General features: G+C 36.8%; 1 protein-coding gene and 2 pseudogenes across 5 annotated transcripts; 1 reads left to right on the top strand and 2 right to left on the bottom strand.

The window, feature by feature from the left end:
* Positions 1 to 57,764: 57,764 nt before the first annotated feature.
* Positions 57,765 to 61,099, bottom strand: LOC141571801 (fatty acid-binding protein 12-like; annotated as a pseudogene).
* Positions 61,100 to 65,380: 4,281 nt separating this feature from the next.
* TAB2 (TGF-beta activated kinase 1 (MAP3K7) binding protein 2) lies at positions 65,381 to 142,694 on the top strand. 5 transcript variants are annotated; one of them, XM_019746944.3, is made up of 8 exons: positions 65,383 to 65,765; positions 90,150 to 90,298; positions 106,641 to 106,831; positions 113,955 to 115,452; positions 135,521 to 135,681; positions 135,891 to 135,984; positions 137,306 to 137,386; positions 140,643 to 142,694. In XM_019746944.3, the coding sequence occupies exons 3-8, from the start codon at positions 106,730 to 106,732 to the stop codon at positions 140,783 to 140,785; spliced, it is 2,079 nt and encodes a 692-aa protein (XP_019602503.2). In that variant the 5' UTR covers positions 65,383 to 65,765; positions 90,150 to 90,298; positions 106,641 to 106,729; the 3' UTR covers positions 140,786 to 142,694. The 5 variants fall into 5 exon arrangements, with proteins under 5 accessions (XP_074189797.1, XP_019602505.2, XP_019602503.2 ...); XM_019746946.3 differs by lacking the exon at positions 137,306 to 137,386 and having other exon boundaries at positions 65,382 to 65,765; XM_019746945.3 differs by lacking the exon at positions 90,150 to 90,298.
* Positions 101,441 to 104,475, bottom strand: LOC141571911 (large ribosomal subunit protein eL30 pseudogene; annotated as a pseudogene).
* Positions 142,695 to 144,179: the final 1,485 nt, after the last annotated feature.

Genomic DNA, 144,179 nt, shown 5'->3' with positions numbered 1-144,179 from the left:
TTTTTTTAAGATTTTATTGGGGGAGGGGAACAGGACTTTATTGGGGAACAGTGTGTACTTCCAGGACTTTTTTCCAAGTCAAGTTGTTGTCCTTTCAATCTTAGTTGTGGAGGGTGCCATTCAGCTTCAAGTTGTTATCCTTTTAGTCTTAGTTGTGGAGGGCGCAGCTCAGCTCCAGGTCCAGTTGCTGTAACTAGTTGCAGGGGGTGCAGTCCACCATCCCTTGCGGGAGCCGAACCGGCAACCTTGTGGTTGAGAGCCCGCACTCCAACCAACTGAGCCATCTGGGAGGCTGCTCAGCTCAAGGTGCCATGTTCAATCTTAGTTGCATCCCTTGCAGGACTCAAGGAATTGAGCTGGCAACCTTGTGGTTGAGAGCCCACTGGCCCATGTGGGAATCGAACCGGCAGCCTTTGGAGTTAGGAGCACGGAGCTCTAACCACCTGAGCCACTGGGCCGGCCCTCTAATGTATTCTTTATTTCAGTTATTGTATTCTTCATTTCTGACTGGTTCTTTTTATATTTTCTATCTCTGTTTTTATGTTTTCTATCTCTTGTCGAAGTTCTCAGTGCAACTGTTGAGCATTCATATAACCAGTGTTTTAAACTCTGCATTTTGTAGATTGCTTGTCTCTATTTTGTGTAGTTTTTTTTCTGGAATTTTGTTCTGTTTTTTTCTTTTGTTTTGTTTTGTTTTTGGGACATGTTCCTTTGTCTCCTCATTTTGGCTACCTCTTTGTTTGTTTCTATATATTAGGTAGAGCTGTTACACCTCCTGGTTTTGGTAGAGTGGTCTTATACCAGTGGGTCCTGTGGGGCCCAGTGGAGCAGTGTCTTTGGTAACCTAAGGCAGGTGCTCCAGGTGTGTCCCCTTGTGTGGGTTGTGTCTGCCCTCCTGTTTTAGTTGGCCTTGACTGCTGCTGGCATGTCAATGGGAGGGATTGACCCTCAGGCTGTTTGGTTGTGAGGACTGGCTGTGACTACAGTGGAAGAGCTATTGTGCATGGGGTAACTCTGTAGAATAGGATTCACTTTAGCAGGGCTCTGGCACCTGCCAAGTCTGACCTTTGGGTGTGTCATTTATGGATGTGGTTGGGTGGTGCTCTGATATGGCCACCAGGTATGTTGGTTCTGGGTCTTCTTAGGAGGGGCTCTGGTGCAGGCCAAGGTCTGCTGCTGCCTATGCCCTGCCCAGGACCTTTTGGCATAAGCTACAAAGTAATCTGTAGATGGTGGCCACTTGTGCTGGGCTTGGCGGTGCCTGGCAGAAGCTAATCTGTGAACTGAGGCTGGCTGCTGCTAGTGCTGGACTTAGCAAGAGGTACGGGACACACCAAGTCCAGATGCAGCTTGTTTGGGATTTGTAAACTTTTGACAGATTTTAGGAAACTCTAGCATGAGCCAAAATAGGCCATTTGTATGGAAAAGCCATTGGAAGTAGATTGGGTAAGCCTGCAAGTGGGGTGAGATGGGTTCTCAGAATCACCAAGGTGGAGAGCTAATGGTGTTGGCCAAGTTGATGGAGATTCAGATATGGCAGCTGCCTGTGTCTGCATGCTGGCAGGGCATAGGGCTCAACAAAGAAACAATGGCTTCTGGCAGCTCCTCTGGGAGAAAGCTGGCCCTCCAGCCCTTGTCCAGAATACAGACAGTTCAGTTCTTTCCCACATGTCCCTGGTACCTTTCAAGCTGCTGCCAAAGCAATGGAGCTCAAATCAAGTGAGTCCATCAGTTTGTCCATACATGGGCCTGTTAAGAGGAGCGCTGGGCCATAGTCTCAGCCAGCACCAATCTCCACTGGTTTTCACAGCCAGAAGTTATGGAGACTTCTCTCGCTGGCACTGGAATCCTGGGCTGGGAAGCCTGGTGTGGGGCTGGGACCAGTTGCTCCTCGGGGAGTGGCCTCTGCAGCCAAGATATCCCTCCTGATTTTTAACTGCCACACATGAGTATGGAACCAGTCCATTTCAAGTCTCCACCCCTCCTATCAGTCTCGATGTGACTTCTTCTGTGTCCTTCGTTGTAGGATTTCAGTTCAGCTAGACTTCAGTTGGTTCTCAATGACAGTTGTTCTGTAGTTAGTTGTAATACTGATGTGGTAGTGGAAGGAGGTAAGCACAGCATTTACTTACTCTGCTCTCTTAACTAGAAACATATATTGTTTCTTTTTACAAATATGAAAGCATTGCACACTTTATTCTACTGCTTACTTTGCTGACTTAAGTATACATCATATGAGGTCAGACAATTAAGATCGTGAACTCATCTTGGAAAAAGTGCTGTATACCTTATTGCTGAATGTCACTATGGTCACCTTTGAAGTACTCCCCTTGAGAAGCTATGCACCAATGCCAGCGCCTAGTCCACCCTTCAAAGCAATTTTGGAACTCCTTTTTTCTGGAATGGCCATCAGAGCTATCGTCATATTACCTTTGATGTCCTGAATGTCATCAAAATATCTTCCTTTCAATATTTCCTTTATCTTTGGGTAAAGAAAGAAGTCATCAGGGGCCAGATCAAGTGAGTAGGGAGGGTGTTCCAATATTTGTTTACTGGCTAAAAACTCCCTCACAGACAGTGCCGTGTGAGCTGGTGCATTGTCCTGATGCAAGAGCCATTAATCATTGGCGAAAAGTTCAGGTCATCTAACTTTTACAGGCAGCCTTTTCAGCACTTCCAAATAGTAAACTTGGTTAACTGTTTGTCCAGTTGGTACAAATTCATAATGAATAATCCCTCTGATGTCAAAAAAAGGTTAGCAACATTATTGCAACGAGTTCATGAACTTAATTGTCAGACCTCGCAAACAACCCTCTAGTTCCTTCTTTTGATGGTTACACAGTTTTCCACACCATCAGTGTTCCCCCATTCTCCTATTTAATTGTGCTTTCCAGTTTTGTGTCTCTCCAAACAATGCTGAAATAAATATCTTTGTATATCCTTTCTTCGATCCTTTGGGCTTTAAAAATTATACAGTGGTCACTGGAATTTTTACTAAAGATATACTCCTACCTCAGAGGGAAATGGCTGCCTAGAATTTACTCCTGAAAAACAAATGGTCTGTCCAGGCCTAAAAATTCAATTGTGTTCAATAGCCTCCTTTTTATAGGACACTGTTTGCCTAGCAGGTTTCATGTAACAATTACTGGCAAATATAAACTCAAATCTTCCTGGATGATTTCCTCAATCTATTTAATTTGCACCATTGAAACAAAATGTTTTACAAAACCACTAATTAGAAGTTCTTATGTTGTTTTACGCTTGACCACCACTTTTTAAAATAAAAGTTGAAACGTCAAAGAAATCCCAAGTTGGCAGCAGGTGCTCCCGCAAGGGCCATTAATCCTGAACCCTTTGACAGGAGAGCACCAAAGTGAGCAAGTCAGGAGCCAGTGACTTAGGTGGAGGGCCTTGCTCTCATTTTGAAGAGTTAGGGGCTCTTTTGATTTCCCTTCTCCAATATTTATACCTCAAATTTAGTCTTATTGGCCAAGATGACTGAAACGAAACAGAAAGTGCTAGAGTTCTGCTTTCTCTAAGCCACTTGCTCCGCTCTCCATGTCCCACACTCACGGCCAACTTTCAGTTCCTTAACCACCTCCTGCTGCTGCTCTGCCCTCTCCACGGGCGTCATCTCAGATCAGTATCTCTTCCTCAGGTCAGTGCCCCCCTCTCCACTCCACCCCTACCTCAGCTCATTTAGGGTTTTGGCATTTCTGATACTATTCTTACTTATGCGTACCATGCTCCTCACTGGTTTTTAATCATGATTATATGTTTTTCTCACCAGTTTTTGTACCTGCCCCTTTAGATTTAAAGCTCATTGGAGAGCTCCTTTGTTTGCAGCCACTCTGTTTGGGGTGGAGATGAGGGGCTCCCTGTTATTTTCAATAAAGATAAGTTGTAATTATACCATCTGAGCCCCAGTTGTGAGGTCTTCAGGACTTCCTGAGCCTCCCTCTCTTCCAAAATCCTGGGCCATAGAATCATGTCTATCTTTCCCCTGAATTTTAAGAAACCAGCAGTCCACAAATTTAGAGTGCATAAAAATTATACACAGCTGAGCTTCCCTCTCTAGCTATCACAGCTTTCTCCCAAGGTACCCATAAGTAGCACTGTGTGAACTCAAATGCTGCTTTGCTCATTAAAATTTATTGAATAGTTTCCCTGGTCCCTTCTGTACCCTCTGGGCAATGATATTATCAACGAGCTAAGTCAGACATTTTTCTGGGGATCTGCTATAAACGAAATGAGATGTCTAGATGAGTCTCCCGTCAGTTTTTCTCGACCTGTGTCTGGGAACATCTGCCATTTTCTCTATTTTGTCCCCATCCCCAGTCACTATTGTTTCTATTCTTTTTCTGCTATAGTTCTGCCTCTTTAAAGACATATGGCAACCCTCTCCCTGCTCCTTACCTACACACCCACACACACACACAAACACACACGCACGCACACACACCGAATCACACAGAAGAGTAAGGTCAATGGTCACAGCCATATTTGCAAGATTCTGCCCAATATTTTCTTTAATTGTAGCACGGTGACTACAGCATGGCTGTAGTATTAAGCAGACAAAACTCTGCTCCTGATGGCTCAACATCACCTCCTAGCTTTTGTCCCATATGCCCCTCTTCAGCATTGGGCCCTCCAAGACAGTCTAGCCGGACCCACTACTCTGGGACTTCCCCTTATGGACAATTCCAATTGAAGGCTTCTCTCTCTTTCTCCTTTGCTTCTCATTCCTATTCACCCTATGACCTCACTTTCGGGTTTGTGCCATGGGGGGGGGGGGGGGGGGCGCGTCTCCTCCATTCATTTCTTTCCTCATTTACTTCAGTCCATAACTGCTACTCTGTTTCTCAGCCCTCCTCATCACTGATTTTACAAACCAATTCAAAATATAGATAATCAACTAATAACAATAAAATTCTAAGTCCTATAATGAAATACAAACTATGAGCTATTGGAAACAGAAAAGGGAGCAATTATTTCTGCTTGCCCTGTGAAGGAAGGCTGCAGAGATGGGCTACATGTGAGCTGGGTCTTGAAGGATGAGTAGGAGTTCCCAGGCAAAGGACAGGAAGGTCATGGGAAGGGCTCAACGTGGGAATAACCAGGGGCCTGTGTAGCTCCAGTGTGGGAAGCCTGGGTGAGGAGTGGGATACAGTATGCCCTCAGTAAATATTTATTTTGGATTTTGAGTGAAGTAGGATAAAGTTTAATTTTAAAGAACACTTTACGCCATGCAAAGAAGTCTAAATTTTAGTTTATATACAGTGAAAATTCACCAAACTTTTTTTTAATCAAGGAAATGACATAATTTCACCTGGATGTTTAGAAAAGGATAACTTAAGTCTGCATATAAAATAGATTTCAAAGGGGAAGTTTAGGGAGAAAATAAAGCATGACACTAGCAAACTATTTTTTAACAGGTATATTGATTTTGATTATGTTTATCCTTTCCTTCACTATATTTACTCCAAATTTTGGTTATTCTTGGGAAATCATATTTACCACCCTATGTTATGAAATCTCTTCATACTGATGCTTCGTAAGTCACCACAGCAGCCCCAGGAACGGACTTTGTTTCTGCCTCTCCCCATAGTTTTCTCCAAAAATCTCACTCATGTTCACACTTGTATCCAATGATACTTGCTGTCCTCCATACTACCCAGTTTTCACCAGCTTTTCAAGGTTTTATACTACTCACTCTTTCTCTGTCTTCATTTTAAGTCCCACTGGATATACAGCTCTGTCCCCACCAGTCAGTCACTATCTGAGTTAACGCTTAGTTAGCATGTTGGCCTTTTGACGCACCTCTGGGAGATGCAATGCCTTAACTACTTATATAAATAACTATAAGGGTGAATATTTCAGGCTCCATGTCAGGCCATCCCGGGAAATATTATGAGGCTAAAGTTTCACTTAGCAATTGGTCAGTTCTCACCACATAACAAGATTCCTATTTCTCCTTGGTTTGGTGCCAGCCCCCACACAACTCCTCCTTTCCGTAAGCCTCTGGGTGCAGTGGGATTTGGGGGGAGAGGGTATCAGATGAGGTGGAAAGATAATTGTCACCCCATCTGACCAAGCATCTGAATTTATCCCTGGGACAAATTTAAGAAGAAATAAGTAGCTCTAGCATTTCAAGCTAGAGATGAGATTTGCTTTTTAAATAAAACAATGGTAGAATTTTGGATCCAATATTTTTTTTCCTTCTGGTTTCTTTGAAAAGTATTCCCTGCATAATTCTGTGGTAGCCCACGGACCCATGGCAGTTCCACACACAATGAGTCCTGTGAACTTGGGAAGTCTTTCCTTCCCTTCCAAATCCTCAGTGCTGGGATCAGCACATCACTCACCACATAAAACTGGAGAAAGGTCTCCCCGCACTAACACACGATCTGGAATTCCTAAGCCGATCACATTTATAAAAAACTGAACACCCAAGGCATAACTTGTGATTGATTCAAAAGGATTTTCCCTGTACTTTTTCAAGAAATGTACTATATTTAAAATCTAAAAATATTGTGAAACAGACTCCAGAGAATCACTGTACCACCTCACTAATTTTAATTTTTATGGAAATTGTACCAATTCTTCAACTAGAAAACAAGAAATGGATTAATGGAACCATTGAATGGAACTCAATTTTCTTTTTTGTTTATTTTCTCTTTTACCGAAGAACTCTGGAGACATATTTTATTTTTCAGGATATTTTCTGGAGATTATTCCTATGAAATTTCTTAAAGACTTCCAGGATAACTGGAAACTTGAGCTACAGGCCTAGAAGGAAACAGGCAGAAAAACCTCAAGAGGGCAGAGTGATTTTAAAGCCTCTTAAGGCTGAGACATAAGAGTCTTCTATAAGTCACATTGTGGTTGGTGGTCTACATGGTAGATTAAGTTATTGGTCTAAGTCTTGACCCTTCCTTACACCAATCCTGTCTTTATTTAAAATTTTGGTATTTTGCTCATGATGGATTTTTTTGGCATTAATATTTATTTTAAAAATATTTTATTAAAATACCATTTACCTTGATTAATCATCTTGGTGCCCCCTTTAACTTTTCATTGAAGACAAGTGCTCACTTGCCTCTCCCTCCTCCTCGCATTGCTCACAGCCTCTGCCATATGATTTTAAAGTTCCTCCACTTACCAGGCAGAGTATATGTCTCCTCTTCTTTAAGTTTAGCCATGTGACTTGTTGTGGTCAATAAAATGAGACAGAACTGATGGTGTGTCACTTCCAAACCTAAGCCCTAAGAAGCCTTGCATGTTTTCACTTGCCCTCTTTCATTTCTACCATCACCATGAGAAGAACTTGCCTATGTTCCCAGAAGGAGAAGCAATATGAATCAGCAAAGGAGAGGTACACGAGCAGAGGGAACCCAGCCAGGTCCTATCAGCTGGGCCCATCCTATAGCAAGACAACCTCCACCCGACATACAGACATAGGCGCTAAATAAATGCTCATTGTTGAGACTCTGTGGTTGTTTGCTACACAGAAATGTATTACACATATTAACAATTATTTCACCCTGGTTGTTTAGTGTGAGTCAATCCTATTAACCTTTGTCAGTAATTGGCTTCAGAATGGGGATGTCTAAGCTCACTGCAGCCAAGAAAACAGGAGAATTTTGCTAGAGTCTTTGGGGGGAAATTACTCCTTTCTTTTATGAGATGTACCAAGTCCTCTCTTTTATTCTCTTCCCTACTTCTTTGTGAACAGGGAAGCACTGTGTCTCTAATGGCCGATAGCAGCCATCCAAAGGCTTCCATGGGAACTCGCTTGAGAACAAAATCAGTCAATAGAGGAGTGCAGAGCTGTGACAATCAGAAAAATAAAGTCCTGATGAAACCATGCCTGAAGTCTGACCTACCTGCATTTTCACTCAGTGCATGTTTCTTATCATGAAAGCTAGTTTGAACTGGGCTTCTGTTTCTTGCGACTGAAAACATTCTTACTATACTACCTAACTGAGAATATATGACTGTTTTTGAACTCACTTTAGGAGCCTCTCTTCCCATTATTCCAGGTTTAGTAGATGGAATCTCTGAGAGGTCAGAACCAAAGTCCATAAAGTTCATAGTCATTATTGTACGTTCCACACTCCTTCCCTCAGGCCTTCCTCCACAGAGAGCTTTACTCGGCCTAACTGCCTTAATTGTAGATGGTGTCTCTCCCTCCCTCAATGGCGCCATAATTACACAAATAACTTCTGACCTTTCCTCATGCTATTTCTACTTTAAAATGGAAAAGAGAGGAAACTGATAAAAATCAACTATAATATTTTCATGTGATAGAATATTTTGCATTCATTGAAAATAATTTATTTATTCATTCAGGAAATATTTACTCAACACCTACTCTGTTCCAGGGACTGTACTATGGAAAAATGAGGAGATGGGAAATGTTAAATATAGACTATAAGACATCATGCTATAAAACATACTTACAGTATGATCTTAAATACTGTATATGAAAAAAGGAGTGTGTACACTTATATACACATACCTACAAAGAAAATAAAATGGAAAGATATTCTAAAAATATTAATAAGGATTATCTCTGAATAGTGGCATAATGGACAGCTTATTTCTTCTTTGTACTTTTCTATATTTATCACATTTTCTATGATTAAATTCTATTACTTCTGTAAACAAGAAAAATACCCAAGAAAGAATATTATGCTGTGTCTTTGATAAATTTAATAAATCCCAAAGTGCTTATTATCTAGATTCATTAACATTTCTTCTTTCAGTGCACTGTGATGTTTAACATATACTTACACAAGGTTGCTGTGTGTATGAACTAGAGACAGAACAAAGGAAAAAACTAATCAAAAAGTCACATTTGCATTTAGAATTGCCTCTCTTTTCATGTCAGATTTGAAATTTGGAAAAGGGAAGTAGAACCAGACAGGCGGTCAAGACTACGTGTATTGCTCAGACCTCTTCAAACTCCTAGGTACACTTGGGGTGGGGGGAAGGGGGGAGGGCAGGAAAAAGGAGAAATAAAGAGAGTGTCATGAGACTCAGCAATCTGGAAACTAAAGAGTGAATTTGACTAACTCCTTCCATCTCAGTTAGCAGGACGCAGCTGACATACCTTTAGCTCCCTGACAGACCAGCATGGGGAAACCCTACCCTATATTACACTGAAACACTTCCAGGGGCAGGCGGGTTACTATTTAAAGGAAAGACATTTTTAAAAGAAAGAGAAGTAAAAAGGAGGATGAAACACTTTTACAATTTTATCTCTAAATTATAATACAATAATTTATCTGAAAATATAATAGAGTAACTTCATCTCAAAATGATGATAATTCCATTGTACTACTAGAGGGAATTGGGATAAAGGAAAAAAATTGGAATTATTACGGTTGGACTGCTCTACTTGTGTATAGAATTTAATATTTATAAACTACATTCAAAGCTATATTATTATAAACTACCGTATTTTGTTCTTACTCTTTTCTAAAACTCTTTCACATATGTTATTGCATATGATTCTCACAACCTCCCTATGTGAGACTTAAGACAAATACTCTTCTACCCATTCTTTATAATCTTCCTATAAATGAGAACCATAGAGTCAGGGCTGGGATTCAAGTCCAAGTCTTATATGGTCAGGGCTCAGATATATTTGTTTTGCTGATGAGATACAGAAAATGTCTCATTTACCTCCGTTTTAATATGTATATTGAACTAAAAAAAGTTGATTACGTTGGATAAAATTTTCCATACATGGAAGCACCCAGTCCTCACACTCATTGGATGTTTCAAAAATATAAGATGACTGACAGGCACTTGATCTTAATAAGGAACAGACTTCTTTAGAAAATTATAGCCTTTATATTAGATTTTTCATTACTTTTTCCTTTACTTGAAAATTGCCTACATGCTACTGAAAGATTGCATCTTGGGGGATAAAAAAAAAATTGTCTCAAATATCAAAGGACTTGAGGCCAAAGTCTCTTAAGGTAGTAATTTCTCCCTCTTTTTTGAAAATCCACTCAGTAGAAATTAATTTGGATCATATTTAAAAAAAAAAACAATCTGATCTCAAACAGCTCACGTGTAAAATGAAAAAAAGTAAAGTTACAAACCACACGACCATTCAAAATCATTCCTACTAAGAAAACTGCCACAGTCAGAATGGTTTGCTGCTCAGAAACAAGTCGGGTTGGGTTTGGGGAAGGGTGAATCCTCCCCTCAACAGACGTTGTCAGTGTCTGTGAGATTTATCTCCACACGGCAAACAGTAAATACATTCTTGAAAAGTGAAAAGTTCAATAAACCATTCAGATGGTTTCAATACTCAGAATATTTTGGCTCATGAGAACCAATCTCAGCAGATGTGTGAATTTTTCATATTTCCACCTGATAAATTTCTCGAAAACTGCCTTCCTCTCTGGGAACCTGGTATTCTGCACCCACCTCTATGCATAAAAATCATAAACTTTGTATGCGAGGTGGGATAAAACTTCCTAGAGGCTAGGGTCTATGTTCCTTTAAAATGACTCTGCTCATTTCCCATTGAGAACCCACAGTGTATGGACAGAATTTATGCAAAGTGTCTGACGTGCTAGTCTTCCAGAAACTTCCAGGCTGGGACAGTTAGTGTGGCCATGAACCTTCTGCCTCCGAATCACCTGGTGCTTGTTGATAATACAGATCCTAGGGCCTCACCCCAGACCTTCGGAATCAGGATCTCTGGGCACAGAGCCTTGGAATCTGCATTTTAACAAGATCCCCAGATGATCCCCACGAATCTTGAGTGCCACCCGTCTCATAGCTACTGGAGGAGCAAGATCAATACAAGCAAGGACAAGCTAATGCAACTCAGAGAAAGGGGCTGGGGCCCAGTGAGGGTGGGGGGCAAACAATGGAGGGATAACATGATTGTACTGGTCGTCAACACACCTAAGCACATTCCTGACAGAGAGAGGTTCAAATAATAGTAACAAAGAAGCAACCTTTTGCCCACATGAGAGTAAGCTTATCTCTCCAACTAGCCTACACCTATGATAGCAACTAGAGAGGTCTAGACAATACTGGCAGAACTGATGTATTGTAGGATCGGCCCCTTCTCTAGCCACAGGCCTGGGGAACCCACAGGTGCAGTACTGCCATACAGCGTCGCAATGCTCATACACTGAAAGCAGTGAGTCTGTTCCCCAGGGGTGTGCTGCTTAATGTTTAACAGCGAGCTCTCCAAGGAAAATAAAACATTGACTTGTAGCAGCTGCTGATTTCCATGGTGTAAATTCTCCCACCATAGCTAATTTCAAGCGATTTAGCATGATGTCACTGAAGGTGGACTTAAGGCAAAAGGCACATAATGGCTTTCATAGACTCACCACTTTTATATCACTTTGTCCTTCTCACACTCCTTTACCTAAAAGAAGTGTCCCTCCTGCCCTATAACTGAACATATACCTATTCTTTGCTAACGGTATATTTAACAAGGTATCCATTTTTATACAAAAGGGGATTTTCCCCCTAATTAAATGAAAAGTTTGAATCCAGCAAACATGCATCATGGTGAACCTATCTCCTTTCAATCGCATAAAGAAATTACCAAGTGCCTGTGTGATGGGCAGAACAATGACCCTCACCAAAGATGTCACAGCCTAATCCCTAGAACCTGTGACGATGCTAAATTACATGGAAAAGGGGAATTAAGGCCGAAAATGGAATTGAGTTTGCTAATTACCTGACTTTAAAATAGATTATCCTGGATTATCTAGATGGGCCCAGTGCTATCACAAAAGTCCTTACATGTGGAAGCAGGAGGCAGAAGAGTGATGAGATATTAAGAGACTCAACTGTCTGTGGCTGGTTTTGAAGGTGGAGGAAGCGGCCATGAGCCAAAGAGCATGGACCCCTCTAGAAGCTTGGAAAGGCAAGACCACAGATTCTCCCCTGGAGCTCTCAGAGAGGAATACACGCTGCCAACACCTTGATTTCAGCCCAGTGAGACCCACTTTGGACTTCTGAGCTCCAGAATTTATTGGTACAGATAATAAATCAGTGTTGCTTCAAGTCACTAAGTTTGTGGCAGTTTTTGATAGCAACAATAGGAAATTAATACAGTGTGTTACTGTATTGTATTACCTGTTACTGCCTCTACAGGAAAGAGGCAATACAAAGTAAGAAAAAATGTACATACTAGAAAGCCATAAATGGTTCTAGGAGTGCTGACCACATTTGTCCATAGTACATGCAGGGAAAGCCTGTCCACACACACACGCACACACACACACACACACACACACACACACCTGTGTAACTACCACACAGATCAAGACAGCACATTTTCAGCACCCCAGGAGGCTCTTCTTGGTCAGTATCATTCCACTCCCTCAACTCTTTACCAATAACCATTATTTGATGTCAATCACCATAGATTAGTTTTGTCTGTTCTCGATCTTCATCTGCATGGAAACATAACTGTTTGTGTCTGGCTTCTTTCTGTCAACATAAGGTGTATAGGAGGATTTATCTATGTTGTGTGTAGCAGTAGTTCATTCATTCATTCCTTTTTTTTTTTTTTTTCTCCTCAAATCCCTGGCTTTCCTAAAGATGGCTTTCTGAAATGCCTCTCCTCTTGAGAGGTATCTACCATCAGCCCAGCAGCCGTGTGGTACCATGACTAGAATGCTCAGGCAGGGAGCGTGATCCCAGGGCCTTTCCTGAAGAGGTGAGTTCTGGGCTAGTTACCTCTCCCTTCACGTGGACATGAAAACATGACAGAAGGGAACCTGCCTGACATTTTAAAACCCAGTGATCGCTCCCCAGAATGAATGTGTCCCAGTCAATGTTTGTATTTGAAAGCCATCTTCGTGTTTCCTCTTCTCGGTGAAGATTGAGAAAGAGGGTAGGTACGGAGGCCAAAGTAAGGGGATAAGGGCTGGGAGTCCCTCCCTATTTTACATAATTTTATGTAATTTATACTTATTTTTCAAAACAAATGAATATCTATTCTTTGAGTATAGAATGATTTTACCTCCTTGCCTTTCACAGAAGCCAAGTCATGGGCTGTAGTGGAGAAACCAAGGGCTGAGAGTAGGGTTCAGGCTGCGAGTCCTGGTTCCGATGCCAGTGAACTCAAGGGGTGACTTTGGGCCACTCGCTTTGTCTCTCTTCTACCTCACCTGCGGTATGCGACAGCCTGACTAATGGGCCTGTTAGCATGTGGAGAAATGTTAAAGGTGGCAAATGAGAGACTTCACGAGAGGGTTTATTTTCTATCTCAAGGCTTTCCCACCCTTACATGAATGAGCATCTGTAAGACAGGATGCCTGATTCCTCTGGAGATTTCTGAATGTCCTGCCTTTAGTGAGGGAATATGGTGCTAAGTGCCAGTTCTGACTCTTGGTGCAGGTGTTAACTTCAGGCTAAGGATCTTGTTTTAAGGGATCCAAAGGACGTAATGTTGAGATGAACCACTTACTCTGAAAGAACATTGGACGCTTCAGCCCCTTAGTATCTCACATATTCCTCAGAGAGTCAGACTGCTTCCTTATGCTTAGCAGGGCCCCCATCCTGTGTGTGTGTGTGTGTGTGAGTGTGTGTGTGTGTGTGTGTGTGTGTGTGAAAGATATTTATTGACCTGTAGCTAAGGATTGTGAACTCATTTAAAACAAAATCCTGTTTCCCCACATGAAATGATAATTTTCAAATAGTTCTATAAATGAAGATGCATTTCTATTTCAAGAGCTTTGAAATCCTTAAAATTAGAAACATAGAAGCTACATTTACTCTTGATTAGGTAGAAAAGTATTTTATTTAAGTGATGTTTAACTACAGTTGTCAACTTAAAGTTTCTTTCTAATTAGAAAGATCAATGGAGAGGCCATATATCATCCACTTTCTCCAAAGGGGCCTTTTTTTGTTTGAGGAAAAGCTAGGCAAGAATCAGACATTTTAAAAGAGTTACCACATTTGGGTTCTTCTACATTTTTATCTGTAGAAAGCCAAAATCTGCCAGCATTTGAAATTTTTCACAGTGTCCTCTTTGCTGCATAAATTTTATGTTCTACATCTCTTTTTTTAAAAAAGGAAATGAAGAGGCATATAAAAGTCATTTCAGAGAGGTGACTGTGGTACACAAAAATTTTTTAATCATCTTGTTGAAGAGTTGAGAGGAGATGTTATAAGATATGCACGTACTGGTATTGGAACAGATGAAAACACAATATTTTAATTTTTAAAGACAAAAAGAGCTATTTTAAAAAGCATGTGTTTTTCATAGCATACTTTATACCAATGATTCTAAGGTTTCTATTAAACAGAAAAACAAATTACAAGTCTGGCAACCACAAAGATGAAAGGGGGAGAAGTCTCCATAAGTGAAAGGAATCGTAACCAATAGTAAAGTGATGACAAAATACCACGACATATTGACAGCATTGTTAAAGCTCCAAATTATATTTAATGATAGCTAACTGATGTCTGGGGGTACAAGAGTCTATGGATGTCTGACTGTTGACGAAAAAAAGATGAAGAGAAATGAGGGCTCATGTCTCCTCCAAGAGAACAGCTAAGTTAAACTGATCCAGCTGAAACACAGCAGCTTCCAGGGTAAAATAACTTTTATTCTAATCAACTAGATACATGGATCGAGCCCAGGCCTGTCCTGAATGCACAACCCAGGCTACTTTACCAGTCCATGGGGAATAAATTTAGCACCCCAACAGTAGCTCTGGATCCAAATTCCAGAGACACCAGTTCAGGTCAGGACTCTTGTCTCTAAGCAGGTGGAACTTTGCTTGTCAAAGGCAATTTACATGTGGTATCAAGTGTCAGTTGAAGCTCAGTAAAATCCCCATTCCTTGAAGAAATGTAATATTGACCAGGAAATTGGAAGCTAAAGAGACGAGGTCTGGTGGAAGGGTGTGGATGTTTAAGGGTGTCTAAACTTTTAACAGAGAAACTTAATATGTGCATAAGCAAAGAAGATTATTAGATTCTAACTGACGGCCACATGCATATGACAACCATCAAAGTCAGCCATTAAGAGGTCTGCTTTTCTAGGTGAAAATTTCAAATGCTGGAGTTGTCACCTGGCAAAATAAATTCTGGAGCCAACACAGGGAACTTAAGAGGATTGTGTTTCCTGGCTGAATAAAAAAATCCCTTCCATTTAGGGAAAACAACAGGACATCAAGAAGGAGCAAATCCACATCAAAATCCATCATTTTCAGCATCAACCAGGAAATCCCACCATGAATTGGTCCCATGTGTAAAAATTAAATCTAAAAGAAAAACACTGAATTTAATATTTAATGCTTAATATTCTCTTAACTCTATTTAGTTCAATATTCTTTTGTGAAAGAAATATTCAACTGATCAAATTTTAATTATGTATTTTTCTCCAGGTTTAGGAAAAGCACAAATGTTGAGAAGTTTTGATAATGCTGCCCAATTTTCAGACTTGTTAAAATATTGTTACTAATTAGGAAAAATGGAGTCATGCTATCATCGTTACAGAAAAAAACCAGATGCTTTTAATTAGAAATAAATGGGTAGTTACCTATATCAAAACATTTTTTTTACCTAAATTGAACAAATTCCTATTACTATCCAGACACAGAAACCTGAATTTAATTTGGCCACCTACCATGCACAAAACATTATGTTGCTGCTGTGTGGAAGCCAAGATTTACCAGTCACCACCCTGCAGAAATTTACAGTATGAAAGCTGCATGCAGGCGGTAAGTTCAGCAAAAACTGGTTCAAGGAAGAACTACCATTTTAGCCAAACCAAAGAATTGGTAGGATATCAACATATGAAGATTGACAGAATTTTCCAAATAAATGTCATGGACAAAGTTTCTCTTAAATGGTGGAAAATTGCCCCTTCGCTGCCCTGAAAATGCAGAGTAACTTAATAGGTTTCTTCACTTCTACAACCCCTGGCATACAATTTCCCTAAAAGGAATTGCTAAAGGCTATTATGGGACAGGCAGTGGTGTTCATACCCAGGACCTCTCCCAAGTTCTTATTGGACACGCCTCTCACAGGGAGCCATCTCTGTGGGCTCTTCGGTGGGCAGTCAGTTCTGGGGCACTAACCAGATCTCTTCTTGACTTTGGAAACTGGAAAATCTGGCAGACTCGACTTCTTCTTTCCATGGCACATTCTCAGCCTGCCTCTTGCCAGCTTCAAGGGAAGATCAAGTGAATGTTTTTCAGTGTACGCTGAAGGCGATACCTATTCTGCATGCCCATCGCATGAGTTCAGAAATGCGAAGGCAGGTTGCTGTGGGTTGTGTTGGCCCAAGAGCCCAGTGGAATGGGCAGATGTCACCTGGTCTGAGTCTCTTGATCAAGGAAAAGGGACAAAGCCAACATCTGAGTCTCCTTGGCAGGATCTGAAGGCCTAGGAATTCCATGGCCTCACAGCGAGGTGGGAATAGAAGTGCCCGTCCGTGGGGCAAAGACTCTTGGTGACCATGAGCAAGGAAAAACAACCTCTTGTAAAGTGGCAACACCTGCCCATTCCCTGAGGGAGTGCATGTCAGAGTCACTGCGGAGGGACTTTATGGAAACCAAGACTAAGTCGGATGAGAGTTCTGACATTGATGTTAATGATTAGTGACTAATTTTGTGACTAACAGAAGGAGCGAGGCCTTCTTTACCAGGGACCTGTAATACTGGGGGGAGGGGTTCTTATTTCATTCCAGTGCAGTAACTCTGAAGACACAGGGACCAAGAAAGCAGAGCAGGAAAGAAAGGAAGAACATAAACATCAGCGACCCTGCAGAGACGGAAACAAGAACAATGTTTGCAGGGCAACCACACCCCCATGATATAGCAAGGTGAGCCACAGCAGAAAACAGCAAAGGCCAAGAGGAGTGGATCAGGTAGCCGTGCCATTGACCTCAGCGAAGAATTTCATGACTAAAGAGGAAGTGTGAGCCATTGCTGGAAAGCTGTGATGTGGCCATATTTCCATTGATGGCCATGACAGAGGAAGAGTTAGCCTACCGTGGGTCACATCTTGTTGTTTTTACCCAAACATTTTGTACCAGTGCAAACTGGAGTGGCTTGGGAATTTAAGATATACTTGTCTTTAGAACTGTATCATTTCTAAATCTGATTTTGACAAAGTTAATGACTTGGAGCCTACACCAAAAAAAAGAGGGAAGGCGGGAGGGAGAGTTTTGACTCATTTGAAATAATGTTGGAAAAAATGCATTTTAAATGACAAGGGTTCAGAACCCTTATTTTAAAACACAGCAGTTTCCAAGGTTTACAATTTTGTGGGTCTCTAATGGTGAAGACCCTACAAAGCATATCCAGCTTTGCCAGCATTCTCTTTTAGAATATTCTTGGAATTTGGTTGAGGTTAAGGATATTTCCATAACGTAAGTCCACACCTTAACTGGTTTCCAACATCTGAACATCACTGTTAATGGGACTGCTTCTCTTTTATTTTACTGTGGCCTTTCTCAGCTTCCCACAGTTGGGATAGTATTTCATATCCACAGGAATGGAAATAATAACCAATAGCTCACTTTCCTCTTCTGTGGTTTATGTTTGTGTTTTTGCTCCTGCTTCCTTGAGCTTCCTCGGCACCCCTCCTCCCCAACCACTTACCCCTTCAAGCACTGCTCCACCCAGCATCTTTACTAAAAGTAAAGTTTCATGAAGAGTAAAATAAAAGGAATATAACAAGGACATATGCCTACAGGCTGTCATCTCCAGAGCACTGAACTTGAAGCCAGAAGGGCAGGGTTTAATGCTAACCCCCAAGTCCCATACCAAGTCTGCAAATGGTTCCTTAATGTCTATAAAAGGCACAAACTCCTTAGCCTGGAATTCAAAGTTCTCCCCAATCTGACATTGACCTGCATCGGTCTCCTACCACAGTTCCCACATGAATTCTCTCCTCCAGCCAGCTGGGAAGTCGCCCCTGAGCAAGGCATGCTCATCCATGCTGTCTGTGCTATGCTTAGGGCTCCACTTGCCCACAACACTGGCCACGTCCTTCCCAGCTGAGGTCCTATTGATCTGGCCTGTTAATGGGCCTTACAGTGGGTTACCATACTCAGGCACTGAAATAACGTTCACCTTCAGGGAAAAGCAGAGTATATGAAGTGACATTAGCTTTCAGTAAAAGTCACCTTAAAAGATCTTTAAGTCAAAAGAATAAAGGGAACTGATAATAGCATCTGGTGTTAATTGAATGTAAAAGAACGCAGTAGTCAAATCCATGTGCAGAAAGGATATGTGAACAAGAAAAGGACTGGCCTGAGTAAAATGTAGAAAAAGGAAGCTTAACATTGCCCGAAGAGCCATAGATTTCCATGTGTCTGTGTCTCTCTGCAGAGCAGAGCACATCCTCACTGGTGAACACAATCATTCTCATCCATCTGGCAAACTGTCCCTCAGCAGAGATGAATATGCTAGAATATCATAATCTGAAATCACTCCCCTCTTTACCTTTGCTCAGATTTCATGCTCACCAAGGAACCTTTGGTCACATTTGGATTCGTATGTCGTTTTCCTTAAGGAAAAGAAGGGTTAACTGGGGAGCATGAATATGCCAAACCTGTCATTTACCAAATGGTCACTGTGTTTATACTCCATACCTTCATCTTCTGTGAGTTTGTTTTGCAGGCACCCATCCCTGAGAACCTGACCAACCTGAGGCATACTGACCAAACTGACGTTGTGAATCTCACAAGCTAAGAGCCAGAGCACAAAAATGGTAACTTTTGGAGGCAATGCCTCCTGGAAGCTCTGTGTGGGAGGCCAGCCTGATCCCTGGGATATCACTGCGCTTTATAAATGCCACACAGTCTCTCTTTGTACCAGTGTGGTTAAGAGGGAGAACCCGCACCGGTTGTGGTAAGAGAGAGAACTTCATATAAAGAATTGGGCACTAAGCACTGAACAACCAAAAATGCAAAAAGGGTTTCATGGATATAACAAGGGCAGGAAGTAGCTCCCACCCCTAGGACTGGGAGAAAAAAGGAATTGTTAAAAGTTAGAGGGTTGAAGTAGTGTTGTGGGCTTGTGTCCCCCTGCCCAAAAAAAAAAAAAAAAAATTATTATATTAAAGTCTTAACTCCCAGAATCTCAGAATGCGACTGTATTTGGAGACAGGGTCTTTAAAGAGGTAAAGTTAAAATGAAGTCATTAGGGGGGGCCCTAGTGCAGTATGACTGGTGTCCTTGTAAGAGGAGGAGACTAGGATACAGATGGGTACAGAGGGAAGACCAAGTGAAGACACAGGAGAAGACAGCGGGCTACAAGCTAAGGAGAGAGGCCTCAGAAGAAACCAACTATACCAATACCGTGTTTCCCCGAAAACAAGACCTAGCCAGACAATCAGCTCTAATGTGTCTTTGGGAGCAAAAATTAATATAAGACCCGGTCTTATTTTACTATAAGTCTTAAAGTAAAATAGTAAAATAAAACCCGGTCTTATATAATATAAGACCGGGTCTTATATTAACTTTTGCTCCAAAAGACACATTAGAGCTGTTTGTCCGCTCTAATTTTGGGGGATACAGGGTGCCTTGTTTTTGCACTTCTTGCCTCCAAAACTGAGAGAAAATAAGTTTCTTTTGTTTCAGCCACCAGTCTGTATGTAGTACTTTGTTGTGGCAGCTATTACAAACTAATGCAAGTAGGGAGGAGGGGATTCCTGAAAAGCTTTAAGAAGGGGGCCCTTGCTGCTGGTGCTGGTGTTTTTGAGGGAAGGCACTGAGGCTGGCACTGCAGGGCAAACAGGAAAGAGCGTGTATGTCCTTCTTCCTCTGCCTGTAATCCAAGTTCTCTGTCATGTCCCCCTATTGGTAGAACCTAATAAGGATCCAGCAGGCAAAGCAGAAAAGTGATTTGCTGAGTCCCAGCTCCAGCATTGGAAAGCAGAGGAAAAAGGATGGTTTGGAACTAAGACAATAGCTTAATAACTGACATCATATTGTACTTATAGTCGTCATTGCCTCTCTTCTCCATTCAACAGTAAGCTCCAGTGGGGCAGGGATTTTGTTTTGTTCACTGCTGTGCCAGCAATGTCTAGAATAGTCTCTGACAATGAGCAAGAACGCAATAAATACATGTCAAATGATTAAATGATCAGTACCATTACCTAAAACAAAATGTGAAACTCAGAGGCTATTGTGAAATATACCCTCCCAAGTACATCATAATCAATGTGTTAGTTAGGATTGGGTTGGCTTTAACTACCAACAAAACCAAACAAAATGGTAGTGGCTTCAATAAGAAGGCACTCACTACAAACAAGGTCATCAGTCAGGGCTGATGTGGTCCTCCATCGTGCCAAGAACACAGGCTCCTTCTTTTTCATTGTTCTACCAGCCTCAGCTCCATGTCATGGCTCAAGATAGCTGCGCCTGCTCCAGCCATCATGTTAGCATTCCAACCAGGAAGGAGAAGAAAGACAAGAAGAAGTGCTATTTTTTTCTCCTTTAAGGGCACTTCTCAGAAATTGCTCATCCTACCTCCTCTTACATTAGTCATGCAGCCCATATACAGCCGGGGAAAACAACATTCTGCATGGTCATGAGCCTACCGAAAAATCTTATCTTCTGTTGACTAACGAAGAAGATGAGAATGGATATGGGAGATAACTGGCATTCTCTGCCAGAGTGATCATTAAGAACTTCTCTCTGTCACATATATAAAAGGAAGAAAGCAAATATGATTTGCTAAGCAGTAGTTCTCCTGTATGCTAAGACATCTTCATGTCATTAGTTTAGAATGCAACACTAATTCCTGTCGCTCCCTGGATTTGTCCAATGCAGGAATCATCGTGGATGTCACCCTCTTACTTCCACACCCAGTTGTTCTTTAAGCCTCTGTTTGATTTCCCTCTATAAATGTAGTTGATGCAAATGATAGGAGTTTACAAAGCACAGGATCAAATGCATGAGCTCTGGAATCAGAAAACCTTGGTTCAAATCTAGGCCCCAGCACTTGCTAACTATGTAACCATGAGCAAGTTACTGAACAGCTCTGCTTCCTCATCTGTAAAGAGGGGCTATTAATGGTGTCTACCCCATATGGTTATGGGGGGGGGTGCTAAGCACCAGTTAACTGCTCAACAAATGTTTGCTGTTATTATTATAATTATTCTCTGACAGTTTGAACCCCTGGAGATTTCTCAAATCCCTTCTCTCCTCTCCATTATGGTAGGCACATCTTTCATCCAGGTCCTTATCAATTCTCAGCTACATCAACACCCACAGGTTTTTCTTATTGGTCCTCCTGCCTTCATCCTTAATCTCCTACAATATACCCTCCACTTACAGTCAGAGAGCTCTTTGTAGTATATGTATCTGACTACGCAACACAGTTCCTTAAAATTCTTCACGACGCCCCTTCATGACCTGACTTTTTTGGCCTCCTCATCTGTCGCCACTTCCCCCCTGACAAAGCTTGTTACAGTCCCAACAAAATGCTTACAGTTCTCAGAACACACTCTTTCTGATTTTGGACAAGTTATTTTCTTTGTCTGGGATACATTTTCTCACCAGAATCTTTGTTAAGTGGCTCCTCACCTTTTATGATTCAATTCAAATGTCACTTCCTCCAGGAAGCCTTCCTTGACCTCCCCAGGTACAAATGAATTAGCACACAGACAGAGCGTAGAATTATGTCTGATTTGGTAATTTCTTAGTAGATGTAGATTTTTATTACTGCCAGTTTACCTCTGTGTTTACAGAGTACGTTGCATTTTTTTAGAATACTATTAAATTCCCATAACTATTCTCAAGTGTCTGTTTTTCCCACCAGGCTTTCTTCTACTGTGTACAAGAAAGTTTTTATCCCAAGCACCTAGTACAATGCCTGGTACACGATAACTGAATCAATGCGTGGATGATGGATAGAAGGATGGATGGATGGATGGATGGTGACTGTAACCTAAATGAGTCCAAATATGAATTAAAGACAAAGAATGGGAAAAGAGGTAGGGAAAACATCCCCCATGATGTTCTATCACTATACAGGCTTCAGAATGAGTTTAGAGGCACTGAGTAAAGTGCCTGCCACCTTATCTGAATAAATAGATATAAAGATGTCTGCAGTGATGTTTACCTAATGTGGTGGAAACTTTAGGTGATAGTCTTTTACTTTAGATGATCCTCTTTTACTTTCTACTTTTTATATCTTTACATGGCTTAAGTTATTTATTATAAGCATGTGTGGTTTTTTTAAATCCTGCAAACAAATTTGGCACATGGTTAATTCTGAGTAGTGGAAATATGGATGACTCTTAATCTCTCCTTTGTACTTTTTGTGGTTTGAAAATTCCTGCTGCCACTCCCCAAAATTTTTTTAATGAGCCCAAGAATTGTGTCTCTTCAGGTAGTGCTGGTTAAGGTAGCAAGCTCTGGAGTCTCACTGTCTGGGTTCAAATTCTGTTCAGATAATTCACTCTCTGTGGTTCCTCAGCAAGTGACATAACCTCTCAAAATCCTCAGTGTCCTCATAAGTAAGACAGATTTGTCCTTCCACATAGTTTTGTTATGGTAAGTAACTGGCATAGGGTAAAATTGTTATTATTATGCGGTACATTGAATCTTGAACTCTGTTGTTTTTTGTTTTTTTTTCCAATGACAAAGTATGTTTTTCATGTTGCTTTTTCCAGGCCTCCTCTGGACCTCAGCCACGGTTTTTGCTTTATCTCCATGAAGACACTGGAAAGCTCCTAGACCAGAAGCACATTGGCTGCCACTAGCAGAGGAGTGATTCTCCTCTGCAAGGCCAAGAAAAGAAAAATGCTCAACTCTTCATCTCTGAAAAAAATCATTTTCTTGTGCCGTTCTAAATGTAGAGAGGATACTTTGCCACGATGATTATGAAAATAAATCTTCCCTTCTGCATTTAATATAAAATATATGCATCTACAATTTCTTCTATCTGCTTACCCATAATTTCTAATTTCCTTGTAATGAATATTATTTGCTTGTGTAATAAAAACATTTTTAAAAAGTACCTCACAGTTTCCGATTCTCATGGTTACAGAATGAGTCAATCTTTTTCATGTCAAAATTTTTTTCAAAGAGTGACCTAGTAGTAGAAGGAGCATGAGTCTGGGAGCTGGAAACTTCCACGTCCTTATCAAAGCATGAAGAGAGTCCCTTGCTGTGTAGCCTTTGCAATTTCTTATAACCTCTATGAATCGTAGGTTCCTTGTACAATAAATAAGGATACTCACAGACATTGAAACATTCAATTGGTTAGTGTTCACTAGAACTGTAAAGGCACAACACCTTATTTTCATTTAGGATAAATCGAGAATTGATGCAGAGGCCTAACACCTAAATAAAAGCTGCTTTCATTAGTCTCTGTGCTGTGAAAAAAATGGTACATCCTTTGAGTATATTTTAAATATCAGAGTTTCAGTAAGCCAAAGTCTCCCAATTTGAAACCTGCTTTGATTGACAGGGAGAGAAAAGACTGGAACCATTCTTTGGTTTACTTTACTCATTTGCCAAGCATCTAATAATAGCAGACTATGAACACATCTCACTTGTGGTAAGGGTACCAGCGTCCATGCTCCTTCTTAACTATTCTGATGTATGTCCATAGCCCAGATGTCTCCATTCTTCAACACGCGATCTCTCTCCAACCACAGCAGACTGCACTGAAGTGAATGAAGAGCTGGCCCTTGATGAACTGAACCAGTCAGATTCAGTCTCCTGTGAACTACAATTTCGTCAGGGATCACTTGGAACTTGGGTGTGATTGCCATGTTGGGCCATGTACAAACAAAAGAGCCTGGGGCGCAGCCAGGATAGAGGAGCTGTATGGAGAAAACAGCAGAGAAGAGAGACCTTGAAACCAAGGAGAGAGAAAATGAGGGAGAGGGGGAAGAGTGGGGTAGGGGAAAGCTGCCTGAGGTTGGCTGGTTTCCACAGATCAGGAAGGGCTCTTGCATTTCGGTTCATGAGCATTTTCTACGTCTCCCGGGTAAACCCCTTTCTCCGTATGATTTGAGTGGATTTTATTTCATTGCACCAACAATCCCTGATTAAATCTATAAGCCTCGCTTCTTACGGCAATGAATACTAGGCTGATGTTACATACACCAGAAAGAAGGCTACCCGAAATCTGGGAAATAGTATAAACTTACCAACTGCTTATTCTGCCGAATAAGAAAGAAGGGTTACACTAAACGATCATGAACATAGTGCTATAAATTATAATGCATATGCAATATGTAACAGTTTTAAATTGAATAGTTTTGTTTAAAACTTACTTATTATTCTTTTTTTCCATTTTTTATTAAAGTACAGTTTATATACAGTAAATTTCACCCTCTTAAATGTAGAGTTCTTCAAATTTTGAAAAATGTATAGAGTTATATAACCCCACCACAATGGAACTGTTAAATAGCATAATTCCATTACCCAAAAAAATTCCTTTGAACCTCTTTACAATCCACCCCTAACACCACCCTCAGCCCCTGGCAACCATTGATCTGTTTTCTATCATTGTAATTTTGCCTTTGCAAGATTATCATATAAGTCAAATGATATAGTATGTAGACTTTGAGTCTGACTGCTTTCACTTTCTATAATGTATTTGAAATTTAGCCATGTGGTTGTACGTGTCAGTAATTCGCTTCTTTTATTGCTGAGTAGTATTTCATCGTATAAATGTACCACATTTTGTTTACCCAATGGAGAGATATTTGGTTTGTTTCCGGTTTTGGGGGATAATGAATAAAGCCACTATAAACATTCACATACATGTTTTTGTGTGAACATAGGTTTTCATTTCACTTGGGTAAATACCTAGGAGAAGAATTGCTGGATCGTATAGTAAGTGTATATTTAACTTTCCAAGAAACTGCCAAACTGTTTTCCAAAGTATCCGTGCCATTTGGCATCACACCAGCAATAAATGAGAGTTCCAATTGCTCCTATCCTAGCCAGTACTTGATAATGTCAATTTTTGTTTATTTTAGCTATTCTAATAGGTATTTCATAGTATTTGTGGTTTTTATTTCCATTTCCTTAATGATTACTGATGTTAAACAGCTTTTTATGTGCTTATTTGCCATCTGTGTATTTTCTTTGATGAAATGGCAGTTTAAATTTTTTGCCCATTTTTTTTAATTGGCTTATATGGTTTTCCTATTATTGATTTTTGAGAGTTCTTTCTATATGCTGGAAACAAGTCCTTTATCAGATATATGCTTTGCAAATATTACCTCCCTATCTGTGGTTTTTCTTTTCATTCTCTTAACCACTGCATTGTTCCTATTTTTTCATTTTAACTTAGACAGTTGAAAATATTGTCAAGAACATCACTGGCAGTGTTTGGGAATCCCTACTACGAGGAACACAGAAAATAATGGACAAGGATGCAAACAATTTTGTTAATGAGCTAGTATATACACAACTTAAGGATGGATAACCTAAGCAGCTCTACTCCATGGGGTCATGCAGGGACCCAAGTTCTATCTATCTTGTGGCTCCATCAATGACTGGTATATTGTCCTCATTTACTTAATTCACACTAATTCATCATCATTTTATCTGTATTTCTATCCTAGGAAAAAGAGGAAGTAGAGGGCAAGCCACTTCCTTTTTAGGACATGACCCAGGAGTTATTAATATCCTTTTGGCCAAACCTTAGTCATTTATCCCCAGCTAGCTGCTAGGAAGGCTTGAAAGTATACTCATGAGCTGGGCAGTCAAGTGTTCTCCTTAACACTCTATTCTGTGGAAGAGTAAAACTCTAATACTTTGGAAGTGTATACAGTGGAGGACAAGCAGCATCCCACCAGAAATAGAAAATGGAGCTTTACACCTAAAATGAGATCTTCTTACTCATACTCATAGGCAACCAGAAAGCAGAAGTTCCTTTTTACTAGCTACAAAAAGCTTTGCCCAAAGTCACTTTTGAGATTATTAGAAAGTGGAATGTGATTTTCCTTTTGCCTAGGAGTTAGCAAGAGGAGTTGGCAAAAGCTGAGGACAAAAAAGGAGTTGAGCATCGGTTGTGGCAGACACCCCCACAAAACCAACACCACACACCTCCAGCCCCGCCCCCAACCTCCCAAAGACTGAGTTAGTAGAGAGGTAAGAGGAAGTTGTTGCACAATTGCCCAGTGGGAATGTAATTTCCTGTGGTAAGACATAATTTCTTCCTCATCCTAAGAGAAGAGGAAAGGATGTGACCCCTTTCAAAGCTAAGTGAAAATCAAAGCCCAAGAAAATCACTCCTAAAAATTAGAGCAGTGTTTCTCATCCAGGGGCAATTTTGCCCTCCAGGTAGGTTGACCAACAATCCTGGTTTGGGTTGGGACAGAGGAGTTTCTGGCGTTTTAGTTTCCTATTGTTGCTATAACAAATAAGCATAAACTCAGTGGCTTAAATGATGAAAAGTTATCATCTTACAGTTCTGGAGGTCAAAAGTCTCCCTAGGTTAAAATCAAGGTACGGGCAGGATTGTGTTTCTTCTGGAGGTTCTTGGGGAAAATCCGTTTCTTGCCTTTTCCAACTTTTAGAGGCTGACTGCATTCTTCAGTTCATGAGCCCCTTCCACCTTCAAAACCAGCAATTACATCACTCTGATCTCTGCTGTTGTCATCACACCTGCTTCTCCGAGTCTGACACTCTTGCCTCTTTCTTACAAGGACCCTTGTGATTATAATGAGCCCACCCAAATCATCCAGGATAATCTTACATCTCAAGATACTTAATCACATCCGCAACGTCACTTTTGCCATGTGACGTAACATATTCACAGGTTTTGGGGATTTGCATGTGGATAGCTTTGGGGAAACATTATGCTGTGTACCATACCAGGACATGGGACTTTCAGGCCTAGCACCAGGAAAACGGGTCACCCTATCAGCGGGCAACATTTGGCACTATCTAGAGATGTTTTTGTTTGTCACAACTGTCATCTAGTGCATAGAGGCCAGGGATGCTGCTGAACATTCTACAATGCACAGGACAGTCCCTCACCACAAAGAATTATTCATCCCAAAATGTCAATAATGCCACGATTGAGAAACTCTGGTAAAGGTACCTACGAAAGTCATGAATGGCATCCCTAGGTGGTGAAATTGATGATTTTCTCTCTGCCTACCTGAGCAAAGGAGAAGAGAATGGAGGATAATGGTAGGTCTTAGAGAAGAGGTGGCAGTGAGCAGCAGGAATTCCTATCCTTGGCATGGAATGGCTATGTGAGTTTCCTGTGGGTTGGGTGGCTCTCATGGAGGGTGCTGAGAGGAGCTTGCCCTGTAGTGCCACACTTTGAGCAAACTCTGCCAGCAAGGGCAGATGGCCAGGGGTGGGTACCAAAGGAGGCTGGACAAGGTTGGGCCAGAGCCAGACCTTACAAAAAAGAATTGTGCAGTAGGGCAACTTCCTGTGTCTGCCTAAGAACTTATTAAATGTTCCATGAGAGAATCAGCCTTTGGCTGCCTGGCACGAAGACAGCATGCGCAGCCCATCTTTTAGCCAAAGAAGCAGCAACAATCAACATGACAAGATAATTGTGCCTCTACCCCTCGCCTTTGTACTTGATTCCTCAAAATGAAGCAAGGAAAGGAAATAGAAAGGCAGATAACACAGCTTCCTTGCTCAAAGTAGTTTAAGCCAAAAGTCTGACCCATGATGGGGGAGAAGGAAGATTTTGAGTTAGAGTCTAAACTGGACTAATTTCAATAAACTGGAAGTGAATAGAAAGTAATAGGATCTGTCCCGGATGTTTGAAAATCCGCTACCTAGTAGAACAAGAAGAATGGACAGAAGGCAATTGAAAGCAGTGATTGGAGAAAATAAGATTTTATGCTAGTACCTCAACAAGCTAAATCTCCTTTAATACTCTAGTTTTATGTCTTAAAAGTATAATATTTCTATTGAGCGTATCATTTTTGGAAACACAAAAGGACCTCAGTCCAAAACTCAAAACTGTGGTGTAATCATGCACCCAGAGCCCAGACATTAATTTTGCAGTTTTTTCTATGTGACATAAATAGTAGTACATTAGAATTGCTATGGTTGGATGGTCTTGCCTTCAGTTATCCAAAAGTCTCACGGAACAAGTGACTCAGTTAAGGAACCCCATTGCTAAAGTGTGTGCACTTTGCTTTCAGGAGTAGAATAATAGACTCTACAACCTTAAAGTAGAAAGTGTTTCTTTTGTCTCATAACGCTATTGAGAGCACTTTATTTCCTTGGTTTTCAAACTTGCAATTACTTATTTGGGGAAGGAAATGTAATAAAATATTAGCTTACTTTGCTTTCCTTGTCATTTTCCCCTTCCACCATTTCACACAGGTAGCCAGACATTTTTTTGCCCCCTGTTAATGGGATGTTTAAGAAGTTATAGAGGCAAAAGTTGCCTGAAAAATAATTCCCTTTCTTTCTTTTGAAAAAGGCTTAGTCCTTTAAAAAAGACTTCAAGCATTCTCCTAGAGGGAAAAGGCCTTTGGGAAGTGGTGAAGAAAGAGTGGAGATTGGGTCCTTGATTGGAAAACGGAAAGACGTTGGGTTCCAGAGAAAGTGAGGATCAGGATAAGGCTTATGGAAGGCCCCAGGAGGGGCCAGATCCCAGTGGCTGCACATGGAGCTAGAAATGGACCCTCTCCTTGCCAATGAGTATATGGCAGAAGTAATGGACCTATGTGGGCTATGACCACAGGCATCTCAGCAATACCCAGGACAGGAAGAGAATCTGTCCCAGGGCCTGGGGCTCTACAACACCCCTGTACTTTTGTATAGCCCTGAGGCATGGGGCCCCCGTAGATCTGAAGTGGGATTTCCTGCTACCCCTGCAAGATAAGGACTGTTAGATATAAGTTGATTTAAAGGAAAGCAAAAAAATTTATATTCCGTACAGCACCCCAGTTTTCAACAGAAGCCTATATTCTGAAGTTACATCATGAAAAGGATCATTTTCTATTCTAAAACTCCTACGCTTGAAGACGTTAAAATGATTCATGTGATACTGGATTAGAGTTGGAGACATTAGTAGGGACTCATATTTAGTTTAATAAACACGCAGATGATTACAGAAAAAAATATTTACAGATATATGTACTACTCAGGTCGGTATACACATATCTATTTCTGTACGCTGTCAGCTAGAAGACCTAAAAGGAACCACACCCCATAGTAAGGAACACACCTAGTACCTAGGTCTTTGTTTCTAATATCTTTCCCCAATAAATGAACCATGGCCCTTTGGAGAAATGGCTGATTCTAGGCCTATGACAGGAAATATACAAGATAAGTCTAGAGCATTGTGTGGTAACAGAAAGTAAGAAAACATTAAAAAAAAAAAAAATGATGGGGGGTTATGTCTAAGGGACACAGGAGCCAACTGAAAGAGCACCCCATGGCCAAAACTGGGACGATTTAAGCAAAAAATAAAGCAGTACTGAATGAGAGCTGTAAGTATAAAAACAAATATCCAGGAGTCCATACTGATATAATAAATTATTTAATAAATAAATAAATGGGGAGAAGAATTCCAAATAATTTGAGGGCCTTTTCCAACCCCAAGGAGGTGGGGCTCAACTCCCCACTCATTAAGTGCGGGCTGTGCAGTGACAAAGAGGACACCATGGAAAGGGGGGCACAGGGTAACTTTATGGTAAAGAAGCCTGATAAACACTACCTCAGCCAAGGGCCCAAGTTCAGTATTAACAGTGAGAAGTCGTATTGATGGTCTGTTCCCCCAAAGTGATGAGAATATCACTTTGCCTCTGTGGTCTTCCTTCCCAAAACCCAGAACCCCAGTCGAATCATGAGAAAAACATCAGGCACATCCCAACAGAGGGACATTTTACAAAATACCTGAGCAGTGCTCTCAAAACTGTCAAGGTCATCAAAACAAAGTCTGAAAACTTTCGTAGCCACGAGGAGCCTAAGGAAACATGATGACTAAATGTAATGTGAGATCGTGGAACAGAAAAGGGACATTAAGTAAAACTAAAGAAATCGAAATAAAGTATTGACTTCCATTAATAATAAAAATGTATAAATATTAGTTCATCAATTGTAAGAAACATACCACACTAAGGTAAAATGTTAGAGAAACTGGGTGTGTGATATATGGGAACTCTGTACAAGCTTCTCAACTTTTCTGTAAACCTAAAACTTTTCTAAAAAATAAAGTTTACTAAAAAACTAATAGTATATATAAAAGGCTCTCGGGTTTGTTTTAAGCTTCAAAAAACATTGATATAGTGGAGTGAAACTTGGACACTTTATCACAAAGATAAGTATAACTTAGTAGTGATAATCTATGAAAAGAGATTAATAATGCTAATAATTTTAATTATTATACATTTGTAAGTTGGTTTGTATTCTATTGGGAGCCAAAGAAAATGTTCTATAACATGAGATACTAGCAATGGTAGATACCTGAGATAGTACCCAGTTGTTCTGAGAAACATCTACTGTCTTTAATAGAAATTTTATGATTAAAAATGTTTAAATGATTTGAAATTGTCCTTCTTTAATTTTCCTGCTATCTCTGAAGTATTTTCTTGGGATCTAATGAATAATTCAAGTACATTTTGTAAAGTATTACACTCAGCTTTTAAACATTTGAAAATCTGGTCGATCTCACTTATAATAAGGGATATAAATTAAAACTGAAATAGCGTTTTTATCACACGCAAAAAATCACAAAGTTCACTGTTGGCAAATGTGGGGAAACAGGTGCACCTTTATATAGAGCCAGTGGGAATGCAAATTGGTAAAACCCCAATGGAGGGGAATTTGGCAACATCAAAATTGGAAATGATTATATCTTTGATCCAACAACTGCATTTCTAGGAATTTATCCTACAGATATACTCACACAGATACAAATAACATTAGTACAAATTTATTCATTGCACCATTGTGCATAATTGCGAAAGATTTGAAAGGTCTATAAATTAAAGATCTGGGTAAATAAAGTAAGATGCATCCCTACAATGGAATATTACATAGCTATTTTTTTTTCCAAGGATAAGCAAGTTCTGTATTATTGATATAGAAAATCTTCAAAATATATTAAATTAAAAAAACAAGATCCAAAGCAGTGGATATATCATTTTTATACTTTAAAAAAATAGGAATTGGCTTGTAAATGCATTTTTTAAGCGCCTCAGAAAGATAAACCGAATATTAGTAACAGTGTTTACCTACTAGGGGGTGAAGAATGGGAATGAGAAGCAGGAACCAGGCAAATAGGAGACAGATAGGAGATTCTCACTAAATACCTTTTTATACCTTTTGATATTAGAACTATTAATACATAAACATACTACCTATTTGAAAAATCAAATAAGTTTTAAAATTCTACCTGGTAAAATATTGAAGGTTGCTATCTATGATATATAAGCCTTACTCAGATAAGAGGGATTCTAAATGCACATACCATATAGTATACAAGTTAATTATTGCATTTTCTATTTCCTTTAAATGAATCAGAAGAGAAACATCAGAGTTAAAGGGATGACATTCATGACTTTAGTATTTATTATAGCTTTTACTTGCAAACAGCTGAAAGGTAGTTTTAGAGATGTGATTTATGATACATTTAGTCCTAATGACAACACTTTTCAAAAGCACCTTAATGATATAAGTTGAATAATACCAAATAGAAATGCAGAACTATACCGAGGAATGAGAGCCTTAGAAATGGTAACTGCTTGGGCAAATATATAAGATTTTTTTCTATTATTATTTAAATTTTCTTAAAAGAAAATTCATTTACTGTTTAAATAAAAATAATAACAGTGTAGCTTAAAAGTATATGAAAATCACGTAAAAATATACAACGCTAATAGCACAAAAAGAGGGTGGAGTAGAAATGAGTTTCTCATACTCTGTAAAATAATAAAATACGATTCTTATACTCTGTGAAATAGTAAAATATCACTTGAAGGTAGATTGTGATAAATTAAAGATGTTTACCATAAACCCTAAAGCAACCACTAAAATAACAAAGCAAAGAGTTATAACTAAAAAAGTCAACAAAGGAGATAAAATGGAATCATAAAAATAGTTGATTAATTCAAAAGAAAGTAGGGGAAAAAAAGGAGGGAATAAAGAAGAGTTGGGACAAACAGAAAACCAATAACAAGATGACCAATTTAAACCTAAACAGTAATCACATTAATGTAAGTGGGGTCTAAACACACCAATTAAAAGGCAAAGATTGTCCAGAATTAATTTGAAAAGCAAGACTCAGCTATATAGTTCCTAAAAGAAACACACTTTATATATAAAGACACAAAAAGATTAAAAGGATGGAGAAATATAGCATAGTAACAGTAATCAAAAGAAGGCTGGAGTGGCTATACTAAAATATGACAAAGTAGATTGCAGAACAAAGAATTTACCAAAGTTAAAAAAGTCATTTCCTAATGATAAATCTGTCAGTTCATCAAGAGAACATAATAATCCTAAATGTGTACGCACCTCACAAAAAAACTTCAAAATATTAAAGCAAAAACTGATAGAACTGCAAGGAGAAATAGACAAATCCATAATTATAGTTGAAGAATTCAATAAGCCCTCTCAACAACTGATAAAACAAATGAAATATCAGTAACAACGTAGAAGACTCAAATAAAACTGTCTCACCAATTTGACCTAATTGGCATTTATAGAACAACAACAGAATACACATTCTTCTGAAGTGCATATGGAACATTTACCAATCTTGATTATAATCTGAAACATAAAACAAATCTCAGAAAATGTAAAGGGTTCAAGTCATACAAATATATTCTCTGGCTACGATGGAATTAAATTCAAAATTAAGGGGATGGGGCGAGAAATAATTGTGAGTATTAAATGTGGGATTGAAAATGTTACTCACTGCATTTTCAGATCATATTTGGGGGCAAAAATCAGACCAAATACAAATTCAGCAGGAATCAACTCTCTCTCCACAACAAAGCCCAAGCCTATGACTGAGTCCCGTGAATTAGTCACACACTGAATGAGCTCTGGCTGCCACCACTCAGCGGAAGCAGTGCTTGCCCTGTACAGACAAAATTTAGTGCCTGCATTAAAAAAAAAAATCTCTTCCCACCCACCCAAGGCCATAGTACATCCCAGAAAAGCATTCTTGACTGCTGGTTCACAATAGGTTGCAACTGACTGGGACAGTTTAGGGGATCTGCAATGGGGAGAAAAAAAAAAAATCCTTTTGTGAAGATTTTATTTCCTACCTTAATAAACAAAAGTTTGGCAAGTGACCACCTAGAGAGAGTGATCTAACAGTGATTTAATAAATGAAACATTTCTCCTATTAGTAGTCTTGAGTGGCTCTATTGTGAGAGGTCCCTGGATGGATCCTCTTACCAGCTCCCTTTTCCTCTCCTCTGCCCTGGTTGCACCACTTGGCTGATGGTAAGTGGGTGGAGATAGTAGAAGCCCTGGGCTTCAGGTCGTGACCTATGTTAATGAGCTGGTAACCAAAAAAGGAACAAAAAAAGTGATGTAAATATAATGGGAATAAGGAAAGAGGGGAGAGGGTATCTTATGTCTTTGTGTAATAGGACAGGAAGTCCATTGGTGATATGTAGAATAAATAAATCACAAAGTAAGGGCAGAAGAATATCATTTGGAGGTGGAGAAGTAGCTACAAGAAGAAACAAATCCAAGTGAAGTTGTGGCTTTTGTACAACAGGACTCCCCTCTGTTGACACTTAGGTTGTTTCTATTTTTGAACTTCATTTTGACTGATAGGGGGACCACTGGATGATTTTGAGAAGAGGAAAGACATGATCTATCTGTTTAAAAGAATCAATTTGGTACCATATGATTTCACTTATATATGGAATCTAAAAAACAAAATAAATGAACAAATAAAACAGAAACATACTCATAGATACAGAGAACAAATTGATGGTCACCAGATGGGAGCGGGCTAGAGGTGTGGGTGAAAGGTGAAAGGGATTAAGAAGTACACATTTCCAGATACAAAAAAACGGTCACGAGGATGTAAAATACAGCTTAGGGAATGTAGTTAATAATAGTGTAATAACTATGTATGGTGCCAGTTGGGTACTAAACTTATCAGGGTGATCACTTCATATGTTACATAAATGTCTAATCACTGTTGTAATATAATATTGTGTATCAACTTTGATAGAAATTTTTTTTTTTAATTTAAAACAAAGAATCCCTTCCATTCCTGAGTTGGGGTACAAGCGCAGACGCTGGGAAACCACTGAGTTAAGAAAAGCTATTATGTGCAGTCCTAAAAAGAACTAAGGTGAGTTCAAGATAGTCTTATCAAAACATTACTATCAGACATCATGTAACTCCCACTATCGAATAGTGCTTATTTACTAGTAAATAGTTTATTATTACAAGTCCCTTCATGCATAATACACTTGTATCATTCTAAAAGTATTCTGGAAATAAAGCTTTTCACTAATTTGATTACCTTTTTTTTTCTGCAATGTTTTGGGTTGGAGAGGTTTTGCTTGGCAGAGAGGAGAAGGCCCTTTTCTTTTTCTACTGGCGGTGCCATATCTCTCTTCCTCGGCACTCACGTCCCAGGGCCTCTGGAGATGAGAACGACCGGAAGAAAAAAGCTGATAGTGCAGTGATACAGCCACCGAGAAGGCTTGTGTTTCTTTCAGGCGTATCCTTGAGCCTGGGCACAGGCAGAGGACCCGTAGTTGTCTCTGTGAGTTTGTAACTGTCTACGCATTCTCTGCTACTTTGCAGAGAGGTGAGAGGAAATTGAAGGAACCAGAAAAACACGCACTCTCCTGAGCAGACGTAGTTGAGACAGAAACAAACAAGAACCACTCTATCAGGATCTTTGAGCCTCAGGTCTGTCATTTGGAGATAAGGGTACCCACCTGATAAAGTGATTTTGGAATGAGTGAGATAATCCATATAACGTTGCACAGCGCCTGGCACATGCTAAGGACTTAAAAATATTTACTGTTGAAAAGATATATTTTTACTGGTATCGTACTATGTGTTTGTTGCTTATGTTTTAAAATTTAAACTAATTTATCATAATCATAATTTTATGCTTTGGCTTAACAATAATTTGGAGATTGAAATTAAACATGTTCCACATCTTTATGAGAGTATCAAAGCACTCATTATCTAGTGAGAAACTATTTTGTGGTGCTTTGTTACACTGAGATTAATGCTTAAGACCCCCTTATAAATAATACACACAATGCATAGGTTCTCAGGTCTTCTATTTATGAATCCACTTGAGAAAGTGTTCAGTACTAACCTGCCTTTTCCTGAATTTCTCTCTACAGGGAATAGTGTTATGTGGCAGTTCAAGCGAGCACAATGTCTTTATTTTAACACATATAAAAAATAACACCAGGCACAGCACTGCATTGAAAACGATTTCAGTCACAGGCTGACTGAGAGTAACCTGTGCTTTGTGGGCTGCTTGGGAATATATACCTCAGCAGCTTGCATCCAAAGAAATAAATGCCTTTACAACAACTTTTTAAAAGCAGATTTCATTTTCCATTTGAAAAAGTCACAATTTCCTACTACTCTCTTGAAAAACAAACCCAGAAAACAAACTTTGCTTGTTATATTTCCTCATCACTATATGTGTAGGGGAAGCTTATTATTTCTCTCCATTTAATATTTCTGGAAGCATTTCCAGTTTTGGCGTATATTGACACATTTCAGGAGCTTCTCCAATTTTATTACTTCTTTCAAAACAATGTTTATTGTTTTTTATTTATAAAGTGAATACATCCTTGATGGAGGAAAATATAAAGAAGAAAAGAAAATCACCTATAATCATTTCATCCAGTGATAACTCATGCTAACATTTTGTGTTTCACTTTTAGTCTTTTAAAAAATACATTCTTTTATGGTTACATAGTTGAAGTTAAACAATGTTAACCTGCTTTGTTCCCTTAACATTATATCATAAGCATTTTCTTATGTTACTAAAAATTCTTCATTTTTAAGAGTGCCAAATATTCCAACATATGGATGTATCATAGTTTACTCAGCTAGTCCCCTACTGCGAAAGTTGAGTCTCAAATGTTTGTTATAATAAATAATGCAGCAGTAAACATTTTTCTGCATAAAGCTTTTGTCAGGTTATTTTTTCCAGATTGGTTTCTGAAAGAGGAAATAATGGGTAAAATTGTGTGAAAACTTCTGGGGGTTGTGATGTATACTGGCAGAGTTCTTTGCAGAAAGATTGAACCAGTTTGCCCTTGGTGGGATTTCAAAGCATGACGGGTTGGCTGGCACTTTTTTTCAACAGAAAAAAGTTTTTTAACTTTTTAGAGGGATTTTAAAAATGTTATTTACATCTGTTTTGAAAAAATAAGTAACATCAAATATTAGTAATAAACTAGAAAAAATAGTTAATATAGCCATAAAAAGCAAATTGCTGTCTTGGGTATACAGAAGTAATTCATGAGATGTATACCATATAATAATATTTGAAAAATGTTTTTTCATGTTCTGTGCATAGGTCAGATATGGAAGTCCATTGATGGCAACTGAAATTTTTCCAAAATCTAAGATTTAAGACCAGGCATTGGGAAAAATTAAATAGCAGTATGCAATCAAGTTTGCGAAACATGATTGAAACTACTTGATTATTAACAAGAGATTTTGGTGGGTGATGTATACCTCATTTTTTTAAATGAATTATTTTAAAAGAATACTAAAAGAGTTTATGAAACACATTTTTGGTGCCTTTCTTTCCCTGAAAGCCAAACTAAGACTTAATTGTTCCAAACTGTACACTGTGGTATTTAAAGCAGTGGTTCTCTAAGTGGAGTCCCCAGGCTAGCACCAAGAGAATCACCTGGGAACTTGCTAGAGAAACACAAGTTCTCAGGCTCCAAGACCTAATGAATTAGAAACTCTGAGGGCAGTTCCCAGCAATGTGTTTTAATAAGCTCTCCAAGTGATTCTGATGCATCCCAAGTTTGAGAAAAACTGATTTAGAGTTTAAAAGCAAATCAGTTTGCCACCTCTCCCACCACCACGCTCTCAGGCTATACAGCAGCCAGCTAGACATATACAAATACTTCTGCCTTACAAGTTCTTATCGACAGGTGCTTGGAGCAGCCACTCAGTGTGCTTAGTACATGACTGTATGTGATAAAGAGGGTATATATGAGATCGTAAATCTATTAAAATGTAAGTTTTAGAACCTTTCCCCCATCTCTTACTTTATAAGAAGGCAGGATTCTTTGTTGCTACCAGACTTCATAGGGTTAATAGAATAGGTGGAAATGCAAAACCAGTTAAAAGGAGTTTGCTCGCTTTAAGATAGGCCTAGTACTACTTCTGGAACATGTGGGAGGCTATTCCCCCGTAAAAAGGTCCTGGGAAATGTACACGACTCTAGGCTCCAGGCACAATTGCAAAACATTTGAGAGCTGTCTTCAGTGCCCTCTGGCTTTCTCCCAGGGGTCCTGTGCCTCAGGCCTTCCCATCATGGTAATGTGGGTGATAACTAACTTTTACTGAGAGACTGTCCTGTACCCTCTTGAAGAACTCAATGGGCATTGCATCATTTAATCCTGAAATTATACCAGGAGAATACGGCCTCTTAAAAACACCTAAGACTCAAAGAGGGAAAATAACCTACCCAACATCACAGAGATGTGAGAGACAGAGGCCAGTCAAACCAGACCTGCCTGGTTCTAAAGGTTATGCTCTTCATCTCTGTGCAACAGTGCCCCAGATTCTAGACCAGCACCTTCTTTCTCCTCCCTTTAGACAATGCCCACTCTCTCAGATTGTGATCGTAGATGCTCCTGGCTCTGGGGGATGGTGGATGTGGGGAAATCACTCCACAAGGGATAGTAAGCATAATCCAAGGGAACCTCTTTCAGGATTGTTTGTGTCTAAAAAGGAAAAGCTTGAAGAGGCAGTTATTTAGATGCTAACAATTTGGGGTGGCAGCTCTAATAATACAGCAGCTACTAAATAAGATATTTGGAAGTGAGGAGAACTTTCCAGAAAAATTTTAAATTCAAGCAGCTGCCTATCCTGCACATGAGTAAGGATGGATTATTTATATTCTTGTGTGTGTGTGTGTGTGTGTGTGTGTGTGTGTGTGTGTGTGTGTATGGTGTGAAGGTATAACTCTGTGGCAGTTGCACATTAACCCAGAATGAAAATTAGATCTAATTTTTTTTGTTAGATGCTTCCTCCACTTAGTACTAGTGAGACTGGCATTCTCAGAACTAAAAGAACAAAAAAAGAAAACAAAAAAACCCCACATATTGAGCATTTACTATGCATTCAGTGATAGGCATTGGGATATAAAGACTGACTTCAGGAAACAATCTAGTGGGGGAACTGGAGATATAGAACTATAAAATATTGTAGGAACAGTGATCGAAACGTTCACAAAGAATTATGGATAAGAGACGAGGCACCAAATTCAGTTTGAGGGAAGTGAAAGCAGGGTTTCCGGTGGTGAAAGTAACCCTGTGCTTATTCTCAAAGAGTGGATACAAGTTAGAATGGAGTGCATGGCTAGAGACACCCAGGCTGGGTCTGTAAGGAGATGAAGCATTTTGGTGTTGCTTCAGCAAAGCTAGTGGGGATGCAGCGAGTGGTGACAGGCTTCATGGGAGAGGTAGGAAGTTCTTAAACACTGTGTTTAGGAGCATTGCCTTTCTGCTGTAGGCCATGGGAGGCTCTTAAATCCTCTCAGAAGAGAAGTAACATAGCTCAATGTGCATTTTCAGTGTATAATCTGACAAATGAGTGTTAAGTTGGAGGAAATGTAGTGAGGACAGATACTGCAGTTACTCGTTAGTGGTTAAATCCTAGTGACAACACACAAGATTGTCATTTTTTTGTTTTCTGACCTTTTGAACTATTCACCCCATTACTTTTAATGATTTTTATCATACTTTAAAAAGTTTTGCAAACAATATGTGTTGGTGAGGATGTGAGGAAAAGAGAACCCTCATGTATTATTGGTGGGATTGCAAACTAGTGCAGCCAATACAGAAAACAGTGTGGAGGTTCCTCAAAAGTTGAAATAGAACTACTCTATGACCCAGCAATTCCTCTTCTGGGTGTTTATCCAAAGAAATCCCAAATATTAATTTGAAAAGATATATTCATCTCTATGTTCACTACAGCATTATTTACAATAGTCAAGATATGGGAACAACCTAAGTGCCCATCAATAGATGAATGGATAAAGAAGTGGTACATATATACAATGGGATATTACTCAGCCATAAAAATGAATGAAATCTTGCCATCTGCAACAACATGGATGAACCTAGATGGTATTATGCTAAATGAAATAAGTCAGACGGAGAAAGACAAATACCATATGATTTCACTTATATACAGAATCTAAAAAAAACAAAAGAACAAAACAAAAACAAAAACAAACTCAAAGAGAACAAATTGATGGTTGCCAGAAGGGAGGGGTGTTGGGGAATGTGAGATAAAAATGAACAGATTAAGATGTATAAACTGCCAGATATAAACACAGTCATGGAGATGTAAAGTATAGCATTGAGAATATAGTCAGTAATATTTTAATAACTATGTATGGTGTCAAATGGGTACTAGACTTATTGGGGTGATCTCTTAGTGAGTTATATAAATGTCTAATCACTATGTTGTACCCCTGAAACTAATATGATACTGTATGTCAACTGTAATTGAAAAATAAAAAATGGGGGTAGATCCAAGATGGCAGAGCAGATAAACACTGTGCTTGCCTTATCCCATGAACACATCAAAATTTCAACTAAATTATAAAACAATCAACCTGGAGACCCATCTAATCTAGCTGAACAGAAGTTTTATAACTAAGGATATAAAGAAGAAGCCACGTCGAAACTGGTAGAAGGGACAGAGACATGAAACAAGCTGGCCCCAAATTTCCATGTGGCAGTTAAAAAATGGGAGAGATATCTCGGCCACAGAGTTTCCTCATGAACAAAAAGCAATAACAGGTGGATTAAAGATCTAAAGTGAAATATAAAACTTTAAAATATTTCAAGCAAAATATAGCAGAATATCTTTGTGATCTCCAGATAGGGAAATAGTTCTCACAAGACATGAAAAACGCAAACTGTTAAAAAAAAATTGCTGATTATTTGACTACATAAAAATTTACAACTTTTGTTCAACAGAAGTCCCTAGAGTTTAAATAAACCACAGATTGGGAGATGATGCTTCCAAAACATTTAACTGAAAAAGAATTATTATCCAGTATATATAAGGGACTGCTACAAATCAATAGGAAAAAGACAATACATCAGAAGATGAGCAAAAGATATGAACAGGCAGTTCACAGAAGAGGAAACTCAGAAAGCCAATAAACACCAAAAGACAGAAATTAGGAAAATGCAGGAGAGATCCAAGATGGTAGAGTAGATAAACACTGTGCCTGCATCGTTCCATGAACACATTAAAATTATAACTAAATTATTGAACAATCAACCAGGAGAACTATCTGAAGTCTAGTCGAACAAAAATCCTACAACTGAAAATATAAAGAAGAACCTATGTTGAGAACGGTAGGAGGGGCGTGATGAAATAGGTAAAAATTAACAGGAACGAGCTTGTGAGTTAACAGGAACAAGTTTAAAAATTAACCACTGGGCTCTGAATGCCTTGCTTAGCTGTGGGGACAGAAGTTATCCCAGAAGAAGCCAACTGTAACAGCAGCTACCCTGCAAGCTGACAAGGACCTTACATCATGCATAGAAAAATATAAAACCCCAGTTAAAACAGAAACTCAGCTGTCTCTAATAGACTTTGCCCGGTCGACTTTCTCTTCTCTTTAACTTTAATAAATCTTCTTTCTGTATTTTTCATGCCTCGTAAATTCTTTCACAACAGGTGAGCGACAACCACGACAGGGCAGAGACATGGAATGAGCCCCAAACTTGGCCATTTTGGTTCCCTCCAGAGGAGCGAGGGACACCAGGCCCCCACACAGGTTTCCCAGCCCAGAGTATTGGTGCTGAGAAGAGGAACCCCCACAACACCTGGCTGTGAAAAACAGTGGGGATTCTGACTATTTAGGTGGTCCAGAAGGCTGCAAGAAACCCAAACGTCCTCTTAAACAGTCCATGCACAGACTCACTCTTGCGCAGGCACTCACCTTGGGCTACAGCAAAGGGAGTGACTCGGGGGACCTCAGAGACATATGGAGGACGGACTGATGTGTGTGGCTCTGGGGGGGGGAGGACTGGAGGACAGTCAGCATTTTCTTGGTGAGGGGTCCACCTTCGTCAGCTGGCAGGCAGGTGCCATCTTTCCTGTGTTGAACCCGCCCCCTCTGGCCAAATCTGAATCTAATTGGCCTGATGAGCTCCACTCCTCCACACTGCTGACTCACCAGGAAAAGGACCCATGAAACTTGCGGCACTTTCTCACTGGCAGTCAGCCCGCCTGCATTGCACTCTTTCTTCGAAAACTATGGAGACCAGCAGGCCCCAGGTGGGTGGCGAATGACGTTGATGTGCTCTGAGACTTTGGCTGAGTCACTCCAGCCTCAACAGTGGCACCAAACCGGAATTTACATCAACTTAGTGACCACAATTCTTTCTACTCTAGTTACTCCTTGAGACCCTGCCTCACCTAACTTGCATACTGCACGAGGCTCTATTGGTGGCTGAACCTTAAGAGAGCTGGCAAGTGGCAGCAGGCCTCAGGGTATCGTGGCTTTTTATAGAGCTGGTACTGGTAGCAGGCATCCTTGGTTAGTAATATGGCCTCTTCCACGTGCCTCCACATTTAGCACAGGCAGTGAACAACCACAGAGCACTCTGTATCTCCTACAGAGTTAGTCCCTGAACAGTCATAGGCAGTGAGTGACCTGGGCCTGCACCAGAGCCCCTCCCAAAAGGCCCAGAACCAACATACTTGGAGGTTGGCTTCAGACCACAGCAGAACACCACCCAATTGGCTCCACAAGTGGCACACACAAAGGATGATGTCAACAGGCACCAGAGTCTGCTGGGGCAAATCCCACTCAATGGGGTAAGGCTTCCACACAGCAGCCCATAAGCTGTGGACATGGCCAAACCCTACAGACAGTTAGCCTAAGGGTCAATCCCTCCCACTGACATGCCGTTAGCAATCAAGGCTCAACTATAACAGGAGGACACATGCAATCCACACAAGGGACACTCCTGGAGCACCCAGAGCAGGTGACAAGGGAGACTGTGCCACTGGGCCCCACAGTACAAGCCACCCAGCCAAAACTACAAGACATAAAAGGTCTACTTAATACATAGAAATAATCACAGGCAGCATAAATAAGGAAACAAAGAAATACATCCCAAATGGACGAACAGGAGAAAAATCCAGGAAAAGAACTAAACAAAATAGAGGTAAAAGCAACCCACCAAATACAGAGTTCAAAACAATGGTTATAAGGATGCTCAAGTAACTTAGTGAGAACTTCAACAAAGAGATAGCAAGCATAAAAAAGGGTATAGAAACCATAAAAATAAAAAAACAGAAGTGAAGAATACAATAACTGAAATGAAGAATGTACTAGAAGGAATCACCAGCCTAGGTGAAACAGAGGATCAAATCAGTGATTTGGAAGATAAGGTAGCAGAAAACACCCAATTGAAACAGCAAAAGGAAAAAAGAAACCCCAAAAATGAGGAGAATATAAAAGACCTCTGAGACAACATTAAGCATACCAACATTCACATTATAGAGGTACCAGAAGGAGAAGAGAGAAAACAAGGGATTGAGAACATAGTTGAAGAAATAATGAATGAAAACTTCCTAACCTGACAAAGGAAATAGATAAATATGCCCAGAAAGCACAAGATTCCCAAAAAAGATGAACCCAAGCAGACCCACACCGAGACACAATATAATTAAAATGGCAAAGGTTTAAGACAAAGAGAGAATCCTAAAAGCAGCAAGAGAAAAACAATTACCTACAAGGGAGCTCCCATAAGACTGTCAGCTGATTTCTCAACAGAAACTTTGCAGGTGAGAAGGGATTGGCACGAAATAATCAAAGTGATGACAAGCAAGGACATACAACCAAGACTACTCTACCCAGCAAGGCTAGCATTTAGAATTGAAGGACAGATAAAGAGCTTCCCAGGCAAGAAAAGGCTGAAGGAGTTCATCACCACCAAACTAATATTACAAGGAATATTAGAGGGACTTCTTTATGATGGAAAACAAATAATCAAAAATATGAATAATAAAGTGGCAAAAACTACACACCTAACAACAATTACTTTCAATGTAAGTTGATTAAATGCTCCAATCAAAAATATAGGTGGCTGAATGGATAAGAAAACAAAATCCTTGTTATATGCTGCCTACAAGAGACTCACTTCAGATTGAAAGACACACACAGACAGAAAGTAAAGGGATGGAAAAAGTTATTTCACGAAAATGGAAACAACAACAACAACAAAAACAGTATTGGGGTAGCAATACTTATGCCAGACAAAATAGACTTTAAAACAAAGGCTTTTAACAAGAGTCAAAGAAGGACCTAGTAATTCTACTTCTGGGTATTTATCCACAGAAACCCCACATGCTACTTTGAGGGGACCTGTGCATCCATATTTTCATTACACCATTGTTTACAGTAGCCAAGACATGGAGGCAGCCTGGGTGTCCATCGATGGAAGAATGGATAAAGAGGGGGTGGTGCATATATACAGTAAAACATTGCATGGCCAGGGAAGGCAATGGGTTCTTGCCATCTGTGGTAGCATGAATGGACCTGGAGGCTATTGTGCTGAGTGAATTATGTCAGACAGAGAAAGACAGATGCAATGTGATTTCACTTATACGTGGAATCTAAAGGACAAAGTAAACAAACAAAACAGAAACAGTCTCATAGATACAGAGAACACTTGATGGTTGCCCCATGTGAGGTGATTTGGGGTGGTGGATGAAAACAGGGAAGGGATTAAGAAGTACAAATTTGTTGTTACAAAGTAGTCGTGGGGATGTAGGGTATAGCATAAGGATTATAGTCAATAACATTGTAATAACTATGTATGGTGTCATATGGGTATTAGCTTTATCAGGGTGATAAATGGGAGGGGGGTTGGGAGGAGGGTGAAAAAGATGAAAGGATTAAGAAATACAAATTCATAGTTACAAAACAGTCATGAGGATGTAAAGGATAGGGAATGTAGTCAATAATATGTTCATAGCTATGTATAGTGCTAGGTGGGTACTAGACTAGTAAGGGGAACCACTTCTTAAATTATATAAATGTCTAACTATATGCTGTACAGCTGAAATTAATATAAAATAATATTGATTGTCAACTGTAACTGAAAAATTAAAAAAGAGGGGGGATGGTGAAGGGCAACAAGTGGTCCAAATTTCTAGGAATAAAACAAATAGGTCATGGGGATGTGATGTGCAGTGTGAGGAATATAGTCAATAATATTGTGATGGTGTGGTACTGTGTTTGATGGTTGCTGGACTTATCATGGTGATCACTTCTTTAGGTCTATGAATGTTAAACAACTGTTGTGTACACCTGAAGCTGATTTAATATTGTATGCTAACTATATTTTAATAAAAAAATTTTTTTAAATAAATTTAATTTTTTTAATCAAAGGTACACACACAATTAATAAGGCATAGTCCCCTGCCTTCCCTCATATAACTGTAATCTTATTGTAAAAAGTCACCACTTGTCTTTGAGTTGTTTCTTCTTGTAGCTACTTCTCCACCTCTAAATGATATTCTTCTGCCCTTACTCTGGGATTTATTTATTCTACATATCACCAATGGACTTTCTGTCCTATTACACAAAGACATAATATACCCTCTCCCCTCTTTCCTTATTCCCATTATACTTACATCACTTTTTTTGTTCCTTTATTGGTTACCAGCCCATTTACATAGGTCACGACCTGAAACCCATGGCTTCTACCGTGTTTCCCCGAAAATAGACCAGGTCTTATGATAATTTTTGCTCCAAAAAACACATTAGGGCTTATGTTCAGGGGATGTCATCCTGAAAAGTCATGCTAGGGCTTATAAGGACTATAATCCTTATAAGGAAATAGTACCCTGTTTCCTTATTTTTGGGGAAACAGGGTCCTATCTTCACCCACTTACCATCAGCCAAGTGGTGCAACCAGGGCACAGAGGGAGAGGAGAGGGGAGCTAATAAGAGGATCCACCCAGGGACCTCTTACACTAGAACCACTCAAGACTACTAATAAGAGAAATGTTTAATTTATTAAATCACTGTTAGATCACTCTCTCTAGGTGGTCACTTGCCAAACTTTTGTTTATTATGGTAGGAAATAAAATCTTCACAAAAGGATTTTTTTTTCATTTCTCCCCATTGCAGATCCCCTAAAGTGTCCCAGTCAGTTGCAACCTATTGTGAAACAGCAGTCAAGAATGCTTTTCTGGGATGTATTATGGCCTTAGGTGGGTGGGAAGATATATATATATTTTTAATGAAGGCACTAAATTTTGTCTGTACAGGGCAAGCGCTGCTTCCGCTGAGTGGTGGCAACCAGAGCTCATTCAGTGTGTGACTAATTCACGGGACTCAGTCATAGGCTTGGGCTTTGTTGTGGAGAGAGAGTTGATTCCTGCTGAATTTGTATTTGTTCTGATTTTTGCCCCCAAATATGGTCTGAAAATGCAGTGAGTAACATTTTTAATCCCACATTTAATATTCACAATTATTTCTCACCTCTTTCCCTTAATTTTGAATTTAATTCCACTGTAGCCAGAGAATACACTATGTATGACATTTACATTTACATTTGCTGAGATTTGTTTTATATTTCAGATTATAATCAAGATTGGTAAATATTCCATATGCACTTCAGACGAATGTGTATTTTGCTGTTGTTGTTCTATAAATGCCAATCAGGTCAAGTTGATGGGACTGTTTTATTTGAGTCTTCTACGTTGTTACTGATATTTCATTTGTTTTATCATAGTTGTTGAGAGGGCTTATTGAATTCTTCAACTATAATTATGGATTTGTCTATTTCTCCTTGCAGTTCTATCAGTTTTTGCTTTAATATTTTGAAGTTCTGTTATAAGGTGCATAAATATTTAGAATTATGTTCATTTTGGATTTTTTATGTTATAAGATTTTTTTATGTTATTTTATGTTTAAATGTTATAACATGTAGGATTATTTATGTTCTAAGTTGCATAAATATTTAGGATTAAATGTTCTTATATGTAATGTAATTTACACTACAGTACATGTAAGAAAATAGTTCAGAATATTTTTTACTCAATGAATTTTCTAAATAAAACAATGTCACTTACACTTCACAAATTTCTCCTTCCCCCATCCCCTCTGTCTCTGATTCTAAACTAAGAGGAAGAAAGACAACTCAAAATTTTTCCAGTGTTGTATTGGAATTATTAAGCCCCTAACCAGAGGCCTGCTGTCATGAAGCCTGGACTGAGAAAGCAATTTCTGGAGCTCACATGGTTGTTTTCATTGGGAAGCACAACTCAGTTGGAAACTCCCAACTTGCCAACTTTTCAATCAGGGAAACTAATGAAGATATGTGCATGGAAAAATTAATTTATTCATCTGTTCAAATTTTTTTAATTTAATACTTATATAGTGAGTAACAATAAAAACTTTTGTAATTAGCTTGGGTTATATGATATTTTTAATTAATGAAAAGTAAAGAAATTTAAGATTAAGAATGTTAAGGAAATAGGTCATATAATTAGCTATGAAATAACTTTAACTTTTGAATAAGCTCATTGTTGCTTAATTAAGGCATATTGATTTGTAGAAACTTCTGAGGTGCTTTTGTTCCAAATTGGAAATATGTAACTTTTATGCTTCTTAATTACCTATTGGAACACCATCAATAACATAGCTTAGTGTTCTTTCAAAACTAAATTTAATAATTGGTTCTTCCTCTATTTAAAAAAATCTATTTCGTTTATTTTATGCTCTTTCTTAAAGTAAACGAAAATGCTAAAATGCTACCTGGCATAGTCTCATTGTTTAAACATTCTACTTTATAGCCAAGCCCTTACTTACTAATCATTTTAATTGCATCCATCATTCTAAAATTGTGCTTTTTATCTTGACTTGTCCAGTTCTCATGGACTCCTGATTATGAAACAGTTTTCTGATGCCAACGCTGGTAGAGTTCAATCTGTGGTCCACAGCATTAAGAAATGAGGTTAATCAGTTTTTGTTGTCAAAAATTTACTAAAATACTCTTTGTAGAGGATTGTACTCATCAAAAGCAACACACTTCTGTCTAGTGAATCAATCTGCTTGCCATTCCCACGCTTAAATTCTGCAAAATCTGGTTGCCAATTACTTCCTCCTGAAGGCTGTTAAGATGATCCATTTATGTTCCTCGGTTATGTTCATTTGTATAATCGTTATGTTAATTATATTATGTTGTATAATCTTAATTTGTGTAATTTTAATCAACATTTGTTGCTATGTTGCTTCACAACTTGCGTTCTAACTATATGGTTCTTACGATCTGTCGTCATAGTTACACTGTAAACCCCTGAGGACAGGCTCTGTGTTCTATGGCTCCTAGGACTGGCAGCAGGGTCAACATTAGCAATCATTCACCTAGAAAGCTAAAGTAATATCCCTAACGACCACATCCAGTCACAGTAAAATTCTGAAGTGCGTTTCTGGATGATCAAAACAAGTATAAACTGAGCTTCATGATGAACGCTACTATTTTGAAATTTTACAATCCCTGAATGGAAAATGTTCTCAGTCACTTTCAGTTCGCATAGCGTGTGATCCCCAATCATTCTTCATAAACAGAAGTTTGCTATGTGGTGTTCCACCTGGAGCAGGAACTCAAGGATTGTGTTTGATTTTAACAAAATGGAACAAAGCCCCCAAAAGAAGAAAATATTTTAAATTTGGTTCCCATTATTTTAGATGTTGTGATAAATTGTCAAGCAAGTTCCAGGCTGAAACATATCTTTGTTTTTGCTGTGAAAATGGAATTTACCTAGCAAATTATTTATGGGGGAAAAGGTGAGGGAATTTTAAGCCATTCATTCATTCAATAGCTATTTATTTAGCACCTACCAAGGACCATATATTTTTCTAGGTCCCTGGGATACATAAGAAAGCAGAACAGAAAGCATTCCTACCCTTGTGGAGCTTACATTCTAGTGGAGAAGAGTGGGGCAGGAAACAAAATTAAAAATTAGCAAATATATGGAATAGTGAGAATTGCTATAAAGGAGAATACACCAAGGAAAGAGGATAGAGATGAGAGGAGAGGATCTGGAAGGTGGTCAGGAGAGTGCGCTGTGAAAAAGCGGTGGTTGAACAAAGACCTGCAGGAGTGATGGCTGAGCCACAGATCCACCTTCAAGGGCAAAAGCAGTGAAGAAGAATGAGAGCACGTCCCACAGGACCATGGTTCTCCACGTGGGCTGCACATATGAATTGCCTGTGGAGGTTTTGAAGGACTGGAGCTAAATCCCCAAACCAGAGACTCTGGTTTTCAAAGGCTCCCCAGGTGATCCACAGAAGGCCATGGTAAGGATCTGGCTTTTATTTTTTAATATTTTTCAAGTTTTATTGAGATATAATATTGTATTATATTGTAATTGACATGTAATATTGTATTAGTTGAAGGTATACAATGTAATGATTTCATGTATGTATATGTTGTGAAATGATTACCACAATAAGTGTAGTTAACACCCATCTCACATAGTGATGATGTTTTTCTTGTGATGAGAAATTATAAGATCTACTCTCTTAGCAACTTTCAAATATGCAATACAGTATTATTAACTATGTCACCATGCTGTACATTATACCTCCAGGACTTATTTATCTTATAACCGAAAGTTTGTACCTTTTGACCACCTTCATCCATCTCCTCCCCCACCACTCCCCAACTCCCAATCTCATCTCGAAAGCATCAATATTTGTCTTTCTCTGATTTATTTCATTTAGCATAATACCCTTAAGGTTCATCCACGTTGCCTGAAATACTTTCTGATATGTAGTTAGTGTAAACTTTTTTTATATAAATCTACCATCTCACTCAAGATGATCAGGAAGTAACCCACCTCTTTTAATCTGACAGAGAAGTCTGACAACTGCAATTGAAATTTTTTTCTTTTTGAGTCATCTCCAGCAAGCTGTCATTAATTCACTTCTTATGTGTGTTGCTGTTGTTTATTTGCATGGGTTTTCTGGTTTCAAAATAAAACTGGTCTCAGATGCAGCTGTCCTGGCTTGTTGTTTGAATCTTGCACATTCCAATGGCATTTTCCACTGGAATGTTGAATTTAATGAATGAAAAACCAGATGTTCCAGGTATATTCAGCCTGGGTTGAGAAGGGCATATATGACAGGGCCCCAATGCCTTTTCAAATAGTTAACATATCAGTAGTGCACATGTCAACTCGTCAAAATTATCATTCTCTAAATATAAGCTTGACATGTTCTGTTAAAGAGATAGTAACGATATATTTCAAAATGCTATTAGATCACTTCACAGACAACATAACTTCATTTACATCATCTGATAATATAAAAAGTCATCACAAAAGTGTTTATTCTGCTATAATATGATAATTTAATTACTTAAGAAAATCTCAATTAACTCAATACAGTGTTATAAAAACTATTGTTCTGATGATAAAAAAAAAACAGAGACTAGAGAGTGTCAGCACTCAATAAAATTATTTTCTCTGAAAAAAAATTTGAATTAATAGAAAAATTTTAATGCTATAAGTGAATAGCTATAAAACCTAAGCATCACTGTACAAGTCCAGCATCTGATTACATCTGGTTTTTGCTAAAGAGTAATGACCTTTTTTTTTTTTTTTTAATCACTAGCTGCATTGGTTTTCTAGAGCTGCCATAATAGAGTACCACAGACTGGGATAGCTTAAACAATAGACATTTATTTTCAAACAGTTCTGAAGGCTATCGACAGTGTTGGTCCCTTCTAAGAGCCATGAGAAAAGGATCTGTTCCATGCTTTTGTCCTCAGCTTATAGATGCCCATCTTCTCCTTATAGCTTCACATAGTCTTCCCTCTGTACTCATCAGTGACCAAATTTCCTCTTCTTATAAGGACCCCGGTTATATTGGCTTAGTGCCCACATAATGGCCTCATTTTAACTTTAACTCTTTAAAGACCCTGTCTCCAAACATAATTACATTCTAGGGTACTGGGGGTTAGGACTTAAACATATAAATGAGGTAGGGGGTACAATTCAACCTGTAACATTAGCATGATCAATGATTTCTAACATATTTTTAGCATCTGCACTTTTGATAAGCAAAGACACTCAAGAAAGTCAGCTGCATTGGTTAAGTTATAGCTCTGTCATCATATCACTTTATAATCAATAGCACCCTAAATAATATAAATTATGTTCCTGGATAAACGGATTGTTTTACGGACAGTTATTATTAAAATGTGTGCCGTAGTAAAAATGTCTACTAACTGGAAAGGCTCTTGAAGAGTCAGTAGACTTGGGTTCTAGTACAGGTTCTACTATTAACCAGCTTTGCGACCCAAGCTCTCTGAACCTTAGTTTTCTCACAGAATTGTGACAATCAAATATGACCACTAACGTACAAGTAAGAGAATATTGAAAACCATAAAATGCTAATATAAAAGATGTTTTAACCATTTTAGAGTGAAACATAACACAAATTACAGTTTTGTTTCTCCCTCTCCAATCACTATAGTTTCATTTTTCCTTCTCACCTTACTATACTGCCCAAATTTCCAGTATAATGTTGAACAGAGTTTTCATCATGAGTGGATGTTATGGTAGACTCTTAAAATAGACTCAAGACTCTCTGGAAGAAATTGTAAAAGATCTGATTTATTTCCTTCATAAATGTTTAGTAGAGCCGCCAGTGAAGCCATCTAAGCTTTTAGCTAGCCCAATTGTCTCTCCTTTGAAGATAATCTGTCCTTTTTTTCCTGTTTGCTCTTAAGAGTTTGTGTCACTGGTTTTCTTGTTTCACTACAACGAGTTTAAGTCAGGGTTTTTAATTTTTTTAAAAATTTACCTGGCTTGAGAATCTATAATCTGTGGATTGATATCTTTCATCAGAAAAATTCTCAACCATCAGATCTTCAAATATTACACTTTCCCATTGTCTCTTTCCTCCTATTCTGGAACGCCAATTAAACATGTTAGATCTTCTCTCAGTATCTTGTGTTTCCAATCCTCTTTCTTCTTGTTTCTCTGTGTTGTTCTCAGGATAATTTCTTCTGACCCATTACATAGTTCACCAATTCTATCTTTCGCTGCTTCTGATCTAATGTTAAAACCACTAAGTTTAAAATTTTCACTTATGTGTTTATCGACATAATAGGTAGTTAGATTTGATGGTTTTAGATCTGCCACAATTACTCTTGTGTTATCCTTGTGCCTGGTTACCTTTGACCACACACTGCACATTGCATTTGTAAAAGTATCTGTAGGAATAATTCAAGGCTTACAGTGAAGGCACTTTCCTGCCAAGTGTGACACACTACCAACTCAATACCACCTTACACCAAATTCAAGGCTTGACATTCCTAACGACCCAAAGGAATTCAAGCTGACTAGAGGATTTGAACAGAGCTGTTTGTCATACTTGGGGTTCGGTCCAAGTTTGAGGTCTCAGTTTATTTTTGGGGCCATCAATGGTGTGCCTCCCCACCTTGAGCAAGCTCTGGACTTTGATATTTGTCCTCCAGGTTCTCCATTCTGTTAAAATGGAAGTTCCAGTTTATCAGGATCATAAAATGACCTCCAGGCAAAACTGACTTCTTTCTTGCTTACCTTTCATTTCCCTTCCATGTTTGGCCCAATAGTTTCTCACTGTTTAATCATCTCTTCAATGTTTCAAGTCAAATTTTAAAATTTTGTATCCATCCTTTTTAGTTGTTTTCAGGTGGAGAGCTGGAGGGAGAGGGTGGTGATCTGACTAATTTACCTTACCATTCCTGAAAACAAGAAGGAGGGAAGGAGAATCAATATGTGTTGAGAATAGTATATGTATATTCTTTTTCACTCTCTGTATATACTTTTTCACATAAGTCTTGGAAGAATGCTTCAAGGTAGACAGTATCTTGATTTTAAGGAAGCAAAAATGAATCCCTAAGAGTTTAACTAACTAGGCCAAAGTCACCTGACTATTAGTAGAACCCAGAGTTGGACACAGATATTTCTGGTACCAAATGGCTATTTTCATTATAACATGCTGCCATATGTCTTCTATTTTCCCCCTTTGTTCTTTTTATTTAGAAAATTTTCAAACTGCCAAAGAAATTGCATAGAATAATAGATCTATGCACTAAAACATCTAGATATCCTTCACTAGATTCACCTATTGGTAAACTTTTCACAGTTGTTTTCTCTCTCTCCTCCTCCTATTCCTTGCTCTTTCCCACCCTCCCTCCCTTTTCCCTCTCTTCTTCTTTTCCTTCATCTACCATTTGATGGTTAGGTATAGACATTGTAAATTTTCATACCAAACACTACATCACATATCTCCTAAAAACAAGGACTTTCTTCTACATCCACAATATAATTATTCCAAAGAAAGTTAATATTGATATAATACCATTACCAAATATAGAATCAATTTTAATTTCCCAATTTCCTAATAATATCCTTTATAGCTGTGTTTTTCTTCTCTAGGATCCAATCAAGGATCATGCTGTCATATCTATGCCTTCTTATTTTAAAAATGAGTGAACAGAAAAAGATCTGACCAGATGCAGACACACAGAAAATGATTTGAGGTGGGAAGAGGAATATAAACTTTTTGGTTTATACCTGATGCATTGTTTTGGTTTCTTTCAATGAGCATGCACAATTTACATAATTTTAAACCAATATATTTTTAAGGAAGGACTACATTTTTAAATAATGTTGTTCATAATAATGTTGATGTTCATGAAATTCATGATATTTCTGCTTAGTATTTTTTATTACATACTGCAAGTTCCCTGTTTACTTAAAAATACATGGCTTTATATGACAATACATTGGATTGTGGAAATTCTGAAAATAATTATTTTATTTTTTACAATATGATCATCAATTTACTGTATTGCCTAAAAAGTAGGGCCACCAATTTAAAATGCCCAAAGAAGCGATTGGTACTAAACCACAATTTAGTTGAAGAAAAAAATTAAACAATTTCAGGGTAATTTAGGAGATTATCTTCATAGCTACTTTAATATTTTTTTGTGACTACTGTTCTAGATGTCCCTGAAAACATGCATGCTATTTCTTAGAAATGCATCTTCTTTGGGGAAAAACATGTTTTCAAATCAGAAGACATTTTAAATCAAGATTCTCCTACTTACTACATGTATAAACTTAAACCAATCATTTAGTCTCTATGGACTTCAGTTTCCTCATTTATAAATTGGAGATTGTAGTATGTACTCTTTAAGGCTATTCTAACGAAGAATTAAAATATGGAAGATATTTTACAGTCTAAGACAGACACAGAGAGAAACATTAATTTTTCTTATTTCAGGAGCAAATCCCATAAAATGATATTATATTCTCCCACTTGACAGAAACTGTTTGAGAATTTTAAAGATAATCTCAGTTAGAGGGATTAATTCTATAACTGGCTAAGTACATTCCTTCTACTTATGTTGTTTTTGAATTTAAAAACATGTCTAGCTCCATTATTACTATCAATCATAACTTTTCATTGGAGATTTGCTCAAAGAATCTTTTTCAAGCTAAGTGAATATGGGGATTTATTTTTTTTTCTTTGACTGGACACCTAATTATGAACATTTTTATATATCTCATACATGACAGAAAATGAAAAGTGTTACAGTGGAAAAGAAAAACTATGTTAAGAATCCATCAGATTATAGTGGAAATTTTCATCTGTATATTGAACATTGGTTTGAAATATTTAATTCTGGTCAAGAGACTATAGTAACTACGTTGCTGTGTATTGTCAGCTGCCATTATAATTCATATCAGAAAGAAAGTTAATAAGTCTGAGAGTGCAGTGCAAATTAGAGGAAACGTATTTTTTCTATACTCAGGCTCTTGCCAGATAAAAATCAAGCTATATAGACTAGATAATGTTTTTTGCTAGATAAAGATGAAGCTTCAGGATGAGGACAGAAGGATTTTTTCTGTTATTAAATAATTTTGTCCTCTAAGTATTAACAATACAGGAATAGCATCTTGTATAGGACTAGGAAAATGGTAAACTGAGAATAGACCTGTAACCCTAATAGTTTGTGAGTGAATCTAGGGGGTCCATCCTAAAATGTTTATACGTTGTTAATAGTTACTCAATAGTTACTCTGATTACATTTTAAGCCCTTATTTGTATATTTGAGTCGAAAGACCCACAGCATCCTATTTCCCACACATAAAAGGAAAAATCAGAGAGAATGGTTTTGATCAAAAAGACATGTTTACTGAATGGTGGCTACAAGATTGACTGGAGTCAGATAATCTTGATTCTAGAACTGGTTCCAATAACTCTGACTTTGAGCAAATCTCTTAGTTTCTGCACAGGTGAAATGATGAACTTACATGAAATGGTCTTTAAAATCCCTTCTAGTTGTAAAATTCTGCAGTTGTGTAGATTACTTTAAAATTTCATGTAGGACTGACAGTGATTTTTAGGATCATTCTCTTTCCTTCAACCTTTTCCTGATTGAATGTTAGTCCTTGAGAATAGTTTGGTATTGCACATAGAACTTTCTGGTAGTCCTGGGTCTGGAACCATTTCTCCCCCCACTACCACATCCATCCCACCACCATCACCACATACACACTATACTGTGGTTAAAAGACAGACCCAGTGTCATACTAAGGAAAGGACTGGGAGCTCTAGCAGGGAATTAAGGAGGTAGTGACAGGGAGAAGTGGGCTGAAGGCTGAGAGAGAGAAGGGAAAGTCAACACCAGTGATCCTTAGCTTTAAGGCCTAAATCATTAGAGTGAAAAGTTCTAGACCTTGCATCCTGCTGCTTGAAAAGGGAGGATCCTAACTCAGTTACCCAAGGGCATTGGATGCACCTTGGCAAAAATGAACCCATGAGTAAATTGCAATGCTGTATTAGGTGCTATACCATTCAGAGCTTGGGGAGTTTTGTTATAAGGTAAACTAGGTAAAGATTGAGTGATGACAAGAAGTCACCTTCTCACCCTTGGAATCATCATGAACTGGGTTAATTGGCAGAGGTCCACAGTGGGGTTGGCCAAAGCCACATCTCTGTGGAAGAGTGGAGGCTATTGACATGGTGGTCAGAAACCACAGAACTTCACCAGTGACACCAGGGGCAAATCTCTGGCACTTGATGCAACCAAAACCAAATGCCATAGCAAGGAGCCAACAGTTACAGAGTTTAGCCTCAAGGGACATTTGAGTTCTCTCTCCTCTAATGGACAGTAACAGGAGAACTACAATAATTCTGGAAAAAAACTGGAAAGCCTGACAATCAAGTTATGAGTTCTTGGGACCATTATAATTTAGAGTCCAAGTAATTGTAATCTTATTTGTACATGGAGGTTGTTGAGCCTGTACTGTATAGATTACGTTTTCAATTATTAAAATTTCTTAAAATTAAGGTCAGCAGAAAGTTGAGGATTAAATCGTTCCTTCTGCATATTATCATTCTAACATTCATCAAGAAAATATGGTCAGGAGAAACAAGAACCCATATCTGTAAATCCTAACTCAATGAATGCTAGTCCACATTTTAAGATCTCTTTTTTGTTTATTTGTTTTATCCATGTGAAAATTGTTTTGTGTCATAAGAACTGTATTCCCATTTGAATGTTTCCGTATAATATCGCATCTTCAGTCATATACATTGTGACTAAGAAAAGTGTTTTTTATTCAAGGAATACTTGTCAGCAAACACTATACTAAAAACGTTAACATCCTTTAACGTCTTACTTTTATAATTTCAAAATAAATCACTTTTTTAAAGCTATTCACTCAGTAGTAATTAAGCCACCATTTTGGAAAACAGAAGGAAACTTTAAAGATTTAAGGCATATTTTCCCATTACTTCTTATATTATTTAAACAAAACTATACATGCCCTTTGTAAAGGTTTCGACTAAGAGGTATAAAATTAAGTCTATTTCAAATCCAAAAAAGAAATTATTTTTGGCATGTATAAAGTCTTAAAGTTGTATATGTTAAAAACTTCTCAAGCAGCTTCTATGAACTTACAACCTGTTCTGCTTCATATAGTCATTCAAAAATATGCCCAAGACAGACTCAGGAGCAGATCCCATCACTCTCACAAATGTGAGAAAATTATGATCACATATATATGTATGCATCTTTTGTGTGTATATGTATGTGTATATATATGGATTCATTATACACACAAATATATAAGCATATGTTTTATTTAATTTAATAAATAAATAGAGATAAAGAGAGAGCCAAAAATGTATACACATTTTAAAAAAGGAAAAAACTGTATTAAAATTATAATAATATATATTGATAACAAAAGATGAATACAAGTCACGTTTGATTTCTGCAATTACAAGAGGTGCTCAAAGTGGCTACCATCAGTGTAATTTTAATACAGTTTTTTCCTTTCTTAAAATGTGTATACATTTTTTGGATATATATATATATCTTTTAATCTGAAAATGCATATACGAAAATGTTAACAGTGGGTAATTCTAGGTTTACAATTATTAGCAAGTTTTGTGTGCTTTCGGCTTATTTTCGTTCCCTAAAATGGTCATGTATTACTTGTGAAATAGAAATAAATATTAAAACATTTACGTGAATCATTTATGGCTAGGAAAGATGCTCACAACAAAAGGTGGCTATTCGGCAGCAGACTTCCCACTTCAGGGAGTGCAGTGGATCAAGGGCCTCAGCCTCTACGCTCTGAAGTCCAAGGCCATGCTCCCTACCTCTGCTACCAGCCAATGACAGCCACCATCCAAACTCCTATCCCTCTCTCCTTCCCTTGGGGTTGGACTTAGATCACGGTCTCTCCCAGCCTCTCCCAACTCCTTCCCCATTCTCTCTCACAGGTGTTTCCTAATGAAATTCATGTACATTTAATCCTGTCTTGGTGTCTGCTTCTCGGAGAACCTGAAATAACACAGGCTTCAAAGCGGTATAGCACATTATTATATTTTGGTTAGAGAAAAAATATACGTGTACATGTATATGTGTGTGTGCATGCACGTGTGTATTTACATTATGGATATACACACATATATGTCTATGTTTACAAGTGGAAAAGAAAGCACAGAAAAGTAGCTCTCTCTGGGTAGAAAGACTATAGGTAATTTTTGGCTGGTTTGTCTTTTCTTAAATTTCTACTGTAAGTATGTATTACTGTGTAATTAAAGAGTAAACTTTTACATGTTATTAATCGACTTCAATCTGTGACAGATTTATTTATAACTACTTTTTCATTTTACCCAATTAAAGAATATATCCATTCATTCATTTCTTCACAGAAACATTTACCATGCCTGTTATGTGTAAGCCCTGTCCTAGGGACTATGGCCGATGCAAAGGTAAAGCTGAATCCGTGAAGTCAGGAAGCTGCAGTCTGAATGGAGGCGAATGGACTGTAGGAAGTACCCCAGACAGGTACAAAGCAAGTGCTACGAAGCCTCGAAAGGTGGAAAGAGGACACCTGTCTGGAGGACCAGAGAAAGTCGGTGCAGAGGTGGCATTCAGCTACACCCTGAAGGAACAGGTAACTTTTTTTTTACTTTGGAATTTTATTGAAACACACTCAGTAGTTTGGATCACAGCTTGGGAGTGCTTCCAAGTTTGAGACCGAGTTTGTTTATACTCTCTTATGTCCCAGTGCAGGTAACATTGTTCATGGCGCTTTCCATCCCCATTTTCCCATCCACCAACTTTCTCGTTATGAAGGTCTCTTTGCCAGCCCACATCAAGGAGTGTTATCTAAGATTACTATACTTTTGGATTTCAGGCCACCTTGTGTGGTTTCCTCAAGTTCTTCTCTCAACAAAAGGAGATCTTATTAATTTTAAATATGCTTTTGGTTTTAGAGTGATCGCGATTCCATTTGTACTGATGGGTATGGTGGATTTTGTCAGACAGTCCAGCTTCCTGCTGGCTCCTTCAGTAACAGAAGTCTGGGAATCCAAACTTCAAGTGTGTGTTTTAGTCAGATCAACTCTCTTTTTGGAGCTTTAGAAGTTGGGCCTGTCCTGCCTCACCAGAGACAGACATGTGACAGAATAGATTACATTGGATAGGTAAAGATGGAAAAGATGGCAGGTGCAACAGCAAAATGCTAGGTCCCAGTGCTCTACCTTCAGTTCACAAAGCAGTTGACTTTACAAATAAATAAAACACACCTGGTTAATCTATAGAAAACAGCACAGGTGTACTGTGACTGGGATCTCACAGGATCTCCCATCATTAACCTAAAGAACTAGACTTGTTTGTTTAAAAGTAGCTCAGTACTTCAGTCTTTCCAAATTTGGAAGCATCACTTGAAAAAATGTTGAAATTATTTTATCATGAATAGAACATCTTTCTTCCCTTTCAAATATCTTTCTGAAATGTTGATTATTAGCATACACTGGGGAGATTTGGGGCGGAAGTGTGCATTATTAACATAACGAAATTCTGCTACATGAGCCTATAATGTTACATGGCTCACCACAAGCTTGAATATCAAATATTGCAGTAGCTTGTCACTTTGAGTACATTTCCTTTTTCTAAGGGCCCTATCCAAATCTCACAGGACTGGTCACACTCAAGAACCACTAAACATATAAAAGCACCTCCTCGTCATTTTTGTATCTCAAACGTCCTGTCTGTTCTTTGCTGTTAATAGATGAGCTGTTAGAATCTAAAAATCTTGACATTATCATATGGAAAGAAAAGTAGTTCAAAAAAAAACAAAAAACAATAGAACACAAAGTTCTTCAGTGAAATGCTGACTTTGAGTGTAACATAGACAAAGCAGTTATTCATAAATCTGAGGTAACATTCTTTTAAATTTTTTTAAAAGAAATGCTATAGTAGCTGAAACTGGAGTCTACGAAGTGTTTCCTTAGCATGTCATTTTTTCCTCCAATTCAGATACATAGACTTATTATTATAAAGTTCTTCAGAATTCTTAAGGTTTTCCATTTTATAATAGCAAGCATTTCAACATTTATTTTGGAAAAAAAATGTTTAGAAAATTCTGTGAATTTTTCTAGTAAGTAAACCAATAATTAGGTCTAGGAACATGAAAATTATCCAGTGCCTCTCCTCACCCCCACCTCCAAACAATCAAAGTTAGCTTTCTTTTTTCTTTATATGGGAATTTTTGCTCTAAAAAAAGCAAGCGGGAGGGAAGGAAGAGAGGGTGCTATTCTACAGGTCTATAAGATTTGGACTAAATAGTCTTATTGAAAATGTACTATGTGCTGGGCATTGTGTCCCTACTGGGTTCCCCAGGGCAAGAAAGTGGGGTGGGGATGGCAGACTCTGCATATAGAGAGATATGAGGCATGAAAGACCATACAAAGTTTATTATCTTAATCTTGTAGTTTGTAAACTGTTTGAGAAGAAGAACTCCTGTTTACCGAAGTGTCTCAAAATGTGGCTCTCTACACAACTGCAATTGTATTTTTGTCTATTCCGTTTTCAGGCCAAGCTTGGGACCTACATGAAATCACTAATTCCTTAAAATAACCCCCTAGTTCCCACAGATGGCCTCCACCTCTCAGCATGACACAGTTCTTTTCCACTCATAGATGGGCAGCGTTGTGTGTCACAGAACGATTCTGTTGCCAATGTGATAACCACGAGGACCCTAAGTCCCACAAAAGAGTAGGTTGAATTAAGGATTTTCAGCCTCCTTACAGCAATAATGAGTGCAGAGCCCAAAGTTCTTAATATCCAGGCAACAGTGCAAATTAAGATCCAGCTCAACAAGGATGGAAGAGAGATAGGGACAAAGGGAGGAGTTCTCTTGCGCCGGAAAGTCCTGTACACATGGAAATTTACAGTGTGGGAGAGGGTTTTAAGCAGGATGACAAACCAAGGAAGGGGCAAACTCCCCGTCTCTCCTCCGCTCCACTACATCCCCACCCCTGCCAAGGGCCAGTGCTGCTCAGAATTTTTTATCTGGTGCCATCAAGGTTCCTTTTTCTTCAATTCTTTTAACCATCATGGAAATGAGGCCAGTGCTCTGTGATTGTCATTTCTTTCCAAATTCTTAAAATATTTTATTATTTACAAAAGATTTCCCTACTGACTTAGGACAGGAAAAAATATGAACGTACAAAACCTGAGAGTCCTAATAAAAATTTCAATGGTCATAGTTTTAGTTAAACAAAGATTATTCCTAAAGGACTTTTGCAAGAAAATATATAAGAAACATAGTTTTATTATGTTTATTTTTACTGGAGAGTTTTATTTTGTTGATGCATAAGTAACATATTCATTGTTAAAAATTCATGAAATACCACCCCAAAAAAGCATAAAGAATCAAACAAAGATTACCCCTAATGTCGCCACCCAATGTTATGTTTTGAGTCTATCCTTCCAGATGTTTTTCTATACATTCAGTCACACACCCACTGTTTTAAATGTGATCAGAATATTTTTAATAATCTTTCATGCAATCTATTCACCTTTTTCACTTAATATAATATTGTGGCATCTTTTCATGTCAAGGTATGTAGATCTACATTATCCTTTTTAATCATTGTATCATATTCTACAGTATAAATGCAGCATAATTTAGCTCATTTACTTAATAAGATATATTTAGGTTTCCTATTTTTTTATTTTCTTCCTATTATTAGGAAGGTAAATATCCTTAAACATACACCTCAAATATATGTCCAATTATTCCTTCCTAGGAGTGGAATTGCTAGGTCAAACAGTTTGCATATTTAAAATTCCAATACATGTTGTTAAACATCCTTGTAGGAAGCTTATACTAACTCTACTCCCATCCCAGGATATGAGAATGTCTCTGTCTACACAGCGCCAACATTGGGGTTTTGCTTTGTTTCCATATGTACCATTGATAAATTAAAAAATCAAATTTCATTGTTTTTGAGTGAAATTGACTATTGAGAATGAATTTATTTTCCTATGTTTACTGACCCTTAGCAAAACTTTTTCAAATAACCTGCTTGTGTCCTTTGTCCATCTCGTTGGCCTGTGGGATTTTCACCTTATGATTTCTAATAGCCCTTTGTATCTTAGAAATAGTAATATTAGTCTATGTGGACTATAAACTCCATTTAGGGCCAAGACCATCTTCTTCATCACCATATACCCAGCCTCTAACGTAATGCCTGACCCAGGGCAGAGACTCAAAATATATTTGTGGTTTGACTGACTTTGCTCATCATGTATTTTTTAAGTATATTTTTCCAGTTTATGTTTCTCTTATTCTTTTTTATTTTCCCCATCCAAAAGTTTTTAAACTTCATATAGTAATAATCTATCAATATGTTCCTTTATGATAGATCGCATTTGAGTCGTGTAGCTCCCACATCAAGATTATAAAAAAAATAACATTTATATATACACTATGTGTGCTAAAAACTGTTGCAAACACTTTACATATATTAATTTAATTCTTGTAACAAGCTTTTATCTAGTAGAGTATGTCATCCCAATCCCACCGCACCCCATCCCCAATTATTTCTCCTTTAAAAAATGATTCTAGCCATTCCTCTCAATTAATTTTGTTAATTTAAATATGTAATGTTTTCACATTTTCTAAAGCAGGATAAAATGTTTCACTCTCTCCCCTTCATGTCAGCTGCCTCTCTTTTCCTTCCGTATGTGTGTTCCCAGCCCCATTTTACACAAATTATACCACACTGTATAAACTGTTCTGCAACCTGCTTATTTGATTCACTTAATAAAATATCCAGATGTTCTTTAAAATCACTGTCGACTTTTGGTTGTGATTGAGTTAAATTTATAAACTTGGAAACAGTTTTCATCTTTGAAATATTGTCTTCCTGCTCAAGAAGGTATTTTTTTTTTTCTAGCTTTCTTTTGTGTCCATCAGTAGAGCTTTTAGGTTTCTTCTTATAAATCCTATATATTTCTTAAGTGTATTTCTGAATAGTTGGTCTTTTCAATCTTTTTCTATTAATAGGCTGGTAAAAATATCTCCTTTGCTTTTTTAACTTGCATTTACATTATTACCAACAAGGTAATACTTTTTCATACATGCTTTCTCTGTAAGTTCAGCCTCTCATCTTACGCATCTGAATGACAAGAGAAGGTTTGGGAAGGTCCAGAGGACAACTAAAATCATTTTTCAACACATTAAAAATCTAATTCATCATTCTAACCAAAAGACATTTCTCGACCTTACTCCTCTGTTTCTAATAGGATAATAATTACTCATCATTCAGGCTCAAAAACTCAGTCTTCTGTGATATCTTTTTTTTTCTCCCTCACCCCCTACTTTATTTGCCTAAAGTAATAAAAATATAAAATCTACCATCAAAATTTCTCTTGCTCTGACTCTTCCTTTTTATTGCCACAGGTTTGTTCAGGTCCTTCATACCTTTGCCTGCTAAGAGTTGGCTTTATGGTCTCCCCACCTCCATCTTCCTTCTTTCCCTGAATAGAGAGGATAGATGAAATACAGATCCAATTGTATTCCATTGCTCATAAAACTTAACTAGTACACTGCTGCCTACCAAATTTAGTTCACATTACTACCTTCTTCTGTTTCTCACCACTATCCTACATTTCCCCTAACAGTTCAGCAAAATCAAACACTTAATGTTACCAAAAAATGCTCTCTGCTTTTTTTCTTTCTATGCTTTTGTTCCTGTTATCACACGCACCTGGAATGCTTTCCCTTTTTACTTTTTAATTTTATTATTTTGTCTTTTGCAATCCCATCCCTTCTTCAAGACTCATCTGAAATATCATTTCCAAGAAAACTTTCCTGTGATCTCCTCCTGCTCTGAAACCCAGAGCATTTTTTTTTTTCCCTTAAACTAACCACCCTATTATTATTACCATTGTAAATTGTTTAAGCAAAGAGGATAAGTCTTGCATGATGGAATGGTAGAAAGGATCTAGGATATGGAGTCAGAGGATCTCTTCAAAGCCCTACTGTTCACTTATTGTTTTGGATTGGGTAAGTAATTTAGCCCCTTGAAACATAAGTTCAGTTGCAAATTTGTGGTGGTAGTAATAATGCATACAACAAAAGAATCTGTGAAGAACAAAGTAGATAATGTATGTGAAAAAACTTCACATACATTATAGGTGCTAGTAGAAGAGAGTAAAGCGGTCAAATATATGGTGATAGAAGAACTGACTCTGGGTGGTGAGCACACAATGTGATGTACAGATGATGTATTGATGTATCATAGAAACGCACACTTGAAACCTGTGTAATTTTACTAACTATTGTCACCCCAATATATTTAAATTTTTTTCTCTTAAAAAAATACTTCATAAATTGTAAAGCACCATATATTGGTTTGTAATTCGGAAATTTTGTGATACACATTTGTGCATCACTCCTGTGGATCAATGTGCTGTGCATTATAGTGGTTTTTAAAAACAAATGAAATTTTTTTACCGTGTTTCCCCCAAAATAAGACCTATCCCTAAAATAAGTCCCAGTTAAGATCATCAGTCAGATGGACGCATTTAGTATGTTATGACAATGTTCCAGAAGATGACATGAATAAATGTAGATTATTATACGTGAAAAAAATAAGACATCCCCTGAAAAAACACCCTATGGGTCTTTTGGAGCAAGAATTTATATAAGACCCAACCTCATTTTGGGGAAAATACGGTAAAAACACAGTTTCTCTAACTCATCTCATCAATTTTAATATTGAGTATGGAAATAATTCCTCAGAGTACTGTAAAGTATTAAAGTTCAGTGATTTCTTATTACGGTACCAGCAAATAAATTAAAACCATGCCTTTCCATTTTTTGAATCCTAATTACCTTTTATATCTCTTAATGATATTGACAATGAAAATACTTAAATTCTGATTTGTAAATAAAAATAAATACTTTTGGCTTTTGAAGTGGTAAAGGTTTTGAGTTAGTGCTATATCCCAAGGTTTAAGGCATTTTTAAATGAGTGAGGGAAAAAGACCGGGGCAAAGTTCCACACCTTTAGAGAACCTTGTACTTAAAAGGTGCTTGAAAAAAAGAAAAGGCTGATTGTAGCTACAGCGCTCACACTGGAAATAGACTAAAAATGGTCCTTTAAGATCTTTCGGGGGAGTAAGTAAGAATCTTTTCAAGGAAGAAACTGGCAGAGAAATACGGACATTTTGGACAGGGACAGAAAAATGCCGTAGTGTTTTGGACACCACGAAAGCGCTAGGCTGTTCAAATAAATATTTTACATTGTGAGAAATGTCTGAGTATTAAACACTTTTTTTCTACAGGAAATAAAACAAATATTTCTTTAAGAAGATAGAAAGAAGTCTCCCCTTCTCCCCCCAAGTTAAAGTGTCTTTGGCTCTGCTTCTAGGATTTCTAGGAAAGTGCAATTAAAATAAAATCGAAACAACAAAACCCTTGCAGCATTTAGACTTTTGTTTTTTCAAGCGTTGGAGAAAACTCTGAGCCCGACACTTTTTCCAAGTCTCATAGCTGCGAGTTCCGAGGCTTCTAGCACATCTCCCGCACACTCTCGGGACGATTCCGGTCTCCGGCACGGGTCACCTCAGTTAGCTCAGCCGCGGGACTCCAAGGGGGTGTGTCCCCAGCCCGCAGCGACGGGACACCCACCTCCGCCGCGGGCCCACCTGCTGCCCTGGGCGGCCCCGGCCCGGAGGAGGCCCGGCGGCCGCAGCATCTCGCCGTGGGCCCGCCCCCGCCGGAGCGCGAGGCCCCCACCCCGCAAGGCGCCGCGACCACCCCGCAAGTCCCGCCGTCCGCTTCCGGACGGGCCGAGCTGACGGGAGCTCGAGTTCCTCTCCTTTCAGCTCAAATTGTTATCGGCCGCCGAGACCGGGAAAACCCTGCACTTTCTCCACACGCATGCAATCCCCCTCCAAAGTATGTGTGGCCGGGACAAAAAATAAAATACAATCCCGGGCCGTTAGCGCCAGCGCCTCCCCTCGCACTGGCCGGGCGGCGGCCCGCACCACGCCGCGGCCCTGGGCAGCCTTCTTCCTTCAGCCTCCGCAAGACAGGCGCGGAGTCTGCGAGTGTCGGGGGAGGGGTGCAGGGCGGAGAAAGAGCATCCCCGCGCCGCCGCCGCTGCCGCCGCCGCCGCCGCTCCCCCGCCGCACGGCTGGGGGAGGCCTCGTCACAGCCGCCGCCTCAGCAGCGGCGGCAGATCTCGCGGTGTTTGCCGGCGGCCGCGCCGCCATATTGTGTGACAGTATTTTGATTTGCACTGGGTTGGCAGAGCCTCGGCGAGAGCGAGCGAGAGCTGGGGGGGTGGGGGGAGGGCAGGCGAGCGCAAGGGGGGTGGGGGCAGAGGGAGGTAGGGAGGCCGAGCGAGCCCGAGCCGAGGAGCGGGGAGCGGCGACGCCACCCAGCCATCGTTTTTGATCTGCAGCAGCCGCCGGCGGGGCGACCCAGCCCGACCCCCTCCCCTCCCCCTCAGCCACGAGCGGCGGCGGCGACGGCCGGAGGGAGTTGGCGGCGGCGGCCGATCGGAGGGGCTGAGCGGGGAGGGAGGGAGGGCTGAGGTGTCCCCCCTGCCGGGTGGAATCGGAGGCGGCGGCGGCGCTGGCGGCGGCCGTGGTGGTGGAGGCGGCAGCGGCGACGGTGGAGACGGCTGCCCTAGTGGGAGAGGCGGCGGCGGCGGCCGAGGAGGAGGAGGGGGAAGCGGCGGCGGCGGCGAAGGGTAAGCGGACAGCGCTGCCGGGCCTCGGCGGGATCCCCAGTCCCGGCTCTCCCCTCAGCTCCCCGCACCCCCCTCCGTCTGGAAGGGGCTCAGCCGATTCGCAAGGCCCTTGAGGGGCGTCCGCTTCTTCCTCTCACTCTTCCTCCCTCCGCCTCCTTCCTTCCCCCAGTGGCGAGGCAGAGAGGGAGGCCCCCCAAGTCCTCCAGACTGGGTGGGGGTGGGGAGCATCGGGCCGGGCCTGGACTCCGGGGAGTATGTGTGGAGGGGGAGGGGGAGATGCATTGGAGTCGGGCGCCCGGGAGAGCCCCGGGTGGGGGAGGGTGCCAGGGGGTGGGGAGGGCCCTGCCTGCACCGGTGCCCCCGGCCCGCCCCTCAGGCATGTGTGAGATGGGGTGAGGGGAGGAAAACCCTTTTTGGGGGAGCCGTGGTCTGGATAAAGACGACTTAGAGGCGAGGTGTTGGGGGGACCGAGAGAGTTGTATGGGGGTCTAGGGGGGAAGGTCGTTGCCTTTCCAGTGTCGGGTTTCTGAAGCCTTCTTGAAGTGGGGAGCAAGCCCCGCTGTAACAGTGTGGGCCCTTAGATTTCACAAGATACTTCTGGTTTCCTGTCCGATCAGCTTCTAGCCCTTAGATTATGGTTGTGGCAGGGAGGCTGAGAGGGTCTGGGTTATTGCTGAACAGGTGACAGGTGTATCTTTCCTTGCTGATGCTGTGGGATGGCCCCGGCTGACATGTATACCAAAGTGTCAGAGGCCGTGTGAGTTTGTATTTATGTGTTTGGCCATGTTTCATTCCATATATAGTCTATTTGAGATGTTAGGTTTCCATTCTTCAAGTCAGCTTAATTGTTGTGGAGAAATTCTTCAAATGTTTCTGATAAGAGGGGTTTCCAGGAGAGCGGAGCGAATCTGCAGCTTCACAGGGGTTTCTCAAGTTCGGGAAATTCTAGTCCCCAGTGCGAGGGTGTTTTCAGTGCCTTTATTCATTGGAAAGTTCTTGAACACTAAGGTTGTATTCGAGGCAACAGTGAGGCAGTATAATTTTGCATCCATTTTGTCTGTTTTAGGTAAGTTTGTAAACTGGCGCATTTTAGGGTCAGGTTGATTCACGTATTTTATGAAAGGAATTAGTTTGTGCTTTAGCTCACTGAGAAGAGTGTTGCTCATTATGCAATTTCAGATTTGGCTGGGACTTTTGGTGGGCATGGAACAGAATTTTTGCTTTCAGTTTTTACACTACTACTGCTTATCGCACTCTTGGTACAGTAGCAGAGTATTGATACCTTTTAAAAAATACCCTTAAACTTTTTGTAACAGTGAAATCGTGAGTGATTTTAAACGCTGACAGTTTAAGACTTTAGGTTTTGAAACCACTGCATTCTGTAGTAAAGGAAGACATGCTTTTCATCTCGTTGTATGCCTTGGCTGAGCACTTAAATTAGAAACAATGAGAGGAATTGTCAGATAAATGAGCTACAAATTAAATTAGGGCCAAGTTATGTAGTTTTAAAAGGATCCTACAGCTTTTTAAGACGTGTATGGAACAAATGTATTGAATGATAGTACTATCAGTGTGTTAACAGGAAATAGAACAAAAATTCCAGTGATTCAGAACTTCGTTGGGGGTTTTTCCCCTTAAAATCTACTCAGGTTTTAATAGAGGGTGCTTACGATTTAAATCTTTAAAGGATCAACTGGAAGTTGAATGTGTTAATTAGATGAGTAAGTCATCCACTGAATGTACTCCATTATTTCATTTTTCTCTTGGGTGCATAGAATAACTTTTCCTGAGTTTAAAAGTATTCTCAAAGGACACAGATGAAATGTAAGCTTTCAGCCCTCTTTAGTGAACTGTCACTTAGTAGAACCTGTGCTTTTGTGATTCATTAAGTTGGTAAGTGATCAGAGTCTCATCTGATACAGATTTCCTGAAAAATAAATTTTGACTTGAATCATTCCCATTTGATTGAAATACTATCTATATTTGGTCCTCTCTTTAGTGGAAAGAAGTGCTTGCCTTCAGCTGAGGATGTTGTTTAAAGCTTGCATACCAATTACTACATATCATGAAATGAGGAGGTGTTTAAACTCTGCAGTGTTAAGTAGGTACTTACTACCCAGATCCCCAATTATGCCATTATTGAGTATTGGTTCTTTAGTTTTAATAACTTACTACTCTTGGGTAAATGTCTTAACATGATTAGTCTTGTGTGTCTTGATAGAAATAAAAGATTATTCTACTTTTGTAGTTTTCCCTGTAAGGAAAATTCTTTTCTTAAAATTCTGTTTAGGATGAAATATACATATGTATCTATGATCATACTGCATTTTGAAAAATAGGTGTAATGTAGACCATTTACATGAAACTCATGAGTTTCATGCCAAAAATGTCTGTGAGGAATGTCTGAATAATCTAAAATAGCATTTTTTAGTTATATGAACTGATCAAGACTAAAAGATTATTTTTTAATGATCATTAACATACTCTAAGGGGGAATTTTGCCTTGTTACAGATGTTTTGAAAAAAAAGTTCCTGATAATCTTTAAGATATGTGAAGATCAAAAATAAAACTATAATTCAGAAAGGCTTCAATTCCATTATATCTCTACCTGGCCAAGCTCACATGACCCAGAGGGGAACAATAGTAGCACTTTTCCCATGTTTAAGTCATCTTTATTTGTTCCATCTAAGATCGGGACTCTGTAATAGAAGGATTATGAGGTAATAACAGGCAAATGTGACGATTAGGGCAAAACAATAATAAGGTGGAGAAGATAGGGGATGAGATATTGGTAGAGGATTAGATGAACAGTTTTAGGCAGCTAGGAATTTGGAGATGTGGGTAGTGATGGCTGCCAAGCAAAGTGATCATGCTGAACTGTACCAAGGAAATTTGCTCTGAATCTTTTGATAGACTCTGACAGTCTGTATATGTCATCTTATTTTAAATCCTCTGTATTAAGGTGGTAAGGATTTGAAGACACTGAAATTATATGAAATTTGACTGTATATGTTACTTAGTTCTGGATCGTATTTCCAGAATTACTATTTTAACATTTCATCTTTTATGATTCTGTTCCTAAAAAATCAAGGACACTTGCTAAATCACTAAGCTTAAAGACCTGAGTAAGTACTTTTAGGGGTAGCCAGTACTGTACTTTTTACATTCTCTTTAGTTATGTAGTAAACTTGACTATGATCTTGATAGAGTCAGATTAAGAATGGCTGTCTTTTTCTTTGTTTTCTAAGTATTCCATCCCTCAAAACACCATGTTTAGTATTAAGTAGTACTTCTAGCTGGCTACATTAAAGTTATGTATTTCACTTAGCCTTTTCAGTTGGATTTTTATTGACTCATTTTACAAAATATGCTTAGTTTCTAATTTCTTAATCCTCAGAAAAGAATGAACTACTGCTAAAAGCACTGTAAGTGTCAGCTAATACGTTGGTGTTTCAGAAGGAGATCCATGTCAGAATTGCCACAAAGTAGAATCATGGATATATATTCATAAAAGATCTTTATGAAAATTGATTACAGTTTTGGCATTTAAAAGTACATTTGTTCAAAATTTATGTATATAGACCCTCTTATCGCCTGACGATGCTTGATAAATGAGGCTTTGCTGAATGTGTCTTTCTGATTTGCCTCTTTTAACATTCTTAATGTAAAACTTTACTAAGAAATTCTATTGTATTTCAAATCATCTATTCCAGTTTAACATTTTGTATCAAAGGAGTGATAAATTTCTTTTGACCTTTAATACCTTAATGTTGATCTTTTTGGTGTTTCCTATATAATAAAAAGGAAAAAAATTAATATTTACTGAATGCCTATTGGGTACCCAACATTTATTAAGTTTACAAATATTCATTGAGCATTTACTATATACCAGGAACCTTTGAAATGCTAGAGAGGCAGCAGTGAATAACGGACAAAATTTCTGTCCTTGTCTAGTTCACATTTTAGTAGTGGAAGACATAGTAAGTAAGTAACATGTGGTATGTCTGGGAGAAGAAACTACTGTGTTGAAAAATAAATCAGAAGGGGAATGGGGAGTAGACATTGCATACAGAGGGTGCCAAAAAAATGTATACACATTTTAAGAAAGGAAAACTGTATTAAAATTCTAATACTCAATATATACCGATAACAAAAGATGAATACAAGTCACGTTTGCCTTCTGCAATCACAAGAGATGCTCAGAGTGGTTACCATCAGCATCCAGACACTTCTGATTATGGCGAACTACTGCTTGAGCAACGTTGACCAAAGTGTCCACTTGTATACATTTTTTTGGCACCCCCGGTATTTGCTCTTTTGAAAACTGAATAATCAATATTATCCTTGATTTCAAAAACAAAACTATCCCATACATAAATTTTTTCTTTGGTTAAGAATACACTTCATAACTTGAGAGCAGGATTATGTTTGTACTTAAGAGTTACAGAGTTTCAATTAATAGCTGCTTTGTAGCACAATAGAAAATTTGGAGTTTACTATCCTGGTTTTGACACATCTTTGTGATTTGGGGCCAATTACAATTTCTTAGCTTCTCTGAGCTTGTTTTCTTCTCTGTAAAATGAATGATAATACTACAAGGATGTTGTGATGATGAATTATACATTATATGTAAATTATCTAATATACAGAAGGGTCTCAGTAAATTGCAACTTTTTGTATACTGCCTATCTGGTTCTGTAAGACATAGTTGAAGTTGTTGGCTCTCCCAAGAAGTTTTCATAGCTATGGAACATTATTTAATATACATTTCATTTGAACAACTAAAGCAGTCTTGTCTGCAACCTTAAAAAGGCAACTGTAACTTATAGTCACTAGTACTTTCTCGGAGTTTATACATGAAACTGAAATCTTTCTTTTTCTGGTGAAGGAATATTGTGATACATCTTGTCATACAGGTTGATGACAACTAGACACAAATATTGTTTAAGATTCCAATTCATGGAAATATTTGTAAAACATTTAGCACAGTGCCTGGGATATTGTAAATATTCAACAAATGTTTGCTTTTGTTATTGCTTATTACTCCTTTATTATGTGAAGATGGGTAATTCAAAGTATTAAGGAAAACTTTACAAAGTTAAAAGAAAATACTGCAAATTGTGAATTAGCTTTTCTTTTTTTTAGAAAAGAATGGAATAGCCAATCAAATTGCAATAGTTGTTTTTCACTTTTCAATTGGGAGATCACTAAACTGAGTTTCTCAAGGACAGACCATGTCTTATTTTCTTTTCAGCCTTGACTTCACCATCTCTTCAGTGCCTAGTCTGTAGTTAGGAGCTCAAAAAATACTGTGTGTGATAATTTTTCTATGTATCACAACTCTTTTTGGTGGTAGGTACCTTCTGAGTCTGAAAAGTAGCTGCACTGGACATGTCTTTGAATCTCTGATTTTAAACACAGACTAAGATGACATGCAAAGTCTTCTTAATACCATTTTTTTAATCTACCCAAAAATTTAAAAAACATCCTAGAAATTGAAAGGAAGAAATCAGTTATTTGCAGCCAGATTAGTATTCATTAACCTATTCACTGTGAGTTGACATTGAAATGAATAGCAGTTTTAAAAAGCAGAGTAGAAAAAATAATTCAGGCATAATTATATGCTCTTACTGTTAAAAAGACAAGTTTATTTTGTCTCTTTAAGGCAGTTTCAATTAAAGTGTAGGTTTACACTGACCTTTAATATCTTAATGTTACCCTTTTTAGTATTAGCAGAATTAAGCACATCACAAGTTTGCTGCCTATCAGTTTGCTAGCCAGACAGGCCGAAGATATTGCTTGTTTTATTAGTATAGAGCCAATGGCAATTGAGTGGAAAGATTTTCCATCCCTTATCAGTGAGAGAAAACACCTAGCAATACAAACAAAAACCTGAAATCAGCATCTTGACCTTGCAAAACATGGTTCTCACACCAGGCAAGTTTTGTTTAGTCAGAGAAATCAACAAAAACAATTCTGATATGAACTGGGGGAATTGGAGTAGAAGAGGAAGTTTCCCTAGATTTTAATTCTCTTAGCAACTGAAGAAAATACTGCTTTTGATTTTGAGTTACTCTTTCTGTCAACTTGCGACCTGTACTTCTCTAACTAAATATCTTAATTTTACCATGTTGGGAGTCAGTGAAGTATGTATAATAAGAAAAGACCGGGGCTTTAAAGTCAGATGAGCCCAAGTTCAAATCTGAGCTCTATTGCTGACTGTAGCTCTTGGTCTCAGGCTAATCACTCAAACTCTTTGAGCCTAAGACGTTTCTTTAGAAAAACACATACCATGTTTCCCCGAAAATAAGACCTAGCCAGACAATCAGCTCTAATGCATCTTTTGAAACAAAAATTCATATAAGACCTGGTCTTATTTTACTATAATATAAGACCGAGTCTAATATAATATAATATATAATATAATACTGGGTCTTATATTAATTTTTGCTCCAAAAGACGCATTAGAGCTGATTGTCCGGCTAGGTCTTATTTTCGGGGAAACACGGTATGTATACTTCACACTTAACTCTGCATGATAGTTTTAACTGCATTCATTATCTGCGTTTCTTATGTTAGCTAGTGCTGTACCTACCTGGAATCTAGTAGGCATCAATAAGTAGTAGTCAAAATATAAAGTACGCATATCCTATGCTGCAGTTTTTGTCCCCTTTAACTTGTTTATATTGGCTTCATTTTTGAGCACCTTCAGTTATAAGCTTAATTTTTAAAAGTACTCATCTTTCAAATAGAACAAGGTGGATTCTTGTTCTAGTTAATTAGATATCTGTAGATTAAATAATGGGAAGTGATTTAATTGGGATTTTGCTTTTTAGGTTTTTCATTCAGGGTACCTGTTCACTTCATTTTTCCTCAGCAAATAGAATGAAAAGGAATTAATTTATATACTGTTTAATTTACTGGAACTCTTTAGACCAAGGATGAAAGAAACAAAATATTACTATGGGTTTTTTTAATCACAAAAGAAACATGCAAATTATTAATTATTCCTAGTTCCTGTGAAAAACCCCACATTTTCAATTTGAAAGTAGTCCACAATGCATAATTTAATTCTTTTGTGTGAAAATCATTAGAAAATTGGCATGGATCAGATTTTGAAAACACATCAAATATGAGGTTAAACTTTAGGTTGGTGCAAAAGTAATTGCAGTTCAAAAGGTTAAAAATAATGGCAAAAACCGCAATTACTTTTGCACCAACCTACTATAAAATGTGCCACTTTATCTGTATAAAAAGATCTTTATACATTTTCTGTTTTAACTTGCTAATTAATATTTTTCCATTTCAACAATGCTCTTCTATGTCCATATTTCACATTCAAAAGGGATATAGTGCTAAATTTCCCAGTATTTATTACTAGATTAACTGATTTTTTACTGATTTTTTCCCCCCCAAAATGTATCTTAATCCATTGAGTAAACTGATGTGATTGTTGCAGAGTATTTTACTCTACTAATTACTATGAAGTGCTATTTGTATAAATAATAATTTAACATATTAATAACCCAATTTGTTTATTGATTACTCAGTAAATGTCAGACCTCTTCCTGTTATTATAGTAATACAAATAACTTACTACTGAAATGTAAATCCAGTTGTTGTGGTTAATGTTGAAACAGTTTTAAAAATGGCTTCCATTTTAATAAGTATGTTTAGAATATTTCATAGTGTATATGGGAAATCTCTAATACTAGAGGTAATACTCGTTAGTCTTCCACATGTGCAGTTTTTGTGCAGTTAGAAACACAAATAGTGATGGAGATCCAGCCATTAGTCAGATAAATGATTTATTATTGCAGAAAGTGTTCTGAGATACATATTGGTCTTGTCAGTCTTGTTTTATTGAAGAATAGTGATGCTATTAGGAAAGGCGACATGTAGTGTGAGTGACTACATGCACATACACAAAAGTTTCAGTTTTGTTTTCATGAAATGCCATTATTTTGAAACCCTAACATATTTTCATATCCTTTCAGATTGGTCACTTAATGACAGTAATAATCAGTTCAGCAAGTTAATTTTGCTTTTTTGCCATTTGCAACAGTTTGTCTTATATGCTGCAATTAAACCAATAATCGTATAAATGTTTGAATTGAAGAAACCTCCCTTTAAAAATTAATATTCAAGTCTATAGTATACAGATAGATACTTGCTTTCATATTCTGTCTTTTATGCTTTGCTTTTATACTAGCAGCTCCTGGTCATAGTTTTTTATTGGTGCTAAGTCATCGTTAGAAAATAGTTATAGAGAATTTTACAGTATAGGTAAGAAAACTTGCTTTTTAAAAGGAATTCAAAACAGAGTATGTATTATTCCGTTTTAATCCATTGAGCACAAATTGTGGTATAGTTGCTTGGTTAATTTTTAAAAGGCAGTTAGTGACCTGATAAACATGGACATCTATTCTTTGGAAGTTAAGCAGATGTATGTAGGCATTACAGTTAAGCAGTTGCTAAAATTGAAGGAAAAAAGTAGTACTTAAGGATATATCTAAGGGATCATTGTCTAACAAAAGTTGGTGGAAATACAGGTATTGTATTAAGGGTAACTTGCTGTTTACCTTGTTACTAGCATGTACCTGAACTGTACTTGACTAAGTACTATTTGCCACTTCACGATGATTTTCTAAAGAAAAGGAAAAACAAACACGTGTACATGGGGAATTACAAAAAAATTCCCATTTCCACATAGACGGTTCTGCTTTTTTACATATAAAAATGTATTGAAATGTATTGGTTGAGCTTGCTTTTTTCTTTTCTGTTTTTGCTTTTTTGAGATTTTTCTGGCTGAGATGATTGGTTGGCCTCATTCTCTTTATGAGATTTTCCCCTTATGAACAATGGCATGAATGTACGGGATCACTGTTCCGAGCCGTTGCTGTAGCTCTGCTAGTGGAACAAGAAGTACTTTGGGGGGAAGGTAACTAGTTCATGGGAAAATTGAACTGGTGATCTTAGCCAAACCAAGCCACAGGATTAGAACTTCAACTTTTATAGGATATCACATCATCAAAAGAATAATAAGAAAAGTCCGTAGAATTTGTTTCACATGTCTTCTATGACCCACCTGTGCAAAATAGCTGGCTAACCCAAGAAGTCTTGCCTGACTCATTCTTCCACTATGTCTCATCTCTACATTTTTTATTAGTCAATCTAATTCACTGATCCAATAGTTTTGAGTTCCTACTGTGTGCCAGGTACTATATACTAGGTGACGAGGATGGAGAGATGAGTAGGATCAGTTCTTGCCCTCAAAAGGCATATACATATGATGCTGTTTTGTAACGAATGCAGTGACAGAACACGTAAGGAATCTACAGGAGGGAGTGCCTGGTTCAGTGAGGGATGAAGGGATATGAGAGGGAAGTCTTCCAAGGAAAAGTGATGCTTGACGTGAGTGTGTGTCAGACGGACAAGGAAGAGAAGTCCAAGTTGGGAGAAGAGAGGCCATTTCAGTCAGAACAACATGCGTAAAGGATGGCGGTAGGAAAGTCCATGTGTATTCAGTAACTGAGTAATTCCACGGTGCATTGGGCACCAGCGGTGGGTTATTAGGAAGTGAGGTGGAAAATCAGAAGACAGAGCATGAAGATATTTGTATGCTTTGTAAAGTAGATTTGACTTTACCCTATAAATGATGGAAGGTAAGTGCTTAAATTAACATTGTAGAAAGATCTCTGGCTGCAGTGTAGAGAATATTTAGAAAAGAGCCAGGCTTGGGAAGGAGTGGCAGATACTTGAAAGTTGATAAGGAGCTGAATTAGGGCTGTGATTAAGAAGAGTAGGTGATGAATTTAAGAATACTGAGTATGAAGTAAAGCAAGGTAAGGATCACACAGGCCCCGGCCTGAGTACCTGGGTGCGTAGTCTAGTGCCTGCCATTCACAAATACAAGAACATACTGGGGCAGTAACCAATGAGGAAGATGTTTGCTGGTTTTCAGGTTTCTGTGGAGAGAGAGAGGGAAAGGAGACATCACTTCTCTGATTAGATGACATTTGAACAGGTACCTGAATGAAGTTGATCAAGGGAAAGAGCTTTCTAAATGGAGGCAAAGCACTTGCAGAGGCCTTTATGTGGGAGCATGCTTGCCATGTTCCCAGAGCAAGAAGGCCAGTGTAGTTGGCACTGAGAGAGAGGGAGAAGGGTACATGAGAGCCAAATACGCGCTTTTCACGTAGCACATTTAGGTTGTAGTAAGGACTTCAGATTTTATTCAGGGGGAGAGGAAGCCACTAAGGGGTTTTAAGACATTAATCTATTTGCCTTTTTTTGGTCACTTCTTACAGCATGATTTATTTGTTGGCGGTTTGTGTGTATAGTTCTATATTATTTATTATGTGTATAGATTTGTAACCATCACAGTCAGGATATAGAACTAGAATTGTTCCATCACCACAAAAAATTCCTCTATATTACCCCTAGATCGATGTTCTTCCACTTACGATGGGGTTACAGTTCAATAAACCCATCGTAAGTTGAAAATATCATTAAGTCAAAAACATATTCAATACACCTAACCTACCAAATTTTAGCTTAGCCTGGCCTACCTGAAACATGCTCAGATCACTTACATTAGTTACAGTTGGACAATTATGTTGAGTTTCATCTCAAGAGCCTGCCTCTTCTCTCCAGAAGCAAGAGACAAAGATAGGTGTTTTGTAGGCGTGATGGGATGCGAAAGCACAGAACACTGATAACACGTGCACGGTAGAACTTTGGGCACTACCCTCCCCGTAGCTTGCTGCCGCTGCCCAGCATCATGAGGCAGTGTCGTTCCACCTGTCACTAGCACAAGAAAATATCAAAATTCAAAATTTGAAGTACAGTTTCTACTGAATGCAGGTCGCTTTCACACCATCATAAAGTTAAGATATCATTAAGTCGAACCTTAGTAAGTCAGGGACCGTCTATATAGACATACTTTTTCCACCATCATTAACCCCTGGCAACCACTGATCTGTCTATTGCTATAATTTTGGTGCTTGGAGAGTGTATTCTGTAAATGGAATTATACATTATGTTATCTTCTGAGATTGGCTTTTTTTCACTCAGCTTTATGCCCTTAAGGTCTATCCAATTTGTTGTATCAATAGTTCATTCCATTTTAATGCTAAGAAGTATACCATTTTATGGACGTACCACAATGTGTTGAATCATTGACTGATTGAAGACTTTTGGGTTTCCGTGTGGGGCGATAAAAATTACACTGCTGTGAATAGTTTTGTACAGGTTTTTATGTGAAAATACATTTTTTAAAAATCCCTAGAAGTGCAGTTGCTGGGTTGTGATAAATGTGTTTAACTTTATAAGAAGCTATCGCTTTTCCAGAGTGGCTGCACCATTTTACATTCTCACTGGCAGCCTATGTGAGATCCAGTTTCTCTGGAGGCATCCTTGCCAGTATTTGGTATTGTGAATACTTGTTATTTCAATGATTCTAACAGGTGTGTAGTGACAGCTCATCATAGCATTAATTTGCATTTCCCTAATGGCTAATGATATTGAACATATTTTCATGTGCTTCTTTGGTGTCTATATATTCTAGTGGTGAAGTGTCCAGGTCTTTTGCTCATATTCTAATGGGATTGTTTTCTTCTTGTTGAATTTAGTGAGTTCTTTACATATTCTGTATACAAATTCTTGACTGAGTATGTGATTTGCAGATAGTTTCTTCTGGTCTGCAGCTTATCTTTTTAACCTTTTAACAGGGACTTTTGCAGATCAAAAAAAAAAGTTAATTTTGATAAAGTCTAATAATTTACTCATTTTTTTTGTTTATGGATTATGCCTTTGTCAAGTCAAGTCTTAAGAACTTTGTGCTTAACTTAGGTCACAAATATTTTTCTCCTGTTTCTTATAAAACTTTTCTAAAAACTTTATATCTTGCATATGTAAATCAATAATCATTTAACTTAACTGTTATACAAAGGTGTGAAGTTTAGATCAAGGTTCATTTTTTGTCTATGGATGTCCACTTGCTGCAACACCGTTTGTTGTAAAAAATCATCCTTCCTCCATTGAATTGCTTTGCACCTTTATCAGAAATCAGATGTCTGTACTTGAGGATCTGTTTCTGAATTCTCTATTCTGTTGCTTTGAGGCTATTCTTCCACCAGTACTCTCTTGATGACTGTAGCTATATAGTAAGTCTTAAAATCAGGTAGTGAAATTCCTCCAGCTTAATTCTCCTTTTTCAGAATTGTTTCAACTATTCCAGTTCCTTTCCATGTAAAATTTAGAATCTACCAGAAAATCCTGCTGGGATTTTGATAGGAACTGCATTAAATCCATAGATCAATTTGGGGAAAATTGGCGGGTTTTTTGTTTTTGTTTTTGTTTTTGGTGTCTTTCAATCCATGAACGCAGCATATCTCCTTATATTTAGGTGATCTTTGATATCTGTCATCAGCATTTGTGGTTCACAACACACAAATCTTAAACATTTTTTGTTTGTTTGTTTTTAGATTTATACCTAGATACAGTTTTTGGAGCAATTGTAAGTGCTATTGTGTTTTTAATTTTGGTTTCCTGTTGTTCATTGCTAGTTTATAGCAATATGGCTGATTTCTGTGAGTTGACCCTGTACCCTAAGACCTTGCTAAGCTAAACCATTCTAGGAGTTCTTTGGTAGATTTCATGGGTTTTTCTCATGTGTCTCTGAATACAGATAATTTTATTTCTTCCTTTCCAATCCATATGCCTTGTATTTCCTTTTCTTGCCTTGCTGCTCTGGCTAGTATTTCCAGTACTATGTTTAATAGGAGTGGTGAAATCAGACAAGCTTGTCTTGTTCCTGATTTGAGGGGGAATGCATTCAGTCTTTCACCATTAAGTATATGTTAGCTGTAGGTTATCTATCTATATGTTAGCTGTTTATCAAGTTGTGAAAGTTCCCTCTCTATTCGTAGTTTAAAAGTTTTTATCATGACTGCATATTGAATTTTGTCAAATGCTTTTCCTACATTAAGTGACATTGTCATATGGTTTTCTTTTTAAACTGTTAACTGATGGTAACTTTATTTTTTAAAGATTTATTCTCGCTGCTCTGTGTAGAATAAACTATGGGAGTGGGGCAAAAATGTAAGCAAGGAAACCATATTGGACATTATTGCAGTAATCCACATGAGAGAAGATGATAGTGGCTTGGACCACATAGTAACAGGAAAGGGTGAGAAGAGGTCAGATTTTGGATATGGATCAAACCCTGTATAAGCAGGAATTGCTGATGAATTGGATCTGAGGCATAAAAGGGAAGTCAAGGATGACTCCAAGATTTGGGGCCCAAACAGTTGAAAATACAGTCACTGTTGACAGAGTTAGGGAAGACGGTGAAGTAGCAAGTTTGGGCTGGGCAATCAAGAATTTGGTTTTGGGCATGTTAACTTTGAAAGGCCTATTAGACATATAACGAAAAATACCAAGTAGGCGATTTGATATATGAAATAGAATTCCAGCAAGAGATTCAGGCTAGAAATAGAAATTTCAGTGTCATCAATTGAGTTGGTATATGAGAAATTATAGTGATACTTATTAAAAACTATACCTGTAATCTTTTTATTTTCACTGTACTGTGATTTAAGGTTTATTAGCAAAGCCATATTCTCCTAGCATGTAAAGAACATTGTGAAAATTGGTTATGTTTATTAACATACTATTGTATATCTGATATTAAGGGCACCCGAAATTACGTGATTGGGAGACAGTTTGGGAGATATATATTATAATATGTACTTAACCATACTTATTTTATAGGTAGATGGCTGTGTCTTAACATGTATCTTAATCATTTTCAGAGCTTTCTCCTACATTTTTGTAAAATGAAGTAGCTCTATGCAGTATTGTGAGAAGGGTTTGATACTGTTATTAGGTATCTGAATGTTTTTCTGTGACAACATTTCTCTTGTAGATAAAACAGACAGGACAGCCAGAGAGATAGATCAAAAACAAAAATTAAGAACAGGAATGCAAAATAGCTAGCAAGGAGAGACTTACATTTCTGACTTAATAGCTGGAAATCAGAAAAGGGAGAAGGTGAGCTTCAGTTTACAGAATTGGTAAAAAGGCAGATCTTCTGAGTTCCATTCAGATATGTTTACTTCATATTAAGGTATTCTGGCAAATATTTTTTAAATGCCACGATCTTTTCTGTTGTTACTGATAAACTCTAATGATATTTCTTTCTTGGTAATTTGTACAAAGTTCTGACAATTAAGTTCACGAACTTGTTGCAACGATATTGCTAGCCTTTTTTGATATCAGAGGGATTATTCATTATGAATTTGTACCAACTGTTCAAAGAGTTATGCAAGTTTACTATTTGGAAGTACTGAGAAGGCTATATGAAAAAGTTAGACAACCTGAACTTTTCACCAACAATTCGTGGCTCTTGCATCACGACAATGCACCAGCTCACACAGCACTGTCTGTGAGGGAGTTTTAGCCAGTAAACAAATAACTGTGTTGGAACACCCTCCCTACTCACCTGCTCTGGCCCCCCATGACTTCTTTCTTTACCCAAAGATAAAGGAAATATTGAAAGGAAGACATTTTGATGACATTCAGGGACATGAAGGGTAATATGATGACAGCTCTGATGGCCATTCCAGAAAAAGAGTTCCAGAATTGCTTTGAAGGGTGGACTAGGTGCTGGCGGCGGTGCATAATTTCCCAAGGGGAGTACTTCGAAGGTGACCGTAGTGATATTCAGCAATATTCAGCAATAAGCACTTTTTCTAGGATGAGTTCGCGAACTTAATTGTCTGAAATCATATCTCTAGCTTTTTGTTTTATTTCCCTTATCAAAGGGTTTACCATATTATATTATAATAAATATTCTGTTTACTTTTCAGTTTCTCCCACAAAACATAAGTTTTTACAATGTTAGTACAATGTCTTGGCACTTAAGCTCTCTGTAAATATTTGTGAATGAATGAGTGAACACACACACACACACACACAGCTAATGTTTAAAGCTAGTAAACTTACTTGCTTTTGAAAGTAAATGAGTTTTTGAGATTCCAGAGTGTGGGTTATGGTCAAATGTTTTTGAGTACCTATGCTTTCGAACAAACATTGCACTACTATGGATTTATGTAAAATCATCTAAACTTTGTCCCAGACTTTTTATATCAGATGGAGCACACATTGCAAAATAGTAGGCTGAGCTTGGAGTTTTAGTCCATAGTAGCATGTCTCATAGGAAATTTCCTGTGCTCATTTAAAAAGAAAGTAACATTAATCTGTCTGCCTTCTGCCTACGGTAAGGCCTCCCTATTTCCAGGTAGAGGTATAGGCCAAGTTTTTTACCAGTAATAATTATACTTTAAAAAGCATTTTGGTATACCTTTTGTCCTTTGAGCTTTACAAGGCTAAAATATCCTGAGCTTTTACTGTTCCAATGCAGATTTAAGCACCAGGAGAAGTTATTTTTGAAAGGTACAGTATTTTATTTTCAGATCCATAGTGTGTTTGTATGTGTATGTATATGTGTGTAAGTATATATCTGTATATTGTGTTAGTCCATGACCGATTAATAAAATTTATAGGAAAAGTGGCTTTTTCTGGTCTTCTTGACACCAACATAGTAAGAATGTGGATTGTTTAGTGCTCTGTTTTAGGAATCATGGGGACTAAGGGGGGGAGGGTGCTCTATAAAATATTGCTCCTCTCTGGGAGAGAACAATGTGTAGTCCGCTGAGTCTGACAGAGATACCTACCTCCCATGATTATTGGGAGCATTAAATGAGTGAATGCATTATCAGTCTTGGCCCAGTGCCTAGCACATAATAAATTCTTAATCAGTATTAGCTCTTCTTAGGGAACCTTCTGCTATGAAAAACATGAAACTGTGTGATATTGTTACACCTCTTTTCATTTGGCTCTCTTGCTCCCATTATTGCCTATATTTTATCTAGTTTTTCTGATCCCTTTGTAGTAAGTTCTTGTTCTTCAAGTCTTCTCTTTTCCTGTCTGACCTCTTTTCCGTTATTCCCGAGGTCAGTGTCAGCACCTTCCTCTGAAACTCAGTACAGTATAATTCTACAAAATCTCTTAACCTCTTGAGGAGAAACATCCAGCTCTAGTTTTAGGAGCTATAAAGTTTGTTACCACTGTGAAATACAGCTTAGAAAGGCCTGGGAATGGAATAAGCCATCAGATAAGAGATTATTGTGTTACTGTCATTGTCCAGGTAACAGATACCTGCACAAGGACATGTGAGAATAGAGAAGGGGATGAATGCAAAAATATTTCTGGGAATAATAGTGGAACTTTGCCATTGATTGTATATGGTGAGGAAAAGGAGATTGACTATCCTGAGATTTCTAGCTTCAGAATCATGTTCTGTTATTAATAACAGAGATACATTATTGGGTGGGGGGAGCAGTGAGTTGAGTTTTGGACAAGATGAGTTTGGGATGCTAACGTGGCATTGTCAAGCTCTCAGTTTACTTGTTCCAGCCTCACCCGCCCACCCCCTCTTCCCTTTCACTCACTTACCCTCTGAATTCCATCGCTATTAGTCTAAGAACTTCACTTTGGGTCTCATAATCAACAGTAAAAATTGAAATGTATACCAAGCAGTCCCTTCTTTCCTACCCATATTCCCATTATCCTGTTTTGCATCCTTCCCTCCATTGAAAAAGATTACTTAGAATATTTACCACCATCACTACTACCACCCCACCCTACCTCTGGGATATTGATAGATAAATTTTTATACTTTATATGAAATAAATGAAGCAACTTGGCATACCCCTTTAAAGAAAAACAAAACTTTATGAAACGTTTGTGATTAAAATCTTAATCAGTCAATGAGTAAATAACACCTCACTCATTTAGTATCATTAGGCAACAAATATTCTGCATAAGATAACTGAAACTTATCCCCAAAATCTGTTTCTTTTAGATTTTATATGGAGAGATTTTTATATTTATATATCCATCTCTCTATATATACATTCTATGTAGATTTTATATATACATATCTTAATAGCTATGTAGATTTTATATATATATATATCATAATATCTGTGTAGATTTTACATCTATATATCTTAATAGCTCCAAATCTATTTTTATAATATTTTATATGATTTATTGCCTTCTGAAATAGAGAACATCCCCCCGACCCATACTTAACCTTTTCTGAAAGATAGAAATGGTTTTTTGCTTTCAGAGCTTCAGAGAATCAGGAGCCCCAGGTTCTAGTCCAAGGTGTGACAGTAAATTCCTGTGTGAGACATTTTGCATTTTTACTCCTAAATCCGTGGAATCTGAACTAGGACCTGGCATGTAGTAGGTGCTTAGCAAATATTTTTGGAATGAATCATTGTTTTATGCCTACTTTAGTACCCCTTTCTGGATTTGTTACTTGGAATTTATTACTGCCTAGTAAATTAGCTTCTGAGTTTTTAATATAATGGGAGTATCTAGGTTCTGATTGAGGTGAAGTATTAAGTTTAATTTACAATGTATGTTTTAGCTGGTTGGTGGAAACTTTGGCCTTTTCTTATTGTATTTTCTGGTACTTGAAGTTGCCAAACAAACAATATTCTAATACTTGGTTTACTGGGAGTAGGTTATTGCATACATTCTATATGCCTATGTTATGTATAGGCAGTGTCCTAAATACAAGCTTATAGCCCAGGTGCTCAGGGATCTTATACCCGAGATGAAGAGACACAGAAGTGGAACTGTAAGAGAATAATTAAATGTTGAATCGTGAGGCAAGGATCCACAGGTACATTAGGAGTTCTGAGAATAAAGAGATCTATAGAGGCTGAAGCAGTAGAAAAAGGATTCAAGAAGGAAATGAAACTCGAATTGGTTTTGAAAGGGTAGTTAAGATTTTGATAAACATCAAGGTGGAAAAATGACATTGTAAATAAGGAAGGGCAATAGCATTGTCCAGAAAGAAAGTGGGGTTGAACATGTTCAGACAAGCCTGCCTGGGTTTTTATGGTGAGGATGCTAGTGAGAAATGGAAGTACGTGGATTTAGTGGAATTCTACTCTAGGCTCCATGACCCCTAGAGGGGGCTGAGGATAGAATTTAGAGGAATCCATGCATTTAGGTGAGGGAGAAAAATCACTAACAATAACCTCTACTGAAACTTGGCATTTCTTTCTATAACCGTAGTAGTAGAAGTAGAAGTAGTAGTAGTGCCTATGACTTTATTATTAATACAAAAAGCAGGTATTTTCTTACTAATTTACGATTGTGGGTATTTCTGAATATAATGCAGATTGCTACTTCAAAATTATAGTAGTTATTAGACCCGTGCTACATTTTATTGTGTTGAGTGTTAGTAAAAGTGTTACTGTGTTGTGTTAATATATCACAAACATGGATTTTAAAAACGCTTGGTAACTGTTGCGATATAATTGGTTTTCTCTGTAATTATGTATTTTACGCATCTAAAACCATTCATATTTTTTTAATTGACTATATTTCAGTAAAATTGGCTCTTTGTAATCCTATGTACTGTGTTTTATGCATTTAAAACCATTCTGAGTAGGAATCTGTAGCTTTTTCCTGACTGCCTAAGGAGTTCATGGTACCAGATTTTGTGAAACCAATCTGGAGAAGCCCTTGAAAACCATACCAGTGAGTTTTAGTTGAAATGATAAGCAGGGGAGGAGCCTAGTAAATTTTTAATTTGTTTGTTTTAATTACAGAATAAATATGTTAATTTAGAAATTTTTAAAATTTCATTACTTTTTGAAAAGAGGGAGGACCTCTTTTTAGTTTACATCTCTAGATACACTAAGGTTTCAAAGGTAGCAGGAACTCGTCTGTAATCCCACAATCACCTTTTGTTACCTCTTATTGTGTATCTTCCAGTTCATTAAGTTCTTGTGCAAGGCAGTGAAATATTTAAAGTGGTTACATAGGAGTGTTTCCTAATCTGCTATCCTGTACTTGATAGGTCAAGTGAGAAGCCCTTGGTAGTGGGGGGAGGTAAGCTACGGGGCCTGTAGATGTTGGTTGGCTGGGATAGTGGGGTAGCAGGAGGAGTGGGGTAGGCCTGGCAGTTCTCAGTGGTGTTTGGAAAGGACTCACAGGACTTGGTGAATAGTGGAGCTGAAATGCACGGAGCGGTGTAACGGAAAGAAATGTAAGCATAGGGCGCAAAATTAGGATTCTGGGAATAATTTGTACAGGTTCACAATACCTTATCTGAAACCCAGCGGCCAACTGTGTTTTGGAATTAAGACTTTTTTAGTTAACATGGTATGTATATTGTATATAATATAATGCCCCCAGCAATGTCTGAGGCATCATCCCGTAATTAAACACTAATATTTCTGCAGTGAAACATGGAAATACAGTGAGTAGGCCACCAAAGCCTTCAGATAGCCTCATGTCAGTTCAAAGCAGATTTTTGCCACTACCAGGTGAGTTTTGACATGAAGCTTCATGCAAAAAGTATTTTCAGAACTTTTTAGATTTCAGTACCGTGAAAGGATTGTAGACTATATTGACTAGCATCCAGTGAGGAGAGTGTCAGTAATTTGTGTTTTAAGGAATGATCGTTAGGAAATGGGTAGGATTTGAAGGAGTTGAGAACAGTAAAGGAAGGCAAGAGAAGACTTGAGGTAACTTCAGTTTTCAGGCTAAAAAAGAGAATTGCTACTCCTGATTGAAGTAGGAAGTTGAGAAGGCCAGCTAGTTTGGGGAAGAGTTTAAGTTTAAACTTGCTTCACATGAGATTCCCTTTTATTTTTCATGTATTCCATATGGGTATGTAAGCTGAAAACTTCAGATGTAGTGGAGTATAAAATTTCTTTTTAAAATGAGCTCTTGATTTTCAGAGCCTTCAGACTCTGATGTTGAGATATTTAAAGTGCTTCTGGGTTGGGAGCAGTTGGAAAGGTCTTGTGGGCCTGCTCAACTGGAAAACTCACCAAAAGGAGTGGAGTGAGGTACTTGTACCCGAACAGGATTCTTTTTTGTGTAGTTGAATCATTAATATGGCCACATTTTAATGATGCAGATATATTCAGAAGTAGTCATTGTTGCAGCAGCAGAGGTAGCTACTGACATGTTTTGAATGCTTACCACGTGCCGTGTACTGATCTAAGTGCTTTCCAGCAGGCATCCTGTTGGAATCTGTTTCTGCCTTGTAGATTGTGTCATGACATCAGCCTAGGTGGGAAGGATTAGCAGAGGTAGTGGTATGATTTTAGATTCCCACTTCACTTCAAAAATCTGGAATATAGATAATTAATGCATGAATATGTAGAATTGAGTAGGTTTTAACTATAGTGCTGTTCTGTGATTTTTTTTTTTAATCTACTTGGACAGACTTAATATGTTGATACTGTCATGTAAATAAAATGTCTTAGAAATAGGGACAAATCTTTCTTTAACACAAATTAAATAAGGTCCAGTAATTACACTTAAAATTAATTACTTCATATTTACTGTTTATAAATATGAATTTATTTTGTGATTCATAAGTTTAAAATAGGCAAATTTTATCTTAAACTTTTATTCAAATTCTGCTACCAACTTGTATGATTTGAACTTTGTTTTTCTTCTATTAGATAAGGGCTAGATAATCTATAAGGCTTCTTTCAATATCAAATTTTATAATTCTGAATGTTTGTGTTTCATCAAGTAGAATAGAAAGCTTAAACTACAATTTAAAGGAGGTTCTTCTTAGATTATGCTATAAGTGTAGATGAGATGCCAGAAAAAGTGAGACAATGAATGTCATAACTGCACCTGCATTCTTTTGACAAACAAGAAGACACATGGAAATAAGGATCCTGGGAAATTATAAGAATGTATAGTGGTGACGAGAAAAGTTTTCAAGGAGAGGATGATCGGTAATCATTAAGTTAGAATCAATCAAGTTAATCCAATATAGAGCAAGGAACCCTGGACCTAGAATTAGAAAGCCACAAATACATTTCTGCCCTACCTCTTCTGCTTATTGGGCGTTTTGATAATCAGTAAATTACTTAATATTCTGAACCCTGCAAAATGAGAGTAATAACTACCTAGCCTTCCTTGGTGGTTTTTCAAAAGGATCAAATGATATGATGAATTAGAAGTACCTAATAAAATTTAAAGATATTCTGTGAACCTGGTATTGCAAAGTGGTGGGTGAGGATCCTTACGAAGTTACTGGATTTGGTGATTTGAATAAAAGTACTCAGCAGAGAAGTTTGGCAAGGCATGACTGGTAAGAGATAAACAGCCAGGGACAGCATACTCATTCCTTCCATTGCTATTGCAGTGCTTTGTCTGCATGTTTGTGTTTCTTCCTGGATTAGGAGGAGGTAGAGGGGCAGGAACTGCAGCTCATTCTCTCTTTCCTCAGAGCCTTGAGTCAAGTAGCAATTTTAATAAATAGCTTTGTGAATGAGTACTCGCTAAACAAGTCTTAACTGGTAAGGGAAAATTTTGTGGTACGAGTGAGTGAGTGTATGGATGTTTAAGATGGTTAAGACTTAAACATGTTTGTAGGTTGAAGGGAGATATTGAAAAGAAGGGGCGTTGATTTCCTCGAGGAAATGTGAAAGAAAGGGATAGGATCTGGGGCCCAAATGAAGATGTTAATCTCAATAGTAAGAGACTGTTCCCGGCAAAAAGCACCAGAACCAAGAGGTTTTACCATTGAATTCTTTAAAACATCAAGCACCAGATAATTATTTCAGAACATAGAGGGGGAAAAAAGGAAAGCTTCCCAGTTATTTTTACAAAGTCAGCGTAACATGACAAAATATGAGCATGAAAGACGGTTACGTACCAGTCTCTTAAAAGTTGGTGCAAAAATACTGTAAAACTATCAAATGGAATCTAGCGTTACGTTAATAGGATAATACTATAACCAAGTAGGAGTCACTCTAGGAAAATAATATGATAAATCTAATTAATTCGTATTAGTAGGTGAGAGGGTGGTTATGAATATCTTGAGGGATATCAAAAGAGGAACTCAACATTTATGTCTGATAAGAATTTTTAGTTAAACAAGAATAAATTAATATACCTAAGATTTGATATACCTCAGATGAGAAGTCAGTATTTTGTATGGTAATATACTAGAATTCCTATTTTAGTATTTAGTGAAATATGAAATTCCTCTTTAAAAAAGCATGAATCAAAAAAGGTCTGGCCAGCATTACCATTACATAACATTATATTGGGAATGGTGGCCAATGTAATTAGGAAAAAAAACAAAATAGGAGATGTAATTATTTGAAAGGAAGGCAAATTCATTATTTGTAAATGATACTGTATATGTGGAAAAGGCAAAAGAATCAACCGAAACATTATGAATAATGAGATTGCAGTATGATAGCTAAAGCGTGTCTTTTATTTTTTCTTTGTGGGGGGATGGCATTTAAACTGAAAGCCTATCCATATAGGTTAATGAATGGGCGTCCTCATTCTTAAATTCCTTTTTTTTTTTTTTTTTTGCATTCTAGGGAATACACAAACTTAATTTAATCTTATCTCTATGTAAACTGCAGTCTATTTTGAATAAGACACTTTTCATGTTAATTTTTAAAAACTTCTGAAATAAAGTTGCAGCAGTGAATATATTTAGAGTGACTTTAAGGGAAAAAGGTTTTTTTTTAATTTCTTGTGGCTTGTGATACTTGCTCGATTACTTGGTAATGCCAGGGAAAGTGTAATCTGATCTTTGAGCCATATTTGGTAAATAATAATTTTGTGTGGAACCCACTGTTCTATCAGTAAGAGGGAAATTATTGCACAAATGTAAGGCTTTTTTTTTGCCGTTAAAGCATTTCCTGACTTAAAGACCCAAGTTATATGTTATATTGATTATTTTGTTTTTTAAAAAGCACCATGTTCCAGATCTATAACCTTTTAACAAGAGGTGTGTTGACAAAAGTATTTTCTACTTTACTTGGAGAAGAATTACATGTCTTCTTGTTTACCACTAATTCTCTTTATATCCTAAAAGTAAATTGCTATATATTTTTACTTCATCATCAGCTCTCAGAGCTGAGCTCTCTCACACATTTGCTTTGTAGTTGTTCTGAAATCAATGATGATAAGTTGTTCTGAAATCAGTGATGTGATAAGTTAATTAAAACTAAACCTTGTTACACAGCTCTTGCTTTAGTATATGTTAAAATGAAAACTTAAGTCTACACATATGTTTAGAACAAAAAAAAATGTGTTTCATTCTTTAGTGATGAAAAAAATGTATTGAATACCTACTGTATGCCATGTCATGACAGTGCAGAGAGATTGGGGGCAGTGTCCCATTTCATAGAAAGAAAACTTCTGCAGAGTTTTAGTCCCAGGCCGTACTGAAACCAGATTTGAACCTACATTTGTCTCTCCCAGATGTTTTTCACCTACAACATACCATCCTAAAAGATGGAACTATTACATTTTTCTTAAAAACTACTTTTATTTTTCTTTGTTGTGTTGCTAGTTACTAAAAATGCAGGGAGTTAAGTTCTTTGTATCCTTGTCTTCACTATTTTTTTAGTCCTGTTAAAATCCTCACAATCTGCCATCATTTGGCAGTAGCAGAGAATTCAGTTTATTTTGACTGCTGTGGGATTCGTTTCTTGGAGAAACGACTTAGGGTGCCAGCTCACCAAGCATAAGGACATTGTTTCCAGGCCCTAGTAATCTAATTAGTACAGCAGTCTACCAATTTTAATATCCTACCATCTCTGTAACTTTTGTAGTTGCAAGTTTGTTTCTTTAATATGGACCTAACAATTTTTTTAAATCATTGAATCTATTTTGGTAATGGAAACAAGAATTTCCAGTGTGGTTAAGAACCACATCTTATGAGCTGTTCTTTGCCTCCCTCTTTAAGAATTACCAAGTATTTTTTAAAATTGGAACTTGAAATTCAATTCATTGCTTGGATGTATCTAAAGTATTTCTTAAGAAACCTCTGAGAATTGATTTTAGGATATTAGGGGAGCAGTTAGAAGACAATTGGAAATAAGATAGCAAAAGAGCAAAGCAAAATGACCTGAAAATGAGGACTTTACAATTCCAGTTTTACCATTGAAAATGGGTTTATTGTTGTTTTTCTCTTTCTGTTACACTCTGTGGTCTCATGTTGGACAGTCTGTTGCTAAAAGCCACTAGAGATTTCATAAAGGCTACTGTTTAAATTTCTAGAATTGGGAGTCCAGAATAGAGTTGGGTAGATTAAAACAAATACTTAACTAATGTAAATAGTGTCTTCTGGTAACTTATAATTTAAGAGATCCTTTTTCCACTTCAAAATATTTCATGTGAGAGACCTTGGGGACTACCTCACCGCTATTAGACCTCATAATGTTATCTGGTCACGTTTCTTGTTCTGCCTACCTCTAGTTTACTCTAGTTTCTCTTCTGCTTTCAAGGCTCCAGACCCAGTTCCTGGACCTGCCCTGGAAAAGAAGTATCCAGTAGAGATGAGCTCACTGCAGTTACTTAATTAAAAATTTGTAAGCTGCAAAAATGGCAATGGGCCAACCAAGAACAGCTACAATTTGAATTTTTCTATTTCCAGGTATGCTAAAGACCATGGCACCGGTCAAGCTTAGTCTCTGTAACTGCCTTACCATGAAACCTGTAATAACCGAAACTTTACTTTCAAAACTTGTGGTCATCTTGCTTCAAAGTATAGTAGCATCCCTAACATCTAGGTAACTTGTGGCTAGTATTGACTTTAACATAACTTTTGCGTGAATATTTCTAATTTAACTTGTTTGCTAGTCGTAGCAAACTAATCCAAAAACAATTTAAGAAAAATAAATTTGAAATGCTATCGAGTTAAGCCCTGTAAGTGTACAAAAATTAGTCTGGTCTTTATTGAAAAGTAAACATTAACAACAATAAAACTGTCTGCCTTTAGGAGGTTCACATATAATATAAGTAGTATAGGGAATTAAATAAATGAAACTGGCTCTCCATCCTGAGTTCCTCATTTGTTCTACACTATGAATGCTTTCACATAAAGAGTTAATACAGTCTTCAGTAATTGGAAGTCATAAGTAAGATTTCTGGATAGAACCGAATAATGTATTATATAATACTTTTACATGAAGAATTAAATTATATTTTAAACATAAGTATAACTAATATTTGCTATATTTTTACTTGATTGCTCGAAAGAGACCAGACAATATGTCACAAGTAGTTGGAATTATAACAACAAAATTAAAATAAAATGTAACAACAAAACTGAAAACTGACGTTTCCTGCTGCCTTAGATTTTAGCCAAGAGAAAACTACTTATGAATGATTTGAGGGTGGAGTTAACTTTTAAGGACATTTATTGCTTTTACCAATTTGTATAGATTTAAAAATAGAATTAATCCATAAAAGGTGACTTAATTTACTAAATGCATAGATAACTCTATCTACTCATATCTTTTGATTTTAATGTTCAATTCAGATAGGTTAGAGATTACCCAATATTGAACAGAGGAGTTTTATATTCCACTTGTTTTAAGAGATGATCCTGATATTCTAGCTTATGCTTTATATTCCTCCCTCCAACGTTAATGCATAATGAGTTTAATGTCAGCCAATCTAGTCAGCACTAGGTCACTGATTATATGCCACATTATTTGTTTGGTATTGAAAGAGTTTTATCTCATTGAGTGTTGCATTAGGACTGGAAGAGAAACTACTACTAGAGCTGTAGGAGCATTACCACTGTTAGGTGAATGAAAATGACAAATTAAAGAGAGAATTACATCTGAATTTCAAGTCTTATTAGTTATAATGGGCTATTAGTAATGGTAAAATCTTCTGTATTATTGAATGCAAATTGTGTTTGAAACACTGTGCTAGACATAGTAGGGATGTCAAAATGAATAAACCTTACTTTCAGTGACCTTATAGACAAGTAATTTTTTTAAAGTATCATAATAGAGATGCAGGCAATGTACTTGAGAGTACCAGAGAGAATCAGTTTTGTGGGGAAGGTAATGTTTTCACTGAGCCTTGAAAGATGGAATTCTTTAGAGAGAGGGGTAGGAGTATTTCTAAGTTATGGAAATAAAAATTGCGAGCACTCCATTGTGCCTAGAGAAGAGGGGGATACAGAGGGATACGACGAGCGACGGAGTTGTGTCATACATGCTTTCGAATATCAGGTGAAGGGGTTTAATTTCATGCAGTAGGAAATGAGAATCCACTGAAGATTTAGCGTTGGTGCACTTAAAGCAGTGAGTCTTTTGAAAAGCTGACTGGTAGAGTGAGTGTTGCTTGATAAAGTTAGAGATGAGGCAGTAGCAATACCGAATAAAGGACAACACTTATTATTATATGTGTCAGGCATGTGTGAAGAGTTTTACCTGCAATTGCTCATTTAATCCTCACTCTAGGGATGTTGCAAGACGTGATTGAAATAATACATGTTAAGTGCTGAGCCGTAGTGGTTATACTATAAGCTCAAAGAAAAGTTTCTTGTCCACCTGTTATGTATGATAACTTTCTATAAGAGTATTTGTTGTATTTATTGGGAGACTCTTAAGCTTAAGATAGTAACAATAAACTTATTTTTCTACTACCCCTTACCTCTTTTAAACATTTAAACCATCTCATTGGTGGATGAGTACTACTTACTCAGTGTAAGGACTGTGTATTAGTTGACATTGAGTTAGCCTTTTGATGAAAGAAAAAAGGCACCTGGCCTTTTTTTTGTTTTAAACAGTAGGTCATAAATTAGGAGACAAAGCATAGAGATAGTTAGTCATGGACCTAAATATATAAGCCCATAGATAACATTTAAATTACAACATAGCTGTAGATCTCATCTGTCAAGCATCCTGAAAATTGATCATTGTTACAGCTGTTAACTATGTCAGTAACAGTTTCAACATAGATAACATAGCCTTTCAGTTATTTGAAAGTTCATATAGTTGGCTAAGTACAGGTACTTTGAAATAACTCATTTCATTCCACTGTTACTCTCCTACCCACATATCAGAATACAAGTAATGTTATGTAGAAATATATAGGAAATAATTTTATAGGGGAAATATTCTGCTCTACTTGATCTCAATTGTTTGTGATTAATTATACAAGTAATACATGAATATATATTCTTTTAAAGAAAAAAACGAAAACATAACAGAGATGACTAAATCTCCTTGGACCATCTTTCATCCATGGGTCCTTTTACCCAACCCCCTCTTCAAAATAATTAGTGATAGCTTTTCAGAACCTTTCCTCTGCATTCATATAAAAATATCTGTTTAAAATGTATCTGTTTTTTGGTATCTTTTTTAAAAAAATACAAAGGGTATTATTTACATACATGTATTTTGCATCCTTTTTCATTCAGTAATGTCTTATAGGTCTTTCCGTGTAATTATTTGTATATCTTACTCCACATAAAAAAGAGAAAGAGAGAGAGAGAGAGAGAGAGAGAAAGAAAACAGCTGCATGGTATTCCTTAGTGTTACCATACAATAATTTATTTATTCATTTCTCGATGGACATTCAGGTGGTTTTCAGTAATACACACTGAGTTGACCATTCTTGTATGCTCCTCTTTAAACACGTGTTTGTCTCTAGATTAGATGCTTTAATTTATATAGACATGGGTAGAGAGATGGACTCTGGTACTTTATTATTAGTGACAAATTTCATTAACCCATCTCACAACTGATTGCAGTAGCAGTGGGTAGTGACACCACAGTTGTGAACACTGGCTTAGAACACTGATCTGCTACTGACTTAGTTGAAACTGGATATCTCTCTTAATATGTCGCTCCATGATTCTCTTACGTTAAAAAAAAAATGGTGTAACATTTGTCTTCTCTGCTTCCTGTGTGGGGAGGATAAAATGAGATAACGCATATGTGCGATAAGAAGTACAATATAAATATGAATTCTACTAGATTATAATCTCAGAAGCAGGAACTATATTTTATTCATCTTTGCATATTTACAGCAATATTGCTTGGCATGTAGTGGGCGACGTTTGTGGAATGGATCCCAGAAATGGTGAACCAAAAAGTGGATATCTATGAGAAAGTTCCAGACCAGTAGAATTTTCTTAGATGTATCTTTTACATTATCTGAAATCTGTGTATTTTGCAGTGAAAATTTCCTACCTTTTCAACCTTATTTCATTTCCCTGCTATACTACAGCCATAATTTCTCACATTTGTCATGTTCTTTCATGGCCTTTTCCCCAACACAGTTGTCAGTGATGTCCTGCAAGACTTTTAGCATTCATCTCTTATGACTAAGCTCAAGCACGCACTAGAGTCTTTGTGAAGTTTCTCCTGCCTGTCCTAATTCCTAAATTTTAGGCATTTCTTTCTCTTGACCTTCATTGCAGCTTGTATACCTCTACATGGCACAGACTGAATGTTGCTGTGAATGCATGCCTGTGTCTGGGACTTAGTGGAATGTCACAGAACCAGGCAGGGCCTAGAACTTGAAAGATAAATTATCTGAATTGAGAAAGGGAGAGGCACGTTGTTTTTGCTGACTTGCGGGATGCAGCATGCATGGTGCAGAGGAGGGCAGTTGCGATCTTCCATGATATGACCCTACCTACCCTAATTCTTCAGCTTCATCTTGCATCACACATTCTCCCTGTAGTTTCCCAAACTTACCATGCTCTTTTACTCCTTTAAGTCTTTCCCCAGGCAACTGCTTGTGTCTGAAATATTCTTTCCCTCTCACCTATCCACTTAGTGAACACATTTTTATCCTCCAAAACCCAGCTTAGCTGTCACCTTCTTTAATGTATCCTTTCCTTAAATCCTCCCCTTACCTCAGAATTCACTGGTCCCTCCTTGTTTCCCTTGTATACTGCATATTTCATCTGTGACAACTCAGTTACTACATTTATTTGTTGATATATTTGTCTTCTAAAATATAAAGTTTTTGAACATAGGCAACTATGCTTTTATTAATTTTAATATTTTCAGTATCCATTGTATAGAGTATGTAGTAAGCACTCAAGTTTATTGAGTAAGCAATATGTATATAATACTTATAAAAAATATATAAAATAATACATTAGAAAATATTTCATAAATAAAAATGTTAAGTAGATGATCACTTTTTTATAGTTTATATTTCATTAGAAAAGTCTTCCTAGATTTACGGATAAGTATTGTAGGATGAGATTTCTGGTTCTTTTTTATTCAGTTATACAATTTCAAATATTAAATTGAATATTCACCAAGGGTATCTATAATTGTTTGGAGAAACGTAAGATAGATTTATATATAATAAATCTGAGATATGAGTTTATGTACAGTTCTGAGATTATTTTTGACCATCTAACAAAAAATTCATTCACCATAACTATAGTAAGACTAACAGCCAACTATACAACAGTTTCACAGTGTTAGATTTGAAAGACTTGCACATACTTAAAAAAATTATTGTATCATACATACTGTATTTTAGAAACTTGATTCAGTTTAATATGTTTTACCAGTTTTAACTTTGCTCACTTTGAATTCTGAGTACTAGTATAGTAATGAAATGTTTTGTTTAAATGTTTTCCATTGCATATAGATTTTTATATATTTTCTTTGTTAGCAGGATTAGCAGTCTCCTGATTCACCACAGTTGTCAAATTACCAATCAGGTGTTTTTGTATAATTTAAAAACTGCTAATTTAACTTTTTGTTAGTTATTAAAGGATTTAAGAGATCAATAATAACTATCCATTTACACTATGTCTAATTTATGCACTTAATCTTTACTCTCCCGGTACATTAACACACAGCTAGCAGCTGGTCATCAGTCTACTCTGAGGAAAAGTCAGCTTGACATTAGAGGGTCATGACATTGGAAAGAAGATGGACAAAGTTTTATGAGATGAGCAGCAAAACATAGGGCCAAGAAGAGATTGATACTGCATGGGGATCAGTTGGTGAAACTTCTCATAACTTTCTCTGCATCTTCATATCAAGATGCCATTTTAGATTAATATTTTAACCAAATTATAATTTTCACATGTCATTGAGTTCATTGATTCATTACAAAAGTTTATGGTTGTTGTAAGATGAAAATTGGTTCTTTCGAGTGCTTTCGTTATCTTTCCCCTTTTTACCCCTTTTTCCCATAAATAGGAACTTATTGTCATGTTTAGATCATGTTTTTTAAAGATAATACTTATGCACAGGGTGGATTATCCAGAAATTATAGTGGGGGGCAGGGGGCACTGAATGGTAACTTTGTTTTCTTTCGTAAAGCCTTAATGTATTGGAAAATAATAATGGTCTATGAATTGGAAAATACACAAAAAGGTAGTTAGTTATATAATATGTTTTGATGAATTATAACCATTCTGTCTTAGATTTGTTGCACTTTTCTTGATCCTTAGAAAATGGTAGCACTCACCACAAAACCACAGTGCATAAATTGCCAAGTGTGGCTGACTTGCACATTCCTTTTAGAAGAACTTATTACTGGTAAGCCTTTTAACCGTAAGAAATGGTCAACATTCATGGACTTGAGGCAGTATTAAATGAGAAAATTGGGAAATTTTCTTTTTAATAGAACGTAGTATGGATTATTGTTTCTTCAACTATTAATGTTTATTGTTTTTCTTTAGAAAGTAAATTATTATAGGCTTGTAAAGTTGAGAACCCATTTTTTGGTAACGTGATCCTTTGCTCCGTTCAAGCTTTTAAATAACACTAAATCTGAATATAATAGTTAAAGTAAGTAACATTTAGATGATAGTTAAAGTAAGTAACATTTAGATGATTTGGTATGTTTCTATTTTTTTTTTTATTTTTTTGCAAATAACTGGTTAACTATGTAAAATGATTCAATATGACAGCTGTTTTATGCTAAAGATTATGCTAAAGATGGAGTGTAATTATCTTGTTTTTAATCTTAAATGGTGATAGTATTTGAATTTCAGATTTTTAATTACATAGCTTTAATTCTTGTACTTTAACTCTTAGGAAAATAAGTGATACAGATTTTGGGGGAAAAGTTTGCTTTGCCTTCGTTAAGTTGTAACTTAAATATAAATTGTAAATATAAATTCTATTCTATATAAATATAACTTCTATGTAAGTTCTAAATATAAGTTCTATTCTAAATATAAATTCTATTGTAAATATAATTCTAACAATTTTCTTTTAAAAGCAATTTTGAAATTTTCCATGTTCAATTGATGACATTTGTAAATTCTTTTAAAGTTAATCAAATGTGAAGTGCATCAGCTATTACCTAACTGGCAATTAATGAGATACTTATATAATACATCAATAATGTAATAGATGTTTAAAATAGAGTATGTAATTAGGGAAGTAATACGATTTTTTTCCTGTTTAATCCTAAAATCTTAAGAGGCTGAAAAGTTTCAAAACTTTAATTTTTAAAATTATAACATCATTCAGCTATTTTTATTCCATATGAATACATCTTTCTATGATGAAGATATTCTTTAAGAATAACTCACTGCACAGTCTGATAATGTCAGCCAATCCACAGAACAGACACATTATAATTAGTAATAAGAAACTTAACATCATATTGACAACCAAACAGATTAAGTTGAAACATTCTGCCTTCCTATTAGGCATCCTGGGGAAGTCAGTATCAAGAGTTGTTGAGGTCAGAGGGGCTTTGCAGTACAGACAGTTCTGTTAAAATTTGACATATGTTGCTTCCAAAAATCACCATGCTTTGCAAATTGTAAAAAAAAAAAAGAGAGAGAGAGCAAGAGAGAAGAAGAACCCACAGGGCTTGTGGAAAAAATTGAATTTGGGGTACAACACTCAAAAACTTCATCAATGAATATTTTTAAAAGATAGGAACCTTAAAAAACCATGGTAGTGTATTTTTTTTTTGGTAGTGTATTTTTATAAATGTTAAATGGTTCAGAAATATGTAAATACTTATATAATATTTATCCAAATAAATATTGTTCTTTGCTCTGAAAAAGCCTGAAGTTTGCTTATGGAAGTGAGCGTCGATGTGGCAGATTGTTATTGTGAAGTAGTCAAAGAAGGGTTTTCTGAAATCAGAAGGAAAGTTGTCACACAAGATGTGGATAAGTGTAACTGACTGCACGCAGATGCAGTGAGCTGAAAGTAGCTAGCAGATAGATGTTTGAGGTGCGTTGTATTTACATGTTGTGTATTCATATGTAGCTTTGTTTCTGCTGAGTATGGGTTTCTTTATTCACCTAGTGTTTATCACAGACAGAATCACAGCAAAATCCACTTAGTGCTCACATTGTTTCCTAATATATCAATTGCATTGGAATAGATTTGCAGTGTCAAAACTAGATTGCTATCTCGCCATACACCAAAATTAACTCAGAATGAATCAGAAACCTAAATATAAGACCTAAAACAATAAATTGCAAAGAAGAAAACATAGATAATGAACTTAAGAATCTTGATCTTAGCGAAGATTTCAAAGGCAAGGGAAGTAAAAGCAAAAATAAATGAATGGAACTTACCAAAGTAAAAAACTTCTGCACAGCAAAAAAAACCATAAACAAAGAGGCAACCAACCAAATGGGAGAAGATATTTGCAAACAGCACCTCCAATGAGGGACTAATATCCAAAATACAGAGGATGCCAAAAAAATGTATACACATTTTAATAAAGGGGAAAACTATTAAAATTCTAATACTCAATATATACTGATAACAAAAGATGAATACAAGTCACGTTTGACTTTTGCAATTACAAGAGGTGCTCAAAGTGGTTACCATCAGCGTCCAGACACTTCTGATTACGGGGAACTACTGCTTGAGCAATGTTAACCAGTGTCCATTTGTATACATTTTTTTGGCACCCCCAGTATATAAAGAACTCATACAACTCCAACAAAAAACAATCCAATTTAAAAGTGGGCAGAGGACCTGAATTGACACTTCTCCCAAGAAGACATACAAATAAATGGCCAACATATATGAAAAAATGCTCAACTTCACTAGCTATTAGGGCGATACAAATCAAAACCACAATGAGATACCACCTCACACCTGTTGGAATGGGTATTATCAACAAGACAAGTAATAAGAAGTGTTAAAGAGGTTGCGGAGAAAAAGGAACCTTCATACACTACTGGTGGGAATGTAAATTGGTACAGCCACTATGGAAAACAGTATGGAGATTCCTCAGAAACTGAAGACTAGAATTACCATATGACCCAGCAGTCCGTCTTCTGAGTCTCTACCCCAAAAATCAGAAAACTTTTATCCACAAAGATATATGCACGTACCCCAGTGTTCATTGCAGCATAATTTACAATGGCCAAGACATGGAACAACCAAAGTATCCTTCGATAGATGATTGGATGAAGATGTGGTACATATATACAATGGAATATTATTACTCAGCCATAAGAAAAGGTGAAATACTGCCATTTGCAACAACGTGGATGTATCTCGAGATTATCATGCTAAGTGAAATAAGTCAGAAAAAGTTGAGAACCATATAATTTTTACTCGTGGGATATAAAACTGAAAGCAAACGAACAAGACAAACAAGCAAAAACTCATAGACACAGACAACAGTTTAGAGGTTACCAGAGGGTAAGAGGGGGAGGTAAAAAAGGAAAGGGGGGGTCAAATATATGGTGATAAAAGGAGATTTGGGTGTTGAACACATAATGCAATATATAGATGTAGAAATATACACTTGATACATATATAATTTTATTAACCAATGTCACCCCAGTAAATTTAATTTAAAAAGAAAAAAACAAAGCATTATAGCAGCAGTGACTTATACCTGAGAGTTAGGAAAACACTTTAGTTTGGAGGGATATATACTCCTTTTTTTACAGTAGTCTTTAAAATCTAGATGTATTCTCATGGGTATTTAGAGATTTATTGCAACAAATATGTACTAAGCATCTACTACTTTCCATACACTTTCTCAGTATTTAGGATATAGCAGTGAACAATGTAGTCTCTGTACTTTGGAAGTAACGTTACTTGTTTAAAGAATTTGTTTATTGCCAAAGGTTGGTGTTAAGAGGTAAAATTGGACAGGTGTGTGAAAGAGGAAGTCTAGCAAGGATTCTACTGGACAGCAAGGTTTTTCTCTAACCTCTTAAATTACATACTTTTCCTAGGGTCCTATCCAACTCAAGATTCCAATAGTCACAGAAAAGATTGTCATCTATAGATGTTACTATGGAAACCAGAATTAAATTTTAGGATCGTATATACAAGTATGTTCAAATGGGAAGACCTCCTTACCTTCTCCCTAAGCTAAAGGAGACCCATAATGCAGTTGAGAAGTGAATTTTAGTTTTATATATTTCATCTTATTTCTCTTAGACATTCAACATGAACTATGTTTTTGTTAAAAGGATTAAAAAATGTGTTCCAGTTACATTTAATCACGTAAGAATGGGGCAAAGATAAAAGATGTGTATAGTTTTACATAATACTGAAACGTCAGTGTCAATGTACGCCAAGGCCTTCTGTCATAAAGGCCACTAAACATTTGGAACCTTTGTTGGCCTTTCTCGTCTTCTCCTGTAACTACTCCCCACCCAGAACTCCTTTTTCACAATCCCCTTCTTTCCTCCTGTCCCTCCTTCCTTCTAGCCAGACAGGTGACTGACTCACTGTTCCAGAATCTTTCTAGTGTTTGGTTGCCTTGCTTCATACTTTAACCTTCTTATTTCAATACCCATGATTCAAGACTGCCCCTCTCAGCCCAGACCATGGCACCTATAGCACAGTTTATACCCCTTATCTGGCACTTATGTACAACCCAGTATTGTTTGGCTTTTCAGGCAGCTTTGTCCAGTTCCCCCATTACACAAGTTATTTGTCTGCATACATGGAAAAGGAAGAGCTCAGCTGTTCAATCAACTCCTTCAATATTCTGCAACCAGAGTAGCATACAGCCCTGTTTGCTAAGGTTTTGTTCTTTGTACTTTGTGGAAATTCATAATATTTAGAATAAATAAATATTTGGATTTATTTGCTCCAGGCTAAGCAGGTGCAGGTCAATTAACTTGCGCTGTGTTGTCACTAACCCTTGACAATTCTTTGAGTTGTTTTCTCCATTTTACAAAGAAGAAATAATATTATTACTGGATACATTTACATGAGCTATTTTATTTCTTGTGGACTTACTGTGTTCTTTTTCATTATCTTACCTGTATTTCTCATTTAATTCTCATAATCATATGAGGTAGCTGGCTACTCTATCATCACCATTTTATAGATAAGGAAACTGAGGCACAGAGAAGTTAAATGATTTGCCCAAAAAGACACTGCAAGTAAAGGGCGGATTAAATTTTGTAAATAAATGAACACAAATTATAGCATCCTAAAATTTATACTTAACCAGCCATCATTATGTTTCAAATACTGTACACTTCATATACATTTCCTCATTTAATTGATGCATATTATTAAATGAGACAGTGTCCACTAATGTAGAATTGAGGTTGAAATACTTAGCAATGTTAGGTTATCTCTGTTTTTAACTATTAGCATGTTGTTCTGCCAGAAAATTTTAGAAACAAATGGCTAAAGTAGAGCACTGTTTCTTTAAATTCTACTCTTAGGAAATTCTACTCTTTAGGAAAGTTTTAAGGCTGTGTATCAGTGATATTTAATTTATTCACTAAATTTTTAATAAGATTTTAATAGTAAAAGCCAATACTTTGACTATAAAGTGTGATTTTTATTTTCTCAAAAGAGTGGTCATTTTGTATCTTTTCATAGGAAATGTCTCCATTTATTAGAAAGAATTTCCAGATTAAGTTACAAGGTATTTCTTGGCTTTCCTTTTGAATGTAAGTAGATACCTGTTTGTTTGTTTCAGTAATGTGTTTAGTTGTAAAACGTACCCACACAGACAGTTAAATATAGTTATTTTGCCTTGTCCTTAAAGTTTACTTTTGCTGGATATAGAATGTAGGCTGTATGTCTGTCTTCCTTTTCAGCACTTAGAATATGTCATGTCACTATTTTCTGGCCTCCATTGTTTGATGATGAGAAGCCAACATTCATTCGATTGTTGTTCCCGTGTGCCATTTCTTTGGCTGCTTTCAAGATTTTCTTTTTCTGTGATTTTCAGCAGTTTGACTGTTACTCCTGTGTGAGGTTTTCTTTGGCTTTTCCTATTTAGGATTTGCTGATCTTCTTGATCAAGATCTTTTTCTTTTTGTTCTGTTTTGTGTGTTTTTTTAAACAATCTCTGGTCAATTTTATTAAAGAAAAATTTTCCATGGATTACTTCTCACTAATCTGTTCTGGCATGCTTCTAATGATACCAGAGTTCCCTGAGTCAATGATAGCCAGTTTGCATACTCTAGTATATTCCACATGCTATGCCAATTCAGTATTATTGCCACTGTAATGATGGTCACCAGGTTTGGCCAACATGACATACATAATGCTCTGTTTCAGATTTCCTCAAAGCTGGGCAGTTGTAGGTAAGGATGACCAGTTTTACTTTGCCTTGTCTGATCATTTTTAGAGTTGGCTTTTATCCCAGCAGGTACTTTGCACTTTTCATAAGGAGTGGGGGCTGTAGCTGATCAACTCCACTGACTTTTTTGTCGTCTTTGCAGCCACCATTATCCTGCCTTAGGTACAGGATGGTCCCCAACCAAGAGCAGCCACCACAATATCTGGGGAACCCATCAAGATCTTTTACTAATCTGTATCTTTTACTAATTTGTGGAAAATTTTAGCCATTATTTCTTTAAATACTCTTTTCTACCCCATTCTCTCTCCCCTGTCCTTCTGGATCTCCAATTACAGGTATGTTAGAATTTCTGATACTTTCCCACAAGTCCCTGAGGTTCTGTGCACCTCTGACCCAATTTTTTTTTTCTCCATCCTTCAGGTTGTAATAATTTCTTTTGCTTTGTCTTCAAGTTCACTGACTCTTCTGTCATTTCCAATCTTTGGTTAATCCATCCAGTGATTTTTTTTTTTTTTTTTCAGACATTTTATTTCACTTCATGAATTTGCATTTGGTTCTTTTTTTTTTTTTTTCAATATACTCCCCCCACCCCTCCTACCCCAATAGACCCAGGCATATTTGCCCTTACTCCTTGAGCATAGTTAAAATAACTGCTTTAAAATCCTTACGATGTAATTCCAGCATCTGGGTCATTGGGCTTGGTCTCCGTTGGTTGCATTTTCTCTTGAGTATGGGTCAATTTTTCCTGTTTCTTATGTATAATTTAGATTGTATCCTAAGCATTACGAATGACACGTTGTAGAGACTGTAAGTTCTATGATGTTCCTCCAATGACTATTGATGTTTGGTTGGTTTGTTTGCTTGCTTGCTTCTTTGTTTTAGGCAGTCAACTTGGCTGAACTCAAACTACAGACGGAAATCTCAATTCCATTATTTTAGCCACAGCCTGGCTGCTTGGAATCGCTCACATATGTGTAGTTTATTGATCAGAGATGTGTGCAGAATGCGTAGAATTTGGTGCTTTTCTTTCTGTGATTTACTTAGTAGGTTGTGGTTATGCCAAAATCTATCCTTTGGTTCATTAATCAAGTAAGACTACAGCTTCTCTGTTTAGGTTTTAGCTATCCGCACCAACTGGGGCCTGCTCTCTAGCTAAAAGCCATTAAAAAAACTGAAAATCACCCCTTCTTCTTCTCCACACCCCCAGCACCACCATCACCATCAGCCCATTGTTGTTTCTGCCTTCTGCCTTCAAGTAGTTGTTTTTTTAATACTTTGTTGTTTGTAGTTGTACTTGGTGAGAGAGTTGGTCCAGTAGGAACTACTTAGCCATTAGGGGACATAGAACCCCTAAAATACAATTGTACATTTGAACAATTTCCTCATTTGTGTACTTGATAGTCTTCATTAGAAAAGCAAGCAAATGTGATGAGTTTTTTAAGGAACTTTAGAGATTTCTGAATATGTTTCAATAATGGAATAAGTTGAAATTTATTTGCATGATTCATCTTTTAAATAATAAAAGTGATCCTGAATTAGACTGAGCATTTACTTATTTGCTTCTTCCTCAAATTATACATTTCCAAATCTAGATCATTGGAAATTTGTTTTGAAGCAAGGTAATATGAAGAAACAATACAGTAAAACCTTCATTTTATCAAATGTTGCATCTTTGACCTAGATCCTGGGGACACAGCAGTCAACTTCAAAGTTCTTGATCCTGTGGCGCTAACATTTTGAGGATAGATAAACAATAAATAAGTATATGTCAGGTATTGATAAATATTACAGAGAAAAAGCAGGGTATGAGAATGTGATGGGAGCGTAGACACATGGCATTATTTTAGATAGAGATTGATCAGGGAAGCTGTCTCTGAGGAAGTGATGTTTGATCAGAGACCTTAAGTAAGAGAGAGAGAGCCTTGTGAGTATCTGAGGGAAAAGTGTTCCAGGCACAAGGAGCGTCAAGTCCAAAAGTCCTAAGGGAGGAATGAGATTGACTTCTTTTGAGAACTAACCAGAACTGAAGGAGCTCAGTTTAGAACTGAGGGAACAAGGAGAGTGAGAGGAGATGAAGTCCGAGGAGCCTTATGTTGTAGGGTTTGAGCAGGGGAATGATTGCTCTGATTTACTTTTCACAAAGATCACTCCGTTCTAATAGAGTCAGCGTGCAGGTGGAGCAGAGAGTGAAGGCAGGGAGGACCAGTTAGACCTTTGTTTTCAATTTAGGTGAATTAAGATGGTGACTTAGACAAAGATAGTAACAGAAGTGTGGAAAGTGGTAAGATTCAGAATCTTTTTTTGCAAATACAGCCAACAAGATATGATGATGGATTAGATATGGAACGTTAGAGAAGGAGCAACTGGATGAATGATGTTACTATTTACTGAGATGAAAAAGACTGGGAAAGGGTTGGTTTGGATGGGGGGAAATTAAAAGTTTGATTGTGGACATACTAAGAATTTTAGGTATCCAGAGGGTATGTCAGGTAGGCAGCAGGCGATGTTAGTCTGGAACTCATGGGAGAGAACTCCCTTGGCGTTGGAGATAGAAATTTGCAAAGCCTCGTTTAATGTAGTCTGTTTGGATGAGATTACCTTGAGGAGGAGTGTAGATATAGCTGAAAAGAAACCCTAGATGTGCATCCATAGCCCACCAACATTTAGATGTCCAGAAGAGGAAGAGGATGTGACAAAGAAAGCTGAAAAGAGCTGCCAGTGGGTAGGAAGAAAACCAGAAGAGTATAAATCTCAGAAGCCAAGGGAAGAAATTGTTTTAAAAATGCAGGGGCGGCTGCAGAGAGGTCAGGTAAGGTGAGGGCTGAGGACTGCCCTTCAGGTTGGACAACCCGAGAGTCTATGACGGCTTTGAGAAGTGTGGTTTCAGTGGCAAAAAACTGTGATTGGGGTAGGTTTAAAAGCGATTAGGAGGAAGGAAATGAAGACACTTAAGTAAATGCAAATTTTCAGTGAGTTTTAACCCAAAACAGGGAAGGGGAAGAGAAATGAGCTCTTATAGCTTGAGTGAAGTCAAGGGTGTCAGTACTGTTGCATGTTTGTCACGCCTTAAATTACTTTTGAGTATCGTTTACTAATTTTCAGTACTTCTGTCCTGCAAGCCTTTTGTAGGAACACTACTTTGAGTGCTAAAATGTGTGTGTGTGTGTGTGTGTGTGTCTGTGTGTGTGTGTGTGTGTTACATAGAAATAGATTTGGGAAATCTAGAATGCAAACACCTTGGTTTGGCAGTGCTTAACCTGTGAGATGGAACCAAGCTAATGTCACATAAACAAAAGAATTCAGTAAAATTTAATCAAAGGATAATTAAAAAGCTGAAAGGCTTTACTATGCATGATACCTAAGTGAGCTTTTATTCTGTTGAGGACTCGAGTTCTCAGCAGAATAAAAATGTACTCAAAATTTACTCAAAAATATTTAGTATCTACTGTTATTCTGAAAACTGTTTACAGAGTGCAAGGTACACAATAATGGACCAAAGAGACCTATATTCCTATATTCATGCAGTTTACAGACTTATTTTTTTAAGCTTATGTTAACAAGGTTAAAAGAGAAATACTACAGATAAGAAATTTGTTTTAAATGGATTGTCTTATTGTTAAATTTATTCTAAAGTCAAATGTATTTTAATTATTAAGCAAATGCCATGATTTTAAATATATTAATATACTATTTAGATTTAATATGCTTATATACCATTTATATCCCAAAGAGGCTTTCAAGATTCAACATGATTTACATTAGGAATGAAAATAAGGTAGATAGTTTCATCTTGGCCACACATTAGAATCATTTGAGGAACTTTTAAAAATCCATATGCCCAGGCTGCTGACCAGCCAATTAAATCAGAACCTCTGGGGTTGGGGCCAAGCATTAGTGTTTTTCAAATACTAATTTAATAGAAACACAGGATGAAAGGCTACTAAACCCCTGAGAATGAATTGATTACACACTTAAGGATTAAGTATATCTGAAAATTAAGAGAAATATCAAATGTGTTGGGTTATAGATCATTTTTAAATAAAGCATACAAAGTCATTTGTAGAACCAAACTTTTTCAGGATCTGAATTGTATGTGAAGTAAATAAGAATTACTCCCCTCAGGCTGTCCTGTAATCATTAATAAAAATATTAGTAAAATTATTCATTTTCCCCTTTTAAAAGAATGAGGGAAGACCACCTTGACAATAATTTCTTATTTGAATGTTTTTTGGCATAATCATTATAAAGCATACGAATACATAGGAATTAGATAGACAATTTAAAGTTTGCCATCAGGAGTTATAAACTGAAAATATAATATAAATATATGGAAACCATTGTAGTACTAAATATTTTTATAGTTTATATTAAGTGTTAGGTAATAACATACATTAAGCACCATACCCTTTTGTACTGAAATTTTAAATCCACAAAAATATTCATTCTATAATCAGTTCTCATTAAAATTTTTTTTCTTTCTTTCACAGAAAATGCTTGGACAGAAGAGATGAGTACTATTTCCACTAAGGCCTAGAATTGCCTACTGTACAAGTAGTCCTGATCAGGCAATATACGAATGGCCCAAGGAAGCCACCAAATTGATTTTCAGGTTTTACATGACCTGCGACAAAAATTCCCTGAAGTACCTGAAGTTGTTGTATCCAGGTGCATGTTACAGGTCAGTGTTCAATGATTTCTGAATTTATTAATACAAACCGGGTATTTTTCTAAACATTGGAAGAAAACTCTTTTATCTTCTTGTTGGCATTAATGAGCTATGATCAAAAGAGATGAGCTTTGGTGTCTGATAGTCACGTGGCCTTTAACAAGTTATTTAGGCTCTGTACGCCATCTGTAATATGGACAGCACCTACCTTGTAAAGTAGATGTGAGGATTAAATGAGATCCCAATATAAAGCATTGATACATGGTTTACACTTGCTATGAGCTTGATTTACTTTCTCCCCTCCTATTTTGCCAGAATTCCAGACCTTCATATGAAAGTGAGAAAATCATTAAATAGGAGTCAGGACTCTTGGGTTCTAATCCTAAATAGGCATCCCAAGCATATTTGGCAAGTACTATGTGTTTTCTTATCTGTAAAATGAAGGAAATTAGCTAGACAATGCCTAAGGTCCCAATTCTAAAGAAAAAAAGGTTTTATATACGTGTATTCTTAATTTAATCTGTAAGTTTTCCAATTAATATCACTAAACACCTAATAAATTATTACATGCTTCTCAGTATGTACAATTTTAGAAATCCATAATTCTAAGTATTTAGTGATAGTTGTGCCTTCTCATTTGATTCAACTGGAAATCTTTCTATCAAAAACTATTATTCCACTGTTAAAATAGAGATATAAAATAGTAATTTGGGCTCAGATATATTTACTCTTCATAAATTATGTTTAAAGTTTGAAATTGTATGAAATTTTTAAAGACTCAGTATCTATACCTGATATCAAGTGACTCCATTTTGTTAATGCCCTTATCACCTTTTATCTGTATATTTAATTGGTGCCTTTATTCTAACCTACTTTTGGTCTCTCCCATCCATCCTTCTCACTCTGCCAAAGTGTCTTTCTAAATGCAGATTTTATCATACGTTTACCTGGTTAGACCTCATTATTGTTCCCCATACCTTCAGAATAAAGTTCAAGTACCTAGACTTGGGAACCCTACGTGTGTGGTCGGAAATCCTGCCTCCTGCAGCCTGATCTCGCGTCCAGTCCTTCTTCCTCACAGCCTGTGTCATCCTCAGCTGATTGGAATTCTCCAAACATGCCTGCCTCTTTATATTGTAGTGTTTAAAAGCGTATGTTTTGAGTTAATAATATTGTATTATATACTTGAAATTTGCTAAAAGAGTAGATCTTAAGTGTTCTCACCACCAAAAAAAAAAGTTGACTCTGAGGTGGTAGATATGTTAATTAACTTGATTGTGGTAATTTCACAATATATACATATATTAAATCATCACATTGCACATCTAAAAAAAATCACATTGGGCAACCTGAATATATACATTTTTTATCTGTCAGTTATACCTCATTAAAACTGGGTGGAAATAAAAATAAAATTTTAAAATAATAATAAATAATATATGTTTTAGTGCTAAACTTGAGTTCAAGTTTTGACAATTATGATCCCCTCATTTTTGATAGTATGATCCCCTCATTTTTCTCAGCTGTACAATGGGAATAAAAAACTTCACAGAGAATTAAATGTCATAATGTAGATACAGCAACTACTAGGATACGTGACTCATGAGTGCTCAGTAAATGTTAGCATACAGTACTAATAACAGTAATAATAGTAGAAGACCCGTAGTAAATATTTGGTGAATGAATCAATCAGTAGTCATTTGTTAATATATGATGCGAAAGAATAAAAGGGGGGAAGTAATAAGAATGGAGTCAGAAGTTAAAGAAAATGTGGGGAGGAACAGAGATAGTGGGAGAAGTCATCTCCCATAGAACACAGGTACCTTTTCCTAACATTTCAGATAGCCTTTTGTGATAAAATAAGACTAGACTGAGTGTTCACTGAGTCTGAAAAATACTGTTGATTCTTCCATAAAATTTTATAAGACTTAATTTTGAAAGAACTGCCCAGAACACTTGTCCAATAACACAGCTATAGAGATTTTCAGGTACCTTAACTGGGAGTAAAATATAGAGCCTTTTGTAGAATTATTTAAAATATTTTCAAAAAAATAAAGAGCTCTGTGTACTCTTACAGAAGGAGGATGTATTAAATTAAAACAAAACGCAGATCAATATATATACATGAGAGCAGAGGGAATATATATGCACACAGATGCATATTTGCCCATGTTTACATAAACAAATACATACTATAAGGATTAAAAACAAAATTAATAAAAGGTGGTTACCAATAGTGGGCAAGAGGAACAACACAGATGGGGATAGATAAAAGTAAGATTTCTAAATGTGTTTTTTGTGTTTTGCTCTGTGTAAATGAATTGCCTATTTTTAAAAAAATTAAACTAGCATGTTTTCAACTTTATCAGAAAATAGATGATTTTGAATTCCCTTTGGGCACCCAGTATTATCACCTTCATCATGTTAATCTCATTTTACAAAACCAAGGCGCCCTACAGTGTGCTTCCCAACACAGAGTGATTACTAAAATGAAGTCTGTTTGCTGGCAAATTACTTTGAAGGCAGACCACACTCTTATTTTGAGTTAATAATCATTCTGGACATCTAAGTGATGTGCTTTTTAGCTGATATAATAAGAAATGCAACAAGAAAGGAATAGGGAGGGCTGTTTGGGCATACATCTAGGGTGCAAGTCTTCCCGAATTTGGAGAAACTTTTTTTTAAACTGTAAAGGTAAATTAAGCTACCTCTAAATGCAGTACCTCTTGTTTGGTGACAGCCTTTATTTTGGGAGCAGCTCTCCCTTTCTCAATTGGGTAGGCCTCGGTCCTTTCTCTGGAGAAATCCTCCATATAATATACTGGTTTAGAACTTTTCTAAATGAAAAAAAACATAGTATACAAAATATAAGAAGTTAGTAGTTAAAGGATCATGCCCCGCTGCCATTTATGTACCTGTTGTTAAACGTCTTGCTTCTTGGGAGAAGAGAAATATCTACCCTCTGTTCTCTTCTTGACTTCATTTATTGCTCAGATCCCTGTTTCTGGAACTACTCACACAATTTCCTTGTGCTGTGGATTCTCTTAAGATAGCTATATTATCACCATGTGTAATTCATACTTTAAAATTTATTAATATTTGGTGATTAAACCTTAACTTATAATAGTGTGAAAATATTGCAGAGTTGGCACTGATATTTTTCTATTTCTAACTGAATTTTTCACTATTCTTTAATTCTCTTAATATGATTAAATCTGTAAGTTTAAAATTGCTGTTTCTTTTCAAAGTAATGCATTAAGTAGTGTTCATTCAGTATTTGTAAGACTTAAAATTTAAGTATATCCTCAGATGACCTCCACCTGTAGTCCTTATCCATATTTCTATTAAGACAATTACTAGTCTGTATTAATTTGTGTACCCATTTCCTCCACTGGACCATGAGATCCTTACAAGCAGTGGTTCTAGTCCTTTCTACTTACCTAATGGGTACTTAGTAGATAACTGGTTGAAGGAGTGAATGAACGAAAGTTTGAGGAGAATGATCATAGTGTATACTTTGGTACTGTCTGTAAACTTCTTGTCTGTAGAAGAAGCTTGGGGAAGAATGAAAAAAGAACTGAAATTGTGATTCAGATTATTTTTTTGCTTGAAGAGAATGCAGATTTGTATATATACAAAAAAGCAATGATTCTCGACCTTTTAAAAACTTATCCTCATTTTGATACACTTAAAACGTGTCTCTGCGGTTTCCCAGTAAAGTAACCAGGGCTTCTTTGAGAAATAGTTGATTTTAGATCTGAGATAGGAAGTATACAAGACAATCTGGACATCTTGTCATTATCAGAAAACAAGGAAGTTACGAAAGACTCCTGAGTTCATGTCCTGTGAAGTCATTCCCACGCACCTAAAGATAGGCTACAATGACCACAATCAGTAGACACAAAATGTTAAAGATACTGGAGTTTACAATGATACGAAAAATAAATCTTAGTCACCTTCATTACTCTAAAAACCAGTAAAGAGAGAAAGAATTCATCCTGCCTCATCTGTGCAAAGAATAACCAAATAGTTGAAAAGAACGAGTTCTCTGAGGAAAAATTGCTGCTAATACATGAAGAAGGAACCTTATAATGGGGGTATCATCAATATCACCCTTTTTGCAACCCCTGATGAAATTAAGTTTCTAAGCAGTGATCATCAGTAGCTGCTAAAAATCATTAGCTGAATCAAGCTGACATCAGACTCTACCATTCAGCTTCAAGATCACAAAAAGACAGGCACACATTATTGTGCCTACTTGTGTGATGCAATAAAAAATAGACCCTCTAAAAGGTCTTGCCAGAAATTCATACATGAACCTGTTCACACCTATCTATAGTTACAACTACTAGTTTACAATGAGTGTCAGGGGGTGTTGACACCACAGGGTGCAGTGAGCCAATCCAGATGGGAAATTCTACTGGATAAATGGTCAAGTTTTTCAACACATGCCTAAAAAACTTTAAAAAGAAACCTAAAAGGCATATCAACCAAATAATTGGACATTGAGTAAGTCCTGGTTTAAACTAAAAAGACATTTATGAGACAATCTGGAAATTTTAACACTATTTGGATATTAGGTGGTAGTAAGTATTGATTCTTTTAAGGTATGATAATGGCATTGTGACTTTTTTTAAGTCCCTATTTTTTTAAAGATATATATTAATGTATTTATAGATGAAAACAAAATAACATCTAAGACTTGGTGTAGCTTGGTGAGGAGAATAGTTGGGGCATGCACATTGGGTGAAAAAAGATTTGCCATGTATAAATATCATTAAAGCTAGATGGTGAATATCGGGAAATTTATCATATTTACTCTATTTTTGTATATGTTCAAAATTTCTCAAATAAAATTTTAATGAAAAGTAACATTTCCTTTTATCCTGTTGTAGTTTTATACTGTGTTTCCCTGAAAAATAAGACCAGGTCTTATACCGTATTTCCCCGAAAATAAGACCGAGTCTTATATTAATTTTTGCTCCAAAAGACGCATTAGGGTGTATGTTCAAGGGATGTCTTATTTTTTCAAGTACAACAATCCACATTTATTCAACTACAGTCACATCATCTTCTTCTGAACATCATCATAATGTACTAAATGCGTCCGTCTGGCTGCCGATCTTAACTGGGGCTTATTTTGGGGGTACGTCTTATTGTCAGGGAAACACGGTAAAATCCCCGTAAGTTCTTTTATGTTTTGCTGATAAAGTGATGTCTGTATAGGGTAATAACCTAAAGGCATGTAAGTTATGGCATAGCTGGGACTGGAACATATTAAATAATCAGAGATTATAAAGGATTGAAGGGGTTTTTGAGAGCTCAAGAGAATTAGAGGGAAACTTTGTAAATATGAGTACCAGCTTTTAAAAAGGAAGTGTGGGATTGAATTTGGTAGGGAAAGTATATTTTGATATGGGAATGTTGGCAGAGAGATGAGAAGATGGGGGTCTTTGTGAGCTTTGGCTTAGAAGAAAGAAGAATTTACTAGGAATAGCAGTAAAGTTAGCTTGAAGCAAAAAGCACCAATTACGTTTGGCTAAAGATAGGTTTAACTATAATGCATTAAATCTTTATCAATTGATAAAGATTGTGGTGAATTTTTAAATTATATTTGAAAAAACGAATATATATCAATTCAGAATTAGTCGGATAAAAGGATTTTTATAGTTTTATGTCTAAAACTGTCCCATTTCTGTCAGGCTCCTAATTCTCAAGTTTTCTTTGAACTCTCTTGTAGCCAAATTGTGTTGACTATTTGTAATCTTTCGTAATTTGTTTCCATGTCTTATCTTCTAATTGGTCCTCTTGTCAAAAAGTTTTCTCTTTACTATTCATTTTAAGTGTCTATAGACTTGTCTTCCCAAAACACCCTTTATATCTTCACTTCTCTTCATTTGTGTTCAGTAGCTCTCCCCATTGCCTGTATTAGTGCAGACTCCAGTGTGACTCCTTTTTCAAAGTCCTCAACTATTTAATCCCAGTCTGCTTTTCTAACAATTTATTCTGCAAATTTTCCAAAACAGACCTTTAACTCCAGCCAAATCTGTTAAAAAGCACTTTGTTTAGAACATGCTTTTACTTACTATCACATTTATGTCTTTACTCATGCCATTTTCTTCACCAAGAATTTTTTTTTTCTATCTGTCCTACATATCCTGTGAAACCCATCAGGCCAGCCCTCCCTCGTTAGCAGACTCCTTTCTCCTTCCTACAGTAGCCTGTAATATTTACTCTCTGTTCAACTTCAGTTCTGCTTGTTATTGGCAAATACATTTTAATGTTACCTTTTCATAACCCATGGTTTGTCTCCCTAAATGAGTTGCAAGCTCTTCTAGGGAAAAGTTCGGTTCTATATGTATGTCACTGAGTCTTCTATCTCAGAGTGCTGTGTATTTTGTTGGTGTTCAGTAAATATTTTTAGGGATGATTTATGAATAGTGGTTAGTCATTCTCTTGAGGATTGTTTAGAAACAGTCTGGTTGGTTTTTGTTTTGTTTTTGTTTTTTCTTTCTCTGGAGAAGATTTTTGTATGGTGCTATCTAAAGACAGATATGAATTCAGTTACCCTGGAGGCTACCTTGAGCTTGTATTTCATATACGTATGAAATACACATATGTGTTTTTTTTATATACACAACTTAGGAGAAAGCATGTAAGGAATTGAGATGACTTTGTTATGAATTTCAGAACTTTTTAAATTTGAACACTACAAATATAATTTTTGAAAGGTTATTTTAAAAGGATTTATATAGCACTTAAATGTGCAAAATATTTAATCATACAGTATTACATGCTTAAGTTGAATGTTCAGCATTCAAATTGTATTTTTAATTAGGTCGTAATTTTAATTTTACTGTATTTGCATGAATTCATTTTAAATAGCTCCTACAGTAGAACAATGACTTGCCTCACTTAGCTATTGCTAGTTAGACAACTTCTCCATCATATTAGCAGCATGGATTACTAATTCAACCATTTGCATAAAAAATAGTTCTTCTCAAATAAGAAGCTTCAAATATATGTTATATTAACTAATCATTTGTTAATCACATAATATTTTAGTAGTGATGAGAGTATAAGCGTTAGCTTCTGGTTGTTAATTAACATCAAGCTGTTTTTATTTTGTTTGTAGAATAACAACAACCTGGATGCCTGCTGTGCAGTTCTCTCTCAGGAGAGTACGAGATATCTTTATGGTGAAGGAGACTTGAATTTTTCGGATGACTCTGGAATTTCTGGTCTACGCAATCACATGACTTCTCTCAACTTGGACTTGCAGTCACAGAATGTTTACCACCATGGAAGAGAAGGAACTAGAATGAATGGAAGTAGGACTCTAACGCACAGCATTAGTGATGGACAACTTCAAGGTGGTCAGTCCAATAATGAACTGTTTCAGCAGGAGCCACAGACAGCACCAGCTCAAGTTCCTCAAGGCTTTAATGTTTTTGGAATATCCAGTACATCTGGTGCTACAAATTCAGCACCGCATCTTGGATTTCACTTAGGCAGCAAAGGAACATCTAACCTTTCTCAAACTCCCAGATTCAATCCCATTATGGTAACTTTAGCCCCAAATATCCAGACTGGTCGTAATACTCCTACATCTTTGCACATACATGGTGTACCTCCACCTGTACTTAACAGTCCACAGGGAAATTCTATCTATATTAGACCGTACATTACAACTCCTAGTGGTACAACTCGACAGACACAACAGCATTCTGGCTGGGTATCTCAGTTTAACCCCATGAACTCTCAACAAGTCTATCAACCTTCACAACCTGGTCCCTGGACTACTTACCCTGCATCGAATCCTCTGTCACATACCTCAGCCCAGCAGCCAAATCAGCAAGGCCACCAGACCTCTCACGTCTACATGCCCATCAGTTCACCTACTACTCCACAACCACCAACAATTCATTCATCTGGTAGCTCCCAGTCTTCTGCCCACGGCCAATATAACATTCAGAATATTTCAACAGGACCTCGAAAAAATCAGATTGAAATCAAACTTGAACCTCCACAGAGAAACAATTCTTCAAAATTGCGTTCTTCTGGCCCTCGAACCTCCAGCAGTTCCTCTTCAGTCAACAGCCAGACCTTAAATAGAAATCAGCCCACTGTTTACATAGCTGCCAGTCCCCCAAATACTGATGAGGTGATGTCCCGTAGTCAACCGAAGGTCTATATTTCAGCTAACGCCACCGCAGGAGATGAGCAGGTCATCCGGAATCAGCCCACCCTCTTCATATCCACCAACTCCGGAGCAGCTGCCGCCTCCAGGAATATGTCTGGGCAAGTGAGCATGGGGCCCACCTTTATTCATCACCACCCTCCCAAAAGTCGAGCAATAGGCAATAACTCTGCAACTTCTCCTCGAGTGGTTGTCACTCAGCCCAACACAAAATACACTTTCAAAATTACAGTTTCTCCCAATAAACCCCCTGCAGTTTCACCAGGGGTGGTGTCCCCTACCTTTGAACTTACAAATCTTCTAAATCATCCTGATCATTATGTAGAAACAGAGAATATGCAACACCTCACAGACCCTACTTTAGCACATGTGGACAGAATAAGTGAAGCACGGAAGTTGAGTATGGGATCTGACGATGCTGCCTACACACAAGGTAATGACAGTACTGAAGGTGGGACCATTTTCCATGCTGGGCTTACTGGTGTCCGTTTGAGTTCACTGCAGAAATGGGTGTCAGCATTATTAGTGCCTCTTTTAATGTTGCCCTAAGTAATACTATTTTAAGAACCTTTGCCAAGTATCCATATAAATTTTGAATTTTGATTTTATTATGGTATAACTTGAAGTTTGAATGATAGAATTATCAGCTGTTCAGAATACTCAACTCTGATTTGTTTCTTTTCTGAATGTTTACAACATGTCTTTTTCAGTGACTTCCTTAACCTGTGGTGATGCTTACTTTCCCTTTAAAATTTATGCAAATAAAAATTCATAAAAACACATTTTAGTAAGAGATTAGTGGACTAATATAGTAAATCTGCTACTTTTGACCAGTAGAATTCTCTTAATTTCTCTAATATGGCGTTGTTAGTCTTATTTTATATCCAAGTCTAAATTGCTACAAGTTCTAGAATAATTTAACTTTAAGAAAAATTTGAGTCCTATTCCCAATACTTGTCTCTTTCAGCCTCTCTTAAACATAAGTTAATGCAACCTTTCTTCTTATTTGGAACTGTCAATAGAGCATTAGTTTTAAATCTATCTCACTTGAGTATCCCTTTCTGAAATCAATCGTAGATACTGGCATAATGCTAAATTATGTCTGTATTAATTCAAGTAGAGATAATTTCCCATGTTGTATTTTATCTGACCTCTTAAGTTGCTCAATCTTCAGTATGAGACTTACATTGAGATAAGAAAGTGGAGGATAAGTGTTGGTTTTCTTGAATATTGATGCAAGTTTGTAGATTAGCTGTGAGTCCTTTAGTGTAACAACATGTTTGTATCCCCAGTGAATTGTTCCAAGTGTTGCAGATTGAAAAACCTATATCATCACCCACATGCAGTGTGTAGCACCCACTACTGCTAGTATCACTTGTCCTTTTTAAAATTTCTAAAAACAGTGATTTTACTGCTGAGTTTCTTAGAGGACCCTGCTTGTTTTGGCTCATTTTGTGATTTAAACAATTATATCCTAGTGATTTCTGAACCCAAGCTGAGCTATGGTGCTTTCAAATTCCATAATCACCTATGGCGCTTTCAAAACATGAAAATACCCCGGGCTTAGCCCAAACTTGCTCAGTTAGAATCTGTGAATGGTAAACCCTAGGTGTGCATGTGTATATGTGCATGTGTGTGTTTTAAAGAATCGTGTGTGATTCTAATTGCTCTAGAAGTGGTGCTAAAACTTTTTTTATTTTTTTTTCCCATGTATCTGTGACTAAGCTGGAAACTTTTTGTTTAGTTTCAGCAGTATGTGAATTTTAGTATACCATTATTTATTCCCCTGGTATTTAATTCCTGTTCTTCCCCCAAAGTCTTTCTTCTGCTCTCCTTTCATCGAAACAGCAGATTTCCTATGTTGGAGAGTTGCTGAATTTTAAATAGAGAGTAAATTTTTTTTTTAAGATAAAGTGGCCTGTGAAAATAAAGTTGCTTAAACTTGCTATCCCACTTTATCTCCCATTCTCTCTTGATTCTACTTTAGTCAGGATTTTTTCCATTACAGTCCACAGAAACTGGTCTTGTCATGGTCACCAGTGACAGCATTGTCACTAAACCTAGTGGTTTTCTTTCAGCCTTCATCTTCATAGCAGCAGCATTTGCCACAGGTGGGCACCTCCTCTCTGTGAAGCATTTTGTTCATTTGACTTCTGGGGTTCTATCGAGGAGTCTCACATCTCCTTTTATTCTGGGCTGGTTCCCCCACATCTCTCAGACCTCTCAGCTCTTTGTTCTTCAGAGAACTGGGATCAAAGCTGCAAAGCTCAGTCTTTGGGCCTCTCTTTTCTGTCTGTGCTGTTTCCTAGATGATCCCATCCAGCCTCATGACTTTAAAGACAGTCATATGCTGCATAACGTTTCAGTCAACGCTGGGCCACATGTACATGGTGCCATAAAAATGGATTATAAGCAGTACATTTGTTTGCTGTGTTGAAAGAAAAGGCCAGACCTGACTAAGATGTTGAATTTACTCTAACTCTAGGTGCTTGAAATAAATCAGACTTAGCATGTTGTCTCCCTGTACCCTGTGTTGCTTGGGCCCGGAGTTGGTGAGGGAGAGAGGGGAGAGGGCTGGGAGAAGGGGAGCCCAAGAGCTGGCCCACCGCTGTACACACACACGTACGTGCGTACACACACACACGCATGCACGCACATACCCACTTCTCTCTCCATTTTTTTTAATCTCGCTTTCTCCCCAGTCCTGTTTTTCTCTCTCTCCCTCCCTCTCTCTCTTCCCCCTCTCTGTTTTATTATTTCCAGTCTCAAGCTTCATCTCTGGGTCTTCTTCCGTCTCTGCTCTTCCGTTCTCCCCTTTTCTTCCTTCTCCCTCCCTCCTCCTGCTGTATACTCTGCTTCAGATCACACCTCCCTACACAGCCCTCCCCCTACCCCCTGTGCTCCCTCACACTATCTTTTATACCTTACTTTTACTGTACCTTTTCTATGTTTAGATACACAAATACCATCGTGGTACAGTTGCCTGCAGTATTCCGCATAGTAACGTGCTGTACAGGTTTGTAGCCCAGGAGCAATAGGCTATATCATATATCATAGAGCCTAGGAGTGTAGTGGGCTCTGCCGTCTAGGTTTGTGTGAGTGCGCTCTGTGTTCCTTCGCACAGCACAGCGATCAAATCGCCTAACAGCATTTCTCAGAACAAAGCCCATCAAGTGACCCATGGCTTATATGCTAATGACTTCCAAATCTGTAACTCTCACCTGGACTTATTCCCTGATTATCAAGCCAATTTATTTAAATACCTATTTAACGTGTCCATTTGAATGTTTACTAGGCATCTCAAGTTTACTGTCTGAAACAACTCCTGACATTCCCCCCAACTTTCTCTTCCTGTGATCAATCTTCCCATCACAGACAATGGCCACCTAACTTTTACTTAATGATTAAGCCAGAAACTTCAAAACATCCTTCTTTCTTTTATATTTCACAGCTAATTTGACAGTAGATCCTATCAACTCTTAACTTTCAAAGTATATCAAGAATTCTGTCTTTTTTCTTACCAACCCCCATTGGCACTACTCTGGTCTCAGCCACCGTCATCTCTCACGTGTTGCAGTGGCCTGCCTGCTTTCACCCGTGCCTCCCTGTGATCTTCTTTTAACTCAGATGTATGGTTAAAAAACATAAGTCAGGCCGTAACACTCCTCTGCACATGACGGCCATCTGTGTCATCCAGAATAAAAACTACAAAGCCTTACATGAGCCACTGCCCCTCTCCATCTCCTTTCATTTTTCTCACCATCTCAATCACTCTGTTCCAGCCCCACTGGCCTCTTGCTATTCCGTAAACTTAGAAGACATACTTACGGCCTTTGTACTTTCTGTTCCCTCTGTCTGAAATTCTCTTCTCCCAGAATCCACAATTAAGTCCTTCGCTTCCTTTAGGTCTTTACTCCAAAGTCACCTTTTCTCTGAGGTGGTCCCTGGTCTCCCTATCTAAATCCACCCCCCCTCCCCAGCATTTCTTACCTTTCCATCCTTGCTCATATTTGCTCAAAGGGGAAAAATATATAGTAACTAATATCTGCTGAAACTATAAAGTAGCACTAATAGTATACCTATTTTCAGAGTAAAGTACTTAGGAACAGACAGGTTAAGTACCTTGCCAAAGGACAAGGTTCTAACCTGGGAACTTGACAACAGCCCACACTCTGAATCAGGACACTAACAGCTTTCCAGATTTTCAAAATAAACCCTCTGGAAAAATGCTTCAGCTTTATCTTGTAGTTTCATATAACCCCTGGTACACCACTGTGGGGGGCACGTGTGCCTCAATTTAAGAAGTGTGGAGCTTAAAAGATCACTCAATAAAAAGAAATGAAACTAAAACAGGCAGCTATAAAGAAAGAAATCACAATATATACGTATAATTAGAAATAACCCGAAACAAAGTAACACCCTGGATAGGTGTAGGGAGCACCTTCTAAAGTCATCTGAATGTATGAAAACAAAAAAATTGCTGAGGAGTTGAGGCTCTGGTTTGAGAGCTCAACACCTACCAAAACGCAAGGTTCCCCAGAGTTTGCCACTCAAATGACTTCTCTTCACTAACAGCCTTCAGGCAGCTGTAACAACCATGTCACTTTCTTTAAACACGCCTACATCACCCGGAATTTCCTCACATTCAGGACGCTGTGCGCCCCTGTGTTCCCTGTGTGCGTTTTGTGCTGTACTGGGTGAGTGCTGGTCTGCACCTTTCGTCTCATCTGCTTCTGTGAACTGGTATCGGCCCAGGTGTGTGGATCACACAGTAACAAAATCTTCCATCTAGTGTTTTTCTGACTTAGTTCTAATCAAATCAAAGGCTTGTCCTTTCCTGAAAATGCATCTTGTATAATGTTAACTTACGCTTGTGTGGCGCTTTACAGTTTACACAGCACTCACTACGGTACTGAATGAGGTGACCTGAATAATACTGATCTCTAAGCAAGGATCTTGTCTGAGCTCGAATTTGTGTGGTGTGGGTACTAAGGAGAAAAGAAATCTCTCTGCTTCCTGCAGTGAAATTGCTCTAGTGAAAGCTGCGGAAACATACTGTTGCAGAGTAGAAAAGTAAGTTGAGCCAGGTACCGGAATCATAGGAAAATATTTTCTCAAATTGAGCAGGGAACATATATACATACATTTGGTAACCAAAATGCGTTATATTTTTGTTTATATTTCATCTAACATTTGAAATCTAAAAATACAATAAAAAATTTCAAAAACGAGATTTTATGCTCATAAAAGATAAATTGTTTGATATGCCCTCTGCTATAGAATGAGCAGAAGAAAAAGAGGTAAATTAATGAAACTTCTGCCAGGACCCTGCTCATCTCACACCAACTCTTACCACCACAACCACCCCAAAGGACATAACTTACACTTGACTCCTTAAAGTACTACAGGAATCTGAGACAAAAATGAGTGCTGAGTAGAAAAAACAAATTTAGGTTGGAGAGACATTTTAGCTGAAAGTCTGTAGATATGAAGAGGATCCTTATTGTGTCCGTTAAGAAGAATATTGAAATAGAAATTGCTTACCAGTAGTAAGGATACTGGCCAGACAGCTACATTTTTCCCCTTGAGTAATACCACCTGACTACCTAATTTCTGAAAATACCAGTATATACTTTATCATTCACTGTATTCCGAGGCTTTCTGGTGTTTTCTCCCATTTATAGAAATATGCTTTTTGTAATACTGGTGACTTCTAGAGGTATGGAAAACAAATGCTTCACTTCTTCAATTTTCATGCCGGTGTTTTGTTATTATCACCAGAGGCTGTTATGAAACTAACATTGCTGCCAAAAATAATTTCTCGTTTTCTATTATCTCCACAGAAATCCATCTGTGGTATTGATCTAACTGATAAACTACGATTATTTTTAAAACTTTACATATATAAAGTTAGAAACATTTTTAGTGATACTCTAATACTTTTTTCCTTATATTTATGGTCCTATCATGTTGTTAAGGAGCAGACTTGACTTTGAACCTAAAATAGAAATACAAATAAGAAAAATTGAGATGAAAATTAGCTTCTTGTAGTTTGTATTTCTTATTCCTTGTCATTTTTCACCAGCGTTTCCTTCCAAGTCACAACATCTGTCTTTCTCAAGATTTAATAAAAGTGTTAGTCATGATAAAAAGTAGGGGGGGTAAATATTCTTTTCAAAAGGAAAAATATTTCAAATTAGTTCAATTTTTTTCATTTGCTCTTTGACTTTATTTTATGCATCTGCTAAATCCAAAATGTCTTTTTTAGAACATTGACTCACTGTATTGACATTGAAATCACATTAAATAATTAACTCAATAATTAAGCTTAATTGAAGTCAAACCACTTATAGAATTTTTTTTTTCCAAATCTGCCCTCCTTCTCATAGGTTCTTCCCAGTCTGAAGACTGACTACCTTTTTAATTTGGAATTAATCTCAGAGTTGGAAGAAACTTTAAAGGTCTTCTAGAATTCTACAACAAAGGTTATCCAGTCCACTTACCCATCTAACACTTGGTCCTACAGGATCCCCATCAAGTGTAAATCCATTCTTTACTTGAATACCTTACGAGAAACAAGCTGCCTCCTAAGGTAGCATATTCCATTTTTGTAAAGCTCTGCCTACTAGCTAGTTATTTCCTATACTAAACTCATGTCTTTACAAAGTTTCATGAAAATAACATGCATATGGTAGAACTTCTAACCCAAAAAAGGAAGGATATAATAAAAATGTATCTCCTTTCAACCCCTGACCTGTTCCTTCCCCCTAGTCCTCCCACCATTTAACTATCAAAGGTAATTCCATTAGCAGTTATTTACCCTCCTTCCTTTTACACACACACGCACACACACACAATCTTTTTTTTAATGGGAACATACTATACATATATGGGTACACATACATATGTAGAATCATATATACATACTTTATAATATAATAAAATATACTCTGTACACTATGTACTATATATACTGGGATATACTCTACATTTTTTGTTTAACGTATTTTAAAATCATTGCATTTCAGCAGGTACAAATCTATCTCATTCTTTCAATTTACTTTTTGAAATTTCGGAGTCATTATTTTGATTGAGCTGGATTAACATCCCATGCAATTCACTCATTTACAGTGTACAAATCATTGATTTTTAGTATAGTCATATATGTGCAACCATCACCACAACTAATACTAGAACATTTTCATCACCTCATAAAGAAACTCCACACCCTTTAGTTATCGCCTCCCTACCCCACTCTCAGCCCTAAGCAGCCAACTAATCTACTTTCTGTCTCTAGATTTACATATTCTGGGCACTTTATATAAATGGGATTACATAATATGTAGTCTTTTGAGACTGGGATTTTTCACTTCATACAGTGTTTTAAAAGTTCGTCCATGTTGTAGCATGTGTTAGTACCTCATTCCTTCTTAAGGCCGAACAATATGCCATTGTAGAGATACATTACATTTTATTTATTCATTCATTCATTGATGGACATTTAGGTTGTTTCTACCTTTGGGCTATTATGAGTAATGTGATAATCCTGCTATAAACATTCATGTACACTTTTTTTTGTAGACATTTGTTTTTATTTCTCTTGAGTATGTACCTAGGAGTATAACTGCTGTGTTTAACCGTTGAGGAACTGCTAGACTGTTTTCCAAAGTGGCTGCACCATTTTGCATTCCTCCCAGCAGTGTTTGAGGGTTTTAATTTCTCCATGTCCTTGACAACACTTGATAATTGTCTGACTTTGATTCTTGCTGTCCGAGTGACTATAATAAAGTGGTATCTCATTTGTGTTTCTTTTATGGTTAATCATGTCAAAGATCATTTTATGTGCTTATTGGCCACTTGTGTATTTTCTTTAGAGAAATGCTTATTTATATCCTTTGCCTATTTTGTAATTGGGTTATGTTTTTATTGTTGAGTTGTATGAGTTCTTTGTATAGTCTAGATATAAGTCCCCTATATGACTTGCAGTTACTTTCTCCTAGTCTGTGAGTTATCTTTTCACTTTCTTATCCTTGGAACCACAAAAGTTTTTAATTTTGCTGAAGTCTGATTTATCTGTTTTTCCTTTCATTGTTCATGTTTTTGGTATCATATCTAAGAATCAGTCAACAAATCCAAGGTGTTGAGAATTTACCCCTATGTTTTCTCCTAAGAGTTTTATAGTTTTAGTGCTTATATTTTGGCCCTTTGTCTATTTTGAGTTAATCTCTATATAGTGGTATGAGGGAAAGGTCCAACTTCATTCATTCTTTTGCATGTGGCTATCCAAATGTCCCAGCACCCTTTGTTGAAAAGACTTTTTCTTTCCCCGTTGAATGGCCTTGGCGCTCTTGTAGAAAATCAGTTGACCATAAACACATGAGTTTATCTCTGGACTCTGGAATCTTTGTCATTGATCTATGTCTGTCCTATGTCAGTACTGCAGTGTCTTCATTATTGCTACCTTGTAGTGAGTTTTGCAATTGGGACTTGTAAGTCATACTTTGTTTTTTTCAAGATTATTTTGGCTTGTTTGGGGTTTCTTACTATTCCATGTCAATTTTAGAATTGTCAATTTTAAATTGTATTACACTCAAATATTATTTTTCTATACATACTTTATTTTTTAAAAAAAATAATAACAGAACAAAAGGGTGTATAATAAAAAGTTTTCCTTACCAAAGACAACCAATAGGTATTCACAAATAGTTCACTGTGTATTCTTGTAGAAATTGAAATTATGTATCAAGAATATACATAATACATAAAGATATTTACATCTCTATACAAATGTTACATAGTATTTTGTTCTTCATCTTTATCATTTTTTTTGTCTTTCTGAGTATTTCAGGTCAGCAAGTATAGATCTGCTTTTGTAAAAGTCCTCATAGTATTTTGTACTATAATCTCTAGCCCAGCGGTGTCCAAACTGCGGCCCGCGGGGTCAACTGCGGCCCACGATCCATTGTTAATTGGTCCGCAGCAAATTCCAAAAATATATTTAGTTTACTTAAATAAACCAGGTGAGGCAATATGTACTTCACCTCGAGTGAGTGGCCCGGCTGTTTGTGTATTTTACCGCATATGGCCCTTGGTGAAAAACGTTGAAAAAAAGTTTGGACACCCCTGCTCTAGCCCATCCTTTTGTGATAGATCTGAAAGTCTTATTTTTACAAACTGCTGCAGAAAAATTCTGTATATACGTATTTGTGCCCATGTCCAAGTATGTTGGCAAATGATTACTAGGAATGGAATTGCTCTGTCACAGGATATGTATATTTTTAATTTTGATCGATGTATCGTTTAGGCTTGGTTATGCTGCAGTGACAAACTGTGTCTTTAAAACAACAAAGGTTATTTCTAGCTCACTTGCCGTTATAGATTAGCTGGTGGGCTCTGTTCTACATCATCCTCACTCAGGGACCCAGGATGAGGGAAGCTCAATCTCTATGTTTCCAGGATTGTTGAGGCAAGACAAAGGAAATACAGCAAATCAGCACTGACTCCTTAAGCTTCTGCCCCAAGCATGTTACCCTTTAGCTGAGACAAGTCACTTAGCCATGCCTACCGTGCGTGTTTCCTCGAAAATAAGACCTAGCCGGACAGTCGACTCTAATGCGTCTTTTGGAGCAAAAACTAATATAAGAATTGGTCTTATATTGCGTCCAGCTAGGTCTTATTTTGGGGGAAACAGGGTAATTCAGAAAGAATGGTGAGGCTCAGTTCTACTACCGTGTTTCCCTGAAAATAAGACCTAACCGAAAAACAAGCCCTAGCATGATTTTTCAGGATGACATTCCTGAACATAAGCCCTAATGCGTCTTTTGGATAAAAATTAACATAAGACCCTGTCACATTTTCAGGGAAACACGGTATGTACAGTAGTCCCCTCTTATATGTGGGGGGATACAAGGCCTCCAGTGAATGCCTGAAACCACAGATAGTACTGAACTTTGTATATACTATATTTTTTCCTATGCATACATATCTGTGACAAAGTTTAATTTATAAATTAGGCACAATACAATTAACAATACAATGAATAATTATAACAATATATGCTGTAATAAAAGTTGTGTAAATATGGTCTCTCTTGTTCACTCGCTCTCCAGTAATTTTTATATTTTTCAATCCAAACCCATTCCTGCATCTGTGTAACCATTCCTTACTTGCAGTAAATGGCTTGGTGTCACCCATTTCAGGGGTCCCTTGCTGAAGTCTTTGTATAAACTCAGTGCTTTCTGGCACATCACATTGCCATCAGTTGGAACACGTTTCTATTCATGTTTTCCACCCACAAATTTACTGCCTGTTCATCTTAACTAAGCACTTATCACACACTGGGGCCATAACTTTTGCAGTTTGAGGTATGACAGAAAAACATGCACGAATTTCTTTTTCGTTCTTCACAATTTCATAGAAGAGTCATTCTTACCATAGAACTTAGCTGCCTCAGCACACATTTTCTCTTTCCTTATTAAGTCAAGAAATGTCACCTTTCACTTAAAGGAAGCACTTGACAACTTCTCTTTCCAAATTGCTATATCACCACTCTTTCACTGTGGGACGATTAGTAAGTAAAATGAAGGCTACTTGACCACAAGCACTGAGATACAGGACAACCGAGAGGTCTACTCAGGAACCGAAGGGCAGGGAGCCGGTGCTGCGTGGACACGCTGGACGAGGGGATGGTTACTTCCTGAGTGCAGCGGTGTTAGATTCCATCGCACTGCTCAGAACGGCGGGCAATTTAAAATTTATGAATTGTTTACTTCTGGAATTTTCCATTGAATATTTTCAGGCCACGGTTGACCGAGGGTAAGTAAAACCACGGAAAGCAAAACTGGATAAATGGGGGACTGCTGTCCCTGGAAGGCAGAGCCAGAAATACTTGGAGAGAACACTGATGACTAGCACAGTGCATGGTGCCAGTTTTAATTTTGACTCTACCTGAAGAAATTCTTCTACCAGAGTATAAACTGGTACAATATTTCTCCCCCATATTTATAAATAGAGAACAGTTTTGGCAACATTTTTAAGAAGATTCTTTTCCTCCATCCCTTCCCCACCCATCACTGTGTAGGTGATTAGAAAAACATACATCTTTGTCAGTCTGGTAGGTAAAAATGTCTTGTTTTGGTTTTTGAAAATATACCTCTTTAAATGTGAATGAGGTTGAGCATCTTTTCAAGTATTTTTAAGCCATTTATGTTTCTTATTTTGTGAACTTACCTGTTTTTGTAGAATGTCTAGTCTGTTTTTTCTAATACGTTATTTTAACTTGGTCAATAAATTCTTTTGTTTTATAATTTTTTTTTTTACTTTTATGTATTCATACGTATTAATCTTTTTTCCTTCTGGTTTCTGGGTTTTATGTCTTGTTTAGAAAGCTCTTTTCCATTCCAAGAGTTTGACAAAAAAAGAACAGAAATCTTGTGTATATCTTCTCTTTAGTTATAGTGATACGCCTTGAAAACCATACTGAACTGGCCTCATTTCTTTTTCATATGTCATCCCTTCATAAACTTGAAAATAGCTACCATATTCCCTTTTAAAGTATAAATCTTTCTAAGCTATGAACATCCCCAGTTCCAATAATGGTTCGTCCAGTTGTATTTCTTTGAGGCTCCTGTGGTATCTCTAGGCCCCAGTTTTTTCTCTCAAAACAGAAGTTGTAGACAATGTCTATATCTTAAAGCTGTAAGATTGCATGCAGCTTCTTATATACAAACAAATGCCAATAAAGGGGTACCAAGCAGAGGCTCCATCTATTATTAATACTAATGAATAAGCAATTTAAATTTCTTAAAAATAATTACAGAGGTTAAGCATCATTCCTCGGTTTTCTTGTTATATTTGTTGTGCAAATTGCAGGCCCATTTGCAACACTGTTGCAAGATTTTTTTTTTCAAACTGACCTAAAAAAAAAATAGGTAAAATATCAGGATGCATTTTTTAAAGAGTAATTGCCATGTCTAAATCTTTTGTGACTCAATCACCAAATAAGTGACTGTAATTACACAGTGGTGTATAAAACAGATATCCTTGATGTCAGCAGTTACCGTCTAGAAAAATCTTGATTTATTTTAGAAGTTGGCATTGTACCTTCTTAGGTACAGTGACTTAGGCATGTACCTGACTTGGGCATATAAAATTGTCACGACAGACAAAAACTAAAATTCCAATGGCAAATTTTTTTTAATACTCTCTTTCCATTTTCTTATCTATTTTTAACTTCTGGAGAAAGATATTATTTACGTTATAGAATGCCTAAAATTAGTAAAGCTTACACCATTTAGAACTTCAGGTGTGTTTTTCTGATTACAAATAAAGTTGAGTAAGAAATTGTCTTTATTGTTCATCGGAACCTGACAAAAGTTGGTGAAAACTAAACTTCCTGAAATTTCTGTATAAAACATATATTTATTGAAGTGCTTAAAAGCCCTAGTTTTTAAATTAACTAATAGTTATTTTAACAACCACAAGAGGGAGCTGCATGCTATAATTATCTTTATCCATTAAATTTTAATTTTGACTGAAAGAATTTAAAAGGTAATAAAAATGTTTTTTCTACCTTTATTCTTCCGTTTTCATTTGTGTAAGAGGACAAAGTAGATAGGTAAGTTTAAAAAACTAAAGAACTCAGTTAAATACATCACTTATTTTATTTCTTTGTTAGAGCTATCATCTGTAAAAGCCACCTTTCGGTAATATCAGCAACTTAAGTCTTGCCATATTTTAAAACATATTAAATCTGACTAAGTGAAATATTAGAGCTAAACATTGAAGACTTGAAGTCTCAACTTTGTTTTATCAGTATTTCTATTTCTTGGACTTAGAATTTTACTCTACTATCCATTAAAAGTCAAACCATTGTCAATAATTTACATTTAATAGGTATTTATCAAGTGCCTACAATTTTCAAGTTTTAATACTGAAGACCAAATGGTACAAAATTGAATTCAGTGTTTTCCCAAGGAACTTGAGGTTTGATTGAGAGAGGTACTTGATAATGAAAAATCTAAAGTGCTGAATTTTTCCAAGTGGTAAATGAAAAGAACTTATCTTTAGTGTGATAATGATTTATAAATACCAAGTAATAATATGTAAGCTTTTAAAATAGTTGTCCAGTGCAAATATCACAAATGAAACTGCTGCACAGTCTTTACCCAGCCCTTACTATGGTTTGTTTATTTGTATATAATTGGATATTTTCAGTTTTTCAAGGTGTACATGTTTGTATACATGCATTTTTATGTTCTATATATACTATATACATTGCTTCTATGTATAGACATTGGTGTGTCTTAAGTGTAGGGCTTTTTTTTTTTTTTTTCCCCCAATATCCTTGTTCCACATTGTTAGGCCACTTTAGTTTAAAGGCTTGTAGTGTCTGTCTTCAGCCATGGAAATCCCATTCTGATTCCTAGTTTCTCCATTGTCTCCTTCTAGAACTTCTCTTATTCAGCTATTTAACATCCTCGACCAACTTTTTATTTATTGTCATATCTTCAGTATATTCAACGGCCTTGTCTTTCCATTCTACAATTAATTTTTGTCCCGGCCCATATATGAAATTTTCATTTCAGCAGTGATGCTTAATTTCTAAGAACTAGTTCTCTGGGTCTTTTTCCATAGCAGCTTGTTGTTTTATGGGTCTTTCTCTTGTCAGATGTTCCTCAGATATGTTGTGATCCTTGACTATTGGTTCATATTTCAGAATGAAGGACTATGAAGGCTAACTGAAAGCCCTGTGTAAGAAAGTGAGATTTGTCACTTGACAGACTTTGCTTTGTGATGAATAAGTCAGGAACCAGCTGCTACAAGAGAACACTCCACCTTGACCACCTTGCGTTCTTAGTATGTAAGGATCAGCATGAGAAATGTATGTTCGGGGGATCTTACAAATAAACATACAGTTAGTTTCTTGCCCTTCTATAGGATGGGGAATTGTTGACTGTTTCATAAACAGACATCCAATTAAGCTTCTATTCCGGATCGTTCCTCACTTCTACCTCCTGGTGTTACCTGCATTCGCCAAAGTCTGGAAGCCTCTTTAGGTTTCTGAAGGGCAAGTTCTGCCTCTTTGTCTGCAGTGCCCTCCTCGCCTATGAAACTGTAGCTTTCTTACCCTCTTTCATTAGTCTATGCCATTCATCTGTTTTCAGTCTTCCAGAAACTTGCTGAAATCTCTTTGACCATTAATGCCTTCTTCCTGTTGTATCATTGTTGGATTGTACCAGTTTTATTCCTCTGTCGTTTTAGGAGGCAGAAGAATATAATATATATAAATACAATGCTTAGTCAACCATCTTTAAATGAAAGTCCTAGCTAACATAATTGATTCTTCATAGCTTGGCTTTTTAAATCCATATTAGTCTATATGTAAATAACAGGAACAGAATTTTTCCTTCAGCTTACCCACTAGAGTCCATACAAATCACCCCTTCTTCATAAGTACATATTACTGTGTGTGCATGAACTTAATTCATCTGTAAATGTTATTGGTATGATTTTGTTTATAACAGTTTCTTCATATGCCAAAGGATAGAAGCAACCCCAAAAGCCAGGTTAAGGGATTCCTTAAATCCCTGTTCACCGTCATTTCCCATAACAGAGGTGGAATTTTCTAGCCTCACTCCTCAACTGCAGCTGTCATTTTTGTAAGCCTCCCTGACTCTCTTTCCAAGTTATCCCCTTCTTTGAGAACCTGGAAATAAAATTGTCATGTTTCTTTCTTCCCAGTGAATACCCAACCCTTTTTCATTTAGTGGAGGCTGATCAGAGCAGAATTGTTTTTATAAACAAACACTATAATTATTCTTCATTATGAGTCTAAAAAAGTTATTTCTTAATGGATATGTATTGTATAATACTTTGAACAGTGAAGTTAAAATTGCAGACAAAAACCACAACTAGAGAAAAAGAGTTGAGTTTTAGCTGAATTTTCAGTGATTTTTAGAAATTCATCTTGACACTATTTTCTTTGCAATTCATTTTTCTCAGATTCCTATCTAAAAATCCCAAACCACAAATGAAAAGTGAACTACACACATAAAAACCCAGGCACGCAGAAGAAAGCATTGCTGAGAAACAGAGATCATATCTCTTTCCTGTGATATTCAGAGCATTTTTAGCTTGTTTATAATTAACAGACATACTTAAGAGATCCTGAATAGTCTACAAACTAGGCTTGTCATTTCTAAGTAATATAGTCATTATAACTCTAAGATTTTGTTTTCATGAGAAAGAACTAGGTCTTACATAAATTCTAAGACAGTGGATTCACAGTAATTTGCTTTAGGGCTTCAGTCTAAGGTAGCTTGCCTTTACTCCCAAAGGCAAGTTTTGCTATTGCAAAAACTCCTTTTTTCTGCAAATTTCCAAGGATGTAATCTTTTTTGTTTCAGAAACATTTTTAAGAATTTACTCTTTAACTTCAAAACATCCCTACAACAATACCTTCAGCAACTGTGGCTCCTTCATTTCTCCTAAGTCTTTTTTGAATCAGATTTCTGCCTGTTGCCAAACGTTACCTCCCACTAATACTGGCCATCTGTGTAGCTCTCAACTCTGGTTTACTTTCCTCTTTTGATAGGAACATTAAGAAATACAGTATTGAGGATTACTAAGGAAACTACCTGTGACTGGGAGAATGTTCAAACCAGTCCTGGAATGTATGTGCTGAGATTGAGATGTGCATTACTTGGAAAATAAATTAGAATATTCTTTTACGGTTTTCCACACAGAATGAGAACTGTATGCTAGCATTTTTTTTCCTTTTATCATTAAGTAAAGAACTTCTATCTCTCATAACATATTTTACCCTGATGTCCATTTTTTTCTGATATTAATATTGCTACACTGGCTTTATTTCAGTATTGTATTTGCCTGGTATACAAATTTCAAATTTTTTCTAGCTGCCTTCCAGATTTTCTCCATATCTTTTGTTTTCATCAGTTTGACTACGACGTGTCTAGGTTTTGTTTTCTTTTGATACCACTTGGAGTTCTCTGGGCTTCTTGGATCTGTGGTTTATTGTCTTTCATTCATTTTGGAAAATATTTGGCTATTATCTCCTGAAGTATTTCTTCTACCTTGTTTTTCTCCTCTTTATCAATGACATGTATTAGACCGTTGGATATTGTCCCACACTTCTTGGATGCTTTGTCTTTTTTTCACGTTGTTTTCTTTGTGTTCAATTTGGGTGATTTCTATCCTCTTCTGCGTCTACTGTGCTAGGAAGCCTGTTGAAGAAATTTTTGATCTCTGATGCAATATTTTATTTCTAGCACTTGACTTTTTTTTATAATTTCCATCTCTTCTCAAATTACCCATCAGTTCCTGCATATTGTCCACTTTTTTAACTAGATTTTTTAACATATCAATCATCATTACATGATTTTAAATTCCATGTCAGGTAGTTGCCACATCTGGGTCACCTTTGGGTATGGTTCTATTGATGGCCTTCTCTGTTGATGATAAGTTACAGATTTCTCTTGATTTCCTGTGTATCTCATAATTTCTTATTGAATGCCCAATATTGTGTGGGGGGGGAAGAAGAGACTGAGATAAATAGTATTTACACCCAGAAACGAGAACACCTCTTTTTCTGTCAGGTCAGTACTGTGCAGTGTTCAGTCGATTCAATCAGGAATGGAGCAGGGTTGGGTTTTGTTGTTGCCTTTGGTGCCCCACAGTCTTCAAGTATCTCCAGCAATTGGGCTGCTCTTACTATGTGTCTCTTAGAGTGGTACCTAAAGTGCAAAATATATGTTTTACTTTAGTCCTTTTACTTTGACCTTTTCTGTGCTGTGATGGGTCGCCATGTACTCAGAGTCCTTGAGATGGTCAACAAGTCTCCACATGATCTGGTACAGGGCCAGATAGACAGTAAATTATGTAGGATTTTGCAAGCCATGTGGTTTCTATCACAACTATTCAATTCTGCTGTCATAACACAAAACCAGCTATAAACAATAAGTAAACAAGTGAGTATGGCTGTATTCCAGTATAACTTCATTCACAAACAGGCAGTGGGTCACATTTGGCTCATAGCTGATAGTTTGCTGACCCCTTGTTTAGAGTCTTGTTCTTACACCACTCCCAGCCTCCACCTTTGTAATATAAGCTCTGGCAGGGCAGGGAGCTTTAACCTGTTTTGTTCATTGATTTCCCAAGTGCCTACAACAGTGCCTAACGCGTAGTAGGCTCTTAATATTAAAGAATGGATCAGTGAATTACGTTTTAAGTGTGTTTCTTATAAACAGCATATAGCTGAATTTTTAAAATCTAGTCTGATCTATTGTATTAATATCTTAACAGATTAATTAGATTGTAGTTACTGTGATTACTGATATATTTGGAATTATTCCTGTCATTTTTTGTTGTCCAATTCTTCCCTTTTTTTCTTCCTTTTTTTCATTTAAGTTTAATCACATTTTACTGATTTTCCATTTGTTCTGTCTTTTAATTTAGAAACTACATTCCATTTAGCATTCTCTAGTAGTGATCCCCAAATCTTTAACGTGTATATTTGGTTTAGCAACATTTGCAAGTATGCTTCCTAAACACTTTCAAAACCTTAGAATGGTTGTCCTCTGCGCTTCATACTTCCAATTTCTTGTGATTCTTTTCTAATATTTTAGTTTTCCTTTGTTTTAGACAATCCGTGCCTCCCACCCACTGCCATGGTCTTTTTCCTTTGTTTATAACTAGAACTTTTTTAGATTTGTTCATCTTATTCCTTTTGTATTAATTTCCTTATCAAAAAACCTCTTTAGTAGTTCTTTCAGCAGCAGTCTGTGGTTGGTAAATTCCCCCAAACTTTATCTATAAATGTCTTTGTTCATCCATACGCTGATAATTTAGTTAGGTGAACAAATTACTCCCTTATCTTCTGGAATCTATTATTTCTTTTCTTCAATTTTGGAAGATTTTCAGCAAGAATCTCTTCCAATTTTGCCTCTTCTCCATTCTCTGTTGTCTTTTTCTAGAACTCCTTTTTAAATTTATGTGAGATCTTTTACCCCCTCTTTCATGTTTTCTATCACTTTATCTCTGTGTATTTTGGGTAATAATCTTAGATCTATCTTCCAGGTCACTAAACTGTGTTTTTGACACACTCCAATCTACTGTTTAATCTATATGACTTTTTCATTCCAGTAACTATTTTTCATTTCAAGAAGTTGTTTATGGTACTTTTGCAAATCTGTCCTGTTATTTCTTTGCTTTATTTTTGTTTCTTCTTTTATCACTATTACCATCTTAAACAGACTTTTCCATAGCTTCTTTGAGACTATTATGTAATCTTTCAGTTTGGGGGTGTCTCTTTTTGGGCCATTGATTCTCAAGGTTATATCATTTTCTTATTTGGTCATATTTTTTATATTGAGAACTTTTCTTCATTGAGGATTTTTCCTTTGTGTATTTCATAGTAGTTGCTTACTGGTAGTGGAAATGGGTTGCCAGGGCAGTTTGCATTTGCTTCTGCCAGGCACCCCAAGGAAATAACCAGCCTGGGGCTAATTGTTATAATAATTTCTCATCCTGAGGTCTCTCTCTGCCCTTATGGTATAAATTGTGATCACTCAAGTGTGGTATAAATTAGATTTCAATGTCTCAAGAAACTGTTCTCATTCTTTCTCCGTATCACAAAAGTGGATCATGTTTTCTAATTTCAGCATGAACATGAACCATCATTTAGTCATTAAAACCACTAAATAAATGTGTTTAAAATTTTTTTTGCATATTTAGCACACAAAAAAACTTTTTGGGAGAAAATCTCTAGCATTAATTTTAAATTCTACTTTTAAATAAAATAATAATTTTAACAAATTTCAAATTAATACCATTTGAGACATGTTAGTAGGTGGTTGCAGTTTAAAAATGAAGAAAAGTATATTACTCCTAGTTTTCCTTTAACTTGCCCTTCATTCCCACTTCCTGCCTTCATATTTTCTTCTGTTATTGTCCCACTCCAAAACTAAAAGCCCACATCCCCATCTTCTTTTAGGAAAATAAATAAACCCTAATGCAGGATTCTTATGTTTTGGTAGTAGGGGGATAGAATTCTGCAGTTCAAATCAAATTAATACAGGCTTGACCAAACAAGCTTGGGTAGGTAGGTATGATGTGCAAAGATATGGCAAGTTTTCATCCAGGAACATGTGTACCTCCAGAAACACCTCCATGGGTTTGCAGAATATATATTAAATTGGCAGAGAGGGTCCCAGGATTTTAGTGTTTATCAGAATCAGCCATGCTTTTTTAAAGTTGAAACATAATGCCCTTGTATTTATTTCTTCCAATAAATAAGGAAAATTACAGAGGGGAAAATCTGTGGATTATATTAGTGTTAGGTTTTTGTTGGGGAAAATTATCTACTATTTAAAGTTAATTTTGAAGTACTTAAGCCTAATAGCCTACCCCATCCCACACCCTAATTATGGTTCTAGAATGTACTACTGGATTGAATGGCCTAGATGTACCTAAATATGCCATAGCCTTTTTCTTATTTTTTAGATTCATAGAAAGTTGAGTTTAGTTGAAAATGACTGTTCAGCATTAATCTAATCTGCTTACTCTAATTGACTTTTCCATTTCAATCACTATTTTTCATTTTTAAAGGTTGTTTATTGCACTTTTCAAAATCTGCCTGTTTTCTCATGGTAGAATCATCCTTAGCTGCCTTTTTATAGCCATAGATTCAGGTATCTTCACTTTCAGTCCAGAATCCTAAAAAGTGAGACTCACATTGTCCAGGAAAGGACCACAAGAAAATACATCAATTCTTATGGCTTCATCAGTTTCCCAAGCAGTTCATCATTCATGCTACAAGGTTGATTGCTTATTTTCTTTCTTTAAAAATCTTAGGAAAATATTTTCATAAAATGTAATTGGAATATAAGAAAATATATGTATTTGATTTCTCTAAATGGTATAGTTTCTGTTCTACAATTTGAACAACTTAATGTTAACATTCATGTGGATTAAAACCAATGTTTTATTTGTTGCATACATCAAAATGGCTTTGACCTAACCCACATTCCCTTCTAAAATAGCTATGAAATGTTCCTATTAGAATACCTTGTGCATAATCCAAACATGTCAGACTTTTTTGGAGTAGATGGGCTTATTTTTTCAGTGGGTCAGATGTGAATTAAATACTAGTAAGTAGGTTAATTGACTAGACTAGAGCCTTTAAAAAAGTAATGGGCTAAAAATGCCATCATTGGCCATAAAGTGGGCTTATCCAAACCCTAAAAAAAGAAAAAAAGAAAAAAGTGAGTGACGTTTGTCCACTTAGATAATTAAAATAATTTTCAAGTAAAAAATTTTGAAATTTTAAGTGTTTAAACTTACAGTATTTGTTTCAATGTACCTTTGGGATTCTTGGCAAACTATTATAACAGAAATACTTACTTGTTTTGTTTTCCCAAAGCTGCTTAAAGGTTAATTGACTAAAATGAGTGGGTCCTCATGTTTATTAATACTTATTGCAGCTCTATTGGTACACCAGAAGGCCAGAATGGAACGACTTCAAAGAGAACTAGAGATTCAAAAGAAAAAGCTGGATAAACTAAAATCTGAGGTCAACGAAATGGAAAATAATCTAACTCGAAGGCGCCTGAAAAGATCGAATTCCATATCCCAAATACCTTCAGTAAGTCTTTGTATAACTGTTGTGCCCTCTGTGCTTGACCATGAAAATAGGCAATCTGTCATAAATATAAAAGCTTGATCTGGTTTTCTAGAAAAGCTCTTAATTCATACTTGTTTTTCTGTTCTTATCTTCCCGTGCCAAGCTACTCTTTCTTAATTAATGACACAAGAATTCAATGTAGATCGTTCTCACATGGAATTATCTTTCAGCTCGAAGAAATGCAGCATTTGAGAAGTTGTAATAGACAACTCCAGATTGACATTGACTGCTTAACCAAAGAAATTGATCTTTTTCAAGCCCGAGGTAAAGTTCAGTGCATACTCAGCTGAAATTCATTGTATAAATTTACCAACTCTTTTCCTGTGGCTGAAAACATACTTATCAATCACAATCTTATTTTCTCAGATTTGATTTTGGAGTCAGGTAGTACTAAAGAACTACTGGGTTTTTCTTTTCTCTCTCCTCAGTCCCCTCCCCTCAGAAGTATTTGGTAGAGAAGTAATTTGATACACATTTTATATCCTTCAAATCTGCTTTAGTCATATGTTAAGGGAAGATAAGGATTAGTATCTCTGGCTGTATTGTCAAAAGTATTAGTAGAATGTGTTACAAATAGTAGAATGTGTTCTAAATAAGTAATGTTTATTAAGATTAAAACATTATACTCATACCCCTTTTTTTATTTCCCTTTTTTCCTTTTACCTTTCAAGAATTATGCTTTTAAAAACAATTTAAAAGGTAGCCCTAATAACACTAATAACACTATCTAAATTGACAAAAATAGAAAAGAGAATAAAAACATGGCTTATGCATTTTTAGAACCATGATAGTTTATTACACTTGAACTATTAATTGACAAGCAATCATCGCTTATTGTAGTAAAAAATGTTTACAATTTAATTCCAATGACAATTAAAAGGAAATTTATAACTTAAACCTAATTCTGAAGTTAGAGAAATAATAGAAATATATAAAATGGAAAAGACAGGAAAGGGAAGGAAGCCAACAGAAAAATAAATCCTTAATCACACTTTTGAGTTTGTGCCAGAGTCCATTAAACTGAAAGATGATTCATTTTATTTTTTTAAAACGTCAGTAACCTATTTATTTTGAAACATTCATAGAAAATGCCATAAATTTAACTTCGGAGAGAAAAAGAAAGGGCTGATCTAGAAATTATATAGTCTTGAACTTGTTCCTTTTGTTTGAAATCTGAACCATTGTATTACATCAGTGCAGGGTTTTTATACTTACTTGGGAAGCCAACCTATTTGGTTGCTTAAATCCATGTTTGATCATTTAAAATTATATTTTAAATTGTTAAATTTTTAGTTATTTTAATTTGTCCCGTAGAACAGGAGTCTGGTTCTAATTATATTACTGTCTTATTGGAATTAATTTGACTTCTTCCCCGATTTACCACTTAGACCTCCATTATGAGTATTGTATTATACCTACCTACCTCTGCTGCTTTGAAATCCTTACATATAACCTGAGATTAGAAGTAAAAAAAAAAAGCATTTCTGTGATTATCTTTAGAAATAAAATAATTGCTTTTTTAAAAAATAAAATTAAATATTTTTCAGATATAAACATTGATATATTTATTTTTTATATATTTCAGGACCACATTTTAATCCCAGCGCTATTCATAACTTTTATGACAATATTGGATTTGTAGGTCCTGTGCCACCAAAACCCAAAGGTTAGTGTATCCATTAAGTGTGAAAACTGTTACATTTTGAAAAGCGAGATTTTAGAAAATTTTATTTTTATCAACCTTTCACTCTAGAAGTGCTTCAGACTTTGGCATTGTTGGATGGATTCATTAGGAAGATATTTGTTTATTTTTACTTACATGCTGGGGATTGGGGAGGATGCAAAAGTGTAATGTATTTAGTTCTTAAAAAGTAGTATAGATGTCCTTAAGATTCATTGTATACTCCCAAAATAGCAAGTCTTGGCCAAAAAAAAAACAAATCATTGGGTGCAAATTTTGTATACTTTTGATTTTAGACAAATGATGAGGAATATACCTTAGGGAAGTTTATTTTTCATTAGTATCCTATCTTGTTTAATTTATACATAATTCTATATAATCCAATACTCTGAATTCCAGATGAATGATTTTTGAAAATTATTACCTATATCATTTTACATCATTGATATTCACAGACTTTATACACTCCAACCTAGGAAATGTCATAATGTGTGTGGGTTTTTTATACCAGGCATTAAAAAACATCTCTAAAAAAAAAAAAAAAAAATCCATTTTGAAAAAATAAAAATTATTAATAGAAAAAAAAGAAAGAAATAGACACAAGAAAGGCTGAGTGTGTTACTGGTTCTTTGGTTTACAAAAATTTTAACATTCTCATTCAGTATCCTGTTCTCTTCACTCATTTTTGTTTAAGTATAATTTAAGCCTAACTGTATCTTCATTTTTTTTATTTAAATGTTTTTAAACATAGCTGGAATGTAACGAACTATTATGATAAAGGAGCAAAAGTGAGATTAGGAGTATTCGGACACTGGATGCTATTTGGTATTAATTGAATAAAGGAATAAAGAAAACGGTGGCATACTTTAGCTCCTTAAAATAAGCAAAGTGGGTATTTCAGACTCCAAATGAGTTGCCTCAATATAACCTTTTTACTCTTTCAACCATGAGAATTTTTCTTATAAAAAGATTACTATTTTGCTTCAACATAATTCAGTATTTATGTGTTGAGGATAGGAGAGGTGGAATATAGATAAAATAAGATTGGTCTTGACAGTTACTGAAATAGGATAAGTACATGAGAGTTTATGTTACTATCCTCTCTACTTTTATGTATACATGTGAAATTTTTCATGGTAAAAAATTAAAAAAAAAATTCATTACTTAAAAACTTTTTTGCAAAAAATGGAAGCTTTGTATCTGGCTATTTTTGGAGAAACAGCAAGTCAATCATTTTGCCTTACAGCTAAAATGGGAGTTTAGTTTCACTTATAGAGGATTATTTAGTTACTTCTTAAAATAAGATCTGCTTCACAGTGCAGTTTTTTTAAACAGCTGAAATTATAAATCATCTTTTCCAATGTAACTTCCTCTTTTTTCAATTCTGGTGATTTAGTTTCCAAATACCACTAACAAAAAGATTCATAATTCTAAGTACCAAATGAGATTGTACAGATGTAAGAAAACCATTGGATGTTTTTCATTTAAAAAAATATATATATATATAGGTAATGTTTCCCAAGTACAGAGTGTGAAATAATTTTAGATGGTAAAACGTCAAACTTTTTTTAACTGTATTTATTTTAATGTGCTTTAGGGGATGCTAACTAGTATTGTCACACCCTTGGTTTTTCAAATATTTTTACTTAGCTAAGCCTTAATTAGATATTTGTTTTAAAATTATTCAGTTTTAAGAAAATTATAAATAATACTCTAAAGGTGCTCACGCATGTGGCAAAAATTGTGATGATGCTTAAAAATTGTGACCAGAGTCTGAAGTTAGGAATTTTGCAATCAAGTGTTCTTTAAGACTAATCAGTGAATAAGGTGCTGCTAAAGGGGTACAGAATACCAAACATCAGTATTTTAAATTTGTTATAAAGACTTCCTATATTTTCATCTAATAAATACAATAGTTTGTTTTTCAAAATAGCAGAAAAGGTATTTAGTTACCATCTCAGTAACTAAATGTAGTAGGTGTAATTTGCAAATTAATATACATAGTTTTAGTAGTTTAAATCATTAAATTATAAACTTTGACAGGAAAGATCCAAGAAGGCATGCTCTTTTACCTTTAAACTTCCCAAAAATAATTTGTAGGAATACAATTCTAAATTTATAATGGGAGCCCCCCCAAAAAAGAGTTTCATAAATGTATTAGTTTCATTTTAGATACAACCTTGGAGGAGTATAATTATCCCTTGTATTTAAGATACTTCTATTCATGCAAACACTGTAGAGCAGGGGTGTCCAAACTGTGGCCCGCAGGCCAACTGCGGTCCGCAATCCATTGTTAATTGGCCCGCAGCAAATTCCAAAAATCTATTTAGTTTACTTAAATAAACCAGGTGAGGCAATACGAGTGAGTGGCCAGGCTGTTTGTGTATTTTACCGAATATGGCCCTTGGTGAAAAACGTTGAAAAAAGTTTGGACACCCTTGAGCTAGAACATAGGCCTCTTAAAGCTGCAGCGACTTTGTTTTATAAGTAAGAAAGATTAAACCGAGAGGATATGTGATTTTTTTTTTTAAGATCACACAGCAAAGAAATCAGGAGTTAGTAGCAGAGCCAGATGCAGAACTGCATTTTCACAACCCTCAATCTAGTGTTCTTTCTACTATTCCATAACAAACTTGATTTAAGAATAAAATATGGTAATTTTTTTATACGATTCGCTTCTCCAGGGTCTGTTATTGATATATAGTTAAATAAGATTATAGAAATTAGTTCACCTTTATATTTTATTTGTGTTGTTCAAAACTTACATTTTTAGCTGATAGAGAACACTTAACAAAAACTTCCATTCCTGGTAAAAAAACAAATATAAATACTATTTCAGTGGAAAATGAAACATAATGAGACGTAAATTCACTGTCAGTATTGCATTGTAGTAGGACACCTTTTCACAATCTTAGGTGACATTATGTGATTCTGTGCTATCAGTTACCATATGAATTAATTTCCCTTTTCTCTTGCTATAAATTGGAGAAAACGATGCTCTTTTCCCCCTTAAGGAGATAATTGAGGGGGTTACATTTTTTCCCTGTTGCTATTCCCCAGGGGAGAAGTACCAGCTTGATAGAGGTTGGTGAGGACCAAGCATGTGTGTCAGTTTCCGCTAGATGCTTCATTTGGTTACCAAGCGGCTTCATGCTGTGCAATACAAACAGTGTTTAAAAATGCCAGTAATTTATGACTTTGCAATGTTTGCTGCTAAAATAATTCTTTTGCTTCCTTGCAGATCAAAGGTCCACCATCAAAACACCAAAGACTCAAGATACAGAAGATGATGAGGGGGCTCAGTGGAATTGTACTGCCTGTACTTTTTTGAACCATCCAGCCTTAATCCGCTGTGAACAGTGTGAGATGCCAAGGCATTTCTGAGCCAAAAGGCCCTATATCTTCTGTAAAATTACATCTGAAGTTCAAGAAACTAGTCTGTCATCAGGGGAAAAGCTTCACTGCTACATAGGATTTTGTCAGATTGAAGGTGTGACAAGCGGTGTTGTGCTAATGTTCAGTGTCAGCCCACAGAGCTAATAATACCTCAGTAATGTCATGGGCAGTTGAAATTCATCACATGAAAGGTAATCTGCTGAAAGACTTGGTTGCCCGCTGCCTAACCATGTACAGTGTTACCAGTAGCCCATTGTGGATAATTCTCAAGCTGTTCATGCCTAGGTGTTCCCAGTGCCTTTTTCCCCTCATGTCACTACTGAATTTTGACAGGAGGAAGGAATAGAATGATGGCCTTTTTTTTTTTTTTTTTTAAGCTTTCGGTGAAACACTACAAACATGAAGAAAAGGAACAAGGTGTAACTATTTAAAAACTGTTTGCTGCCACATAGTGCCAATGGATAGGGGAAGAACTTCACAAATCTGTGGTACTCTGGCCTTATCTTTGTCTTCCCTGAAAACGTCTCCACTCTGAAGCCAGCATCTAGGGTCTAAAGATGAAAAGGAAAGCAGCATGCATTGTCTATACAAACATGCAGTGAAATATCCCAAAGCTTTTCCTACTGTACAGATTTCTCGAGTCTGCTTTAAGTGATTTCTTTTCTCCTTTATTATTTTCTTATATTTCTATATGTATAGTGTAATAGTCTTTTGTTAACTAATTTTCTTTTTTCCTTTAGTGATTAAGCACGATCATGTCCCTTTTTAAGCCTTACCTGAAAAAAGCAATGCCTTAAAATAAAAAAGCATTAATGAAATGAAACTATGCACAGAATAACTTTACTTATTCTGTACTTTGCCCTCATTGAGTGCTGATGTTCTGTGAAGACATACAGATGCTGCAGTGAATTGCAGAAAATATTACAAGACTTATGTCTATAAGTCACACTATATACTGACTTTAATGGTGGGTGACACAACACAGTGTTTTATCTTCCAAAGGGAAGCTTAAAACAAAAGATATTTTTAACCCACTGACAGAGCAACAAGGTTAAACTTGCTTCATCTGCCTGGTGTCCCACAGAACTTTCACAAGAGATTACTATTGGGAAAGTACAGTTTCAAAACCAGCAGCAGCAGCAGTACCTACAGCCCTTTTTTTTTTTTTCTTTTTGAGAGAAGTTTAAATGCTTTACTGTTGGGGCAATTTGTTTCTAAACCTGACGTGGTGGCAGTATCATGTGTATTTATAAAACAAGGCTAGTCATATTTAGGACAACTGAAGAAAAGCTGGAAAAAAGAAAAACAAGCAAACTTGAACACTGAAGCAACCTCAAGCATCTCTTTATTTTGATGATATATTTTTATAAGGAAAATAAATATTCAGATGATCAGGAATGTATATAACTAAATGAAATCAAGAAAAAGAAATAACAGTATGCATTTAAAAAGAATTATGAAATTATATATCAGTGCTGAGAATGGGGCTAAGGGAAGTGCTGAAATGTAGCAAAAGATAGGAGATAATGTAAACTGTCACCCACTGTAAATGTTTGGATATTTTTTAAATAAACAAGATTATCACCGGTGATCTATATGAATGTCAAAGCCTTGACTTCCAGGCTCTGCATTGTGTATATGGGAAGAATATGACAATCCTAGTTGATTAGACAGTAGACCCAAAGCCCATACATTTGATGCCTTTTGCTTTAAAAATAGGCCTTGTTTTTCAGCTTCATCTGCAGTTCTATGTGAAGATCGATAAATCAGTTTTTACTTGTTTTATTAATAAAACGTAATTTGGATATCTTGAGTTGATGGTTTTGTGATTTAGCTGGGTAAACTATCTTTGTAACAGATAAGTTATTTATAAAAATTAAAAAAACTTATATTCTAATGTGGATTTTGTGACTTGTTTTTAAAGTTTGTGGGACAGGAGATAATTTATATCCCAGCAGAACATTTGATAGTTAATTGAAGCCAGAGAAAACTCATTCTCTAGAGTCTTCTCATGACATCACAGCATTCAGCTGCATTTCTGGGATTGTTTCTATCAATTTCCTGAGGCTTCTTTTTAACTGATGAAAGGAAGCAACCATGTTCAGCTAGCAAGAAAAATGAATATAGTTTCTGCTTTTTTCATAGTTTATTATAGCTTTTCCTTTCCTTTTTGGGTTTTTAAAGTTTACCCCATTGTTGAAAACGTGATTTCTTGGGTCATTTAGCCTGAGTAGTCATTTAGTTAATATTTGCTCCCTCACGTAATGTGTAGGTGCTGAGATGGTGATGCTTCTCTTGAAGAGAACGTTTATATTAAAAGAGTTTTCAAAAAACTACGACTCAGTCTTTCTGAGCTTGCAAAGAGCAAAGTAGCATTTACTGATGTCTTTATGACATAACTGTAGAAAACCTTGCTTGGTCTTTTAAACCTAGTGGGACAAAATAATATTTGCCAAGGAATAGGAGGCCTGGACATGTTGGCGGTCTGGAGACCATCTTTCCGGAATTCGTGTACTAAAATACAGGTACAGGAACCTCAGATGGAAAGATGGACTTCTGTTTCTCGTCACTAATTATCTTCGGGTGCTGACATTCTCAGGGGACGGTAGATAATTAGAAGCTCATGTAAACTGGACTTATCAGGAAAACTTTTATATTAACAGAATATTGACCAGTATCTTAAATTTTTCATTTACTTTTTTAAATGACTAATCTGAATCAATCTACAGTCTAATACAGAGGGTGCCAAAAAAGGTATACACATTTTAAGAAAGGAAAATGTATTAAAATTACACTGATGGTAAACATTTTGAGTACCTCTTGTAATTGCAGAAGTCAAATGTGACTTGTATTCATCTTTTGTTTTGGGATATATTGAGTATTAACAATTTTAATACAGTTTTTTCCTTCCTTAAAATGTGTATATGTTTTTTTGGCACCCTCTGTATTAATAGACTTTATAATGGAGAATTGAAATTATGCAAAAAAACAAATAGTCCAAAATTATGCTGGCTATTAACTTTAAACTTATATTTGAATCAAAGCATTTATAAATAGCAAAGTTAACTGACGTCACAGTTTTCTCTATCCCAATTCAATGTTGATGGAAACTTCTAGTGAGTAATGATAGGTTTAAGAAGAGGACAATATAAAATATATTCGGTCCATGAGTAATTGAAATTAGCTGTATTGCCTTAGAAAATAATATTAAATCTGTAATGGTATCAAAGCCTATTCCATATTTAATATCTGCACACTGGATATTAGCATACTTTCCCATACAATATTACAAAATACTTCTATGTTTCTGTGACAAGCAAACATATTTTTGGCTCCAGGTTTTAGAAGCTACAATTATACCCATTTCACTTGAAGATGAAAT

The sequence above is a fragment of the Rhinolophus sinicus genome, chromosome 2 (genome assembly GCF_057876585.1).
Source record: "Rhinolophus sinicus isolate RSI-liver-muscle chromosome 2, RSI-T2T, whole genome shotgun sequence".
Classification (NCBI taxonomy): Eukaryota; Metazoa; Chordata; class Mammalia; order Chiroptera; family Rhinolophidae; genus Rhinolophus; species Rhinolophus sinicus.
Note: the sequence above shows the minus strand (reverse complement) of the source record. Positions and strands in the feature narration are given on the sequence as shown.

What these genes read in the sequence shown, in the direction of transcription:
- TAB2 (XM_019746945.3), top strand. Translation starts at nt 106,730, where the DNA reads ATGGCCCAAGGAAGCCACCAAATTGATTTTCAGGTTTTACATGACCTG. An exon ending in CGATGCTGCCTACACACAAG is followed by an intron (nt 115,453 to 135,520) that starts GTAATGACAGTA and finishes TACTTATTGCAG; the next exon opens with CTCTATTGGTACACCAGAAG. An exon ending in TGATCTTTTTCAAGCCCGAG is followed by an intron (nt 135,985 to 137,305) that starts GTAAAGTTCAGT and finishes TATATATTTCAG; the next exon opens with GACCACATTTTAATCCCAGC.